This window comes from Spermophilus citellus, assembly GCF_964194105.1.
Source record: "Spermophilus citellus genome assembly, chromosome: 1".
NCBI lineage: Eukaryota > Metazoa > Chordata > Mammalia > Rodentia > Sciuridae > Spermophilus > Spermophilus citellus.
The window spans coordinates 148,426,517-148,570,695 of record NC_138182.1 but is presented as its reverse complement, the minus strand read 5'-3'; the positions used below and the strand labels follow the sequence as shown (position 1 = coordinate 148,570,695).

Here is a 144,179-nt window from a genome sequence, read left to right as displayed (position 1 = left end):
TTATGATAAACAGTAAAAACTGCTTCTTCAAGTATACATGGATCAGTTCACAGACTCAGAGAATGAATAAACCAAGACTCCTGCAGAAAGATTTTATGACTGTGCATGAGAACAGACTACATATGCTCTGTCTGTTCTTTGCCAAAGGTACTCATGGCTATTACTGAAGAGAGAAAAGTATATACTAGGATATTTGTACAGTACTTTTTACTGGTTCTGAGTCATCATTAACAACTAGAGACACAGAATGCTGCTACTTTTCATGGTAGCAGCCAATGGAGGTTATGGAATAAAGAGATGTTGGTCAGTTTTCATATCACAATGGACCCAGCATGTCCATGTGCTCATTCTAGAGAGGTTTCACACACTAATGAATCATAAAATTATCAGACCAAACTATCCCAGAATCCAATGTGTGTTTCTTCTAAATAAAACAGTTTTTAAAATTATACTGAGATTTTGTATATTTATTCTTCTATCATTGGCATTTGCACTGACGATACAAAAGCAAAGGGGCATAAATCTATGGGCCATTCAGAAAAAAAACTAAGACAGTGGTACTTACATTACTTGATGTTCTTGTCTTCTCTACCATGCAGTCATAGCGCACACACATGTGTACATGCACAGGCATACCTGCACACACACACACACCCACACACACACAGAACAACTTAATAATGTTGTAACAAGCCAGCATGGTGTTGCATACCTGTAATACCAGCAATTTGGGATTATTCAGACAGAAAGGTCACAAGTTCAAGTCCAGACTGGGCAATTTAATGAACCCTGTCTCAAGATAACAAAAACAAAAACAAAAATCAAAAGATGTAGCTCAGTACTATAGTGCCTCTTGGTTAAGTCCCCAGAACTAGGGGGAAAAATGTCTTAATAAAACAGTAAATATTGTTAATTATATGAAACTTATCACAATAATGGACAAAATAACAAGTAGGTAAACATTCATCAAGATACAAATACTAATAAATGTTGGCAAGGATTCAGGGGAAAAGGTACACTCATACATTATTGGTGGGACTGCAAATTGGTGCAACCATTATGGAAAGCACTATGGAGATTCCTCTGAAAACTGGGAATGGAACAACAATTTGACCAAGTTATCCCCCTCCTCGGTTTATACCCAAAGGACTTGAGCTTACTACAGTCATGCAGCCACATCAATGTTTAAAACAGCTCAATGTTAGGGTCTGTAGACAAGTCGGGATGGCGCCTGGCATTTTGCCAGAGGGAGTGGTTTGTGAGGTGGCGCCAGCGAGCCATTAAGTGTGGAGATTCCTTATTGGTTGACTGCTGTATCTAGTTTATGTTAATTAAGATAAGTTGTGTGGAATGCATATATACCCCTCCTGTCCTACAAAAACGGCTCCCACTTCTGCTGTATCAATGTACACAAGTTGCTCCTCACCCCCCAGTCATTTTGGCCAGCCAACGGGACTGCGGCAGCTCAACTCACAATAGCTAAACTATGGAACCAACTTAGGTGTCCTTTAACAGATAAATGGATAAAGAAAATGTGGTATACAGATGCAGAGGAATATTATTCAGCCTTAAAGAAGAATGAATTTATGGCATTTGCCAGTAAATGGAAGGAGCTGGAGAATGTCATGCTAAGTGAAATAGGCCAATCCAGAAAAAAAAAAAAGGCCCGATGTTTTCTCTGATATGCAGATTCTAATTCACAATAAAGCAGGGATGGGGGAGTGGGGAGGGTGTCTACAGAAGATTAGAGGTATTTTAGATTAGACAGAAGGGAGTGAGAGGAGGGGACACGTTATGGGAATAGAAAGTTTGGTAGAATGAATTGGACAATATTATCCTACATGCATGTATGACTATAAGGCCTTTGTAATTCCATATCATGTACATGATGTGTCAAAGTGCATTCTACTGTCATATACAACTAATTAGAATAAATTTAAAAAATTTTAAAAATGATCACCATAAAAGACAAGATGACAAATAGGTAAACAAAGCTTTATTGGATATCTTGTTTCATGATTGCATAGGGAAAAAGCATCTGTGCATCTCTTTCAGTTACCAGTGGGACTAGATTTTATTTTATGGAACAAGAATTTTGGTTGAAAGAATGACTGACAGAAAAATTATGGTAGTTATTGAGATTGAGACATTTGAATGATATTTCCTTGAAAAGAGGGTAAAGTAAGTTTGTCTTTTCCAAAGAGAGATAAGTAGAGGCAGAATATATATTGAAACTATCTGCTACCATGAACTTGATCATTTTCCAATATTTAAAATATTTTCAAATAAAACTCATGGTGGTATTTATGAATGAATTATTGGTACATCATAATAAAAATGTGTCAGAATAATACCAAAAATTAATGTTTTTCAAATGTTCAAAGAATGATGTTACAGAATCAAACAGTATAAAATGGTCATTGAAAATGCAAACTAGCTAATGTAACAATACAGACATTTATTGATAGGTTCCTGGTTCTGCATTGCAACTAATCTTTATAAAACTATACGATTTCAATTTTTGTTGTAGTACTAGACAAGGATAATTAAATTAGCTGAAAAGACCTTAAACCATGTTTCCTTTTTCTAACTATATATTTATGGCCAGAAAGTCTTCATATTCTTTAACCCAAACATCACTGTTATATCATAAACGTAACAGTCATTGAAGAAATTTGCAAACTTGTAAAAGAATGTCACACTTCTCAATATTTTTGGCAAATATAGAATTTTTCATATTTATAATATATTGCTCTGTAATTATTTCTTAATGCTATTTAAAATGAATTAATAAATACATACTCAGCAATTTTTTGGTCCTGATATTAATACAATAAATACTCAGATTATATATATATATATAAACAAAGGCGATTTGGAATCCTCAAAAACTACTTATAGAGTACAAAGTGATGCAGACTGAAAATTCTGAGACCCATTCAACTAGACAAACTCAACAGCTAATCTTCCCAAAATTGTCTTTCTATACAAAATAGAAAATTTAAATTAATAGGGCCAGTACATCTAATAATTTTCTTTTCAAAATGTTTTTTTTAAGAAACCAACCATCAGTTCCCATCTCCATTAATTATACCCCTGTCATTTCTCACCTGTTTTGCAAATTCTCCAGAGTAATGTCCCTGAACTTAGTGTTCTCTAGTCAATTAACTTACAGCAGGCATGTGTTGTATCAAAATGTGTCAAACCACGTTCTGACTGCTCAAAACTTCCAGGTAGTTTACTTATGAGGGAATGGGCCTTAAGGGTCTTAAATCAAGGGGCACTGGGATTCAAATGGGATTCATTACAAAAGCATGTTGTCTTAGAAATCAGGGTTCCACGTTTTGACTTAAATTCCTTGGAGTGGTTTTATTAATCTTCTAGGTTACTTAATCAAAGCCTGGAGGCAATACTGGACTACAGTTAATGGAATGGCTGAAGTTTCTAGGCCTACTATACAGAAAATAAATCTTGGGTTTCTGGAAATGTTTTATTTATTTTGTTTTCTTAGAATGAATCTGTTATGGGTGACCTCTAGAAAATACTGCAGCATTCTAGAGGATAGTCCATTAACCAGGCTGAGAAGTTATCAAACTTTTCAAGAGTTGGTGGTGGTTCATCTTTGTTCATCACAAATGATATATTGAATAAAGTCATGAAATTTTGTTCCATTATCTTCACAGAAAGAATGTAATTCTGGAGGATTAGAAGTTAAATTGATTCAAATGTCTTGAGATTAAACGAGCATAATTATCAGTGTAAGCCACAGAACTAGAATAGTAAAAGAGTACTATTTAATGAGGAATCTCTAACAAAGACTAATTAATCACAGAGTCCCTTGAAATAAATATCCAGTTGAAGTGCTGCTTCACATAGATTAGGGAAAAAAATTAAGCATTACAAGTCAGTTTATAGAGTGGAAATTTGTGTCTTCAACTCTGTTTCTAGGACTAAACTAGTTCCCAGTCCTGAATTCTCTTGGTTCAGGTTGAGATTGTGTCTTTCTGAGAAAAGACTGTGCTTTGTATTCACATGTATATTTACCTCAATCTTCTCTGGAATGTTCTCTAATTTCTGGGTGACTCTTGTCTTGGGAAACATAAAATACTATGCTGTTGAGGATTACCTGAAACCAGCTCTAAGCTTACATTGCCCTGAGAGACACCAAATGCTGCTGAGATCCAAAAGTAACCATGGAGATTTGAAGAGGTCAGTGGTTAAACAAAGACTTAACCCAAGTTCGTCTAATAGTACTTATAGAAAAATTATGAATCAGTTGATAGCCCCCAGACTCATGATTTGAGCGTTACTGTGGGGCTTATGGCCTGAGTGGTACTCCCCAACCTAAACTATTGTCCCATCCTCACTCTAAACTAAGAATAATACTATCTTCTGGAAAAATTGCAGAGATTAGTGCCACCATTAAAACTATGAGAGATGAAGAGGTGATGATTCTTATCATAGCTATATTTAATTTATGGTCCCTAAAAAGATATATTTTTTTAAGATGGAAAATAAAAATAAATTATTTGAACTGTATTAGATGTTGATACCAACAACCTACACTTGAAAATCTGTTGCCTTCAGAACAAATCTGCACAGTTCTAAAATACAGAAACTGACTCACAGATAAGTGAAATCTGAAGCAGGACAATCATTATCATTTTACCTGTTTGCCTCCTCATTGCTCAAAGACATTTCATTTATCTTGCTACTTGTCTTAGATTAGAACTTTCCAAAAGCAAAATTTTGGATGCAATGCTTCTTTGACAAGTTATTCTAGGAAACAAAAAGAAAGAGAGGCGGGGCATCAAAGACATCTTATCTCATACCAAAATTTTTAAAAAAAAAAAAAAAACATACTGAACTCTTAAATCCATGACATTACTTTATTTGGAAGTGCCTTGGTCCCTTTTGGCTGATATTGAAAAATGTCTTAAAGTGGGTAAATTATAAAAACAACAGTTTTAGAGGCTAAGAATTCCAAGGTCAAAGAGCTAAAAGATTCAGTTTCCAATAAAGTCCTTTTTCTTCATAGATAGCACCTTCTAGTAATGTCTACAAGTGGTGGAACTGGCAAAAAAGTTTTCTAGGGCCTCCTTTTATAAAGGCCCCTTTCATGAGGGCCTACCCTAATGACATAATCACATCCCAGAAGGCCTCACTTTCTCATATTATCACTAATACTATTACATTGGAGATAGATTTTTTGCAAAAGACACAAATAATCAGGACGTACCAGGGCAGGAGCCAAAAATATCAATTGTACTTGAATATTTAGTAGTACCTACACTGAAAGAAACATGCTTATTTCATCCATGAAATAGTTAAACTGAAAATAGTCTAATGCATTTCAGGATGTTCCTTCTGAAAAGAGAGATGCTTTGCACTGCCTTTGATGGATAAAGATCTGGTAGGAAAGTTCCTTCTATGGGACTTCTTGTAACCCTCAGGAGGAAAAAAATCATGCTGATCCTTAAAGGCATGAAGTAAGCCACACTCTGCTTGTCATTTAAAAGCAATCCCCTGACTACTATGCTACAGTAGAAAATGAATGTCTGACAATAGGACATGAAATAAATCTCTGACTAGAATTTCTAGTCATGAACTTGGTGTGTCTGATACATACAGAAAATGATGAAATGAAATCTGTATGAAAATATTTCAATAAAAATGAAAGAGTTTTATCTAACAAAGAAGCCTAGGAGGTTTGGAGGTACAAGTAGACTGTAGGCACACTACCTGCTCTCACTGTTTTCCTCAAATACTTTTCTTCACTGTCTCTTTTTCAAATGAACTATGTCTTCATGAAAAATACCCAATGATCATTAAGTAAGTGTGGAAAATCATGGAGTCAGTTTAAAGATAGATCTCCATGGTGTGGCACCATCCCTTGAAGGGGACAGTTGCTATAATACAAACCACCTAGAATTGTTAATACAGTAACATCATTTGTAGGAACTTGCACCCATTTAATAACAAATTGATAACACTGAATGTTTCTTTTATTAGGCTAGTTCTGCTTTGTCTTAACTCAAAAAACTATTTTAGGTTAGTATTTGCCTTTTCTAACCAGTATGCTTGCAAGACCTTCTATCTGTGGTGCTATAGACAGATTATACTATATTCCTATATTCTATATTTCAAATAAAAACAAGTCTAATGTGGGGCTGTTAGGGTCTGTAAACCAGTCAAGATGGCTCCTGGCATTTTGCCAGAGGGAGTGGTTTGTGTAGTAAAGCCAGCGAGCCATTAAGTGTGGAGATTCCTTATTGTTTGACTGCTGTATCTAGTTTATGTTATTTAAGATAAGCTGTGTGTAATTATGTATATATACCCCTCCTGTCCTACAATAAATGGCTCCCACTCCAGCTGTATCAACCTTCACAAGTTCCTCGTCACCCCCGGTTAGTTTGCTGCAGCCAGACTGCGGCATGGGGCAATATTCTATAGGAAATAAAATTCAGCAACAAACCCATGCCTTAGTTATCCAGGTATTTCAGTTATCACCATCATATAGAATGAGCAGATTTAATAAAATGGTTATGTAGACACAGGTTCAGTTTATGTTAACAACTGAGAGACAGAAGATGAGTGTGGGTTCCTGTTCCACAGAATTCTCTGTGTGACTTAAACCAGTGCTAAATATATAGTGGCTTCCCCCTATATCCCGGATGCATTAGTTGGGAACCAGGTGTATATGTGAAACTGGTCATTCTCACTGTTACACCAATTAAAAACTGGCAAAGTCAGTTAAAGCTGAATGTAACTTTAAGAGTTAGACATTTTATTTCTAAATATTCACCGAACAAAAGTGCACACTTAAATTAATCATAAAATTTGCATTAGAATGTTTGGACAAGTGAATCTCAAGAATAGATCTCTGATGTTCTGTCTAAATAAATGTGAGCATGTCAAACAGTTGAAAACAATTCATTAATTATCATAATTTAAATTTTTATCTAATTATTATACACAATATTTACAGAGAACTTATTTTTGGTAAACTGCAATGATTTTATGAATGGCATTTTATAAATTTAGTAAGTATAAGCATTTTTACACTGAATGCAATCAGTGCATCACAATTATTCCACTCACATTTGGCATTTATATCCTGTATAATACTAAAGCTTAAAAAATATAAGTGCCCAAGATTTTTGTTCAAGTTTTAGAATGTGCAGATGTAGGTTAGATAAAGATGAACCATGGAATCTAGATTAGATAGAAGATATTTTTTAAATAAGAGATGCATAAATTATTGGGCTTAAGGCCTAAGGCAACATAGAGTATCATGATTAGAAAATGAGATAAAGTAATTTTTAAACACAGAAGAGTAATTGACTCGTGATTATGGAGGACAACAAGCTCAATATCTGCAGGCCAGGCTTGTAGGCCAGAGACCCAGTAAAGTCAGTGCTGCATTTACTCATTGTCCAGCCAAGTTGATGCATAGTAATAACCATCACACATGATAATAAGAGGGTCATAGGAACATAAGAGTAAACATGCAAACTTGTTGAGGCATTGACATACAACAGACATAATATAAATTCTGCCACAATCTCTGGGATGAAACAAGTCATAAGCCAAGGTAAGGATAAGGAATGGGAAACCAGGAAAAAATTCTTCAGTATAAGAAATTACCAAAAGAAATTACCAAGTCACTTGACAAATATGTGAATATAGAGAGAGGCAAATAATTGGGCTATTAATGCAATAAGTTTAAAATGCATTTTTAAATCCTCAGCATGATTTTATATTAACAAACAATTCTTTAATATTAAATTTTATTATAGACTTAGATGAATATTTCAGAATATTTTTATAGGTAAATCCAGCTAATATTTGTGAGATTTTAACCTTAAAGTTATCAGTTATTACTTGAAATAATTAACAATCACATTATGTAGAATGCCAAATTTGCAAAAATTAGAAATTTTAGTCACTATAGCAAAGAAGTGAGCTAGATGTTTGGTTAAGTGTCAACAATTTTGTGAGCTATAGATTATGTAGTGTTAAGCTGACTCGGCATTTATGCAGTGCATGCCTTGATTTAAGACTGAGTACCCCAATGCTTAATGATTGTTTGAGAAATAATGAGTATTAAATTTCAAGGTTTTATCCTGAAGTGATGTTTTTTATTTTTCCTTTCTCCATACATCATTTTATAGAGAGAAGACATTATAAATTTCCATACAAATGATGCCAAGGAAATTTTAAAACATTGAGGTAAATCTATTAAAATTTTCATATAAATGCTGATAGAAATTATTTTAGGTTAGGAAAAATTTTGTCATTTTAATCATGGTAAAACACTATAGCCCTTCAATATTTGAAAATTCATGTTAAAGCAGGAAAAAGTAAAACATACATACAGAAATATTTTTAAATAATCTTTGATAAAGAAAACTAAGTAGGTAAAAGTATAATTATTTATAATTGTTATGAAGTATGTATTTTATATATTTCTCTGTTGGAAATTATAACATGATATTATTAGAAGGCAAACAGATGAAGATGGTGGGAACACGAGATTAGGAGAATAATTTTATAAAATGTGCCCACTGGGTTGAGCCCCACATGCTTTCTTTGTCAAATAGCAGTTCTCCTGCAGCCCTGCCAGGCCTAAGTGGACAGGATAGGTCACATTCCTAAGCAAACTGAGGCAGGGGCAAAAATCAGACAGTCACTGTAGATAAAGAAGGATGGGGGTTGGTGGAGAGAGGATGTCTACAGATTATCAAGGAGAGAACAATGGGTTGCTAAGGGCTAACCTCCACAATCACACTCCTGGTCATTCTGTTGCTAACACTTAATCTCCACACCTATGTTCTTGGTCATTTACATGGGGAAGAAAGAAAAAAACAATAATTAAAGAAAGGAGTTCTGGGACCTATAATAATGGATGTCAAACCCCCTTTCAGGGCCTGTCAACTCTGAAACCCAGAAGTTTGCCTCTATCACTTTCTTATTTATTTATTTATTTATTTATTTATTTATTTATTCTTATTTGTTATATATGACAGCAGAATGCATTACAATTAATAAAAATTAATTTTTATTATCTATTGTTAAAAAATTTATCATATAACATTCTTTTTAACCACTTTTTGCATTACTGTTTTCTGGGCTAACCCAAGTTGCCTTATATTTCTGGAGTTGTATATAAAAATGAGACCTATTTTTCTATGAGTTTTCATGCATCGTGAAAACAATTTTTGAACACAATTCAAAGTTGGAAGTAGTTGCAAATATATATTTACAGGTAAGAACATCCTCCATGACAATAATTTCTTCTCAATTCAGCCTGATTCTAAACAATTCCAAAGAAGGCAAATAGATCATGTCAGTAAATATAGGAAGAATAAAATTTGAAATTATTTAAATCAAAGATGTTTTGCCTAGAGCAGTATCATTGGAGTACCAAAATTTTGTAGGATTTCACAATCTTTAAAAGTATCATAATGCTAGTTAATTTAAGAATTTTAGAAATAAGTCAGAGGAATCTAACTTTCAAGGAACTATTTATTACTCCACAATATTGTGGTTCATTACATAGAAAATTTCAGTCTGCATAAATCCTATGTACCAGAAAGGGAAATTTTCAATTTATAAAAGGCAATTAGGAGTTGGATTATCAGAATAATGTACAATCTATGAAGAGATACACTTCAATAAAAAGCTGTTAAATAAGAAAATAATATAAGCTAAGTAAGAGTAGTTAAGCTAGAAAGAAATGTAAATCATAAATCAGTTTCACTGCACCCCACATAGCAAGGGATCAGTAAACTGCACTGGATGTGAACCAGCTGAGAAAAAATAATCAGAAATTAGAGAAGTAAATTAAAAACTAATTTATTTGCTTCCTCACAAGTCAGTTCAGAGATGAGATGGTGAAAAACATCACCATGTTCTTGTTAGGTTCTGAGGTTTCAGGTTTAGTCTGAAAATTCAGAATGTTTCTGTAGACTGGCCCCTGTGGAGTGGTGGAGAGAAACAGAAATCCTCATTCCTCTCTGCTCACATCCCAAGAGAATGCCCTGCACACTGTAGACAACAAAATATTCATTGAACAAATGCATTTAAGGCATTAGATTTATCTTTGGATGTAAAAACAAAGCCTTTAAGGGTCCCTGATAGGCACACCCTGTGACACCATCACTAGCATTGCTGGAGTCGTTGTTATCATGTTCTGCTGCATCTAAAGATGACTGAAGATTTGAACAGGCTGTAATGGAAGGGCCTGGAAATCAGTAGGCAGAGTTGCCATTTAGCAACATTGGAGGGAAATGGAAGGAAAAAAAGTTATATTTTTTTCAGTCAACACTGGATCTTTGAGAATGGCAAATGGGACCCTCATGGCTTATCAACCTGTCTAGGTCCTGTTCATGTCCCAAATCTCCAACACATCTGTGCTCTGACTTACAGTCGTCAGCCAACATTCAACCTCTGGGACTACAGTACAATTTCTAGCAAGAATTGCAAGTGCTGTTGTGTCTAATTGCCAACAGGAAATTCAGGAGTTCTGGAGAACTGTTTTGCTTTCTTAAATGCTTGTTACATGACTCAATGATGCAACATGTCTAGCAAATAAAATACATACTAAATTAGGAAAAAAAAACTCATTTATTAATTGAAAGGGGGTTGGTGAGTGACCAGCTCTGATGGAGACTGGGTGGGAACACCAAAGGGTATCAGTGTGACAGGCTTTTTAAGGAAAACAGGATGAAGACTGGGAAAACAAGTTGTTTGGGGCTTGGCAGTTTACGCCCACCTCCTCTGTGGGCATAACTGTTTTCTGGGCTAACCCAAGTTCCCTTATTTTTTCTGGAGTTGTATATAAAAATGAGACCTATTTTTCTATGAGTTTTCATGCATCATGAAAACAATTTTTGAACACAATTCAAAGTTGGAAGTAGTTGCAAAGATATATTTACAGGTAAGAACAGCTGCATTTTAACCTAGAGCTGCATTTTAACCTAGGGCTGTTCCAGCCAAGACAAGGTGTCCGCATAATTTGAGCAATCTCCATCAGTGGAATTTCACCCTAGAGTTCCCAGAAAAGCAACCCCACTGCCTTGTGATGGCTCAGACAAACCAATAATTCATACATGGCCAACGAAAAAGCAGTATCAGTATGACACTAGTTTTAGGTAAAGTAAGAAAAACATAGATTGCAAAATTGTTTCTGACAATAAAATGTGGGTTTGAGAAGTTAAAAACTTTGAAAATTTTTACCCCCCTCCCCACCCATAAGAGACAAGCGTAATACTATTAAAGTTCAGTGAGAATTTGAAGATCAAATCAAGTAATTCATGTAAATTATTTGGCACACAGTACTCTATAAATACATGGTTGCTGTTATCCTCCATACTATAAGCTTCAGTAACACAGGGAATATATTTGTCTTTTGTTACTATTTTGTCTCTAGACATTGAAAAAAAAATCCCAGAACATATTATGTGGACAATAAATATTTCTTCACTGGGTTAATAAATACATCTGGCGAACACAAAAAGGGAAAAGAGCAGATGGTAATTTAAAGTGCCATACTTCTAAGTACAATTCAATATGTCTTATTATATTTATAATAAAATCTTTTCAATTAATTGATATGAATGCCTTGTCTCATTTATCTTTGATCATTGCTTTGTCATAATTAATAAAATATGAATTAACACAGTTGCATTGATTTGTCAGGAATATTCATTTGACCTGATATCCCAATAAAAATATCAGGTACGATTAAAAAAAACACTGTAATAATTGAAACTATTTTAAAGTTTCAATTATTAAGAACTCAATGTTTTGTCCTTGCCCAATAGTGAATTTGCTTTGCTTATAATTTACAAAAGATATGAAAGTTTCTTCAATTTTCTTTTCTGTTAGCAATCACATAACCACTTTTCATATCCCAATTAATATGATTCCACCATGTCCACAGTTATGACTAAAATATTTCTATATCAATGTTCTCACTAAATTGTCTCTGCACATACTTCTTTTCCTATGACCTGTCTTTCTTTTCACTGTGGTAACCCTTGCATAGTACACAGCATTTGCTTTTCAACCTGAAAATAAAAATTTGATATTTTAAATTAAAGAAATATTTAAGGAGTAGTAGAAAAATTCTTATAATGGTGGATTCAAAAGTTTGAAACCATATCTTTACAAAAAATAATGAGAAAAGCTTGGGAAGTATTTTAAGTCTGATTCAAAACATTTGAAAAGTAATAAGGAAATAAAGATTACTCTGATAAGAACCAGGTGTTATTTTTTGAATATAAGGCATCCTCAAAGAGCTCCTAAGCAGGAATGCTCAGAGGTTAAAAAATATATATAAAATATTATGTATAATAATTATACATAATATTTTGTAATCATGATACTATATATACGTGTGTGTATGTGTGGGTATGTATGTATGTGTGTGTGTGTGTATATATATATATAAATATATGTGTGTGTGTGTGTGTGTGTGTGTGTGTGTGTGTGTGTGTATATATATATATTGAGAGCTGTAAACTAATCAGTCCCTGCTAATTTGAATGACCTCATTGGGTAGTGATAGTAGATAGGTGGGATGTGGTTAGAAAAGCAGTTCCCTGTGAAGCCATAATTAGATAGGCAGTCAATATAGATTGGTAAATGGGAAGTTGGAGACTTTCCCCTGAGGGATTGAAATGTTATTTCCTTCAGAGTCCTTCTTCCATCCTTATCAAGAACCTGCCCCTGCTCCAACCTGTTGCAAAGGTAACCTGTGGTAGGAATTGCCCCTTCCTAAAGGGAGCTATAAGGTTGTTAAATGTGTCCTGGGTTGCACCATCCTGCCCTTCCCACTTCAGCTCACCTTTTTCCCACCTTTTGGCCATCCCACTAAGCCTTTCTGAGCCTAGTCATGTAGGCAGGAGAGAGAAAGATAAGGGGAAGAGGGCAGGAGAACAAAGGAAGCCTAGGACATATAAAAAGGGTAGTGAAAGAATTCCCCACCCAAAGACACTTCGCCAGGAGAATTCCAATTTTATTGCAAAAAGCTGTGTGCTTATATAGAACTAAAGGGGAGATGGTAGGGCTTAGATAAATGGTAGGCCACCCGTTTATTGGCAAGTTCTTCCAGATATCAGCTCCGGAGCCCAGGAATTAGTTCTTATTGGGGCTAAGCTTCCCCGCCAGTGAGATTTGAAATTGGCGCCAGTGGGAGAGTTCACACGGGTGGGAAATTTTCGCGCCACTGCAGAAAAGAAGAAGGTAGGAAGAAGAGGTCCTTAGGTGCCATGTTGGGGTTTTTCTCTGGGATATGGCTGTTTATACATTTCCCAACAGGTAGAACACCTCGCTTCAGGGTATATCAGGATACCAGCTATGGCCCTCTTCTCCCTCCCAGGAGAAGTCTATGTTACCTCTTTTTAAATAAACCCTGCTTTATATGCTAGCCTCAGCTTGCTTCTCTAATGTTCAAACTTGAACATGTGGGGAAGCAGGACTCATCACTGATAACTAGCAGAATCAACTGCAGGTGTTCTCTGGAAGGATTCATCTTTCCTGTGGCCACTTTTTTCCTTTCTCTCTGCTTCCTGGCTGCTAAGAGGTGAGTAGCTTTCCTCTGCCATTACTTTCTGCCATGATGTTTGTCTCACCTTGGGCCCAGAGCAATGGAGTTGGTCCATCATTAATTGAACCTATGGAACTATAAGCCAAAGTAAAAATTTCTTTCTTTAAGTTGTTCTTTTCATGTATTTTGGTCACAGCAACAAACAGCTGACTAACAGAAATTGGTACCTAGAAGTGAGATTGTTGCTATGATTAATCTATGTGTTCACAAGCCTTTGGAAATGGTTTGCAGGAAGAGTTTAGAAAAGTTTGAAGATGCGGACTAGAGAAGACATAGAATTTTGTAAACATCCTAGAAAATGATCCTTATGGGATCTTAGAAGACTAGAATGCCAACAGAAATAAGGGATGTGTTCATGTTATTTCAGAAACAAATGAATGTTATATTGGAAATTGGACTACAGGCTATCTCTGCTATATTCTGGAAAAGCACTTTTGTATATTTTGCCTGTGTCCTGAGACTGTGTGGGGATAAAGTTAAAAGAAATGGACTAATTAATATGGTGAAGGAAATTTCAAGGCAGAATATCATTCAGTCAGTGTCATGGATATTGCTGAAAGATTTATTTATGTTTCCTGTGAGAATCAGGAATATAAAGGATTTTAAAGATTTGCAGTTTGACCAGAAAAGTTTATGCAAAACTGAGACCAAGGAAGCTGCACTTACTAAAGAGATCATGGCCTCTAAAGAGAAGATAAGTGCATTGCACAAAGATAATAGGAAAGATGACTTTAGGGCATTTGACAAAGTTGCAAGGCCATACCTACTTTAGGCCCAAGGAGGTAGAAGGGAAAATTATTTTGAGAAGCGCTCATGGGGGTTCCTTGCTTGCACAGGGGGCCTAGAAAATTGTTTCACCATAGTCAGCAACCCAGGCACTCAGAGGCCACTGCAGCTGTGATTTCAGGGGTCAGTTACTATATTACTGGTGGAAGACCTTGGCATCATCAACATAGTGCTGTTCTGCAGGAATATAGAAGGCTAAACTTAGGGTGTCATGGAGGCTTCAAATAGTCCTGGGAAACTTGACAAAGTTGAAATTCCCATGGGGTGCCCCTGAGAAGGCAATGTATAAAGCTGTGAAGGTGAAGCTGAAGCTGGAATGCAGGCCCCAGGAATTAAGCGACGACAGTAACAAGGACTGTTTGTCAACAAAAGCTGCTGACTGCAAAGATCCAGGCTAAATGAGGGTCCATGTGCACTGTAACAGTAACCCCAAAGGAATGGGGCTGCTTAAGCCCTTTGGAAATTACATCTCCTCATCATGTGCCACAGTTGGCAGAGGTGAAGTTACAATAAATGTTTTCTCTTATGGGCTTAGGTCTTGCTTTGGCCCCATCCCTCCTTTCTATGCTCCTATTCCTTCTTTGTAGAATTTGAATGTTTATTCTCTGCCATACTACATTGGATATATGTAACTTGCTTTTGATCTTTACAGAAACTCAGAGACAAAATTTGCCTTGAATCTCAAAGGAGTCTTTGAACTTGGTCTTTTGGGAAATGATGGAACTGTTAAGGCTATGGAACTCTTGGAGATGGACTAAATGCATTTTTCATTGTAAGACTGACATGATCTTTTGAGGGCCAAGGGCAGAATATTATGATTTGAATACAAAGCCTACCCCCAAATTTCCTATGTTAACAAAGAAATATTCAGAGTTAAAAATGTTAGATTATAAGGGCTGTAACCAATTGGTCCAACCTAGTTTGAATGGACTGCGTAGGTGGTAACTATAGGCAAGGGGAGCATGGCTGAAGGAGGTGAGTCACTGTGTGTGTAGCTGAGAAGGGGTTATCTTTCCCGTGGGCCCCTTTCCCCGTCTTTCTGGCTGCTGTGAGGTAAGCATTTTTTCTCTACCATGCTCTTCTACCGTGGTGTTCTGCAATGAAGTTGTCCCATTATGGACTGAGCATTCAGAACCATGAACCAAAACAAACTTTACCTCTTCTTAGTTGTCATTGTTGGATTTTTTGATCAGAGTCATGAAAAACTAACATACCAGGGAAGAAGAAAATCCAGAGAGGAAGGAGAAGATCTATTGCACATCTTTCTCTAGAAGTACTTCAAAACTTAGAAAAATGTAAGTGAGAAACTGAAAAACTGAGCAGTTCTTTTGAAGCCTCACAAGAACAAAAACAAAGCTGTATTCAGAGACGGAGAAGGCAAAATATTGATAAGTTAACTATATTTTGGTTGGGATAAGTAAATCCCAAGGTCACATTGGAGTGAACCAAATGTAGATAATACTTTACAGAGACTGAACCTGTCTTTTGTCATTTCACTTTTCAAATTTTATTGTAAGTAAAAATAATTTTATATTTATAATAACACCACTTAATATAAATCATAATCATGGAGCTTATATGAAAAAAGGTAACATGAATTAAAATTGTTAAAAATACACTGACATGGGTCCAGAAAATGGAGGTTGCAGACACTAAATTAAAACAGGTACAACAGGTATTCTTAATATGTATGAGAGAATAAAATGTAATCATTAAAAAGTCAGAATAGAATGGAAAAGTACAAAAAATATAAAGTAAGATAAGTGAAATTAAATACTCAATATAGTGGCAACAGCTTACCAAGACAGGTTAAGAAAGCTAAAAAGTGTGTCAGGAACAAAGTATCAAGAATGAAGTATACATAGGTAAGATAATGAAAATAAGGAGGATAAAATAGTTTTTAGATATACAATGTTAAGTTCTATCAAATATGTAATTGAATTTCACAAAAGAGAGGAAACCTACAGAATTAACCTTGAAATAAAAACTAGTATTTTTTTAAATGACAGAATATATCAACTCATATTTGAGAAATTCAAGAAGCCTGGTATGTACACCTTGCCTATATACATAGTAAAATCCCAGAATTTGGAGGGAAAAAAAAGAGAGTACAGAAAAGAATACTTTCAAAAGTTCCAAAATGGATGTTTGTTCTGACCTCATTAGAAACAGTGATAGCATAAGAAAAATTAGTAGTGGATTAAAGTGATGAAAAAAATTAAATCTCAAATTTAATTTGTATAACAAAAGACAAACACCCACATACCTAAATTCATAATATTAATGAGTAGCCAAGATGAAATACATCAGTAGATTGAACAATCATTGATGTTGTAAGTAATAAACAGGAAAAACTCATATATTTTAAATATTTTTTAAAATATCTGATTATTCCTTACTAGAGATAACTACATTTAATAGAAATTTCTTATTTGATTGGGAACATTAACAAAAAAGAAAATTTACTTTGCTGAGTCAAAGATGCATGTTGTAATCTCTGCGGTAACCACAAGAAAAGAATAAAGGCATATGCAACTATAAATCTAATAAAATGATAAATGATAGATGAAATTAAATGATATTAATTAAAATAGAATAGGAAAAAGATAAGAGAGTATTGGACAATAAGAAAATTGTAATACAATATATTTTAAACCAAAATATATTCATATGAAACTTAAATATAAGAATGCTAAAAATGAAAGTTTTTGGATGTAAATAATAAACCACAAATCTATTATGTTATATTGAGGTTACATAAGCCTAACTTAAAAATAAATGTTTGATAAAGCTGAAATTCTAAGGATAGTAATTTTCAAACCATGCAAACACTACCCCAAAAAAAGTTGTAAAATAGTATTGATAATAAAATAATAGATTTTAAGGCAAAACACAAGAGATACCATATCATGTAAACTGTCCTACTTCTATAGTACAAGTTGGGAAATTTTTTCACATATCTCTTAATAAATGAGGAGAAAGATCAATGGGATATAAAATATCTGAAATATAGAATTTTAAAATTTTACCTAATGCCTACTTATAGGAGAATGTACAAAACTGTGGTTGACTACACATTACCATCAAATCAAACTAAATATTCAGAAAAATTAATCTTATGTTAGACCAGAAAACTATCAAACTTTTAAAAGCAAAGTAGAGTAAAAAGTATTCCACATGTCCCTGCTCTAACACACGAAAAACCTCCACTTCATTATCAACATCCCTTCCCGGAGTGCAGCATTTGTTACAATTGTACCTACATCAATATATCATTGTCACCTGAAGTACGTAGTTGACATTAGAGTTCACTCTTGATGTTGAAAACTTTTACAAATGTCTGAGGACACGTATATATCTTTACAGTGGCATGCAGGATATATTCACTGTGCTAAAAATCCCCTGCACTTGGCCTACATTTTCCATTGCAACAATTGATCATTTTAGTGTCTTCATAGTTTTTCCTTTTCCAGAATGTCACAGAACTAAAATCCTATAGCATTTAGCCTTTCAATTTGGCTTCTTTCACTTAGCATTATGTATTGAACCCCAAGTCTTTTTATGGCTTGCCACCTTCTTTTTCTTCTTCTTCTTCTTCTTCTTCTTCTTATTATTATTATTATTATTATTATTATTATTATTATTTTCTACTGCAGATTGAAACAAGAGTGCTTAACTACTGAGTCACATTCTCAGTCCTTTTTTAAAAATATGTTTTCTTTAGAGACAGAGTGTCACTGAATTTTTCAGGACTTCATTAAGTTTCTGAGGCTGGCTTTGAACTCAGGATCCTCCTGCCTCAGCCTCCCAATCCACTGGAATTATAGGCATGCATCATAGTGCTGGGTTCCAGATTCTTTGTTTTCAAAACTGATGAATGTTCCATTGTCCAGACATAACACAGTTTGTTTATCCATTCACCTACTGAAGGATATCTTGATTGTTTCTAAGTTTTGACATTTATGGAAAATGCTGTTATAACAATTCATGTACAGCTTTTGTGTAGATATAACTCTTCAAAACTCTTGAGTAAATACCAAGAAGCTTTTCTGCTGAATTGTATAGTAGGAATGTTATGGTTTAGATATGAGGTGTCCCCCAAAAGCTCATGTGTGAGACAAGGCAAGAAAGTTTAGAGGTTACATGATCACATGATTGGGTTAGGGGATCCTTAACCTAATTGATGCATTAATCCCTTGATAGAAATCAACTGGGTGGTACATGTAGGTATGTAGATTGTGGCTAAAGAAAGTAGTTCACTGAGCAAATGCCTTTGGGGCTTATATTTTTCCCTTTTTGAATGGAGCGTGCATTCTCTCTCTCTCCTCTCCTCTCCTCTCCTCTCCTCTCCTCTTCTCTTCTCTTCTCTTCTCTTCTTTTCTCTCTCTCTCTCTCTCTCTCTCTCTCTCTCTCTCTCTCTCTCTCTCTCCTTCTGGGTATCATGTTCCCAGCTGTTTTCCTCCACTACACTCTTCTGCCATGATGTTCTTCCCCCCTCCAACCCTGAGCAATGGAGTCAGCTCTCTATGGACAAGGACATCTGAAATCATGAGTGACAAATACACTCTTCATCCTCTAAACTTGTTGTTGTCACGTCTTTATGAAAAGGATGGCCAGAAATTGGTGCCCAGAATCAGAGTCTTACTGTGACTGACATAATCATGTGGTTCAGAAGCTTTTGGAGCTTTATGGAATTTGTGGAAGTGTTACCAAAATCTTGATCTTTGTCCCAGATGCCAATCCCATAATGAGCACACAGTTTTGAAAGTTAAGAAAAATAAATTTCATTGCTATTTTAAGCAAAGGAGAAACACAGAGGACTCTTGTCCCAGAGGCTGTGATTCTGCCCATCAGCAGAAACAGGGGGCCTTTAAAGAGATGATTCAAGGCTGTTTTCTCTGTTGGAGTTGCAATTTACTTGTTAATTTGAGATAAAGTCATTTCTGAGATTTTCTGGTACCATCCCCAAAGTCTGGATTACTCCATTCCTATGGTACGAGTGTAGTTAAGGACAGATAAATCTGCCTAAAATGGGGAAAAAAGGTAATTTGGTTTTCCTTGAGATTAGGGAAGGGGATAGATTTAGGGAGGAGCAGGGAGAGAGAAAGAGAAAGAAAAATGTTCATTTAAAAAATAAGTTGCAGTGTCAAAGCAGCAAGGGTTATTTTCAAAGCATAAAGTAGACCACTGTTACAAAATGACACAGCAAGAAAAAATAACTACTTAAAAATGCTAAAAATGAGAGCGAGGAAGAAATGTGTATATGTATGTATGTATATATATATATATATATATATATATATATATATATATATATATCCCAGAACAATTAGCACAGAAAGAACACACACACACACACACACACACACTCAGAATAAAAGAAAACAAAGGGGCAAAAAGATTCTTAATGAAAAATTAAAGAATAATCTCCACTGAAGAGGTCAAAGGAGTTTCTGAGAATGGATGGGCATGGTCTATGGCCAACTGTCTCTCTGTTCAATTCTTGGACTATGTACTGAGTGAATGAATGAGAGAGAGAGAGAGAAGGAGAGAGCACATACAGGGATAAAGGCTGGGTTTGTTAATGCCTTCCTCTTTTTGTGTTGATCTCTGAGGCACTAATTAGAGTGGCCTAAGACAGCAGCTGGTTGAAATAAGTCTCAGCTTCTATTCTCATCAGTATGAGGCATGATGGAATGGGAAGTACTCTCATTTGGAGTTTTATCCACCCAGACCAGATTGGTGCACTCCCAATCTGGTAGGGTTGTTGCAGTTTTCTATGAGTGGAGTTCTGGTGGGTGGGGCTTAAGTTTAATCAGACCTCAGGGACTTTGTTAGGTGGCATATGCTATGGAGAGATTACATCAACACACCCCTAGAGCCTGGCAGTTGCCTATGGATTAGCTAAATCCAGACTTATTTTCTGATCTAAGATTTTTCTGTACCAAATCTGTTTCTCTCTGTGGTATCTCTTCCTCTGCAATGAATCAGGGTCACCACCACTCCACTGCTGCAAGCAGCTTGGCTCCAATGTACTCTTTGTATAATGTGCTAACATTTCTGAATCTCTATGACACTCTGACTGTCCTATGTTGAATTTTAGTGAAATATCTCTTTTACCCACCTTTCTGAGTTGCAGAACTCCTGCGGCTTGAATCCCAAGCCCTCAAGCAACTAAAATTCAGCTTTCCTCTAATTCACCATCTTGAATCAATGGTTATTGCATTTACTTTTAATTGCCCAAAGTGAAGAAAAGAAAACTAGAAATGCTATCAGAAATGAACACAGTGAAAAATTGTGTTATATTCATATAATAGAATTGTTCTAATCAATAGAGAGAAATGAACAAGGATTGTTTCCTAAAATTTAAAGATTATTTTGGTGGTGAGACACAATTCACTGATACTTGGATAGATGAAAGGCAGAATTCTTTTTCTTAACTTGTTTATGATTGATTTCTATTTGTTGTTTATAGATGTACATGACACTAGGGTGTATTTTGACATATTATACATACATGGAGTGCAACCCATTACAATTTGGATCCCATTCTTGTGGTTGTACAAGATGTGGAATTACACTTACATGTATTCATGTATGACCATAGGAATGTTATGTTTGATTGATTCTACTTTCTGTATTATTCCCATCCCACCTTCCCTTCCCATCATTACCCTTTGTCTAATCCAATGAACTTCCATGTTTTACCTTGGTATCCTATCCTCTCTTGTTATGCGTTACCAGCCATATACTAGAGAGGACATTTAGCCTTTGTATTTTGGGATTGGCTTATTTCAATTAGCATGATAGCTTTCAGTTCCATCCTGGTAAATGCCATAATTTTATTATTTTTTATAGATGAATAATATTCCATTGTGTATATATACCACATTTTTTTAAAAAAGAGAGAGAGGAAGGAGGGAGAGGGGAGGAGAGAGAGAGAGAGAGAGAGAGAGAGAGAGAGAGAGAGAGAAAGAGAGACAGAATTTTTTAATATTTATTTTTCAGTTTTCGGTAGACACAACATCTTTATTTTATTTTTATGTGGTGCTGAGGATCGAACCATGTGCTCTGTGCATGCCAGGTGAGTGTGTTACCACTTGAGCCACATCCCCAGCCCAATATATACCACATTTTTTAAAAAAACCTATTTATCTGTGAAGGGCACCTAGGTTGATTCCATAGTTTCGATGTTGTGAACTGAGCTGCAATAAACATTGATATGACTGAATCTCTGTTAGTGTGGATTTTAAGTCCTTTGGGTATATGCTGAGGAGTGGAATAACTGGGTCAATTTTTGGTGGTTCCATTCATAGTTTTCTAAGGGATCTTCATACTGCTTTTCATGATGGTTGTACCAATTTACAGTCCCGTAAGCATTGTATGTATTCATATATGAGCATAGGAATGTTATGTTTGATTGATTCTTCTTAATTGTATGAGTAAACCTTTTTCTCCACATCCTTGCCAACATTTACTGTTATTTGTATTCTTGATAATTGCCATTCTGACTGGAGCGAGATGGAATCTTAGTGTAGTTTTAATTTGCATTTCTCTAATTGCTAGAGACATTGAACATTTTTTTAATGTATTTGTTCACCCTTCATATTTCTTCTTCGGTGAAGTGCCTGTTCAGTTTCTCTGCCAGTTTATTGTCTGGGTTATTTGTTGTTTTGGTGTTAAGTTTTTTTGAGTTCTTTGTATATCTTGGAGATTAATGTCTGGAGTGCCAGTGGAGTAGAGTTTCTCCCATTCTGTATGCTCTCTGTTCATGTTCTTGATTGTTTCCTTTGCTGTAAAGAAGCTTTTTAGTTTAATGCCATCCTACTCTTTTGTATTTACAGGTGTAAAGGAAAGAAGGCTGCGAAGCAGGGCCACACAGAAACAAGTTGGTGGCCTAGGGGGCAGATTGTGTATGGCCAGCATCATGAGATTAGACTTTCTATGCTTTCCCTGGATTGGCTAATTTGAATAAAGTCCACCTTCAACGCCCAGGGGTTGATCTATCATTACCTGATATCTGTCTGCTGGGTTGAGTAATCATATTTATAGTGAGTCCTGTATGAAGGCTCCAGAAAAAAAAAGTGAAAGTGTGAGCTTCTCTGCTTAAGGAGAAGAACTGACCAGCTTCTAGCTGCGTCCTCAATATTGGGTCAAGATACCAATTGAAAGAAAGAAAGAAAGAAAGAAAGAAAGAAAGAGAGAGAGAGAGAGAGAGAGAGAGAGAAAGAAAGAAATGAATCTATACTCATGCAATTACCTTTAACAATATGAATTTAAATTAGTTATGTTGAATAAAAAGAAATCAGATTTTTAAAAATTTTAAAATATATAATTCCATTGTGTAAAATTTTACAAAATACAAACTAATCTTTAATGGCATAAAGCAGAAAACTGACTGACTAAAATGGGGAAAGAGATTAGTGATGAGAAGGACAGTTAAAGGAGTTAAGAAATCTGTAACAGATGTATACATTATTTGGTTGTTAATTTTTGTTTTGATTGTGTAACTTCTATAATTAGTTTATTGAAGACTTTTTATGATACAAAAAGTCATTTAAAATGTGTCATTTTTATTATTATTTTGTACTGATTTACCAATGAATCTAAAAAACAAACTGAAGAAAATTAGGTGCACAAATCTCAGAAAGCAAAATTTCAAAACCAGAGCATCAAATTTATATTTTTTTAGCATTAGATTTTTCCTTTTCTTGAAACTTTTGATAAACTTGCTTTCTTTTTCTTATAAATTATCTAATATATAATGTAGCATAATTTAATTTTTCTACATTTGCAAACATATTCATGTTCCTTTTTATTCTTTTATGTGTCTGAAAAATTTCTATTCTTTAATTCATTTCCTGCCCATTTACTTTCAATTTCTATTTCTAATTTGCAATTTTAATTGTTATATATTTACAAGAGCATGACCCCTACTTAGTGGGTTATTTAGTTAAACAGTTTTTCATTTGCACTATTCCCTATAACTCAATTATATCATTCCAATCAGTCTCTATCCATAGATAGCCATTGCTAATTTTATCTTCTCCACAATGCAGTTATTAATGGAATACGTTGCTACTGTGCTTCTTTTCATGCCCACATGTGCTTAAACTCTTTCAGTGTATCTCATTCATTTTCCTATTCTAGTGCCTGGAATATGATTGGCAAATCTTGTTATTTCTGGAATATTATAAATAATGTCTCTTCAAGAAACATGACCTTTAATACACAATATGTTTATATAGAATGCCTTTTAAAGGCACAATTAGAGCTAATTTACATCTTAAATCTACTATATAAATGTTCAAAATAATAACTTTCCCCAAGTAATCAGAGTAAGAATTTATTGTCATAACATTAATCCTAGATTTTAAAAATATTACTTGTATTGAATCATTTTTGAAACTCCTACATGCATAAGTAATTAAATGAACATATTACAACTGGATTTTTTTTCTACAAAGGTTTGAAGTAAATTAAGTATATTTTAACATTGTATGTATTTAAATAATGTATTTCTAGTCATTATTTATAATTAATTTAAAAATAAAACTTATCTATTATTTTAAATAAAATTCAAATAATAGATAACTACATTATTAATAAAATTATTATTTTTGTTATGTTGTCAGGGTTGTTTCCATCTGTGTGAACACACATGTTCACAGTCTTAGACAAATATAGTGAAATGTCTTCAATTTTATAATATTTAAAGTTAGAAAAAAATATTGAGATTCTATCACCAGATGGTAGAATGTAACAGATTAGATTTTCCCTCCTAATTGTTGCACAAAAAAGGGGTAGGGTGAACTGTGACACCGCCAAGTAAACAAGAACAAAACTGCATGCTGTGAAATTTGGAAAAATTAGCAGTTAAGACAGAAAAATAATATCCTGATACACTGACAAGTCTCCCACCTTAGAGATAATGGAATACATGGTGAGAAAAGAAGGTAAATAGAAACACACTTATAATTGCCAGAAATTTCTTGTCACTTGGAACAAAGTAAAATGAGGGTAGAAAGAGGAAGTAATGAGAAATAAGATCTTTCTTCTCTGTGATTTTCCCCCCCTGGGTTCTGGTGTGAATTTTACTAGAAATATCAGCTAAAAAGAGTTTTGCCAACTAGACAGCATAAACAAATAAGAGAGTTTTCTTTAATATGCACAGGAACCAGGTTCCACATATTCATTCATTCATTTATTCCACATATCTTTACTGAGTTCATTCCGAGTAATAACTACTATTCTAGATGTTTACACTTGCCTCATAAAAGATACAGCATAGGTCTCTACTCTTATGTAATTCAAGCTCTAGTGGATGAGAGATACACAGGATAAAAATATGGAATAAAAGATTAATTTCTGTCATGATAAACAATTGAACTAAATCATGAAGGAGAATGTGATGAAAAACACTGGGGTGAGACGTTGGGCACTGTTACGGAGTCCAGCTCTGTCTAAAGGGATGATGTTGAAAAGTTAGCCTGAATGACCCGAAAGGGTCATCTGGAAAAAGATCAGGAGGCAGAGCAATCCAAGCAGAAGCGAGAGGAAGAGTTAAAAACCCTAAACAGAAAATATTCACCACATTCCCTGAATAGATTGATAATGAGAAAGACTAAAACTGAAGAAAATAAACTTAGGGTATACAGGCCAGACCATGCTTGCCAATTCTATTTGAAGTGCAAACGAAAGACAAAGGAATCCTCAAAATTTGATAGTGATATGATATGTTTTGCATTCTTCAAAGGTCATTTTGGAGGCTGTATGGAAAAGAGATTTTTAAAAAGAACTCTGATCACACAGTTCAGTTTGTAGACTATTCTACAAGTTCATATAAGTGCAAGTCATAAGTTATAAGAAAATACTGGCTATGGAAGAAGTTGATGAGTGGGGATATTCAGTAAACATTTATTAAAAATTTGTGTAGAAGGTGGATAAGAATATCCTTAAGTCCAGGTTGTGCCTCCAAGGATGCAAAATGGATTTCTGAGTCTATAAGAGAAACAGGAATAGGATGTTCAAGTTTTAGAAGACAAAATGGATGTCAAGTGCCACAAGAAAATCTGAACTGGGCTCCATGAGAGCTTTTCCTTATCCTCGACACTCCTACAGAAGTAGCAGAAGATGCAGAAGTTCCTGGATGCTTCCTCTGTCAGCTGCTATAAGACCAAAGGGAAAGAATGAAGTCAACGACTAGCTGAGAACATGTTCTTCCATGGGTCCAGATTTTTAGCATGTGGCACAGCGAGTACAATACAAGATGAAGCACATTCAGGCATGGTGAGGCTGGCAGAGGCAGTTCTCCACAGTCTGTTCTTCAAGCTGCCTAGTCACACGCTCCTAGCTTCAGACTTCTTATCTTTTTGGAGATGCCTTTGATGATGATTATTTCTCAGCATCATCTACCTGCCTTTTAAAAAATGTGTGAGACCTCTAATATACTTTAAGTATTTTTATTTGTTTGTTTGTTTGTTTTTTCTTTTTAACCAGGTAATCTTTTCACTACCATGGTTCTTGGTTGAAATATACAACTGATATATAAAAAGCAAAGATAGCTGATATTCTGAAATAGAAAACTTAGTGATAACAGGAGGGGGAGGAAAAAATGTATAAGGAAGAGTATGAGGCAAATATCACCTAGAAAACCTGAGCTAATTCTGAAAAAAAAGTGGAAAGGGCCTACTAGATCAAAACCATATTCATAAACAATAGTAGTTAAAAAACTGGAAATTATCACACTAATCTATGAGCTAATATGTGACCAGATAAAAGGAAGACACTAGGAGAACAGAAACAGAGCCATGTGTGAACTTGATAGTATCATATTCTATATTAATGGGAAAAAGTAGACTATTCTATAAACAGGATATAAACTATCTTTCCATATAAATTAAATCAGATAAAATTATACAGTAATCCTTATAAAGATATGAATTTGATGAAACTAATATTGTGACATTTTATCAGTACAACTAAAAAAATCTGTTCTACAGAGTGACAATGTAAACATAGTTAAATGACAAAACATTTAATATGCATGGAAGCATACAGTTTCTAGTATTTTGTGTTTTGCTTCTATTAACAGCATGATGTTTTTGAGATTGAGTCATGCTTTATATTAATAGTTTGTTCTTTTTTAGTATGACTAGTATTCCATTGTTCAGAATTACCACACATAACCACTCACTAGTTCATAGATTTTTGTGTTGTTTCCAGTTATTTTGTCTATTATGAATAATGTTATTATGATTAGTTGCACACAAATTTTGTATGGATTTATGTTTTTATTTCTTTGGGAATGATGCCTAGAAGTGGAATTATTGTGTCATATGTTAAGTTTTGTAACAAGTACATGTTGTATTCCTAAGGATTCCTGAGTACATGTTGTCTCCTTAAGGATCTTGGGGCCTAATCTAACTGAAGATTTGGGCCTACTTTTTCCTCTATTAGGCACAGTCCTGTATTATCTGATATAAATCCTAGGTCCTTGATCCACTGTGAGTTGATTTTTGTATATGGCAAGAGATAAGTGTTTAGTTCATTTTGCTGCATATGGATTTCCAATTCTCCTAGCACTATTTGTTGAAGAGGCTATCTTTTCTCCAGTGTTTTCAGCTCCTTTGTCTAGGATGAGATAATTGTATTTATGTGGGTTTGTCTCTCTGTTTTGTATTCTGTACCATTGGTCTACATATCTATTTTTGTGCCAATACTATGCTGTTTTTGTTACAATAGCTTTGTAGTATAGTTTAAGATCTGGTATTGTGATGCCTCCCCCTTCACTATTCTTGCTAAGGTTTGCTTTGGCTATTCTGGGTCTCTTACTTTTCCAAATGAATTTCATGATTGCTTGTTCCATTTCTATAATGAATGACATTGGGATTTTAATTGGAATCACATTGAATTGTATAGTGCTTTTGTTAGTATGGCTATTTTGACAATATTAATTTTGCCTATCCAAGAGCATGGGGGATCTTTCCATTTTCTAAGGTCTTCTTCAATTTCTTTCTTTAGTGTTATATAGTTTTCATTGTAGATGTCTTTAAGACATCTCTTTGTTGATTCCCAAGTATTTTATTTTTATTTTTTGAGGCTATTGTGAATGGATAGTTTTCCTAATTTCTCTTTCAGAGGATTCATCACTGATGTATAGAAATGCATTTGATTTATGGGTTGATAAATTTATGAGTCAGATACTTTGCTGAATTTATTAATTAATTCTAGAAGTATTTGGGTGGAGTTTTTTGAATCCTCTAAGTATAGAATCATATTGTCAGCAAATAATGATAGTTTAAGTTCTTATTTTTTTTTATTTGTATCCCTTTAATTTCTTTAGTCTGTATAATTGCTGTGGCTAGAGTTTCAAGGACTATGTTGAACAGAAGTGGTGAAAGAGAGCATCCCTGTCTTGTTCCAGTTTTTAGAGGGAATACTGCCAATTTTTCTCCATTTAAAGTGATGTTGGCCTTAGGTTTAGCATAGATAGCTTTTCCAATGTTGAGATATGTTTTTACTACCACTAGTTTTTCTAGTGTTTTGAACATGAAAGGGTGCTATATTTTGTCAAATGCTTTCTCCTCATCAATTGATATAATCATATGATTCTTTAAGTCTATTGATGTGATGAATTTATATTTATTGATTTCCTTATATTGGACCATCCTTGCATCCATGGAATGAAGCCCACTGTTTTTTAAATATGTTTTTGTATGGTATGTGCCAGAATTTTATTGAGAATTTTTGCTTCAATGTTCATCAAGGATTTTTGGTCTAAAATTTTCTTTCCTTGATGTGTCTCTGACTAGTTTTGATATCAGGATGATACTAGCTTCATAGATTGAGTTTGGAAGGGTTCCCTCCTTTTCTAGTTCATGAAATAATTGGAGGAGTATTGGTATAGGTCTTGTAGAACTCAGCTGTGACTCCATCTGGTCATAGGCTTTTCTTGTTGGTAGGCTTTTGATGACGTCTTTTATTTTCTTACTTGAAATTGATCTGTTTAAATTGTATATGTCCCCTTGACTCAGTTTGGGTTGTCATATGCCTCTAGAAATTTGTTGGGTTTTTTTAAGGTTTTCTATTTTACTGGAGTGTAAATTTTCAAAATAGCTTCTAATTGTCTTCTGTATTTTAGTAGTGTCTGTTGTGATATTTTCTTTTTCATCAAGAATTTTAGTAATTTGAATTTTCTCTCTCCTTCTTTTCATTTTCTAAGGTCTTCTTCAATTTCTTTCTTTAGTGTTGTATAGTTTTCATTGTAGAGGTCTTTAAGACACCTGTTTTGTTAAGTTGATTCCCAAGTATTTAATTTTTATTTTTTTTTTTTTGAGGCTAAGGGCTTGTCACTTTTATTTTTTTTTTTTAAAGAACCAGCTTTTTGTTTTGTCAATTTTTTGAAATTTTGTTTTTGTTTCAATTTCGTTGATTTCTGCCCTGACCATAATTATTTCCTGTCTTCTACTATTTTTGGTGTTGGTTTGTTCCTTTTTTTCTAGAGCTTTGAGCTGTAATATTAGGTCATTTGTGTTTTGGCTTTTTCTTCTTTTAATGAATGAACTCCATGCAATGAACTTTCCTTTTAGCACTACCTTCATAGTGTGCCAGAGATTTTGATAAGTTATAATGGAGTTCTCATTTACCTCTAAGAATTTTTTTTTCTCTTCTCTGATGCATTATCATTCGATAGCATATTGTTTATAGTCTTCAGGTATTGTAGCAGCTTCTATTTTTTTTGTTTTATCACTGATTTCTACTTTCATTACATTATAGTCAGATAGAATGCAGGGTATTTCTCTATTTATTTTTTTGTATTTGCTAAGACTTGCTTTGTGGCATAACATATGGTCTATTTTGGGGAAGAATCCATGTGCTACTGAGAAGAAAGTGTATTTGCTCATTGCTGGATGGAGTGTTCTATATATGTCTGGTAAGTCTAATTTATTGATTATATTATTGAGTGCAATACTTTCTTTGTTTAGTTTTTGTTTGGAAGATCTATCAAGTGGTAAGAGAGGTGTATTAAAGTCACCTAGTATTATTATGTTGTGGTCTATTTTGTTCTTGTAGTTGAGAAGGGTTTGCTTGATATACATAGATGCCCCATTGTTTGGGACATGGACATTTATGATTGTTATGTCTTATTAATGTATGAATCCCTTAAGCAGTATGAAACACCCTTTTTTATCCCTTTTCATTAGCTTTGGTTTGTAGTCCACTTTATCTGTTATGAGGATGAAAGCCCCTGATTGTTTACAAGGTCCATGTTAGTGGTCCATTTTTTTTCCTACCCTTTCATCTTCAGTCTATGGATGTCTTTTCCTGTGAGATGAGTCTCTAGAAGACAGCATATTGTTGGGTCTTTTTTGAAAATCCAATCTGTCAATCTATGTTCTTTAATTGATGAGTTTAGGCCAGTTTATCATGAAAGGTTTCTATTTTGTCATCAAATTTACAGCTTAATTTTCCTGGATATAAGATTTTTGGTTGGCATCCATTTTCTTTCAGAATTTGGTATATGTTGTTCTAGGATCTCCTGGCTTTGAGGGTCTGGGTTGAAAAATCTGCTGAGAAATGAATTGGTCTCCCCATATATGGAATTTGATTCCCCTCTCTTGCGGCCTTAAGATTCTATCCTTATTCTGTATGCTAGTTTCATTATAATGTGCCTTGGCATAGATCTGTTGTAATTTTGTACATTTGGTGTCCTGTGGGCCTTTTGTATTTGATTTTCCAAATCATTCTTCATGTTTTGGAAAATTTCTGACATTATTTCATTGAAGGGATTATGCATTCCTTTGGTTTGAATCTCTGTGCCTTCCACTATCCCAGTAACTCTTAGATTTGGTCTTTTGGTGTTATCCCATAATTCTTGGATGTCCTCTTCATGAATTCTTACCATCTTCACTGTGTGGTCAACTTTATTTTCAACTTTATTTGTCTTCATTTTCTGTCTTCCAAGTGATCTAGTCTGTTGGTGATGCTTTCTGTTGAATTTTTTATTTGATGTATTGTTTGTTCCATTGCAAGTATCTTTGATTGTTTCTCTTTTTTCAGAATCTCTATCTATTTCTTGAAGTAATCTGTTGCTATCTTGCTATATTTGTACCCTTATCTGTTTTTTGGTGTGATCAATGGTTGCCTGTATTTGTTCCTTTTTCTCATTGTGGGTGTGATCAATGGTTGCCTGTATTTGTTCCTTTTTCATTGTGGGTGTGATCAATGGTTGCCTGTATTTGCTTTCTTAACTCTTTGTTAGAGTGATCAATTTTTGCCTGTATTTGATCACTTAGGTCATTCTTTAATTTATAGAACATTTTAATTATATACATCTAACTCCTTCTCTGACATTTCATCAACTATGCTGCCCATGGATTCTATTATTGTAGTATATTTTTTTGTTTGGAGACACTTTCCTTCCTTGTTTTTTCACTTATGTGTCCTTCTTTCTTGCAGTGAGAATCTGAGGTATTACAGTTTCTACCTTATATTCTTGTAGTGTCCTGCAGATTACCTGTACCTCACCTTGTTGTTGGGCTTCTAGACCCCGGACGGAGTCCCACAATAAATGATCTTGCAACTAAAGGTGGTAGCGGCAATATCGGAGGTAACTCAAGATAGCAGTGGGGGTGCCCTAACATGGATGTAAACAATTTCAGAGATGGGACTGAAAGGGTGGGCTGCCTGTTTGGAGATTCAACTGCCTCCAGGCCCTATCTGTTGTCCCAAGATGGAAGCTACTGCATGGGGAGCGCTATGGCAATGGCTACAGTGTCCCAAGATGGAGGTGGGCTAGGCCTGGGCTCCGGTGTGGGTCATTAGGGCAGTCCTAGGCCTGAGCCTGGACTTTGCCATGGGTTTGTTGGTCAGTGGGGCAGTCCTAGGCCTGGGCTTGGGCTTCAGTGTAGAGCTGCCTATTATTGGCCGTGGTCCTGGGCTGAGGCCTGGGCTCTGGCATCTGTCTCCTAATCCATCTTGAATGACTGGTGTGTGTGTGTGTGTGTGTGTGTGTGTGAGTGAAAGAAAATATGTTGCAGGATCAGAGTACCTGTAAGCATTCTCTGACAGGGTAATGGGTGCAGCTATGAGAATTAGGCTGAAACTGTGATGTAGACACCAAGGAAAATGAAATAACCACCATGTGGAATGCCTGTCCAGAGTAGCTGCAGGTAGCATATAAAACCTACCTAAGAGAGAAGCCATGTGGGCTGCAACCAGCATAGGCAAAGGGATGGGGCTACCCAGATCCTTAGGAGCCTACATCTCACCATGCTGTGTGCTGGAAAGGAAGACTAGGGTTTAGAGTTGCCTTTGTAGGTTTTAGTCTTGGTTTGGAGTGAACCCCCTTAATACTATCCTATTCTTTTTTGGAGTAGAAATGTATACCCCGTGGCTCTCTCACCATTATATTTAAAGCACATAACTTTATTTAAAAAAAATTTTTATAGGAGTGTACAGTTATGTTTGCCCCAAGTCTTAAAAGAAACTATTTATTTTATTTTTGAGCAATACTGAAACAGTTAAGACTTTTGGAGACCATTGGTGATAGACTAAATGCCTTCTGCATCATGAGATGAACATGAAACTTTGGAGGCCAGAGGCAGGATGCTATAGTTTGAAGCTTAAATGTTACCTTAAGGTGTATGTGGTAAAGTTTTTCCCTTCAGAACAGTACTATTGGGAGGTAGTTATTTAGGGTGTGCCCTTGAAGGGGATTGTGGGACCTGGTCTCTGCCATGTGTTCCCACCTTGATGTACTATCTTGCTGAAAGCCTTTAAACAGCAGGACCAACAAATAATGAACTATAAACTCTGAAACCTTAGACAAAAATAAACCTTTTACATTTCTAAGTTGATTATCTCAGGTCTTTGTTATAGTAACAGAAAGCTAACACATCAGACATTCTGTTTTTTTTTTTTTTCTCTTTTAAAGTTATTTTGGCTACTCTAGATCTAGATTATAAGATTTTGCTTATAAAATTTATATCAAATTGTCTACTTCCCTAGAATACTTACTGAAGTTGACATCTTAACAACATTGAGTATTTAAAGTTATTTTTAAAATTTTAAAGTATTCTGATAACTGAACATAATGTGTTTTGTTAGTTAGGTCTTATTTAACTTGGGTAAATTAACTTATTAATTATAGAAGCTCTTTTTGCAGATTCCATAGGATTCTATACATATATGGTCATATCATCTATACATAAACAGGTTTTAATTCTTTGTTCCTTATCTGTAGGTCAGTAGGCTTTTTGTTTTTTCTTTGTTGTGATGGCTATGACCTACAGTAAAATTGTGAATAGAAATTGTGAAAAAAAGACATGCTGATTTGGGGACAGAAAGAATTCAGCCTTTCTTTTTTTCTTTTTCTTTTTTGGTACTGGGGATTAAACTCAGAGGTGCTTAACCACTGAGCCATATCCCCAGCTCTTTTTAAAATCATATTTATATACAGGGTCTCACTGAGTTGTTTAGGGCCTTGCTAAGTTGCTGAGGCTGGCTTTGAAGTTGAGATCCTCATGCCTCAGTCTATCAAGCTGCTGGAATTTTAGGCATGAACCACTGTGCCTGGCCATTCAATCTTTTAAAATTAACTTTATCAACTGTAGATTTTTTAGAAAGATGTCCTTGTTCAATTTGAGGATTTTCCCTTCTCTTAATTTGTGGAAAATTTTTGCTCTGAATTGGTATTGAATTTCATCCAGTGTTTTTTTTTTCCCTGTATTTTTGAGATAATCATATTGCTTTTAAAATTTATTCACAAATTGTATCAAATTTTTGGTTTTTGACTATTAACCAACCTTGCATTCTTAGGATAAATCCTCCTTACTGGATTGTTATCTTTTTTAAAAATATACATTGCTGGATTAAAGTTACTAAAATTTCATTAAGAATTTTTGTTTCTCTGGAAAGTATTAATCTATAGTTTTCTTGTAATATTTTTCCATGTGTCTTTAATAATAGGTAAGAGTGGCTTAAAAAAAAGAGTGACTTTTTTCAATTAATTAGGATGTTTTCTTTCTTCTCTTTTCTGAAAGAGATTGTGAAGGATTTTATGCATATCTGATTCAATCTGTCAATTTATTTTCTGTCATTACTGCTAGCAGTTTATTACCTCTGAATTTCAAATTCATCATTTTCATCTGCTACGTGAAAATAGATGAAGGCACTTTAAATGTTTTGCTTTGACAGTTGACATTTTGGGGAACCATTATTATGCAGGAAATATTTTATGTCTTAGTTCCACAGTCCTTGCTTTTTCTGTTCCTCAGCACATACATCTTTCTCCAGTACTGGACTCTTGCATTTCCTGCAGTGTATGGTGGCCAGAATCACCTAGTGTCTAGAAGTTTTCTCTGGCTTTTTCCATGGGGAAGCACATAAATGGAGATTTTCTAGAAAGTTTAAGAGTGTAGATTTCTAGTCATGAAATTTGAAATGTGTACATTTAATTAGAACTGCATGGAGTGATCATCTTGGTATTCTGAGCTTTCCTTATCAGTGGACAGAATTTACCTCTAGGAATTGTGCAGGCTACTCTCACCTGGATTGGAGGTCTTGAAAGAGAATGCCTATATTTTGTAAGATCACTACAATCACACCTATTTCCACTGTTATCCACTGAAAGTACATTCTCAGCATGCTCCAGGGCAACAGGTCCACACTATGACCCAGGAAAAAGAAACTTAAGCATTTAAGTAATTGTAAGCTTTGCTAATATTTACTGGTAGAATCCTGGGTAATATATGCGAGTTGATTTTATGAGTTCCTAGTTATTACTTAGTGTTTTTTATTCTGTAAATGACCTCAAATTAATACATTGTTGTATCTTCCTTAAATATTTAGTATAATTTGTCAGCTAATTCGATATGGAATTTTCTTCCTGAAGCGTTTTAAAAATCATTAATTCTATTACATTAATAGATACTTTCCAATCTATTTTGGAGAAATTTTTGTATATTGAAGAAAAGAATATGTATTCTTCAGTGCTGAATGAAATATTCTGTAGATATCTGTTAAGTCCATTTGATCTACAGTATAATTAAACTCTGATTCTACTTTGTTGATTTTTTTTTTGGCCTGGATGATCTGTGTATCTGTTGGTGATCATGAGGTATTGAAGTCACCCACATTATTGTTTTGGGGCCTATTTCTTTCTTTGTGTCTTATAGTGTTTATTTTATAAAATTGAGTTCTCTGATGTTTGGTGCATATATATTTACAATTGTTATATCTACTTGATTGTTCCCTTTCTCAATCTGTATAGACCTTCTTTGTTTCTCCTTGCAAATCTAACAAATAGAAATTTAAATAATTTCTTGCATCATATCAGAACATAATGGAATGAAACTAGAAATCAACTGCAAGACAAACTGCAGAAATTTTACAAACACACGGAGATTAACAAAACAGCTCTGAATAAGCAATGGGTCATTGAAAAAAAATCATGTGGAAATTTAAAAATCCCTAGACTCACATGAAATGAAGGACAATATACTAGAACCTATGGAACACAGTGAAAGCAATAAGAAGAGGGTAGTAAATAGCTTGAGTGCCTGCATTTAAAAAAAAAGGAAAAAAAAAGATGTCTTTAATAAATAACCTAATGATGCAATTCAAGGTCTTAGAAAAACAAGATTAAACCAAATCCAATTCAAGACAATTTAAAAGAAATGAACAAAAGAATTGTAGATTTGAATACTGAAAATAACAAATATCATTGAAAGAAATTGAAGAAGACTTAAATTAGTGGAAAGATATTCCTCATTATGGATGGAAAGATTTAATATTGTTCAAATGGCAATAATCTTCAAATTGACATATCAATTCTATACAATCTATACAAAACCCTAGCTGCCCTTGTTTTAGAAATTGACAAGATAATTCTAAAATGTGTACAGAAATATAAGGAACCAGAATAACTCAAACTGTCTTGAAAAAGGAAATCAAAGTGGGAAGATTCACACTTCCTTTCCAAAATTAAAGCATACTACAAAGCTACAATAATAAAAATTGCATTGTTCTAGAATTAGGAAGGATAGATGTATAGGTCAATGGACCTTAGATGAGAATTAGTAATTCAACTCATGCACAGAGAGTCAATTGCAGCAGAGTGCTTGACTTATTGAGCTTTTCATTTTCAAGAGTTCTGTTTTGTCCGTTTTCAGAATCGCTATCTCATTATCAAATTGTTCTTTAGCATTCTTCATTGACTTCCTTAATTCATTCAGCTGTTTATTTGTATTCCCTTTGAATTCACTGGCCATTTTAATAATTAGTCTTTTGAATCTTTGTCTGGAATTTTGTTCACTTCTTATATCTTTGAATTTAGTTACCAAGGAATTATGAACTTTTAGGAGTCACGTTTCCTAGTTTTGTCATGTTTCTTGTATTTCTAGATTGAGAATTTTGCATCTCTTGGGATGCATATCTCTTCCAATTTTATATAATCATCCTTTTATTGACAATGATTTAATTTGTTGTGTAGTATTGAATTTACTTCCAAATGGACTTCATGTTACAGTTTTCCTGTGGCTTCCTTAGCTGTGAATAGATAGTGGGGTTTACAACTATGTGTGTTTTCTTGGAATCTGTGGGACTTATCTTTCCTGTAGGTTTTCAGGAATAGGAACCCTCTGGTACTTCAGGCAAGTATGTTGTAGATAATGAACTATCCTGGATGCACTCACTATGGTTACTCCTGTGGGCTTGGTATCACTGACAGTCTATAACGTTGTGGAAGTGACCCATGCTGAGAGGCTTCTGAGTGTGTGACATGATCACAACAGTTGTGATTTTTGCAAAGAGGGTGAACGTCCAGTAGTGGGTCATCAAATCTCTTTTACCTTGGACTACTTGGGGCTGGATCTTCAGCTAGGAGTTTTTTTTTTCTTTTTCCTATTCTTTGTGTTGAGATATCTGTTAAAGTGTGAGTAGAACTAGATCATGGCTTGAGCATAGTACTACTTCTCTCAACATGGGGTGGGTATGTAACTCAATGGTTAGCCCCTGCCCAACATGTTCAAAGTACTTAGCTTGATTCCTAGCAACTAACAGTAACAAAAAAACCTAAAATTAATCCAGATATAAATATATAATAAAAACAATATGAACAGCATCAGTAATCACAGGAAAGAAGGGAGCAGAGATAATAGAGATAAAGAGTTAAACATTAATATAGGACAAATTAATGAGGAAAAAAAGGGCAAAGGAAGGGACAAAAGACAAAGAAAAAGGAAAAAGGGGAGGGGCATTGAATGAGAAAGAAGAGAGGAAAAAACAATCCAATTAAAGAATTTAAATGCTAAAATTAGATAAAGTAGTTAAAAGAAAAAAAATAATTCCTTGCTAAGGTGCTAGAAATATTTCTTTCTAGTGCCTCAAATTTGAAATATGCTAGGCTTGGGGAAAGGGTGGGAGCCAAACCTAAAATCAGTTGTGTTCCCCTGAGTTCTGACTAAACCAGTTAGGGCAGTATGCAGTTACAGTTCTGCTCTGCCTTACCCATCAGACAAAATTAAGGCAGTGTTTTCCACAGCAGAGTGAAATCATTTCAGAAGCTTGGGATGTGGAGAAAACCTGAGCCACTCATACCTGCCAGATTTATAAGATGTTCAGGTGGGCTACCATTAGCTCCAGAGACCTGCAGTCGGTGCACCTGAGAGTAGGGCAAAAACCAGGCCCCAAAAATGTATCTTCAAATGCATCTGAGGTTGGAGGAATCATTTGAATCACTCAGCAACTGAGTGATCCAACAACCTCTTCCAAGTTCCTCTTCTCAGAACCAAGTCCCCCAACCCCAATCCACTCATGACTGATTTTTCTCTTCATCACAGAAGGTAAGAACACCGACCATTGTGCCCTCTGCAACCTGTATTCACCACTGCTTAGTGAACTTATGACAGTCGCCCCCACTCTCCACAACTGTCAATCATGGCCATCTCTCATTTAGTCACTGCAGTAGGATGTCCCCAGGTATCCCAAACTGTGGTTGCTTTGTATTTTCTAAGCCCAGAGTAGTTCAGTTCCCAATAATAAGGGCCTTGTTAATATGGCCCTGACTATAGCACTCAGACAGTTTGCTGAATGATGCAATGGATCTCTTCTCCAAAGCTGACTTGCCGCGCAGGAACTACTTTCATACCAAACACCTTACTGGATTTGAAGTTTGTGAAGCTTTTCTCCTGCAGTCAGGGCTGCCAGTTTCCACTCTTCCTTAACCTTCTGTTTGTGGTGTCTTCTGCTGCTAGGGATCTTGGACTAAATTTGCAAATCACTTGTACTTTTCTTTGTGTTACGTTTCTGCTTCACTGTTCTCTTCAGTTTTCCTGTCAAATCCTTCTTGGTTCCCAGAGCTCTTCCTTTTCCTATTTTCAGAATTGAGTATTTTCTTTGCTACTATGACTCTTCTCCCTCGCAGATCCATGTGAAGAGCACCTCTTTTCCACCTTCTTACCTCCCCCATTGTTGGTTGTATTCTTTATGTCTTGCCTGTTGATTTTCTTTTTTAAATTTTTATTTACATTTTTTAATTTAAAAATATTTTTATTTTTATAAGTTCTTTTTAGTTATATATGACAGTAGAATTCATTTTAACATAGTTATACAAGCATACAATATATCTTACATTAATTCAGACACTCAGTACCTCTTCATTTTCTGTTTTATTTATTCCCCTCTGACCTCTATTATTTCCTCCATAATTGTGCATAATTTGAAGTTAATTTTCTGTCTCCTTAAGAAAGTATCTTAGATCATTTATTTTATAGCTCTCTTCTATCATTGGCTCTTAAAGTAATAATATTTTATGTAAGTGTTGTTCTAATTGCATTCTAAGCTTGTTAACATATTATGTTTTAATTTTCATTTAGTCATTCATTTCATTTATTTATGAGCTAAAATCACATATTGTATTGTTTCTGTTATTAGTGTGAATCAATATTTCTCTATTAGATCAATTAAAATGAGCAAATTGAAATAATTTAGAAATTTATTTCTTCTCTAATATTCTTCTATTCCTGATATAGATCTGAGTTTGAGATTTTGAGTTCCGTTTTATCTGAAGACATTCTTTTGAAATTTCTTTCAAGGCACTGGTGAAAATTTTCTTCTGGTAATGTGATTTTCTTATGTGTGTATGTGTGTGGGTGCTGGGATTTGAACCCAGGTCTCATGTAAGCCAGGCATGCATTTTATCACTGAGCTATATTCTCGGTCCCACACTTTTCTTTTTCTTTTTCTTTCTGTTTTTTTTTTTTTTTTTTTGATACCAGGGATTGAAATCAGGGGCAGTTGACCACTGAGCTACATCCCTGGCCCTATTTTGTGTGTGTGTGTGTGTATATATATATATATATATATATATATATATATATTGACAGTTCAGTAGCTGTCAATCTTTTCTACTGCTTGTGGATTTTATCTAAACCCTCATGAATCATCCTGACCACATGCAGCCTTTCCCTTGCAAATTTCTTTGCAAGGCTCCCTTGTCTCTGTTGCTGTTTTTCAAGTTTTAGCTTCTTTAGAATCTCTAAAGTCTCATTTCTGCTCTCTCAGCTCAGTCAGACCACAGTGCTTTATGTGGACAATCCTTCTCATGTCCTCCTGGGCCACAGTGAGAAAACTGTCCAGTGAATGTTTGGGGCTCACCTTAAGTATTTCTGTTCTCTCAGAAAACCATCTCAAAGTAGCATCGGGTTGATTGTCTTCTTTAAATCCAGTACTGATTGCTTGTTGTTAATATAATCATTATATTTACTCCCCTTCACCCCCCACTTTCTAAATATCCTCTGCAATTCAGAGAAGATGGAAACCACTTCAGAATCCCCTTTCCCACGTGATTCTTTTTTAGAGTTTTCCACCGAGAATAACTCATGGGAGATGTGGAAGACTGAAAATGAGGAGAGGTAAAGTTATCATTTTCCAGAGATGTCTGCATGCAGTTTATTTAAAATTGAGGTTGAGGGTATTCTGGTGAGCACTGAAGAATCACTCACATAGCTGCTGCTGTCTAGTGTAGTTGTAGATGCTTTCTGAGATTACTTAGCATTGCATCAATTTTTTTTTTGAAGAAAAAAAGAAGGAAAATAGCAGTGAGAGTCATTTCTATTAAAGGGGCTCCTAAACTTCTTTGCTTCTCTCCTTCATTTGTTTGTTTGTTTGTTTCTCCTGACCTACTCTCTGTAACTTTCCTAAATTTTTAAGTGACTTCCAGAATTTTCTGGGTCTGAGCATTCCCAACATTTGAATGCAAACCCTAGCTCTGAAGCCCTTATATTGTAGCATTTTAACAGTTTCTCTCATTTCCAAAATGAACCCAAACTGATAAAACTACTTTTAAAAAAAATATAGGACATAATCCCTTAAATATATGACATTTGGAATTTGTTCCATGATTTGATTATATTTGAAAGTAGTAATAACCTTATTGTTAATGAAAATATGAAATGAGAATACCTATGGGTTGCAATGACAAAAGAATTATTTACATTAAATTGTCGAAACTGGAGACTATCATGCTAACTAAAATAACCCAGTACCCAAAGGCCAAGGTTAAATGTTTTCTCTGATATGCAGAAACTAGTACATAATAAGGGTGCTGGAATTAAAAAAATAGAAGAGATATCAGTGGAGTAGATGAAGGGGATTGAAGGGAAGGAAAAAGTTTTAGGAAAGGAAAGACAGTGGAATGAATCTGATCTAGCTTTCCTATGTAAATATATGAATATACCACAATGAATCTCACCATTGTGTACATCCACAACACACTTGGGGCTTGGGATATAGCTCAGTTGTCAGAGTCCTTGCCTCACATGCACAAGGCCCTGGGTTTGATCTCCAGCACCACACACACACACACACACACACACAACAAAAACAAAAACAAAACTACAAGTAAATAGCATATAGATCAGTGGAGTTAAGGGAGGGAATGGGAGGAAGAAGGGGAGAGGAAGGGGAAGTTCTAGGGACTGAGTTGGAGCAAATTGTCTTCCATGGTTTTATAGTTTTGTCAAATGAATCCAAATGTTATGAAAGGAAAAAAATATACAAACAAACACTTTTAACATAAATAATTGGGTCAAAAATTTCAGGAACAGACAAGAATCTCTTAGTATTTGATAGGTGGATTGAATTACTTAATTTACTATAAAAGTATACGAAATAGTTTGAGAAACTATATCCAAGGAGCATGTTCAAGTTTACCTTAACATTTTACATCTTAAAATGGAATATTTTGAAAATTTCATGAGAAATTAGGCAAAAAATTAATATTTGCTAAATCTAGGAAGATGGTATCTGATAATTTTTTATTATTTTATTCATTTTCTTATTTGATCTATAACATTTTGAGAATATTGATTTTTTCTTTGCTTTATATTTATATTTTCTTGTTTTATTTACTTTATTTTAATGATTTGGCAGTTGTGTTAATATATTGATAATCATTGTGATAGGATTGTGTTCTTTATCATTATGAAATTATTCCTTGCTTCATTTAATTAATTGCCTTATCATATGGGGAACCTATTTAATGTGCTATTTAAATAGGCTGAATTACATCTTCTGGTTTGCCTAAGATAGTTCCAGTTTATGTCTGTGTCCTAGTTGCCTATCATAATTATTCCCCTTTCCCTTTTGACGAGATATCATTACTAGTTTATCTTAATAAGCTGGGGTGATAGAAGTCACTTCAATTTTGTTGTGGTCTCATTTTACAATGTGTAAAAAACTGAATGTGTTGAACAGAGTTCTTACTTTGTCAATGGTTCAATCTAAAAGACAGTAAAAAGAACAGATTTAAAACATTAAAAAAATAAGAGATTGGTAGTAATAACCCATAATTTTCCTATGCTTTGTCCACATGTGGTGTTATTAAATTTTCCTTTCAGTACAGTGTAAAGGGATTTTCCTAAAAATGAAGTGATCTGAAGTGCCTAAAATTACCTCCTTACAATACTGGGTGGTTGGGGGAGTAGTTGGTGCTGCTGGTTCTGCCATCCACTTGGTATGTCAGACAGACTTGCCCTGGTGTATGCTGCAACCTGTAAGATGCATTCAGTTACCGCCTGTCTGTTGGTAGGGGCAGTTGGGAACTCTTGAAATTATAATTTAGTTGTACTTGAAGTATCTGTAGGAGGTAAGAGCTGAAAGGCACAATTACAAACTCTATGAAAAATAATGTAAGAACTCTTGCTACTATGATGTTTTCATTATTGTACAGTGTACTTCACCATGATTTATTGATTTTGTTGTTTGGTAATGCTTTTTATTTTCTAATAAAATTTTTGGCATAATGACTTCCAAAGTTATTAAAAGAAAGTTGACAAAGACATGTACAGTTTTGTCGTATACCATTCATCAAAGAGCCATGTTTATATTAACCAACCACAAGAAAACCAAATGATACAAATCTGCTGAATAATTTTTCAAAATGTTAAATATTGCCATCAGGAACTTGAAATAGAAAAATCAGTTTATTCCAATTTGTATTTGATTTTTGTAATTAAGAAAACTTTGAAAATTAATTCTGTTGAAGATAAATAAATAACTATTGTGAATGCTATTACAGGTTTATAAATTTTTACTTCAGAGATAGAATTAACTCATTGCTGTGGCAATAAAAGTACTACAAATTTTGTTTCACAATACCATGGAAAAAATAATGTTTTTCTAGAACTAAGAAAGCTGTGAAGTACAAATGTGATTTGAATATGTAAAAAAATCATTAATAATTTAAGAAAGTATTCATAATTGCATCATAATAAGTTGTGATTTTTACATCAAAACTTAAATTATTTATTCACAATTTTATATATATGTACATACATATATATATTTTCATCTTGTTATATGTTACCTGTCTTTTCCTTCTGAATAAGAAATTTTTTAAATGTTGGACCTTTGGATAAGTATTTCATAAATCAACTTCAGAGTCTTATACTGATTTTTAACTGTTTTATAAATAAGTCCTCTAACTTTTGGTTTCAGTTTTGTTTAAAACAGTTGGAAATAAATACATAATTGAAATATTTAATAATGAAAACTTTATATTTTAAATATTAGAAGCTTTTGTTCAATTGTAATTACCAAAAACAACACTTAAAAATGGGATTATTTTAAAATTCATCCCTCCAAAATCAAGAAAGGAATGAAACAAATTAAACAATAAATGCTTGAATGGCATCTGACATTTATTTTAGAAATCTCTTAATTGTGCTTTGAAAATATTTCTATGTTGATGAAGAACTCACATTGTCTAGATACCATACTGACCATTCCCTGTGAGTTTGAATATTTTGATGAGTAGAATGCTGAATAAGTGATGCATGTCTCCAAATGGACAGAATTGTCCTGTTTAAAAATCAAGAAAAAAATTCCATTAGGGCTGGTGTGGGTGGTGGTGCCCACCTGTAATCTCAGCATCTCGGGAGGCTGAGTCAGGAGGATTGCAGGTTCGGAGGCAGCAATTTAATGATGCTGTAAACAACCTAGTAAGACCCTGCCTCAAAATTTAAAAAACAAAAAATTAAAAGAGCTGGGGATATGGCTCAGTGTTTAAGTGCCCTTTGGTTTGATCTCTGCTACTACTAAAAAAAAAAAAAAAAGGAGAAAAGAACATAAAAGAAAAATACATTAAAGAGAACACTCAATAATGAGGTAGATAAACATCTATGACTATTAACCAGCCTCTTTCCCTAGCCATTCTACTTCTGTTTGGTAAATTCTTGGCTATAGTGACATTTGCATCAAACATGGAGGATATGTAAGAGCTGAATGCAAGGCTTTACCATTACCAAAGTTGAGTTGGGTATTGCACTGCCAAAAGCCTGCCTTGCCACTTCAATCAAGAACAAATCAGCATAATCTAGGAAATAACCCCATTCCTTGATGAAACCAACCAGACACCTGGAGGCAAGTTGATTATATATTTCTGCTTTTGTTATTGAGTGGGCAATAATGTGTCCTCACTAAAACAGATCTTATTTGGATATGAGCTCTGCTTTTGACACCAGGGATCTGTAAGCATTACCATAATTTGACTTAATGAATGTCTTACCTATCTTCTGATAATATTTTACCATCATTTTGCATCTGATTGAGAATTCAGTTTACAGCAAAAGAGGTAGAGCAGTTGGTTCATGCTCATGGAATTCACTGACCTTCCAACTTATCTCAATAACCAGAAACTCTTGTCTCAATCATTATAATAGCTTAATTGAAGATTCACAAGACACCCTAACTGGTAGACAAAATCAACAAATTTGAGATGCTGTCTCATAGGATAAGGTGTATGCTTGGAAATAGCAAACTATTCATGTTATTTGGGATCAAGCAGTAGAAAAAAGGGTGAGTAAAGGGAGAAGAAAGTTATTAATACAACTGCAGTCTTATAACCATTTGGTGAAATAAAAATTATAGCCGTGACACATTTTCTCTTTTTTGTTCCTTTTATTCATATACATACAAACATATCCTGTATACATTTTTGTGTACACGTATATGTTTGCATATGTATATATTCCAATTTTTTATTTTGCTCCTTCCCATTTTATTCTTTTGTTTATACTTTACATAAAGTAGACAACCTTAAAAATTTGTGTGTAAGTTACAGAATGTGTGTGAATTAAAAGGCAAATTAATACTGCCTCTGTAGAGATGGTCACAATTACTGGCAGGATGTATTTCTAGTCTTGGCCATTATCCTCCATGGCCCCATCTACAGTGAGAGTTGAAGAAAATTTCTTTCCTGGGTGCAGTTAAGTTTTTATCATGTTTTCTGATGGTATTGGTCTGTTAAACTAATTGTAGCTGAAAGTCTGTCTTAAGGTTTCTTTGGCAGTGGAATTCCTCACAAATTTAGTTAAGCCTCTGATATATTCTCTTTATTATTGGAAGTTACCATTGCCATTTTGTTTTTAGGCCAAAGAACTCTTCTCAGGGTTGTGACTAAAATTATTACCCTGAGATGGATGTGGTGTCTGATTAGGTTGTGTGTTTTTTGGGGGAGCATCTTTGTATGACTGATAGTTGAAACATGTTAGGCAAAAAGAGGATGATATTGTTATTTATTTGGTATGGAGGTTTAAATATGCAGTGAAGGGTGAAAATGAGTTCCAAGTAGGCTCAAGGGAAAGTTCTGCAAAATTTTTTGCCTGGGGGCTATAAACTCCCCTCATGAACTCACTCCTATTTACCAGTGGACTGGCAGAGTGAGTGTAAAAACGACATGCCTAGAGAAAGCTGTCTTATTTCACCTAGATGTTGCCACTGAAGGGATTGTGGCAATAGATGTAAAAAGGGGCAGTGGGAAGCCTCTAGTACTTTCTGCTTCTGTTGGCGGTTTTAGCAAAGGAGCAATGCTGGATGATTGAAAATTCCTGGATTTAAATTTGGGAGTTAATGTGATTCCATCAGCAGCAATGGAGTACTGTGCAGCAGCACTGTGCTCATGGGGTCTGTCTCTGGCCTGCAAGAGCAGCAGAAGCAGGAGGTGACTGAGCTGGTTTGCCTAACATTAGGAAGAATGTGGGCTCCTGTTTTCCTGAAAAACAAGGTAGTGAGTGTTGTTCCAACAGGAGCATCATAGCATAAGGTTGTGCTCAAGCAATCTTTCAGGGTTATCTTGAGTTTTAGTTAGTAACCACTTTCCCTTTCATTCCAATAAATGTATTACTTTTGGAACCATTTCCTGACTATATCAACTTATTTTTGGCTAAAAAACTTAACATGATTATTTGTACACTGAATGATAGAAATACACATAGTATAGAACCATTTCAATACCCTGTGTTATTTACATTGAATAAGTACATTGTGAAAGTACACAGAAATGGTAAACTTCAAATGCAGAAAGCCGGTTATGGAGGGGAGAGACATACATGAATTTGAATTATGTTTGGTTTCAACAATTCTGAGAGCATTACATTTTCAATTCAAGATGGTGGATAAACATTCATTAAGGTATTTATAAATGTTTTAATAATTGAAATGTAACACACTAAAATAAAGATCAGTTCTACTGAATAATACAATAAGAATAATCTTCAAGAAATTACTCATAGAGGTAGTTAAAAAGTAACTTCAAAATGCAGCTAGCAAATATTTCTTAAAAGTTAACACCAATTAGTGCCAGAAAAATAATCACTAATTATGTCTATAGATTTTAAACATTCAGAAGAGTGTAAAATAAAGGTAAATCAATATAAATTAAGTTTGCTTTGAAATGTTTATAATGTGATCTATTTTGTTTCTTAGATGCATATCATTGTCTTCATTTTTCTTTTTATATTCTAGGTATTATTTTTGGTCTTATAGACGTGAGCGCTAACAGTTTTCAAGAGCACTACACTCTGAGAATCATGCAGAAATTAGCCTTGAAACTCAGTTATGATGTTTCCTCTTGTGTGGTAGCAGTATTTGTAGCATATTATGGAGCAAGAGGATACAGACCAAGATGGGTTGCACTGTCCTCCTTTTTAATAGGAGTTGGATCATTTTTACTTGCTTATCCATACTTGAGTGTTGAAAATCTTCATTTAGAGGAAGAAGTTTCAGGTAATATTTTCAAATATACTGTTGTGCCTCAAATCAATATTCATTTAAATCATTGGCTTGGGGACTCGAAATAGTCTATGATGCCTATCTGTTTATATACCGATACATTAATATTGATTTATATAATTAAGTTTATTGACTAATTACTTGAAGTTTCCTAGTGAACAGATATGTCATGATCATATACCCTTCATATTAACAAATGGGCTTGGGAAGGAGAGGAAAGAACATTTGGAATAATTACTTTATGAGATTATTTCTCTTTTGTTAATTTTCATATATATAACTATGAATCTCTTGAGAATTTTTCATGATTCCTTATGTCTTCCACAATATGGTTTAATTAATCTCTTCCTTCTCGCCTCAACAGACATACATACATGAAAATGCACACACAAGCTCAAATATAAACAAGCCTACACACAAATAAAGAAAGGTTAAGCTTTTTGTAGTTACTCTCATCATTTCAAAATGGGACCTGCTCATTGACTTAGTACTTGAATCGGGAAAAGTGGTGGCCTCTTCCCTTTGTTTATTTTTTTTAAATGTTTGTTTTAGTTGTAGTTGGACACAAAGCTTTATTATTATTATTTTTTTATGTGGTGCTGAGGATTGAACCTAGTGCCTCCCACATGCTAGGTAAGTGCTCTACCACTGAGCCACAATCCCAGCCCTTTGTTCATTTAAAAAAAAAAAAAATATTCTACCATCTTTTCACTATTCCCACCAGAAAAAGGCATTTGAAGTTTCCTTGAATTTTTTATGACAGTACTGTATCAGATTCCTTCTTATCATGTACAGGTTTATATATGTGATGGAATTCATTTGCCCATTTTGGCAACTTTAAACTGGGTTCAGCAAGACATAGCGAAAAAAGGTAGGAGGAGGTCTCTGTGTACTGTACAAGTGTATAAATGCTTGTGATATGTACAAAGTGTTTTATAGTATATTTATGATGTGTGTTTGTGGCATATTAAATTCAAAAATAGTTCATATTAATACAACAAAAGTAATATATAAATATGGTTATATACTGTATAATTTATTTATATCAATATAAGAAATATAAAATATGCCTTTTTTATATTTATAGAACAGACTTATGGTTAAATGAGAAAATGACTTAAGGCAAGAAGGGAATGGAAAACATTTAATTCCTAACTTTTCTTTAACTTTTATTCTGTTCAGAAGAATAAAACCTTAGGAAACAATTGCTTTATACATAGTAAAAATTCTGATCAGTACTCAGTAGGAGTCATGGCAGTAAATCAGTATGATCTTTCTTCCTTTTATGTCTTGTTTATACCATGTATATAACATATTTTAGTTTTTGCTTGTGATTAGATGCATACAATTCACATAATAATACATAATGTATTTACTGGGTGACTCTGCTTGATACCACAGAAGTTGAAATAAACTGAATAAAAGAGAAATAAATTTATTTGTAGAAGTGCTCTTTTCAAGCATCTGTCTAAACAGATATTTTTCTTATTGCATTTGAAAGTTTATTTATTAAATAACAACTTTTAACTCTAAGTTCATATCTAGTTCACGTACACACACAGTGAGTTCTGTATTCTTTTGTTTTGTCCCTTTCCCACATCCTTCTTGTCTTGTCTGAATATCTCTCCTACTCTGTCCTCTGTGTACCCTTGAGTTAGTTGCTTTTCTTCCCTTTTGAGTGGTCTGAACCTCTTTGGTGCTGTGCCTCCCATTTACCAGCACTTCCTATTCCCTGGCTCTGCTTACCATACCTATCACAGATATCTCTACTGATGACATGCCAATCCCCAAGACTGTGCCTCAACCAGCATGCAGATATTGTACTTCACACATCCTTGAAAAGGTAGAACTGAGTTTTCTCCATGAACTCGTGGAAACACTTATTCCACATTCTCATCTTTAGTTACTAAAGCTTTATATTTCAGGGACCATCCACATGTGCACTGTCACTATTATGAGAACTTCTTCAGCATGTATTATCCAGCTCTCTGATATTACACCCCCACTTCTTCCTACTTACTCATATGTTGAAGGCAAAATTCACTGGGACCTCCAGGATAGTGACACCTACTTTCTTTGTCAGATCCTCATTATAATTTCCCTTCATTTGTAGCTTGTCTTATGTTCCTCAACATGAAATATTAGAAGTATTTTATGTACACTTGAATCAAATTCCTAAGCTCTCTTTTTTCATTTTTCTGTTTTTGTCCCTGGCTGGAAAGCCTTTTCACTGAACCACATAAATTTCCTTTAGCTACAACTAGACTGCCACCTATGAATCCTACAATAAATTCATTGATGTCAACCTCAGTTGTTCATTTTGCTCTCAAATGGATCTGCTCAACCTGAAAACAAGTTTTTGTATTTTAGTCCACTGTGTTCCATAATTCACAAGCAGTTTAGACTTTCCTCACTTAGCTCTGATGTTCTGTGTTGGATGGAAAGTACACTTTCATAAAGGAAAATTGCCTTAATTTATTTTCAGAGGGTTTATAATTCCACATGTATTCATTGGTTGATATTCTTTACTTCGTCTTTCCTATGGAATAAAGGTATGACTTCTGCTAACCATTCTGTGCTCCCTTGTCTCTCCGGAGACTATTCCTCTTAGTGATCTCCTTCCCCGCTTTTCTGCAAATTTTTCTTCTCAATCATCCCACTCATTGGCACTGTAATTTGTTGAAGTTTCTTCCTAGTATTAAACAATATCAGCAATAATAGACATAACTGGTAGTTCTCTTTTTTCATCACTTTTCTCAACCTCCTGATTTTCACAGGTGAGTCTTCTGAAAGAAATGTACTTGCTCTCTGATTTAATCTCCCATTCTTTCTTCAGTCCACTTTAACATGGCTTCCACTCTAAATGCTGCAACAGAATTATTTTCACAAACGTAATTCATGCTATTTAATATAATGAAATTTTATGTGTTTTGATTTGAACTTTCATCAGCATTTCATAATATTGATTATTCCTTCCTATTTGAAATTCTCTTTTGCTTGCTATTTGCCATAGCCACCTAGTTTATAGTCCTAAATAGAGTTTTTATGTTTGTTTATTTATTTATTTTAATATGATGAATGTCATTAAAAGATTAGCTTCTTTCTATTGGTCAACAGGAAGCTCGGGAGTATGAACCCTAGGAGAAGGGAAATGAACAAGTTGAATTTTCTAGGAGAAGGCAGGGACAGATTTTATGATTATCAGGAGCCTGAAGGACCTCCTTGAATTTATTTATCATGAATTCAGTGTGGGATTTCTAATGGATGTGTGTGTTTCTCCAGTCATTACCAATTTCAAAATGAAAATATAGAGTAGGGAAAAAAGTAATTTGACCAGGGTTGCAATTTTACTAAGGGATTGCATGATGTAAAAGATAGCAAAGGACTACAGAGATTGAGATGATTATGATAGAAGGAATGTGACACTGGGCTAGTGAAAAGGAGCAGGGTCAATAGATTACCAGTCCTGATGAGTTTTAAGGACTACAGAAATAAGGTTGCAAAAATAAGTGAGCTGGGAAGACAGGGATGATTAGAGTATAGATGCTTGAAAATCCAATTATGAAAAGTTTTTACTTAGATTTGACTTTTAAAATGAGCATCCTAAGGCAGGTAGGTTTCCATAAACAACAGGAGTTCGAGAAATTAAAAAGCGTGTTGCAAATATTCCAAACTAATACTGTTATTACTGCAAGTCAATTTGTCCGTATAAAATGAACCATCAACATTTTCATCACAATCCTAGAGCCTTTTCCCATTTGCTATGGAGTCGAATATCATTCCATGGAAACTAAGTCAGATGAAAAGGTGATGTTATACCATATTGCAATCTGTACTTCACTAGGTTTTTCACTAGGTTTTTCAAAATATTTTGAAAGTATTTGTTAAATTTCAACCATAATAATATGATTTAGTAATGATTGCCTAACTTGACCAAAGTAAAATAACAAATGAAATCACACAAAAATTTATTTAGCATTTTTTATAACCTAATGAATTTAAAAAAAAATTATAAGAACTATCCTGTGAACTAAAGGATCTTTAAATCTTATGGATGAATGACCTTATAATAACTCTAGCAACAAGAAATTTTTATCATGTTATATTCTGTCCTTATGATCCTATGTTCTGGAAGTTAGTTGGTCTAAAATGGGACATTATTTTATCAGAATGACAAATTTAATATAAAGATCACTAAAGAAATGAATATAGAACTGAACTCAGAAAGTAAGCTTTAATGATTCAGAAAATTAGAAGTTTGCATCTTATGGAACAGGATGCAAAATTAATAGGAAAATGACTGTAATATTTGTTATATTGTGTATAAATGTATATGTATAAAAATGCCTAGGCACATATAATTGTGTGAATAAAATCATGTGTGAACATTTAAATTCTGGTTTATAATATGTTCATCTCTTCTGGCATTCCCACAAATTTTCTTTTATTATAGCGGTTTTCTGAGAATATAATTAATCATAGGAATACATTCAATACAAATAAAGTATATCTAAAAGATAAAAGCATAATGGTGGCAACAGATTGTAGAAGAAAAATGTTTGATAAAGAATATTTCATATTTCTTGTATATTTAACTTTTGAATTAATTTAACAAAATACAATTGTCTTTTTCAAAAGATATTTGCAATCCAATGAAGATTCTCGATGCTTGCACCAGATCCGAATCATTCCAATCAAAATATGTGTATTTCTCCACCTTCGGGAAGATTGTGCTGGGAATAGCAGGAATGCCTCTTTATATCCTTGGAATTACCTTCCTTGACGACAGTGTTCCTTTGCACTCCTCTGGCTTCTATTTAGGCAAGTTCCCCTGATTCTAATATTATTGGCCCATTTACTTTCTGCAGTTTAAAATATATATTTTAACTGATATAAAAATACTATCTATTGGCCCTGTTATAACATTATATATGTTAAGTGTTAACTTGTATGCTTATTTTCAAAATTACACTGAAAGCTGGGAATGTACTTTAGTGGGTAGAGCACTTGCCTACCATGCATGAGGCCCTGGGTTTGATTCCCAGCACTACAAAAAACAAACCAAAACAAAAAATTCCACAGTGAAACACTTAATTCTGAAGAGTGACTTGAGATTTGAAATTCTAGACAAGTCATCTGAATGTCATTGAAAATATATAGAAAAATGGAAAACTGCATACTTTTAAAATAATAAAAACTGTTATTTATCCATCTATTGTCTGTCTTTTCAGTTCAGTCTATACAGGCTGATGTTCATTTCTCCAAGGAAAAAAGTCTAAAAAACATTGGATTAAATTGCCTGATTAGTTGTTACTTTTAAACTTTGGGGATACAGATGGGAAGCTGTTGCCTTATGTTCATAATGAGAATAGGACATTATTAGGTGCCTCTTTAGCACCAGATTCATTGTGGTGCTGAAAATAATCGTTGTATTAAGTTCTTTTAACAAAAATCACTTTTAGGTCTTTTGATATTTTTAAGGTAATTTAAAAACATAATCATGTTCATCATAGGAGACAAATGATATGCCATTTAATAGAACATCATATAGTCAACCCTATTTATAGCATTCCAGGCTTCTATGTAACCCTAGATATTTCACAGGAAAATTTATCCATTTTTATAATGAAATAGATTCTGATCCTGCTTAGATCATCTATTTTTACAGGGTTATCTTAATATCATTTTTAAGGAAAAATACAAAATTATTTTTATATACTTTATGTGAAGGTGACTAAGTAGTATTTTGCACTGGAATAATGATTTTCCATGAGAGACAAAAAAGTGTATAAATTATTAAATATGCTAATAAACTAAAGTAGAACATATTCATATTTATATCTACTTTCACCAAAAATATTTGCAATAATTTACTAATGTTAAGAGTGGCAGCAAATATTTTAGCTTTATTTTTAATTATATTGAATAGCAACTAAAATACATTCCTTTGTAATGTAGCAACAAGCCTACTGTATTTCTACTTCCTTCCACCCTGGCAGCTAAGGTGAAGTATACAAAGGTGATGGTATAAAGTATTGTCTTCCTATAGAACTTTATTAAGGGAAACATACTAAATTTATGTTTATATTCAATATAAATATGTTTGTGTTATATTAAATATATTATGTTAGATATAATGAATTATATAATTAAGTTACCTGAGTGTCTCTAATACTTGATTGGATGATATGTGTAATGGTCACATTTTGTGCCAACTTGTCTAGGTTATGACACCTTGTTGTTTGCTCAAACATTAGTTTAAATGTTTCTATGATAATATTGATTTAGATGTGATTGATGTTATAATCTGTAGACTTTGAATAAAACAGATAAGCTCCATGATGTGGAGAGGACTGACCCAATCAATTTAATTCTGTAACAGTAAATACTGAAGCTTCCTGAGGAAGAAGATATTCTACCTCAAGACTGCCATGTCAACTCTCACTTGAATTTGCAGCATGTTGGCATACTCTACAAATTTGTCACTTGCTCAGTCCTATAATTATATAAGCCAATTCTTTAAAATCTCTTTCTTTTTTCTCTCTTTTATCTTTCTCTCTTCTACCCTCCTATATATAAAAATATCTTTTATTAGTCTGTTTCTCTGGACTAACACAGAATGTTATTTAAAAAAAAAACTACAGAAGTAATCCATTTAGGTCATTCTTATTATCTCATGACAAAGCTGGTTTGTAAAGTTGCTTCATATTAAGTATTCATTTTCTAGGTTTTGGGGATGCTTCATCAACATTGGGATATGGTGTGGGTTATGTAATGGGAGCACCACTACTTAGGGCCCCTAAGAATCACAGCTTGCACGAAAGGTAAGCCATTTTTTTCCTTTTCCTTTCAGATTATGTTACATAAAATGTTTGTTGAGTAGATACCATAGCTTATAACAAAACATATATATTTAATTAGTAATAAACATCTTAGAAATGTAAGCAAAAGTGACTGATATGCACATGTATCTAAAATTAAGTACATTTAAAATACACATTTATATATTTTACTGCTTGAGATATAATTAAAACTAGTACTTATTATGAAAACCTTACAACTAATTTCTCATGTGCTTTTTTTATGACAAAAGAACCCACAACATCTTAACCACTTTTAAGTGTACAATACAGTAGTGTTAAAAATATGCACACTGTTTACAACAGTATCTAGAACTTTTTGTCTTGCAAAATTAAATCTATATCCATTTAACAACTCCCTTTTCCCCTACTCTAGTCCCTGGCAACCATTGTTCTACTCCTCTTTCTAAAAGTTTGGCTGCATTAAATACTTCATATAAATGGAATCACGTAGGATGTATTTTGTGACTGGCTTGTTTTACTTAGAAAAACAGGCTCAATTTTTGAGCATGTTATAGCATGTGACAGTATTTCCTTCTTTTTAGAGGATTAAGAAAATTCTATGGCCTATCATTATTAGATCATTTGGTAATTTTCTTTTAATTTTTTGAAGATCTTTCACATTACTTTTGTGTAGTGATTGGGCCATTTTACAATTGCACCAACTATAAGCAGGGCTCCAGTTTCCCACATTGTTTCTAATACTTACTACCTTCATGTTATCATTTTGTTGTTTTGATAGCTTCCATCCTATTGGGTGTGAGGTAATATCTCATTTTGGTTTTGGTTTGCATTTCCCTGATGATTAATGATGTTGACCATCTTTTCATATGCTTTTTGACCATTTATATATCTTCTTTTTTTGCCATCAGTATATAAACTATTTATTAACAGAAAGGGCCTACAGACTCATTTCTTCTTAGATACGCCCATAGTGCGGCCACTGGGCCCAGTGGTCTTAGTGTGCTGGCCTGGACACGAAGTCCCCAGAAGTAGCGCAGTCCCCTGTTGGCCCTAATCTTCTTCAGTTGCTCCAGGTCCTTCCGGAGTTTATTGTCTAAACCATTGGCCAGAACCTGGCTGTATTTTCCATCCTTTCTATCCTTCTGTTTGTTCAAGAACCAGTCTGGGATCTTGTACTGTCGTGGATTCTGCATAATGGTGGTCACATGTTCAACCTCATCTTCAGTGAGTTCTCCTGCCCTCTTGGTGAGGTCAATGTCTGCATTCCTCAGCACCACATGAGCATACCTTCGCCCACACCCTTAATGGCAGTGATGGCAAAGGCTATTTTCCACTGCCCATAGATGTTTGTGTTGAGTACTAGCAAAATGTGCTGGAACTTTTCAGTAATCACTAGAGACATGGTGGCAGCAGAGCAGCAGTGTGTAGGCCTCCTGTGGAAGAGCTATATATTCTCTTTTGAGATGTATCTATTCAAGTCCTTTGCCCAAGGAGTTCTTTATGTATTTTGGATATTATTGTTATCAAGATATGGTTTGCAAATATTTTCTCCCATTTTTAGATTATTTCTCTACTCTGATTAATGTTTTCTTTACTACATGGAAGTTTTTAATTTGGATTTATTGCACTATTTTTACTTTGATGCCTGTGGAAGAAATAATGCCCTAAGATATTTGCCCTGTGCTTTGTTAGAGGATTTCTATAATGTTGTTTCATTCCATAAATATAGACATCTTTCCAGTATATGGAACTTCTTCAATTTCTCATGTCAGTGTTTTGTGATTTTTTTCACAAATAAAATTACAAGATGTTTTGTGTCATTTACCTTTTGCAACATTGCTAAGTTTGTTTACTGAACAGTTTGTATGTATATGTGTGCAATCCTTAGATTTTTCTACATAGAAGATCATGTTATCTGTGAATGAAGATAATTTTGCTTCTTCCTTTCTAGCTCATATGCCTTTTATTTCTTTTTTTGCTTGATATCTTTGGCTCAAACTTTCAGAGGAAATTATTTCTGTTTTTCACACTGAGTATGTTAGCTGTGGGCTTTTCTTTCATGGTTATTATTCTGTCGAGGCAATTACCTTCTATTCTTCATTTAATATTTTCAAAATTTTTCCTTAACCAACGGACATGATCTTTGGCTTTTTCTTCCTTTATATTGTTAATATGATTATTACACTGATTTATTTTTATATGTTGAGCCTTTTTTGCATTACAGTAATCAATCTCAAATGTTTATGGTGTATAATCTTTTTAATATGTTATTGAATTTGGTTTATTTTTTAATATGTTATTGAATTTGGTTTATTTAGCATATTGTGGATAGTCTTTCCACCAATATTCATCAGAAATATTATTCTAGTTTTTTTGTAGTGTGGTCATATGATTTTTTGTAAGGGTAATAAAATATTATGAATTTAAGTGTTCCCCCTTAAATTTTTTGAAATGTTATAGATGGATTATTGTTAATTCATAATTAAATATTTGATAGAATTCTCCAACAAAGTCATCTTGTCCTGGGATTTTCTTTGGAAGGTTTTTTGATTACCAACTCTTCTTTTTAATAGTTACAGGTATTTCCAAATGTTTTTTTTCTTCATGATCCAGATTGGTAGATTTTTATGTTTCTAGAAATTTATCTAATTCTTCTATGCTGCCCATTTTTTTGGTAAGATAATTATTCACAAGCCTTTTATATCTGTGGAATCAATCCATTGTAGTATCTCTATTTCACTTCAAATTTTTATTATTTGAGTCATCTTTTTTTAAAATTTATCTATCTAAAGTTTTACTAATTTTGTTGTTTTTCAAAAAATCAATTCTTCATTTTGTTGACTTTCTCTTTTTTTAAACTCCTTGTTGCATTCATTTATGCTCTAATTTTTATTTTGCTCATTCTGCTACATAAAATATATATTTTAAGATTTTGTTTAATTATTTATTGGAGATGTATTAATGGTGACTTCAGTGAAAGCTATACTGAAAGAAAACCAAAGGTCCCTATGTTCAACCCAGAGCTAAAAAATAAAAACCCTAGAACTACCCCAACATCATTCAGAAACCTATGAAACTTGTGCCCTTGTAGAATAGTGTCCTGTTTCAACCTACATCAGGTTATTATCCTTAGAATAGGCCCGAGTCATGCCCCTCTACAAGACAGGGTAGGTCCCTACTTTAGTGAGATTTATGTATGATCCAGCTTAGCATCAGCCTTGATGGCATAGAAACTGCCTTCCTCAGCACCCCTTCAACCTTGGGCAGCATATAGTGCCCAAGATTATGTCAAATGAGATCCATTTTGGAAAATTAGACAGGACTTTGACTTGAAATTCAGTGTCAGAATAATAAAATCAAACACTATCAAGATCCTAATAGCTATATGCCCAAGTCAGTGCCTATGGATAGAGCCTAGAACAGCTCTATGCCAGCTATATGAATATTTTAGTTTATTGGAGTTTTATTACAGCCAGAATTTACCTGTGACTGGTTGCAACAGTCTTGGGGCCATGAGTCCTCCACAGCAGTTGGCATTCATATTTGTATGGTCCTTGGTCCTTTCTGCCCTATTGACGTGGGGGTATTGGCAGGCTATTGACTAAAGGTGGAATCAAGTTTTGAGGTATGGAGGGCCACTGGACTGACCACCACATTCCTACCTAAACCCAGGCAGCACAATACAGAGAGAATAATTGAGAGAGGAAAAGGGAAATGGGTGACCACTCATGAAATAGGAGCCCAGAGCTATCAGAACTTTATAGTGCCTGACCACAGGCTAGTAGTGACTATGGACAATGCATTTGGGCCTACCTTGACTCCAGGGAAAGGGTTGTAGTGATGGATTATCATTTTGAGATATTCCCCAAATTTATGCTAAACAACACATCAACTGCAAATTTAGGACAATACCAGGTTGGATTGCCCTAAAACAGCTACATCACAATAACAATGGGCTCTTGGCAAACTTGGACTTCGGTTGCCATCTAGTGTTCAAACAGGAGAAGTGACTGTTGACTCAAACATAAACACTGGTTAGAAACTCTGGAAAGATGGACACAAACACAGCCATATTAATAAAGTTGGAATAAATATCTAATCCTTCAATGCATAGATCATGTCACACACAAAGAAGCATCAAAAAGTTCCAGGGAAATATGACCTAACGTACAGGTCAAAATAAAACACAGAATCTGGCCATATATAGCTCCCAATATGGATGAATGCTCAGGTGGAGAATTTTGTGTGTGTGTGTGTGTGTGTGTGTGTGTGTGTGTGTGGTGCTGGGGATTGAATCCAGGGCCTTGTGTATGCAAGGCAAGCACTCTACCAACTGAGTTATGTCCCCAGCCCTCAGGTGGAGAATTTAAAACATCTGTTTTAAGGAAACTTAATGAACCTCAAGAAAACACAAATACATGATCCAGTACGCTGACAGAAACTTAAGGAGAGATTGGAACAAACAAAATAAATTCTTGAGCTGAAAGCTAAATTAAATGAAATTAAAAACATAGAAGACATCAAGAGCAGTATAGGTCAAGCAGAAGAGTTAGTGAGCTTGAACATAGGCTATTTGAATAGACAGTAGGAATAGAAGAAAAAGAATTATGAGAAAATGAAGCTTCTGAAAAGTTTGGGACATGATTAAAAGAGAAAATATTAGGTTTATTGGAACTCAAGCAAGACTTGAGAATGTCAAAAGTGAAGAAAACTTACTTAAAGATATAATAAATACTACTCAAACCTAGAGAAAGATACAGTTATTCAGGTATGGAATGGTCAAAAACCATACATCAGATTTCATTCAACCAGGTATACACAAGATATATTATAATCAAGCTCTCAAAGGTTTTGTAGTTAAAGAGAATATTCTCAAATCAGCAAAAGAAAATAAATAACAGACAAGTGTGTCCCAATTTATCTGATAGTATAATTCTCAGCAGAAACCTTGTAGGACAGGAGAAAGTGGAATGAAATTTTTACAGTACTAAAAGGAAAACAAAAAACACTCTTCAGATACTTTAAGAAACTATCCTCTCGATACCTACCAAAGCTATCCTTTAGAAATGAAAGAGAGAGGAAAAAAATTTCCAAAAATCTGAGACAATGTATGACCATCAGATATATCCTTCAAGAAATGCCAAAAAGTGTTTCTCAAAGTAAAAGAGATATTAATGAGTAAGAAAAAATAGGAAGATATAGAACTCGTGTAAAAATAATTATATGGACAAGTTCATAATGTTATATTATTTTAAACATGGCATATTAAATATTTATATCCTTAGTACTAAGACTAAAATGCAAAACATTTAACAATAATAACTGCATTAATATATTAAGTATTAAGCAACATAGATGTAAAATGGGACATCAAAAGTTCAGAATGTAGAAGGAATGGAGCAAAAAATGTGGAGATTTTTATTTGTACAATTTTTCTTTTGTTTCCTTTCTTAACTTTACAATCATGGTAAGTTGCTCTCATTTCAAAATAGCTTGCTGTAATCAAAATATATTTAGTATAAACCTCATGGTTAAAAGCAAGGCAAAAATCTGTATTAGACAAACAAAAAATTATAAACAAGCAAACTAAACACCTGACTAGAGTAATTCACTTAAATGAGAAGGAAGACTAAAAAGGGGAGAAGGAAAGGAAGTATAATAAAATTAGAAATCAAGTTGTAAAATTATTTTAATAAGACTTTATCTAACCAATTGTTATCCTAAATGTAAATGGACTCGATTGGACAATTGAAAGACAGCAAATGACAGATAAGATAAAACAAAGTCAAGAAGAAGGAGGAGAAGTAGTAGAAGGATAAAAGACTCAAGTATATGTGTTGTTTACAAGAAATTATCTCTGAGAACACACATATAGACTGAAGGTAAAGACACAGAACAAAATATTACATGCCAAATGGGAATTGAAAGCAGGAGTAGCTGTACTTACATCAGATAAAATAGGTTTTACATAAAAAGAATAAAAAGAGAAAATCATTTTACAATGATAGAGGAATCAATTCAATAAAGGAAATAACAACTCTAAATTCATTTGCCTCCAATATGAGTGAATCCAGATATATAAGGTAAATATCAATAGATGTAGAGGGAGAGACTCAAATAGAATAATAGTAGTATATGCTTAACATCTCACTCTCAACAATAGACAGTTCATCCAGACAGATAATCAGTGAAGAAAAAAATGAGTTAAATTGCACCCAAGACCAAATGGACCCAACAGACATCTATGGAACATTTCATCCAACAACTTCAAATACAGACTCTTTGCAAGTGAATATAGACCATTCTCCACTATAAATCATATGGTATATCATAAAACAAGTCTCAAAAAATTTTAAAAATTGAAATCATACCAAGTATCTTTTCCAATTACCATGCAATAAAACTAGAAACAAATAACAAGAAAAAAATGGTAAACTACAAAAATAAATGGAAATACTTCATTCTAGAACAACCAATGGGTCAAGGAGAATCAAGAAGAAAAATTTTAAAAAATTGTTGAAACAAATGTAAATAGTAATCCAACATACCAAAACCAATATACTCAAATCAATATGCACAGTTCAATATAGCCAAATCAATAAATATACATCAATAAAATAAAGGAAAAAAGACATATGATCACCTCTCAAGTGCAGAAAAAGCATTTGATAAAATTCAACATTTCTTTATATAATAAAAATTCCGAACAAATTAGCTATAGAAAAATGTACTTAAAGATAATAAAGGCTGTATATAACAGACTAACAACTAACATTGTACCATATAAGGAAAAAATGAAATATTTCTAAGATATAGACCAAGGCAAGGATGCCATTTTACCAGTTTTATTTCATGTTATACTGCAAGTTCTAGTCAGAACAATCATGTAAGAGAATAAATAAAGGGTGAACAAAGTGAAGAAATCAAATCATTATTGTCTACAAATGACATGATCTGACAGAACTGTCCCAAAGATTCCACGAAAAGCAATTCTAACTAATGATCTAATTCAGTGAAGTTGCAGAGTACACAATCAAAACACAAAATTTGGCAATATTGCAATATGCCGATAGCAAATTATCTGAATTAGAAATCAAGAAAGCAATGCCAAGACAATAGCTACAGAAATACCTAGGAATCAAGTTAACCAAAGAAGTGATAGATCTCTATGATTAAAATGATGAAACATAATATTAATTATGCAATAGAAAGGTTCAGAAAAATAAGTGAGAATACATTGTAAGTTCATGAATTAGAAAAATCAATGTTGTTAAAATGTACATACTACCCAAAGCAATCTATGAAAACATATCCAAATACCATAGAACTAAAAAGGCAATCCTAAGTTTATATGGAAGCACAGCATATTTCCAAATGTCCCAATGTTGGGCAAAAAGAACAAAGCATTAAACTACTTTCACTTCTAAGTACACTACAAAGCTATAGTAATTAAAGCTATAGTATTGATTGAAAAACAAACAAATGAAAAAGAATAAAAAGCCTAGAATACACTTACATGTTTACTGCCAACTTTTGACAAAGGTGTGAAAAACATGCATTAGAGAAAGGACTGTGTTTTCAGAAAACGTGGTGAGAAAATTGGATATCCATATGCAGAAGAATGAACCTAGACTCTTACCTCTTATCAGCTATAAAAATCAACTCAAAATGTATAAACGATTTTAATTAAAGACCTAAATGCATGAAACTACTAGAAAAAAGGGAAAGTCTTCAGTATATTAGAATGGGCAAGGATTTTTAGGAAAAGACCCCAAAAGCACAGGAAATAAAAGCAAAAATTGACAAATGGGTTTACATAAAATTAAGAAGCTTTTACACAGCAAAGGCAATAATCAATAGGGTAAATAGACAACCTATGTAATAAGAAAAATATGTACAAGATAAATATTTGGCAAGTGGTTAATATTTAGAATGTGGAATTAACTCAATAGCAAAAAGCAAAACTAAAGACCAAATATGTCTAAATAGACTATTTTTAAAAGCAGACCTATAAATAGCCGATAGATATATGAAAAACTGCTCAGCATTTCTAATCATCAGGGAAATGCCAATCAAAACCACAATGATAAAGCATCTCATCCAAGTTAGATAGTTATTACCCAAAAGACTAAAGATAACAACTGCTAAAGATGTGGAGTAGAGTGAAGCTTTATGTTATGGTTTGGATGTGAGGTGTTCCCCAAAAACTCATGTGTGGGACAATGCAAGAAGATTTAGAGGAGAAATGACTGGTTAACTCGGATGGGATTAATTGAGTGGAAACTGAAGGCAGGTAGCATATGGCTGGAGGAGGTGGGTCATTGGGGACATGCCTTTGGGGTATATATTTTGTATCTATTGAGTGGGCGCTCTCTCTCTCTCTCTCTCTCTCTCTCTCTCTCTCCCCTTTCTGATCATCATGTGAGCTGCCTTCCTTTGTACTCTTCCATAACCATGTTCCACCTCACCTCAATTCCCAAGGAATGTAGTAGTGCAAGCTGGGAATGTTTGGATTATAGTAAACAGAGGTTAATGGCTGATTATGGTGAGAGCTCAGAAGACCAGAATACCAATAGGACTGTGAACAGTGAAGACAGAGCTCAAGAGGATTTAGAGGGAAGGGAGAATACTATCAGTAATTGAACTAGAGGCCTTTTGTGTTACATTCTGGCTGAGAAGTTATCTGCGTTTTTCCTGTGTCCTGAGACCTTTTGTGAGGCTGATTTTATTTTTTAATATTTTTTTTTAAGAGAGAGAAGAGAGAAATCGAAAGAGCGAGAGAGAGAGAATAGAGAATTTAAAAAAATATTTATTCTTCAGTTTTCGGTGGACACAACATCTTTGTTTTATTTTATATGGTGCTGAGGATCAAACCCAGCGCCCGGCGCATGCCAGGTGAGCTTGTTACTGCTTGAGCCACATCCCCAGCCCTAGGCTGATTTTAAAAGTGATGGACTTCTTAATCTGGCAGAAGAAATTTCTAGACAGCATAGCATTCAGGTGGTAGTATAGCTATTGCTGGCAGACTTTTAGCCAAATTTGTTATGATATTCAGAAGCAGAAAGCTCAGTAAAACTGGGGCTAAGGAATTTGCAGTCACTGAATACATTATTGACACTAAAGAAATGCAAAAGACTTTGCTCAGGGATATTAAGAAAGATGGCTTGAGGGCATCTCAGGAATTGGCAAGATCATATCCATCTCAGACTCAAGAAAATAAAAGTAAAAATTCTTTTGAGGAGATACCCTTCTTTGCACAAGGTGGCCTAGGAAGTTTTTCAATGTGTTTAGCCACCCAGACATTCAGAGGCTGCTGCAACCAGGGTCCCTGAAGGCTTGAGATGACAGCAGACCTTGGCATCAACCATGTGGTGCTAGTTCTGCAGGAATGTAGGATGCTGGAGTTAGAGGGTCCTGGAGGCTTCTACCCAGATTTCAAAGGAAGGCTTAGGAGGCTAGAAAAAGTGCCCCAGGATTGAAGTCCTTGTGGGTAGCCCCTGAGAGAGCAAAGTATGGAAATGTGAGGAGAAGCTGAAAGCTGCAATAGAGACCCCCCCTAGATTAAGAAGTGTCAGTAATGTGGAACATTGTCCTAGGAAAGCTGCAGGAATTGGAGACAACCCAACAGAAAGGGTACAACCAACAAGTCCAGAGGGGTGGAGTGGAGTACACAAGCTCTTCTCTAAATGCTGGACACATAACTACAGGACTTGTTTGCCCAAGGGTTTTTCAGCCTTGCTTTGGTCCCAACCCTTCTTTCTATGCTCCTATTTTTTTTTTAATTTTTTTTTTTGTAGTTGTAGATGGAAAGAATGCCTTTTAAAAATTTCTTTATTTTTAAGGGGTGCTAAGGATCAAACCCAGTGCCTCATACACTTGAGGCAAGTGCTCTGCCACTGAGCTACAGACACAGCCCTCTATGCCCCTATTTTTGTGAATGGAAATATCTACTCTGTACTTCATATATCAGATACTTGCAAATCACCTTTGATTTTTACAGGAACTCCCAATACAAGCTTGCCTTAAGTCTCAGAGGAGACTTTGGGCTTGAACTTTGGGCAATCTTGGAATGGTTGAGACTACAAAGACTCTCGGAAATGGATAAAATCTATTTTTGCATTGTGAGATGGTTATGAATTTGGGGGGCCAGGTGTGGAATGTTATGTTTTGAATGTGAGGTGTCCTCCAAAATCTCAGGTATGTGACTCAGAGGTTTAGAAGAGAAATGATGGTTTATGAGAGCCTTAACCAATCAGTGAATTAATCCCTTAATGGGATTAATTGAGTGGAAACTGAAGGCAGGTAGGGTGTGCTTAGAGGAGGTGGATCATTGGGGTCATGCCTTTGGGGTATATATATTGTATCTGGTGAAAGGAGTCTCTCTTTGCTTTCTGATCAGCATGTGAGCTGCTTTTCTCCGCTACACTCTTTTACCATAATGTCCTGTCTCACCTCAATCCCTGAGGAATGGAGCCTCTTCTATGGACTGAGATCTTTGAAACCATGAGCCCCCCCCAAAACTTCCTCCACCAAAATTGTTCTTGTTGGGTCTTTTATTCACAGCAATGAAAAAGCTGACTAAAACAGAATGTAAATCAATATAGCTATTATATTGATTATATTTTTTTTTGAGAAAACTCCAAGTAGTTTTCTCAAAAAAAAATAATAATTGCCATGTGATTCTACAATCCCATAACTGGGTATATGTCTGAAAGAAATGAAATCAGCATGTCAAAGGAATATTTGCACTCACATGATTATGGCAGTGCCAATTTGCAATATCCAAAAAAATGGAAACAACGCAAATGCCCATCACCTATTGAATGAATAAAGAAAATGTGGACCATATAGAATGCAATACTATTTAGCCTTTACAGGGGATGAAATTCTGGCATTTTAATTTACATGAATAGAACTAGAAATCATGTTATTGAAATAAACCAGACCCAGAAAGACATGTACCATATGATTGCACTTATGTGGAATATAAAAACTTGACCTCATAGAAATTAAGTGTATCATATTCGTTATCAGAAGTTGGGAAACATAGCAGAGAGGAAGTGATGGCAAAAGTTTGAACAATAGATGCTAAGCCCTAGGACTTAGATATTCTGGTGACTGCAGATAATGAAAATGGACTGGATATATCAAAAACTAGAAGAAATGATTTTGAATGTATTCACCTTAAAGAAATGATAAACATTTGAGATGATAAATATTTTTACCCTGATTTAAACATTACACAAAGTATATATGCATCAAAATATCACTTGCAATGCCATAAATATGTTATTTTTACATTTTTGTATGTCAGTAAACACAAATTTTTAATTTTATACTTTTTTAAAAATTTTGATTTAGTTTTAATACTTATTTCCTTTCTTGGCTTTATATTTGCTCATTGTTTATATAGATTTATAAAAGTTCTTTATAGCCAGATATGGTGACGGACACCTATAATCTCAGCAACTCAGCAGGCTAAAACAGAAGGATCTCAAATTTGAGGTCAGCTGGATAATTTACTAAGAACCTGTCTCAAAATAAAAAATAAAAAGGACTGGCGATGTCGCTTAGTGATAAAGTGACCCTGGCAGGTCCAACTAATTCGTTAATTTATAAAAAAGTTCTTCAAGAGTCATAGATATGACACAAGACAGAACTTTTTCCCCCTCAATCTGTCTTTATGCTTGTTGTATAGAGTCTTTTATTATGTAAACATTAAAAGCTCTTACATAGTCAAATTCAGCTATTTATTTGTTCTTTTATAAAGTTTTAGTATTTTCATCTTGCTTAAAAAGTTCTTCCTTTACAGAATCATTAAATAATTGATTATATTTTCTTCAGTACTTTTGTAATTATGCTTAAATTCCATATTCAGTTGAAACTTATTTATATATTTATGTATATGACATGATACACAGTCCAGGCTTCTATTTTTCTGTCAAAGGGCAAATTGTACTGATATTCATAAACCATTTTGTTTCTTAACTGATACTAGAAATCACCTTTATCAGAAATTAAACCTCATTGTATATATGGGTTTCCGTCCTATCTCTCCAGTCTGTAAGCCCAATATAGTTTTCAATTTTTCATGTCAAATTACAGGTTTTTGTAATTTCTAAAATTTTATTTTTAATTTAGTATTTGAATATACTCCCAATTATTGTTTTTAATCAAATATCAGGGACTTTTTTCTTTCAAAATTATCTTCTAGGTAAAGACGATAACCTCAGACTACAACTAAAACATTTTTATTTGAATTGAATTAATGTATCAGACTACAACTAAAACACTTTTATTTGAATTGAATTAATGTATCAAGTTGGGAATAATTATCTTTTCCATGCATAAAATAACATGTTATGCTATTATCTCTGTTCTTGTTTTATGCCATTCAGTAAAGTTTTATTATATTTTTACTGAACTTATCCCATTAACCTTATTTCTAAGCATTTTGTATATTTTGTCAGTTTTATGTATGGATTCATTATATTATTTCATTTTCCAATCAATTAGTTCTGGCAGAAGAAAATTCTATTGATTTCTAAATTTATCTGATAGACACAGTCATCCTATCATGTTTTGCTTATACGTTGTATTTTTTTTAAGTTATGGCCCAGATTCTTTTAGGTATACTAATCAAACACAAAAGTAATAATCATATTACATATAATATACTATATACAGTTGGAGTACATAGCTGGGTTCAAAAGTGGAAAAGAACATTATGAATATTATAAACAACAAGGGAACATACAACTCCAATGATGATCTGGAGTTAAAATTCCCTGGGTGTAGCATATTCAAATAGAGATGAAAAGAGGATAATGAAAGTAAGGATTGAATAATCCCATATTATTTCTTGCTGGAATTTGTATTCAGGAATATTGTTAGCATTGGACAAGAGAGTCAGCATTTTCCATATTTAATGGAAAGCAAGTTTCTATGAACTAGGACTGACCAGGTTTTGGTTGGCAGTAGAGTAACCTGTGAGACACCAGCTCCTCCCAAACTGGGGTTCCTGTAGACATGAGCATTTTCCAACAATGACTGGTTGAAGAAGGTCTTCAATGTATGAGGAGTTGAAAACATTGGTGGTTGTATAATCAATCAACTTTCTCTAATCTCCCTAAGTGATACAAAAAAAAAAATCACAACTATGAAAATTCTTGTTAAAATCATGGCTTTAGCAATAATTGAAGACAATAAATGTTCAAACCTCAAAATCACTGTGGGAAAGAAGAGAAAGCCAACAAACCCCACTCAGGATCTTTCTCATTCCATTCCCACCCTGTCCGCTGCAAGATCTGTGAGAAGCAAAGAGAGAGCAAGAAAAACCACAGGGAAAGCAAGAGACAGATTGACTAACAGGTGTTCCGAAGAGGATTTGTTCAAACCACTGGAAAGATAAAATCATACCAAATATGAAAGTTCAGAGAAGGGACTGCAGAAGTAAGTGATTTTAAAGTACATGGGATTTAAAGGGTCAAATGCTACATAAAAAATCAATTGGGCAACTTAAAAGGGAGGCTTATCCTAAAGGTCTAAGTGCAAAATTTAAAGGGGGTAGGAATGAGTTTTAAGGACAGATGAGAGTTAAAGGGACTCTCTTCTAAATGCATAGTTTCTGATGGAGAAAACAATTAAATAGGGACAAACAAGAACCTTTCCCTTCCTAATTGCTGTAGGACAATGAAAAAAATTAGGATCCTGGAAATCAAAAAAGAGTCATTTAATTGGGAGACTACCAACTACTCCCTGTTAACAAAAATTAACAGACAATAGTGACAGATTACAAATTAATTAATTACAAATTAATAGAAATTTTTTTCCGTGTGTTTGTGCATGGTTTTATTTTTAATAAAATGCACAAAGCTGAAAATTAAAGCATTTTAATTTTTTATTAAATTTTCTTTATTAAAGCATTGCAGAAGATGACAGTGATAGAAAATGGCAGTTTATTTGGTTGATTGATTTTTTTGCTGCCGGTCTTCTTGCATGGTCTGCTATAATACCACTGTTATGCTTTCCACATGACATACCAGGTGAATGTAAAAATATAATTCATTAATTAAAGTTTAGTAGTTCCCACCCCTTAGCTCCCAAGAGTTTGGAGCATGGCTGAGCTACATCTCCTACTGGTAGTGGTCTCTCCATTGAGATATAGTGTCTTGTGATAGTATTTTTTGAACAAATGAAACAACCGTACAGCCAAATATTTTATTTGTCTACCACAATTTGAGTAATAAATATTTTTGCTTCTCATTATTTCCTTTTACAAATGCTTTATGTCTATAGTTCATAATTTTAAACATGAAGTATATATAGATCTGTTTACCTAGCATGATTCAATATATGCACTATGTCATAGGATGTTTTTAAGATTAAATTACTAGTAAAGTGATGTGGAAGCACTAAAAAAACCTGTAACATCAGAGAAATCTGATTCTTGATTATGCATTTCATGGGCACAACATGTTTTTAGAAACATCAAATATTTTTTTTCATGTTTTATGACTGTGCTTTCAAACATGTTAGCCATATGTTAAATGTGCCCATTTAAATTTTAAAACAAATTAAATTAAAAATTAATTTACTTGGTAATAGGAACTATATTTCAAGTATTTATTAGGCAGATATATAACTAGTAGTTATAGTATTGGACAGTGTTAATATGGAAAATTTTCATTATCACAAAATGGTCTTTAGGACAGCATGTTTTAAAAGATGTGTCTTTTACTTAATAGGATTAACTTTAGATTGTTTAAAAATAATTCATGTCCCTTTTCATTACAAACTGGATTTATCTGTGTATGTATGTGTTATATATGTATTTAACTTATTTAAACATGTCATAAAATTCTGTTGCTTGTTAACATATAGGTACAGCAAAAATAAAAGCTATAAAACGTAAACAACAGACTCATTTGTTTGGTGACAAGCTTAAAAATAAGAAATTTGGACCTGGTATTAAGGACTTGTTTGCTGCTATTGGGGTAAAGTAAATTACTTTATATGAAAAATGAATTAAGTTGATCTTTGCAATTTTCTAATAGTGGACTTAAGAAAGTAGCCATAAAGTGTTCAACTTAAGTCTGGATGAAACTTTTGGAGTCTTTTTATTAAAATATTCCATTTTCATATAATGGGAACCAGGACCCATCGCACTCAACTGTCATTACCAAGAGTATGTTGGTGTGAGAAACTGATATCAGGTATATTCTATTTCTTTTAATTTTGTTTTTATATGATTTTGTGTTTATTTTTCCCTGAAGAAATAAATATGGCATTTAATGAGATGACAAGTAGTCATCAACATTATATTTTATTATGTTTAATTCAGTGAGAACAAATCTAGAAGTTAACACATACTACCACAAGTACCATGTTCCATGGAAAATGTCTCATCATGATGTGAAATGGAGCACTCATACCTATCATACAGTCATCATGATGGCATAAAACATGCCAACTTTCAAATAGTGAGATTCTACTTTTCTATTATTATAATTTTATATTTTAAGGCACTTGCATAATTTTTTATACATTTATATTATATCAAGTCCTATATCAGATTATTCTGTAGATAAAATTCATTCTCTCTCTCTCTCTCTCTCTCTCTCTCTCTCTCTCTCTCTCTAAATTAGAGCATTATATTTATACATTGTAGTTGGGTTCATTTTAACAGAATCATACATTCAAGGAGTTTGGCTTCAATTCCCCACTGCCTTGCTTTCACTCCCCTTATTTTAATTCCTCTCAAATACTGTTCTTCTTTGTGTTCACTTATCTATTGATTTCTTTAACTATTTTTAATAAATTTTATTTGTTCTAGTTATTTATACATGACAGAATACATTTATGCACTTTGTTATATTATACATAAATGGGGTATGATTTCTCATTTTCCTGATTGTACATGTTGTAGAATCACAGTGTTCCTGAGTCATATATGTACATAAGGTAATTATGTCTGTTTCATTCTGCTATCCTTTTTATCCTCATACCTCTCCCCTTCTCTCTATTCTACCTAATCTAAAGTAACTCTATTCTTCCATAGTGCCCTCCCCTATTGTGAATTAGCATCTGAATATCAGAAAAAAACAAAAAAAAAAAAACATTTGGCTTTTGTTTTGGGGGGACTGGCTTATTTTACTTAGCATGCTATTCTTCAGTTCCATTCATTTACCAGCATTCTCTATAGCTTAGTAACATTCCATTGTATGTATGTATGTGTATATATATATCCCACATTTTCTTTATCCATTCATCTATTGAAAGGCATCTAGGTTGGTTCCTAGTTCAGCTGATGTGAATTGAGCTGCTATAAACATTGATGTGGCTGCATCACTATAGCATGCTGATTTTAAGTCCTTTTATTATAGACTGAGGAGTTGGATAACTGGGTCAAATGGTGGTTCCATTCCCAGTTTTCAGAGGAATCTCCATACTGTTCTTCAGAATGGTTGCACCAATTTATAGTACCACCAGTAATGTATGAGTGTACCTTTCCCCCCACATCCTCAGCAACAGTTATTGTTGACTATATTCTTGATGATTGCCATTCTGACTGGAGTGAGAAGAAGTCTTAGTTTTGATTTGTATTTCTCCAATTGCTAGAAGGCTAACCCCAAGGCCAATATAGTTCTAAATGTAAAAAAATTGAAAGCATTTTTCTCTAAAAGCTAGAACAAGACAAGGATGCCCTCTTTCACCACTTTTATTCAACATTGTCCTTGAAACTATAGCCAGAACAATTAGAAGAAAGAAACTAAAGGGATACAAATAGGTAAAGAAGAACCTAGATTATCACTATTTGCTGATGTTGTGCTTCTATATTTAGAAGATCCAAAAAATTCCACTGGAAAACTTCTAGAACTAATAAATGAATTCAGCAAAGTAGCAGGATATAAAATCAGAACCCATAAATCAAATATGTTCTTATACATCTGTGGTGAATCCACTGAAAGAGTAATTTGTAAAGCTATCCCATTAAAATAATAAAATACTTGGAAATCATTCTAACAAAAGTGGTAAAAGAACTGTACAATGAAAACTACAGAACCAGGGGCTGGGGAGGTGGCTTAAGCAGTAGAGTGCTCGCCTGGCATGCGCGGGGTGCTGGGTTCGATCCTCAGCACCATATAAAAATAAAATAAAGATGTTGTGTCCACTGAAAACTAAAAAAATACATATTTTAAAAAATCTCTCTCTATCTCAAAAAACAAACAAACAAACAAAAAAAAACCTACAGAACACTAAAGAAAGAAATTGAAGAAGACCTTAAGATGGAAACATCTCCATGCTCTTGGATAGGCAGAATTAATATTATCAAAATGCCCATACACCAAAAGCATTATACAGATTTAATGCAATTTCTATTAAAATCCCAATGTCACTCTTCATAGAACTAGAAAAAAAAATCATGAAATTCATTTGGCAAAATAGGAGACCCAGAAGAGCCAAAGCAATCCTGCAAGAAAAGTGAAGCAGGAAGCATCACAATATCAGAACATAAATTATACTGCAGAGCTATAGTAACAAAAATGGCTGGTATTTACACCAAAACAGACACATAGACCAATGGTACAGAATAGAAGACATAGAGACAAACCCACATAAATACAGCTATCTCTTACTATACAAAGGCATCAAAAACATTCACTGAAGAAAAGATAGTCTATTCAATAAATTATGCTGGGAAAAATGGAAGGCCATATAATAAAATGAAATTAAACCTCTGCATTAAACTCAACTCAAAGTGTCATCAAAAAATAAAAGTAATTTGATGTTTTCTTTTCCTATTTGTATCACTTTAATTTTCTTCTCTTCCTTTATTCCTTTGGCTAGAGTTTCAAGGGCCTATATTAAATAGAAGTGATGAGAGTGAATATCCTTGTCTTGTTTCTGATTTTAAAGGAAATGCTTTCAGTTTTTCTCTGTTTAGTATGATATTAGTTTTGGGTTTGTCACATATAGTATTTAAAATATTGAGGTAATTTCTTCTATCACCAGTTTCTCTAGAATTCTTAACATGAATGGATGTCAGATTTTGTCAAAGGACTTTTCTTTATTTGGATGATCAACTGATTCTTATTCTTAATTATATTTAATTGGTGAATTCCATTTATTGATTTTTGTATGTTAAACCAACCTTGTATCCCAGGGATGAAGCGCACTTGCTTATGGTGTTTTATCTTCTTCTTCTTTTTTAATTGTTGGTTGTTCAAAACATTACCTAGTTCTTGATATATCATATTTCACACTTTGATTCAAGTGGGTTATGAACTCCCATTTTTACCCCGTATACAGATTGCAGAGTCACATCAATTACACTTCCATTGATTTACATATTGCCATACTAGTGTCTGTTGTATTCTGCTGCCTTTCCTATCCTCTACTATCTCGCCTCCCCTCCCCTCCCCTCCCCTCTTCTCTCTCTACCCCCTCTACTGTAATTCATTTCTCCCCCTTGTATTGTTTTTTCCTTTCCCCTCACTGTAATTTTGTATAACCCTGAGGGTCTCCTTCCATTTCCATGCAATTTCCCTTCTCTCTCCCTTTCCCTCCCACCTCTCATCCCTGTTTAATGTTAATCTTCTTCTCATGCTCTTCGTCCCTATTCTGTCCTTAGTTACTCCCCTTATATCAAAGAAGACATTTGGCATTTGTTTTTTTAGGGATTGGCTGGCTTCACTTAGCATAATCTGCTCTAATGCCATCCATTTCCCTGCAAATTCTATGATTTTGTTATTTCTTATTGCAGAGTAATACTCCATTGTGTATAAATGCCACATTTTTTTTATCCATTCATTTATTGAAGGGCATCTAGGTTGGTTCCACAATCTTGCTATCGTGAATTGTGCTGCTATGAACATCGATGTAGCAGTGTCCCTGTGGCATGCTCTTATTAGGTCTTTAGGGAATAGACCGAGAAGGGGAATAGCTGGGTCAAATGGTGGTTCCATTCCCAGCTTTCCAAGAAATCTCCATACTGCTTTCCAAATTGGCTGCACCAATTTGCAGTCCCACCAACAATGAACAAGTGTACCCTTTCCCCCACATCCTCGCCAGCACTTGTTGTTGTTTGACTTCATAATGGCTGCCAATCTTACTGGAGTGAGATGGTATCTTAGGGTGGTTTTGATTTGCATTTCTCTGATTGCTAGAGATGGTGAGCATTTTTTCATGTACTTGTTGATTGATTGTATGTCCTCCTCTGAGAAGTGTCTGTTCAGGTCCTTGGCCCATTTGTTGATTGGGTTATTTGTTATCTTATTGTCTAATTTTTTGAGTTCTTTGTATACTCTGGATATTAGCGCTCTATCTGAAGTGTGAGGAGTAAAGATTTATTCCCAGGATGTAGGCTCCCTATTCACCTCTCTTATTGTTTCTTTTGCTGAGAAAAAAACTTTTTAGTTTGAGTAAGTCCCATTTGTTGATTCTAGTTATTAACTTTTGTGCTATGGGTGTCCTATTGAGGAATTTGGAGCCCGACCCCACAGTATGTAGATCGTAGCCAACTTTTTCTTCTATCAGATGCAGTGTCTCTGATTTGATATCAAGCTCCTTGATCCATTTTGAGTTAACTTTTGTGCATGGAGAGAGAAAGGGAGTCAGTTTCATTTTGTTGCATATGGATTTCCAGTTTTCCCAGCACCATTTGTTGAAGATGCTATCCTTCCTCCATTACATACTTTTAGCCCCTTTATCAAATATAAAATAGTTGTAGTTTTGTGGATTGGTTTCTGTGTCCTCTATTCTGTACCATTGGTCCACCCGCCTGTTTTGGTACCAGTACCATGCTGTTTTTGTTACTATTGCTCTGTAGTATAGTTTGAAGTCTGGTATTGCTATACCGCCTGATTCACACTTCCTGCTTAGCATTGTTTTTGCTATTCTGGGTCTTTTATTTTTCCATATGAATTTCATGATTGCTTTCTCTATTTCTACAAGAAATGCCTTTGGGATTTTGATTGGCATTGCATTAAACCTATAGAGAACTTTTGGTAATATCGCCATTTTGATGATGTTAGTTCTGCCTATCCATGAACAGGGTATATTTTTCCATCTTCTAAGTTCTTCTTCTATTTCTCTCTTTAGGGTTCTGTAGTTTTCATTGTATAAGTCTTTCACCTCTTTTGTTAGGTTGATTCCCAAGTATTTTATTTTTTTTGAGGATATTGTGAATGGAGTGGTTGTCCTCATTTCCATTTCAGAGGATTTGTCGCTGATATACAGGAATGCCTTTGATTTATGCATGTTGATTTTATATCCTGCCACTTTGCTGAATTCATTTATTAGCTCTAATAGTTTCTTTGTAGACCCTTTTGGGTCTGCTAGGTATAGAATCATGTCATCTGCAAAAAGTGATAATTTAAGTTCTTCTTTTCCTATTTTTATGCCTTTAATTTCTTTTGTGTGTCTAATTGCTCTGGCCAGTGTTTCAAGAACTATGTTGAACAGAAGTGGTGAGAGAGGGCATCCCTGTTTTTTTCCAGATTTTAGAGGGAATGCCTTCAATTTTTCTCCATTCAGAATGATGCTAGCCTGAGGCTTAGCATAGATTGCTTTTACAATGTTGAGGTATGTTCCTGTTATCCCTAGTTTTTCTAGAGTTTTGAACATAAAGGGATGCTGTACTTTGTCGAATGCTTTTTCCGATTCTATCGAGGTGATCATATGGTTCTTATTTTTAAGTCTATTGATGTGGTAAATAACATTTATTGATTTCCGTATATTGAACCAGCCTTGCATCCCAGGGATGAATCCTACTTGATCATGGTGCACAATTTTTTTGATATGTTTTTGTATCCGATTCGCCAGAATTTTATTGAGGATTTTTGCATCTAGGTTCATTAGAGATACTGGTCTGTAGTTTTCTTTCTTTGAAGTGTCTTTGTCTGGTTTAGGAATCAGGGTGATGTTGGCCTCGTAGAATGAATTTGGAAGTTCTCCCTCTTTTTCTATTTCCTGAAATAGCTTGAAAAGTATTGGTATTAGTTCCTCTTTAAAGGTTTTGTAAAACTCTGCTGTATACCCATCCGGTCCTGGGCTTTTCTTAGTTGGTAGTCTTTTGATGGTTTCTTCTATTTCCTCAATTGATATTGGTCTGTTTAGGTTGTCTATATCCTCCTGACTCAATCTGGGCAGATCATATGACTTAAGAAATTTATCGATGCCTTCACTATCTTCTATTTTATTGGAGTATAAGGATTCAAAATAATTTCTGATTATCTTCTGTATTTCTGAAGTGTCTGTTGTGGCCTTTTTCATCCCGTATGCTAGTAATTTTGAGTTCTCTCTCTTCTTCTCTTTGTTAGCATGGCTAAGGGTCTGTCAATTTTATTTATTTTTTCAAAGAACCAACTTTTAGTTTTGTCAATTTTTTCAATTGTTTCTTTTGTTTCGATTTCATTAATTTCAGCTCTGATTTTAATTATTTCTTGCCTTCTACTTCTTTTGCTGTTGTTTTGTTCTTCTTTTTCTAGGATTTTGAGATGAAGTATGAGATCATTTATTTGTTGGTTTTTTCTTTTTTAAAGGAATGAACTCCAAGCAATGAATTTTCCTCTTAGAACTGCTTTCAGTGTGTCCCATAGATTCCGATATGTTGTGTCTGTGTTGTTTTATATTCTTGATGTGTTTTTTACTATGGTTTGTAGTATTTCATTAAGGATTTTTGCATTGATATTTATCAGGAATATTGGTCTGTAGTTTTGTTTCCTTGATGTGTCTTTGTATGGTTTTGGAATCAGGGTTATACTGACTTTATAGAAGGCACTTGGGAGTGTTCTTTCTCTTTCAGTTTCATAGAATAATTTGAGAAAGACTGGTGTTAGTTCTTTAAACGTCTGGTAGAACTCAGATAAGAATCCATCTTGTCCTGGACTTTTATTTGTTGAAAGGCTTTTAATTGTTGCTTCAAATTTGTTATTTTGATATTGGTCTGTTTATGTTTTCTCTATCTTTTCTGATTCAATTTAAGCAGATTATATGTGTCTAGAAATTTGTCAGTGTATTTTAGATTTCCAGTTTATTGGAGTATAAATTTTCAAAATAGTTTCTAATGATTCTCTGATTTCAGTAGTGTCTGTGGTGATATTTTCCTTTCCATCTCTAATTTTGTTTATTTGGGTCCTCTATATTTATTTTTGTTAGTTTGGCTAAGAGTCTATTAATCTTGTTTATCTTCCAAAGAGCCAAGTCTTTGTTGTATTTATCCTGTGTATTGTTATTTTATTCTCGATTTTATTAATTTTGGCTATGATCTTTATTATTTTATGTATTTTACTTATTTTATAGTTAGTTCTTTCTTTTTAAGGTCTGGAGATAGAACATAAAGTTACTTATTTGGAATCTTTTTTTTTTAAATGATGACACTCAATGTTATCAATTTTCCTCTTAAAACTGTGTTCATACTGTCCCAGAGATTTTGAAATGCTGTATCTCCATTCTCACTTGTTTCTAAGAATTTGATTTCTTCTCCCTTTTCTTCTTCGATCCATTCTTCATTTAAAAGAGTGTTTTTCAATCTCTATGTGTTTATGTGGCATCCATTCTTTTTCTTGTTATTGATTTCTAGTTTCATTCAGTTATCATCTGATAGAATGCATGGGCATTAAATCAATCTCTCTCTCTCTCTCTCTCTCTCTCTCTCTCTCTCTCTCTCTCTTATTTTTTGTGTTTTCTAAGATTTATATTGTGACCTAGAATATTATCCATTGTGGAAAATGTTTCATAAGCTGCTAAAAAGGTAAATTCATCTGTTTGGGGTGACATATTCTCAAGTTTTTATTAGGACTATTTGATTTATAGTATTATTTAGGTTAGAAATATCTATATTGCTTTTATGTTTTGATGACCTATTGGTGATAAAGGTACATTTAAATCAGTTAGTATTATTGTAGTAAGATATCTCTGAGATGTAGTATCAAGGAGTATTTTTTATACAATAGTACACACTGACATCCATGGCATATGTAATTACTATCATTATATCTTCTTTTGTTGGATGGATCTCTTTACCAGAAGGCAGTGGCCTTCTTTTCTTCTTCTGAATATATATATATATATATATATATATATATATATATATATATATTTTTTTTTTTTTTTTTGCTTGAAATCTTCTTAGTTACATATGAGATTCTTCTGCTTTATTTTTGCCTGGACTATTTTTTCCCATCCTTTTACCTTCAGCTTATGAGTGCCTTTGCCTATGAGATGAGTCTTTTGAAAATGGTTTTTAATTAGATCTTGTTTTTGACCCATTCTGCTAATCTGTATCTTTTAATTGGGGAGTTGAGATCACTTACATTCAGTGTTATTATGAATATATGTTTGTGGTTTCCTGACATTTTGATTTTTTTGCTTTATTAAATTCTGTCCTGATTCTAATGCAGTTGATTAATATTGATCTTCATATAGTTGGGAGCTTTGGGATTAGTTTTGGGATCTTTTGTGTGCAGTATATCTTTGAGTATTCTTTGTAGCGCTCATTGGTAGTTTTATTCTCCCTTCATAATAAACATTAACTGATTTTTCTTGCCTCATTTTTTTCAGATTTTATTCCTATGTTCTCCACATTCTAATCACTTTCTTGGTCCTGATCATATCAAGTATGTTATCATACTGCTTATTTGTACATGCTAATCTTTTTATTTAAACTGTCCTTCTCTCTTTTCTTCATTCCAAAACAAACAAAAATCCCTTTTTCACATCTTGTCTTAGTTTTCTAGGTAAAATGACTTTCTCCTTAATGCTCCAGAAAAAAAAATACACACATGTGCACACACACAAACAATGTTTTTTAGGACAACACTATTTTAGTAGAATGTGTTAATACACACACACACACACATATTTAACACATATACATATATATATATTTGTTTTAATTTTTATATTAGTCTAGTTCTTCCTAAGACAAATGACTATAGTTGTATAAAATAAGAACATTTTAACTTGTTTCTGTTTGCCAAGTGTTATTTTGTCAAACCATAAATAATTTCTATAATTAATTATATTTCATTAAGATTCTATCAAATTTTAATTTCATCAGAACACTACATGAATAGTGTTCACAATTAGTCACAACCTCTTTCATTAAAAAAAAATAAAACACAATCATTAAAGTGCACCTAAAATTTGAGCATAAGTGTTTTAAGTTTTTTTTTCCTTTTTAAAAGAATGCTTTTGTTTTTGTTTTTTGTAATGGGATATTTAATAACTGGGCCACATCCTCAGGCTTCTTTAATTTTTTTTAAGATAAGATCTAAGTTGCTAAAGCCATCACTAAGTTTCTGAGGCTGGCTTTGAACTTGCAAACCTCTTACCTCAGCCTTCCAAGTTGCTGGGATTATAGGTGTATACCATGAAACCTGGTCTCCCTCATATTAAATACCTTAGATTTAAAAAAGCAATATTAAAAAAGAAAGACTATTTTATAACATAGAAGTGTGAAAATATTTGTTAGACAAGATTTAAATAATGTAAAATGTACATTCAAATTTTACAGATTAGATAATATCAAGTTGAAGATTTCTGTTCTAAGAAGAAAACTAGACAACATTAATAAATTAGTAATAGAAAACTAAATCCAAGAGATTTTCTAGAATGAATATGGAATTCTTGGAAAATCTGCACAAAATTTATGACCAAGTCAGAAGTTATGTAGCCTTGTTTACCTGGTTGAGACAGTCATAGGCCTTTCCAAGATCAATGACTGTTAGTGATAGAATAGTTCTGGAAGGACTTGCAGAACCCAAAAAATTGCTCTAAAAATTTTGGATAGTGTAAGTTGATACATGAAGAAATTGGATCTTGTTTATACTGAGATGCTATCGCAAACAGATACCTCGGCAGAATGATCTGGATATTAGAGAAATGAAGTATTTATTCTAAGTCCTAATATCCTAGTAACTCCATTCAAGGATACATAATTCCAAAGATATTCCCTCCTTCAGATACTACACTAAAAGTTCGTGCACAGGAGTTTTTAAGATAGCCACGCTTATTAGAATAGGAAATTAAAGGCAATATAAATATTCAGTCTTATGGGGATGGATACATATAGTGATATCACACTATCCCAATTAAGATAGCACTCAGAAGCTGAACTAGATAAATATGCAAAATATATCAGTGAGCAGAATTTTCCCAAATCTTTGCAACTAGCTACTAGGCCCACAAATAAAACTTATAGGTGGTATGGAGAGCACATAAAAATGAAAGTGTACATTTTATAGAATGGGTATATGGGTTAATTGTACATTGTATAATTGCATATATATATATATATATATATATATATATATATATATATATATATAAATCTTTTTTTTGGTGGGGTTCTTTTTTTGTCTTTTTTGGAACTGGAGGTTGAACCCAGGGCTTTGCGAATGCAAGGCAGACGCTTTGCCACTGAGCTACATCCCAGCCCGCATATATATATTTTTGATAATTACATATATCTATTTCCCTTTATATTGGGGGAGGTAAATTTTTATAGATCCTTAACATGCATGGGCATATCTATTTGTCTTAACTAAAAAATGTAATAATTACTATATAACTTATTTCTACTTCAGATCCTACTGAAGAATCCAGTGTTTTTATGCAAAGCTGTGTCCAAAGCCTCAGAATTCTTAGTTTTGATTGGAGCTTCTGAATTTACACCTATATATTTAGAAAATCAGTTCATAATAACACCCAGGATGGCAGAAACACTTACAGGTAAATTTTCCTTCTCACTGTGCTGATTTAAAAAAAATATGTATGAACTCTACATATATATGTGTGTGTATATATATATATACATATATGAAATATTTAATGTAATTAGAAAATAAAAAGAGCAATGTATGCAAATGTTGCAAAAGCACCATTTGCCAAAATTTAAGAATTTGAATTCTTTGCTATCACCAATAATTTTTAACGCATCAAATTTTAAGGACATCATTACATCACTGTTTAATCCATTTCTCCTGCTCCTTTCCCTTAGATAACCACTCTATTAAAGTTACAGTGTGTACTTTTATACATGTTTGCTCACATTTTCTGCTTCTCAGAAAATATATATTCAATATATTTCTAAAATTTGTACATAATTTATACAAACTCTTCTACTTTTTTCATCAGAAATTATGTTCTTCAGAATCATGTTGATCTGTAGCTATTTAATGCATCTCAATTGTGCTATGGAATTATATTCTATGAATACATCACTTTTTGCATTATCATATTAACAAATATGAAGTGGCCTTTAATTTCTTACCTTTTAACCAATGTAATAATAGGTTTGTTGATATATGCTCATTTATCAATGTTGTTCTATGTTTCAACATTAAAGAACAATCACTATTGTATACATCATAAATTTTATTCGTTATTGAGAATTTGGCTCTCCAAAAGTGATTGCTAATGGAATTCATTGTTATAAGGGTCTAGAAGTAATGGGAAAGTGGTAAAGATAATCAGTTGTTTCAGGCTGTAACTTTTAGTGTAACAAATAAAAGAAAAATAACAAGGTATTTGTTACTAAAATTTGGTTAAAATCAAAACTAGAAAAGAAAGAAAAAAGACATAAAATATTTGGCTAAATAAAAAGCAAATTTTAACCTGTGGAGAAAACTTTTTTAAATTAAAAATTTCAGTAGATTTTTCTATTAAAAAATAGCATTGTTGAATTACATATTTTCCAAAAAGCCTAAACATGATGCAACTCTGTTTCCATGGCCATTATGAAAAATTTTTCCATGAGTATACCACATTATTGATTTGATTAACCTAACCAACAGAAATTGGGACTAAATACATTCAATTTGTTTCTTATAGTATTTAATTCAACCTAACAGTTTCAAAGACATAGGATGAGACCACCTACTATATTGACCTCATCCATTGACCTTCAAGATTCTGGACCCAGTCAGCTGAACAAATCCTTTAGCACTAGGCTTCCCCTTAATATTCTATTATTAACCTTTTCATGTAGCCTGAGGTGCTGGTTCAAGTATAACAAAATACATTAACAATAGCACATTCCATATTGGCCTACAATGAAGAAGTTTTGGGTAATTCTGTAATTTGTAACGTTGATCAGTGAGTGAGGTTTACCAGAGTGCTTTCCAGGGCTGAGATGGTGTCATTGATTATTTCAAATAAAATCAAAGACAAATTTTGTACCACCTTTTCTAATTGGATAACTCTAATTGTAGAGATAATTTCTCTCAGAATTAATACAAATAATGTGTCATTAATTCCTATGTCAATAATTCCCCTGGGTAATCAAGGGCAACTTCCTTTCAAAGAGATTTCTATGGACTTCTGAGACTACATGATCTACTTGTGTGTTTATTTGAATGCTAGATCATCTCTTTTGACTACCCCTGTGTTCTTGATTAAATAATTTCCATTGGGCAAGTAAATATTGTCAAATAATTTTGAGTCTGATTTGGTCTATCCCAAATGAGAATATTAGTCCCCAGAGCTATTGGGTCTCTAGATTTCAAGGCTTCAGTTTCAACAGGAGGCCAGTGATAAGTTAATAGTTGTTTTGCAGAATAACTGTTTTAGAGTGTCAGTTAGTCCTAAACATCAAGTGGAAACTTCCTCTCCTTCCCTCTGCACAATATCATCAGTCATTAGGACTTGTAGCTCAAAGGGTTCATTTGACTTGTAGCACCTCAGGGTAGATAGTATGCTATAGCTTGTTGATTGGCTTTAATGTAGATTTGTGGGTTATACACACTGTTGGTTAGGTAATAAAAGACCAAGTGGAATGCTAAAGTAAGACATCTAAAATCTCTTAATTTCTAGCGCCTGAAAAAATGCTCTCAACCTTTTGTTTGGAGAGAAGAAAAAACATCAATTTCTTCTTGACTGCCAGAGAGATAGAACATTGTGAATCTTTCAGGATAGTCTTTGAAAAAAGGACTTGTGGATTTTTGCCACAGCCCCATCTCTCAGCTGAGGCCATCAATTCAGGAAATCACTGGCAAGGGGGCAAGGGGGGATTGAGAGAAGACAAACAAATAAACATTTAGAAAGAAAGCTGGGGTCAGGTGGGACAGTATCCTTTGATAAAGGTATAATGCCCCAGAGCTAGCTTGGCACATTTATTATATAGGGCAAAAGGCTATTTTGGGGAAAGTTTCAGCAAAGCAGGCAATCTGAAGGGCATAGGACTGGTGAGACATTAGGATTATTTATCTTGTTATGTTCAGAATTCTCCATCCCCAAAAGTTGGTGTCTTAGCTCAAGGTCCAGAGTGATAACATCTGTGCACCTTTGCACAGAGCCTTCTCAGGCTGGGTGTCACCATTGCAACTGGGCCATCTTGACCTGCACCTTTGCATTGGAAGTTCCCAGTTCAAAGCAGCCTTGAGGCAATCAGAGAGATTCAAGTCACTGCTCTAAGGTATAAAAAAATTAAGTCAGTGTTATTGAGTCTGAGGCTTCTGATCCTCTAGCCAACCAAATACCATCTGTTAGTGTAAGGTCCAAACCAGCATATAGGGGTACTCAGACTAAATCTGACCTGCTCCCTTGTAGCAAATGGCTACAGACAGTTTAGGTACCTCCGAAGGTGTACTGAAACATGTATTTGAGGCCTTATAGCATGAATGATAATTGATCTTTATCTTCAGGTAGGAGTGGGATCCCAAAGCAGGCTTTGGCAATGTCCAAGATAGCATATAAAGTGCCATTAGTTGGTGAACTATATTTAGTCTTGTCACTATGTCTCAAATAACCAGGGCTGTAAGGAGCAACCCCTGAATTCAGTAGGTTGTCAATTTCCTCAAACCTCATGTTCCTCTTACCATTTTTAATTGAACATAGAAACTATTAAATCAATATATTTCGTGTTTTCCTACTCTTGCTGCATTTTAGTTAGTATGAAAATCTGCAACTTCCCTTTTTAGTTATTATAAATTGTTTTTCATAGACATACACAAGGAAGTCACTCTGAGTAGCAATTAATGAGTTATGATATCATTTGAAGTATCAGAAGCTTTTAAAATAGAAATACCAATTAACATCAGTGTACTAAAACCACAAGAAAAGTACATTGAAATTTTCTAAAGAACCACCTACAAGATGGGTGCCCCTTCTTTTCAGGTGCAGTAAGAATCTAAATTCTATTCAATGTGTAATCTATGACTTCACATAGGAGTTTATTTATTTTATGGAAATCTTTCAAATAGGATCAATGAATACTTGTAGCACACAGGATACATGGCATAAAACTCTGAGATAATTTATTACTATTTTATAATAGATCAATGGTTAAAATGACCATAAGATACATTGAAATTTAATTTTAACAGAAATTATACACTCCATTCCCTCCATACTCTAAGCAAATCAACTAAAGTTCTGATGGATCTCCTGGTCACTACACATAGTGACTGTAAATTTCTTTTCTTTTTTTTTTTTTACACTCAGTCTGGTTGCACAACTTTGTTAAATGTTGTGTGAAAGCAAAAGGAATCTTAATGAATGTTAATAATAGTGGTTACAATGGGGTCAGACCTCAGGTTATGGTCAGATTGACAAGGAAGTGCTTCTGTCTGTCTTGCATTATTTTAATAATAACATAGCATCTTCTGTGGAAAGAAAAAAAAGAAGGGAACAATGGAAGAAAATAGTGCCATAAGAACCAAAGTAGAAGACAAACAAAGCTTCCAAAAACTAGAAAAAAATAAGAATAAAAGTTACTTCTTTGAAAAGATTAATAAAATTGACAAAGCATTAATAAAATTGAGCAAGAAACATATACAGCATAAAATAAGTGAGAAGATTAGATGGTAATGCACACTACAATTGTTAGAAGAATAAGACCATCTTTGAAAAAATATTTCATGTGTAAGTCTAATAGTATCAGGGGAATGGAAAACTTACATAGAAACACAATTTAAGAAAACAGAAAGTATAAATGATGTTAAATTTTTAGTGAGATGACATCCATCATTAAAGAGCTTATTTTATAGTCAACCCAAATGTAAAATAGCCTCACCAGTGATTCATTTTAACGTTTAAGAAAAAAAAAAGTTGACACACATTTTACACAGTGCCCTCCAGATAATTAAATACATAGCAAAAACTTTCTTCCTGTTTTGTAAATCTACCATAAATTTGATAGACAACCCTATCAAGAACAATATGACAAAGGAAAATTTGATTTCTTTTTTTTTGGTTTCCAGGATTTCTTTTGGTGATTTTTTAGAATCTCACCTTTTGAAATGCATTTTCATATCCTGCATTTTCTCCCTCAGTTCATTCCTTAGATCTTTCTTCAATTAATTTATCTTTTTAACAATTAATTTTTAAAATCTTTACCCATCATTTCCTCCACTTTGATATTTATGTGATCAAGTATTGGAGAGTTATGAACTTTTGAGTGCACCTTGTTTTCTCATATAACATGTATCTATCTCTATGTCAATTTTTTGTATGTGCACTGGAAGTATTATATGTTTTAATCTCTTCTACTGTCAAACAAAGGACTTTTTAGTGAGCTCCTTTCTTTTTTGCTACATGCCCTGGCCTCGGTATATATCTAAGTGTCAGTACTTCTCAACTTGATTATGCTGCGATGTTCAGTCTTTAGCACCACTGTGAGATCAAATAATCTCTAGTAACTGAAACCACTTCAGAATGAAGCTATATACTAACAGACCTTAAAAAACTTCCTGAAAATATTCTTCTTGACTTTACTAACCTAATTGGAAAATGGGAATCATGCTCTAAAACCAGCTGAGAAATTAGGTATTAAAGAAAAAAAATATATTATTATACTATATAGGGCATGAAAAGGGAGAAAAAAAAACAGGGGGTATAAAGAGGACCAGCTGCTGTAAAAAGAAAACAGACAAAGGAAAAATATGATAAAAAGAAGGAATAATTTCAATTAATGCTTCAAAATGTTAAAAGAAACACATAGAATAGGATTAAGGGATATAATATGAAATAATAAGGACAAATGTATTAAATCAATACTGAAGGTAATACCTGTAATATCAAACACAAATTCTAAAGATATGTAAGTTATTCTGTGCTGAGCTATTTGAGATGAAGAGACTTGTTGGTCCTTTCTGGTTCATGAGGTTTGGGAGCCTTTGTAATTGCCCACACCTCAGCTTTACCTCTAAGTTTCTGTGGACTGGGAAGTAATAACCTAACCAACACACTTCTGACACAAATCTAGGAGGCTCCCTCCATTCTTTGGTGTGTCTGTGCACCAAATAGCTTTCTGGTGGTGATGGGTCAGAGGGAGTAACCCCTAATTTTCTGTGGCCTGGCATCCAGGTCTCTCCCTGGTTGGATATGCAGTCTTGTGGTATCACTTTATGTAGAAATATTTCTTCTTCCCAGAGCTGTCAGTTCAGGTGTGAACTTGCCTGAGTAGATTTCAGAGTATGTGAACATAACAGAGATGTGGTATTCAGTGGTAGTGGCTCTCAGTTGCCTCTGGGAGGTGTGGGGTGTCTGCCTCTGGTGGGGGCAAGTGCATTGGTGGGCATGCATCTGGGAGTGTTCAAAGGTGGCTGGTGTCTGAAGGGCATGTAGCTGTGGGCTGCCTGGGTATGTGTGACTTCTGCCAGCTGCTGTGGAATGCACAATGGCAAGCTCACTTATGAGTGCTCTTGGCAGTAGCCATGTCTATGGGATATTCATCTGTAGGCCACTTCTGTGATGCATGGGCCACTACCAGGACACAGGGGTTGGAGTTGGACTTCTCCCACTTGTCAGGGCACACCATTGTTGGCCCTCCTCTGAGTACACTGGACAGAGGCTAGCACCTTAAGGCATACATCTTTAGGCCATTTCTGTGGTGCACATAGTACTGCCTGAGCAGCTTCTGCCATCCACTGTGGCTTGTACAATTATGGCTAACTACTGGGACTGTTGCTGCTCCCTAGGTGCTACACTCCCTGAGAGTGAATTGCTCTCTGTTCTACTGCACCCCTATGCCCTTGTAAGTGAAGGGAGGGGAAATGGCAACCTGTAGCTATGAGTGATCCTTGTACACATATTGCCCAGACAGCCCATTTCAGTGGTACACCCTATGGTAGTGTTTGATGCTGTCTGTAGATGGGATAAAACTGATTAAATATAATTGCTTCTAATGAAGTTGTTTAGGTGTGGTCTCTTCAAAATGACTACATGGCACAGGTTTCACCAGCAATTTGAGATAATCTGTGCACATTTCACAAAGTGTCCTTGTAGTCCTTGCCCTAGCTGAACATAGTGTGAGTTTCTACCATTGTTGCCAAAGTAAGTTTGTAAGCTTTGCCCTTCCTTTTTCTCACTTTGTTACTCTACTCCACTGACTGCCCTGGTCTGGATTTGGGATTAGCAGATTCTTTCCTGTTTTCTATACCAGTAAGCAGAATTTCCAAGTCCCTCCAAATCTCTGACTGTCTAACTTTGTGTCTTAATGGATTTCCTCTGTCACCCACCTCTCTGCTCATCTGTTCACTCACTGCTTTGATTCTAGACTCTGGAGTACTTGATATTTTCTGCCTATTTCCACTCTAACATCTTTATCTATGTTACATAAAAATAAATGATTGCTGGGTGCAATGACAACTGCCTGTAATCCCAGTGGCTAGGGAGGTTGAGATAGGAGGATTTTGAGTTCAAAGGCAGCCTCAGCAAAAATGAGACGCTAAGCAACTCAGTGAGAACCTGTCTCTAAAAATACAAAATAGGGCTGGGGATGTGGCTCAGTGGTTGAGTGCCCCGAGTTCAATTCCTGGTACCATAAATAAAATAAATAAATAAATAAAATGGATTATGCTGGGGGCAGTGATTCAAGCCTGTAATCCTAGCTGCTCAAGAGGCACTGAGGCAGGATAATCACAAATTTAAGGCCAACTTCAGTAGCTTGGTGAGAACATATCTCAAAAGAACAATAAAAAAGGGATGGGGAGGGATGTAGTTCAGTAGTGGCACCCCAGGGTTCAATCTCCAGTACTAAAAATATAAAAAGCAATAAAATTTCAAACATGATGTTGACTGAATAAAACAAAAGAGTATGCATACCACATAAAACAGTTTTTAAGAAGACTGCAATAAAGATCCTCTGGGCATATGATAATGTTCTATTTTTATTATATGCTGATTATATAGGTATGTTCACTTTGGGAATTCACCATTGTGTACAATTATTATTTATGTACTTTTATATGCATCATGAAAATATTTAATTTAAAATGTAATCTGAAGTTATGTGGATTATTGAATTTTCAACTCTTTGGTTTTTGTTATGGCATTGGTCTGGGTGTCCACGCCCCCCCTCCCCCGCCCAATAAAGCTCATGTGTTAGGTGATGAAGCAATGTTCAGAGATGACAAGACTGAATTATGGGAGCTCTGACCTTATCAGCGAATTAACCCATTTTATTTATTAATAATTGGAATTGGCTGCTGGGTAGTAACTATAACAGGTGATACATGGCTGTAGGAAGAAGGCCATTGGGGGTGTGGCTTTGAGGACTGACTGTCCCTGGACTCTACTCCCCCCCCCCCTGCCCTATGCATCTACTGAAATTGCTGAGGGCCATTACCAAGTAGAAATGACGCATCAAAATTTCCTTGCTAGCGTACCCCATGTTAATGATTTCGCTGTTGACATTGCATGTAAGGTGACCTTGCTCAAAGACCAAGGCGGATCCGGGTTTAGAGCTGATCAGGTTTGAGGAAGTATCCCGGTCCTTGGGTTTAGGGCGTTCCCAGTTTAAGACCTTGGATTTTAGGGAAGTTCGATGTTGAGGATTATTGCTGCTGGAATTAGGGCGTTCCTGCTGCCTGAGCTCCCATTGAGTTCTTGTGAGATTCAGAGAGAATTTTGGGAAGAAAGCCTCGTGGAGTAGGTGAATTGGGTGGCAGAAAAACAGGATTGCCCCAGAACGTGTATGGAGGCCGGTGTGAGTTCGGGGATAAAGATTTGCTGTTTGAATCTACAAAGCTGTGTGGTGGCTCGTGATTCTGTGCCCAGCCAAGACTGCGGCAGAAGTGATCACATTTTTTGCTTTTTTTTTTTTTTAAAGAGAGAGTGAGAGAGGGGAGAGAGAGAGAGAGAGAGAGAGAGAGAGAGAGAGAGAGAGAGAGAATTTTTAATATTTATTTTTTAGTTCTCGGCGGACACAACATCTTTGTTGGTATGTGGTGCTGAGGATCGAACCCGGGCCGCACACATGCCAGGCGAGCACGCTACCACTTGAGCCACATCCCCAGCCCACATTTTTTGCTTTGATAGTATTTATAAGTTGTATTATATTTATTGACCTACGTATGTTGAACCATCCTTGTATGCCTGGAGTGCAACAAACTTAATCATGTCATACAATGTTGTGCTATTGAATTTGTTTTTTAAGTATTATTGATAATTTTTGCAGCTATGTTCATCAGGAATATTAATCTATAATTGTCTTTTTTGTTGTGTCCTTATCAGGTTTTCATAGCACAGTAATACTGGCTTCATAAAGTAATTTTGGAAGGGTTCTTTCTCTTTCTGTTTTATGGAATAGTTTGAGAAACGTTGGTGTTAGTTCTTCCTTAAAAGTGTAGTAAAATTCAGCAGTGATGATATCCAGTTAAGGGCTCTTCTTTGATGGGAGATATTTTATTACTGATTCAATCTTAGTACTTGTCATTGCTCTATTTCAGTTTTTTGTATCTTCTTGGTTCAATTTTGGTTGGCCATATGTGGTTAGAAATTTGTCCATTTCTTCTGTATTTTCTAACTAATTGGCATATAGTTTTCAAAATACTCCCTATTTACTCTTTGAATTTCATTGGTATGTGTTATAATGTCATCTTTTTTTGTCCCTGAATCTGAGTCTTCTCTCTTTTTCATTTAACTAGTTTGGTTATGTTTGCACATTGTGTTTCTCTTTTCCAAGAAACATCTCTTTGTTTCATTATCTTTTGTATTCTTCCTTTAGTCTGTCTTTTATTTATTTTTGCTCTTTATTATTTCTTACCTGTATTGATTTTGTTTTATTCTTATTTTTCAAAGATGTATCATTGCATTATTTATTTGAGATCTTTCTATTTTTTGATGTAGGCTCTTAATGCTAAAATAATTCCTTCTAATGATTGCTTTTGCTGTATTCCACATGTTTTGGTATGTTGCTCTGTTTTCCCTTGATTCAATGAATTTTAAATTTCTGATTTTTTAATTGTCCACTGTGTGTTTTTCAGTCTCTTGAATTCATACAATTTCTGTTTCTCTTGCTTTTTGTTACTTGTTTCACTTTCTTGTGATATGAAAAGATGCAAGAAATTACTTCAATCTGTGGCCTAACACATGGTCTATTTTGGAAATTTTTCCATAGGTTGAGGAAAAGAATGTGTATTATATTGCTGTTAGATGGAAAATTCTGGAGATGCCTGTTAATTTCCTTTGATCTATCTTGTAATTTTATGTGCCTTTGTTGATTTTTTTTTTTGGTCTGGTGAGAATCTGTTGGTGAGAGTATTATTGTATTGGGGCCTATCTCTCCCCTTGTACCTGGTAATGTTTGTTTTACAAAATTATGTGCTCCGACATTTAGCGTTTATTATCATTATACATTTTTGATGAACTTTTACCTTGATCAATATTTTAAAGCCCATTTTATCAGATGTAAGTATAATTATTACTACCACCTTCATTTACTTGTAATATTTCCCTCCTTTTACTTTAAATCTATGTTTGTCTTTGCAGGTGAAGTAAATTACTTGTAGGTAACATATTGTTGGATCCTGCTTCTTAATTTACCCAGCCGGATTGTGTCTTCCACTAAAGAAATTAAGATCATTTACATTCAGGGTTATTCTTGTTGCCAACTTATTGCTTTTCTTAAGGTTGTTTTGAATATTCTGTGTTCATTTATTTTTTTCACTTATTCATCTCAGAAGATGGATGGTTGAGTGTACTGATAATATTTGATTCTTTCCTATTTTTCATTTGTGTGTCTAGTCTTCTAGTAGAATTTGTTCTTTCATATGCTGTCATAATTGTGCCCTTCTTTCTTCCTCTTCTGGGTGTAGAAGTTTCTTAAATATCTTTTTATCTGCTAGTGTTCATGAATTCCTTTATTTATGTTCTTCTGGAAAGATCTTTTTTCTTTCAGGGTTTTTTTTTTCCTTCAAAAACTTTAAATACATACCTTTAGAGTTTTTGCCTCAAAATCCGATTTTAGTCTAATGTCTGCCTTTAAAGGCAACTTGATGCTTCTCTCTTGCAGATTTTGTTGTTCTTTTCTTGTTCTGCACTTTTGGCACTTTAACTATAGTACCTACAGAAAGATACTTTTCTTTTCATGAGCACTTGGGTTTCTAAATGCCTCCTGTACTTTAATGTCCTTGTCTTTCCCAAGATTTGTGAAACTTTCTGCCAGTATTTCATTGAGTAAGTTTTCTTTGCTATCATTCTGCAACTCTTCTCACTTGTCTATTCGGATTACATATATTTTGGTCTTTTAATTATATCCCAGAGAATATGTACGCTCTGTTTATTCTTTCTTATTTTTTTCTTTACCACTGTCTGGATTTGATATTTCATTAGACATGTCTTCAAGTTTTGATATTCTTCCTTCCATTCACTCTAGTCTATTTGTGAGGCTTTCAACTGAATTTGTTTTTTTAAATTTGAATAATTAAAGTTTACATTTCCAAGATTTCTGTGATTCTTTTTATAGTTTTTCATTTAATTAAAAATTTCATTCACATCCTGCATTATGTTACTTGATTCATTCAGTTGTCTATCTGTATTCTCTTGAAATACATTGAACTTTTTTTAAAAAGTTTTTTAGTACTTTATGTATAAAGAACGATCATGTTCTCTTTCATTGGGAAATCCATTCGAGGAAGATCACTTAGTTCAATTTAATGAAGTCTGAATCCTTCGAATACTGACAGAAACACTGCCAGCACACATTGAGGCTGTATTTTCAGATCAGACCTGGCGGGTTCGGGCATCCGCAACAAGAGAGAGCTCCCTAGCCGAATTTTCATGGGTGGCTTCAATAGAGCTGTTGGTAACCCATCTTGCATTCAAGGGTGCAAAGGTACATTGAACTTTAAAAAAAAATCATTGCTTTTAATTCTTTATCAAGAATTTCAGTCACTTTCATACTTACTTTGGTAATTCTGAACTTTAGGTGATGACATATTCCCTTTTCTTATTTTTTTTTTACCTTGGATACTGTTTGTTGTTGTTTTGTTGAGTATCTTCAGTTAAATTTCATACTAGATTCCCTAGTTTAATATCCCTGTAGCTTCTTTGTGATTTTTGGTTTTTTGTTTATTTGTTGTTTTGTCGTTCAGAATATATTTCATTGAGGTTTCAGAGACCTTCTGTCTCTGCATCTCTTGAAGGAATGGAAACCCTCTGGTTCTTCAGGAGATATGGTATTGGCAGCAAAGTATATGGGTTGTATCCTCTGTGATTACTCCTATTATGGGTAGCCACTATCATGGGTTAGAAGTTTACATAGGTCCTGCTTCCAATAGCTCTAGTACTTGAAGGTGACTCTGATACTGGTTCAGTTGCATTGAAGGGTCCAGAACTCTTGTCCTATGACTGGAGACTCTTATAGATCTAGTTGCTTTATGGGAGAAGCAAGTGCTAGAAATCTATCTCCCCCTCTGGGGGACTCACCTTCAGACTTATCAGCTCTAGGCAATCTGATCTGGTGCAGATGCAACCAATGTAGAGTATCCACATCCATCAGGTCATACACCACTTTGTTTTCCCTTTATGCTGCTGCTGTGGAGGTAGCTTCCATCTATGTAAACCCATCTGGGGCAGGTTGACCACTAGATGCTCATGTATCCCATTTTCTTTAAATAGAATTGTCCTTTAGGGTTTCAGTGGGACTGATTTTGGCTGAAGCAGGGTTTAATTCTTCTCATCTGATCTGTGAGGAAGCTCAAAGGCAGAACACCTACCCAGTGGCATGAAGCCTTAGACTCAATACCTAGCACTGGAAACACACACACTTACAATTTAAAAATAAAAATATATAAGAAAGAGAATGAAAGGGAAAAATAATAGAAATCAAAAGTAAAAGAAAAAAAGGAAAGTGGAAAAGAAAAGAAAAATCCAACTAAAGAATGAAAAATAAGATAAAATAAAACTGAGAAATAAAAAAGCAATCATAACAAAAGATAGAATAGTCAGAGGGAAAAGCAAGTAAAAAAAAAATTCTTCTAATTGAGGTGCTTTGAATACCTTTCTCTGGGTCTCCTAAGAGTGTAATCTGCTAGGTATGGAGGTGGGTAATGGGTTGTAGCTGCAGCTCATTTTCCTTCCACTCTGGTCTTGCCAAACTAGCTGAGGCAGAATGAGGGCTGTATCCTGAAATTACATGTTAAGAAAATGTTGACTCAGCCCAGGGTATTTTGTCTCCAGACGCTTTTAGTCTGTGCACCTGGGGCATGGCTGAGGTCCAAGCTGCTGTGAGCCCATATCACTGACCGAGTTTTGATGAATATGAAACCCACTGGATATATATTTGCTCTGGGTGATTTTAGTCTGTGCATGCACCCAGAGGCATGGCCAATTTCATGATTATAGCAAAACCTTTTTAACCAATTGAGATGTGGTAGAATGTGACTGCACTGGGTGGGCATATATTAGCCCTGAAGGATTTTAGTAAGTGCACCTGGGGGCGTGGCAAATGAACAAGACATGGCCAATCCCCAGAATGTCTCCAAGGATTGCAAGGGCAATTGAACCCCACCAAGTTCTATGTTTGGGGGAGGCTGTGTTTGAGTGATTTGCCAGCCCTGATTGTGGCACTTTCAGACTTGTCCCCTGCTTGAAGCAACACCATTGCTGAACAGCTATGCCCTGCTCTCCACTCCCCTTTCTCTTGCAGCCTGTGCTCCCTATAAAATAAAGCTCTCAGTGAATTTGTGTCAAGGAATCTCCCCCAAGCTATAACTGTCCTGTATGCCTCTCATCTACCCAAAGTGGCCATATGTCAAAGTGGTTCCTGAGATGTGATTATGCTGTTTTAGGATCCCCAAAGCAGTTTAGGCCTTAACAGCAGAAACTTCCTTAAGATGATTCCTGGCTATAGCACTCTGAGAGAAGCAATTTCTTCTTTAAAGATTGTTGTGTAGACTTCATGTCACCAATTTATTTATTTGTAGGGTGCAGTGTTCTGGGCTATACTCTTTCTCTTTCACCTCTGCCCCCATTGAGGGAAGAGTCCCCTTTCCCCAACCTAGAAGTGTTGCCAGGAGTTGGGATATTCCACTTTTCTTGTTTTGTTATTCTCTTTAGTCTTGGAATCTACCAAGTTTCATTTCCTGTGCCATCATTTCCCAGTGCTAACCCACAGCCCCTTATCTCCATGAGAAGTTCCATCCTGTGGAGGAGCAAACCATTGCTGGTGTCTCTATATACCACCTTCTGTCTCCACCTGAGTTTTTATTTGAACAATTATGTTTCTTAATGTCCAGGTTTTTTATTTGTTCTTTCTTTATACACCTGATTTATTCTTCCCCATTCTTCATTTTTATGTCATTTACTTCTCCATTGTTATATCTTTTTGAACATTCTGAAGTTGTTTACTATTTTCTGGTCATTATTAGACCTTCTATGACATAACTTTTATCTGATGGTTTTGAATTTTTTGGTATTAATTTTCTCTTGCTATATTCCAATTTAATTGCTATATATTTGTAGCAGAGGGATTGCATCAATGTATGCATTTACTGTGCTATCCTCATGGATAATTTTCTAACTATTTCTCTTTCTTCATTCCCTACTTTTTTTCTCCTCTTTCTGTGTTTTCCCTTATCTAATTGTTATGTTTAAATGGAAAACCATATCTTATGGTGGCTATTCTAGAGTCCCACTTTCATTGTCAATATTGAATCAATTTATAAATACAATGGTAGCTTGGTGAAATTTTTGTTCACAAATATCTGTTTGAGATCTCCTGTCACTTTAGTCATGCCTCTTGAAATAATACATAAACACAGAGAGTAGCTAATAATAGTTTTCAATAGGACAGCTCCCCACTTAAGTTTGGCATGAGTTAAGTTTCTGGTATATCTTAAATGCCATTAGTGTATAGAAGTTTAATATTACCATATTGTTCAAGAGCCCGTTACACCCATGCTTTAACCCTATCACAAGTTTGTATTTTTCATAAGGTTCAGGTTTGTTAAGGTATTTATCATAACTTTAACTTTTTCTCTTTTAATTTAAAACTATTCTTGATGTATTTTAGAACAGGTGGGAATTTATCAATGTGTGAATTTTCTATGATATCAGCTGACTATTTTTTAATGGTATTTTCTCCTCCTCTTTTTAGGTGTTATATTAATTCCAGGATGTGCACTTGGCCAGCTTCTGGGAGGTATCATTGTGTCCAAATTACAAATGTCTTGTAAAGCCCTTATGAGATTTATCATCATTACATCTCTTTTGTCAATTATATTTCTTGTACTTATAATTTTTGTACACTGCCATCCAGTCCAATTTGCTGGAATCAAAGAAGATTATGATGGGTAGATACAATTTTGTATATTATATTTTTAAATAAGAAACCATAAGCCTATTTCTCAGGCAATCAATTTTACATCCAGTAATGCTTACATGTTTATATCACTCTTATAATTATTAGGTATGTAAAAGAATTATAAGTCACAGTTTTAATTTTCACTTTAAGGTCACAAATATTATGAGATCTGGTGATGACTGCTCATTTAGTTATAAATTAATAGAGAAAATTCACATTGAAATCACTCATACACTGCTAGTAGGACTGCAAATTGGTGCAGCCAATTTGGAAAGCAGTATGGAGATTCCTTGGAAAGCTGGGAATAGAACCACCATTTGACACAGCTATTCCTCTTCTCAGACTGTAGAATCCTTTCTTTTAGATATTTTAGATATATAGTACAGGATCACTACCTATAGTCACCCATCATAAAATAGCATACTACAACTTCTTAATTTTATGAAAATCCAATGTTGTACCCATTGATCAATCTTTTTATTCTGTCCTTTTGGACAAAGCAAAATGATCAGCAATTTTATTTTACTCATTGCTTTTCATTAAAATTGTTTATTGGGCTGGGATTGTGGCTCAGCAGTAGAGCACTTTCCTTGCATGGGCGGGACCCGGGTTCGATCCTCAGCACCACATAGAAATAAAGGCATTGTGTTGTTTCCATCTACACCTAAAAAATAAATATTAAAAAATTGTTTATAATCTATAAACACAATGGGCAATATTCACAAAACTTGTAATAGGGTAGAAGACAGCCTAACTAACTTCATTGAGATAAAATCAATTAACCCATTTTGAGAGAAAAAAAAAGAATTAAAAAGGAAAAACCAAAAAAGTTTTACAGGATGAATGGTACCCTGTTAGGCATACAAATATCTGCATTGTCAGAGTTCCAAGGGAGGAGAGAGAAAAATGCACAGAAACGGTATTTCACAGAGTGATAATTGAAAACGTTCTGAGCTTTGTGAGATATATGAACATTCAGTCTGGGAAGCGCAAAAGAATCCCAAATAGATCCAACCTATAAAGTCTTCTCCAAAGCACAATATAATTTAAGCTGTCAAAAGTCAAAGACAAAGATTTCAAAAACATCAAGAGAAAATGTCAAGTCATATAATAAGGAATCCCTATTAGAATAGCAGCAGATTTCTCCATAGAACCTTCCTTGTAGGCCAGAGAATGGGATGATATATTGAGAGAATTTAAAGAAAAAAATCCTGTCAGACAAGAATTATGTACCCAGCAAAAGTATTTTTCAGAAATGAAGAAAAAATAAAGTCTTTCTCAAGCAAGCAAAAACCAAGTGAATTCATCACTAGAATTGGCTCACAAGAAATTATTAAAGGAGCTCTATATCTAGAAGTGAAAGAATATTAACTTCCAACAGAAGGAAGTATAAAATTCACTGTAGATATATAAATTAGAACAGGGAAAAAATAAAAACCTATCATTACAGAAAACCACCAAACCACAAAGATTCACAATAATAAAAAAATAATGGATATACAAAACAGTTATTAACAGTACAGAAAATATTTATGTTATCTTGTTAACTATGAATAGTTATTGAATGTAAATGGGTTTAAACATCTTATTAAAAGAATAGAATGGATGCATCTGATAGAAGAAAAAGCTTCAATAGATGAATGGATAAAAAATGTGGCATTTATACACAATGGAGTATTACTCTGTACTAAAAAATGATAAAATCATGGCATTTGCAGGAAAATGGATGGCATTAGAGCAGATTATGCTAAATGAAGCTAGCCAATCCCTAAAAAACAAATGCCAAATGTCTTCTTTGGTATAAGGAGAGCAACTAAGAACAGAGCAGGGAGGAAGAACATGAGAAGAAGATTGACATTAAACAGGGAGGAGAGGTGGGAGGGAAAGGGAAAGAGAAGGGAAATTGCATGGAAATGGAAGGAGACCCTCATTGTTATACAAAATTACATATAAGAGGAAGTGAGGGGAAAGGGAAAAAAACAAGGGAGAGAAATGAATTACAGTAGATGGGGTAGAGAGAGAGAAGATGGGAGGGGAGGGGAGGGGAGGGGGGATAGTAGGGGATAGGAAAGGCAACAGAATACAACAGACACTAGTATGGCAGTATGTAAAAACGTGGATGTGTAACTGATGTGATTCTGCAATCTGTATACGGGGTAAAAATGGGAGTTCATAACCCACTTGAATCAAATGTATGATATATGATATGTCAAGAGCTTTGTAATGTTTTGAACAACTAATAATAAAAATAAAAATAAATTTTAAAACAAGAATAGAACGGAATCCCAACTATAGTCTGCCTGCAAGAAACTCATCTTTCTGGGAAAGTCACATTTGATTTCCACACAAATGAAAACCAGAAACAAATAGGAGTAGTCCTACTCATATCAGATAAAATAACCTTTAAGGGAAAGACTATAAAAATATAAATGTTACTATGTAATGAAAATGGATCAACTGAGCATAAGGTTATATCAACTGAAATGTATATACATACAATACTGTACCACCTAACTCTGTAAACCAAATATTATTAGATATAAAAGGAGTGATGCACTCCAATATAATAATAGTTGGGGACTTCAGTAACCCATGCTCACCAGTGGACAGATCATGTAGACAGAAAATCAACAGAAATTCTAGTAAACTATATACCAAATTGGAATAAAATAAAGAAATATTTTTAAAAATTAAAATTGAAATAAGCTATACTATATACCACCGACATTGTAGAACATTTCATCTAACATATACAGAACATGCATTCTTCTTATCAGAGGCAACACTATTTAGGATAGACCCCATGTATTTTGTTATGTCACAAAATACAGCTCAAGAAATTTTATATTAATTTTAAAAATTGAAATTATATATATCTTCTTTAAGTACATGAAATAAAACTGGAAATCAATAATAAAAAATATAGACAATGTCCAAATACATGGGAAGTAAATTACATTGTTCTGAACAATTAATGGACAATAAATAAATTATAAGGGAAATTAAAAGTTTCTTGAAACAAATGAAAAACTGTAAAAACAATTCCAAAACCTATAGGATAGAGTAAAAATGTTACTGAGAGAAGTCTATAGCAATAAGTATCAAAAACATAGATTTCAAATAAACAATCTAACGTTCCAATAAAAAGACCTAGAATAGCAGGAATAAACCAACAAATGTGAACAAAATTGGTAGAAATAGGGCTGGGCCTATAGCTCAATTTGTAGAGTGCTCACCTAGCACATGTGAGGCACTGGGTGTGATCCTCAGCACTACATAAAAAATAAAAATAAATGAAATAACGGTATGGTGTTAATCTATAACTAAAAAATACATTTAAAAATTGGTAGAAATAAATAATAAATAATAAATCAGAGCACAAAAAAATGAAAATGAGACTAAAAAAAATCCAAGAAACAAAAAGATTTTGAAAAGAAACTGCCAGAACTTTCAGTATACTGAAAGAGAGAGAGAGAGAGAGAGAGAGAGAGAGAGAGAGAGAGAGACATGCAAATAAATAAAATTAGATATCCAAAGGAGACATTGGAACAGATATCATAGAAATACAAATATTATTAGTAACTATTATAAACAACTATGCACCAACTATTTTTTAAAGTTACAGAAAACAATGAATATATTCCTGGACTCATATTACAATAAAATTGAGCCATGAGGATACAAAAAATAACAAGTAATGAGATTAAATCAGTTAATAATATTTTCTCAAAACAGACAAGTCCAGGATGAGAAGACTTCACTGCTGAATTTTACCAAAGTTTTTATTAAGAACTAATGCCAATCTTCTTAAATTGTTCCAAAAAATTGAAAGAGAAACTATACCATGAGGACAAACTACCCAGATGCCCAAATCAGATATGGATACAATAGAAAACTATAGAAATTCTGAACAAAATAAAAAATTGAATGCAATAGCACAGAAAAAAGATCATTCAATATGATCAAATGGGATTTATTATAGGAATTCAAGGAGAGTCTGGTGCATATACATCAATAAGTGCAATACATTACATTAACAGAATGAAGGACAAACAAAATGTTCTTCTCAGTAGATGCAGAGAAAGTGTTCAATAAAAGCTGACATAGAGTTTTACATATAATACCAAATACATAATCCCGAAAGAAATAAATTAATAAATTGGACTTGATGAAAATTAAAGCCTGCTTTTTGAAAGATCTTCTTTAGGGAACAAAAAAGCAAGCCATAGACTTCAAAAGGACATTTGAAATTCAGATATCTAACAAAAGATTTGTTTTCAGAATATATGAAGCACTATCATTGCTTAGAAATAAAGAAAAGAACTAGTCAAAATGGACAAAAGAATCAAACAGATATTTCATCAAATGATATACACAGATGGAAAATAACCAGATGAGAATAAAATCAATATCATTAGTTACTAGAAAAATGTATATTAAAAACACATTTTTAATATGCTAAAATGAAAATGTTATAACCCTATTAAAGTGTCTCAAGGTAATAGAAGATCATACGAAATGCTGAAGAAAAATGTGGAGAACAATCAAATTTCTTGAATATTGCTGGTAGAACTGTAAAATAGCACACCACTTTGGAAACTGATAGTTTCTTAAAAAGTCAAACACCTATAACATGATCCAAATATTTTACTCCTTAATATTTTCCCAAGAACCATGGAGGTATTTTACCATAAAATGATGAAATAAAGATCCATTGTAACAAATTAAAATAAATAATGTTTTAAAAAACCAATTTAATGGGAAAAAAGAACCACTGTGTGAAAGAAGCCTAGGAATTTATACATATTGTGTGATTCCATTTCATAAAATCTTAGAAAATCCAAACTAATGAGTAATAACAGAAGGTTGGCCAGCCAAAGTCATGTGTAAAGTAATTATAAATGGGCATAAGGAAACTTTTGGGAGTGATAATTATGTTTGTCAATATGACTACAATGATGGTTTCACAAGCATATGTATCTATCAAAAAATTGCAAATGGTACATTGTAAAATGTGCTTTTTATGATATATGATTTTTACCTTAGTACAATTCTTAAGAAAGAAATTATTTCAGTAAGTATATTTTATGGATCTCATTTATATCTTGATATATGCATTAATTATAAAATAACAGTATTATAATTATATTAAATCTCATTTTTATAGAACAGGTCAGTTGGGAAACCTCACAGCTCCGTGCAATGAAAATTGTAGATGCTCATCTTCATTATATTCTTCTGTCTGTGGAAGAGATGATATTGAATATTTTTCTCCCTGCTTTGCAGGCTGTACTGATTCTAAAATGTTTAAAAACACAAAGGTAATTTTTAAAATATTTATTCTTCTCCAGTAACATGTTCAAATTTTAGATAGTCTTTATATTGTACTCGTGACTCTATAAACTTTCTGGTTTCTTGTTTTCCTCATTTTTAAATTTTAAAAAGAAGTAAAAAAAAAAATCTGTTTTTTATTTCCATAAACACAAAAGTCTTATGGGAATTGAGTGTGGAAGAGATATTCCTATGCTACACTCTGCCTCTATACATCCTAATTTTGTGCATTTAAAGCAGTGAGTGATTGCCATTTACCTCCATGATAGCAAAGTGGGAAGAAACCACCCAAGAAGAAGAGCATTTTGTCTTCAAATTTCACAGTTTGCCTCAGTGATATGCTACACATTAGTCCCACCTTGTCAGATCAGGCGAGGCGGGCAGCAACCAAAGGAGGCAGATTTAAAAAGGCTTTATTGAGATATCACTCCCTGGCGGAACTCCATCAGACCCACAGAATGGACAGGAGAAGGGTCTGAGGAGAAACCTCATGGAAGCTTGACCAGATTGGACTTTTATGGGGCTTACAGCAGGAAGGGAAGGGGTTGGGACAGAAAAAGGTGTTTTTAGGGTTTCTTGTCCTGCTGGAGTTGGTCAGGGGAGTTGGCTGAACTCCAGGATTGGCCAGCGGGTCCTGATGATTGACAGGCATTAGTCAGGAGGTCTCCTTGATTGACAGGCGTTTTCACCGGCACTTGATTGATGTTCCTTTCCCCCATGGGCTGCTTTGTTCTAAGTCGCCACCAAGTTGCCACCACCAACCCAACACCACCCAGCCCCCAAAACCCTCAAATACAATCTTTATTATACCAAGGGGTTAACCAGTGCTTCCTTTTGATGACCTTTTGCTCAGATTTTGTTTTTGCCAAGGAATTCAAAATTCCTACTGTATACATTTTTGCTATTTGTCTAATTTTGCATAACACTAACTCACATTTGGAAACTAGTCCTTTAATTGTTTACCAGAATTCGCCATACACATGAGAAATCTTATAAAACCTATCAGACATTCCAGAAGTATATTTGAGTTAGAAAAAGTTCATATGGCAGAAATGTAAGTGACTTCAAATTTACTAGATGTTTTCCTTCCTGTCCTTTGGTATTTCATGAAGTAAAACCATTTTAAAACTTCCATATTTGCTAATCTTTGCTGTATTAACATCAAATTTACTATTGTCTGAGCCATCCCCCACCCAGTCTTACACTGTCATGAAGAGCAGGTGACTACCGCCTATTTGTGGATTAATTTGTTTTTAATCCAAAATTGCATAAAAAGCTTTTTCAATTTTCACCTTTTAAATGTCACAGAATTGGGAGATTTGAGAAAAATGCTGCACTAGAAGAATCCATATAATAGCTACCTTCCAAGATTGAAACAAAATAACTTTCATAGCTATATGATAAGTGAGGTAGGAAGAGCCAGTAACAATGAAAAGACCAGAAATACTGATTTTTAGAAGAGAAAAAGAATTAAGAAAAGGAATAGTTTGCACCAGTGCCAAGTGCATCGTGGCTTGGTGAGGACAAGCCATTCTTCTCCTGCGATCTGTAGATTTCCCAGTGAGTTTCAGAAAAGCAGGCTCTGCTGTCTAGTACAATTGCAAAATTTTTTTTGAGGTTGTTTGAATGCGATAGTTTTCCTAATTTCAGTTTCAGCAGATTTGTTACTGCAGCATAGGAAAGCAATCACTTTATTTATGTTGATCTTGTAGCCTGTACTTTGTTAAATTTGTTTATAAGTTCTAGAAGTCTTATGGTGGAGGTTTCTTTCTGAGAGGGGTTGGTGCCTTCTAAATATAGGATCATGTCATCAGCAAACAGAGATCATTTTACTTCTTCTTTTTCTATTGGCATTGCTTCAATTTCCTTCTCTTATCTGATACTCTAGGGCTAGAGTATCAAGGACTATATAGAGAAGGAGTGGCAAGAGTGGGCATCCTTGTCTTATTCCTGTTTTTAGAGGAAATGGTTTCAGTTTTTCTTGACTAAGTATGATGTCGGCCTTGGGTTTGTCATAAGTCATTTTTACAATGCAGAAATAAGTTCCTTCTCTCCCTAGTTTCTGTAGTGTTTTAAACATGAATGGGTGCTGGACTTTGTCAAGTGCTTTTCTGCATTTATTGAGTTAATTGTGTGGTTTTTGTCTTTAACTTTGTTTATGTGGTGTACATTTATAGATTTGTGTATGTTGAACCAACGTTGCATCCCTTGGATTAAACCCACTTATTATGGTATACTATCTTCTTAATGTGTTTTTAAATGTGGTTTGTCAATATTTTATGAAGAATTTTTTTATATGATCAGTGATATTGGACAAAAACTCTCTTTCCTTCATGTGTCTTTGTCTTGTTTTGATATCAGGGTGATAATGTTTTCGGACAATGAATTTGGCAGTGTTCTCTTTTCTATTTCATGGAGTAATTTGAGAAGGATTGACATTGGTTCTTTGTTAAAGTTCTGGTAGAACTCAACTGAGAAACCATCTGGTCCTGGACTTTTTTTGTTTGGAGATTTTTAATAGCAGCTTCAATTTCATTGCTGTTTATATTTTTTATAGTCTCATGATTTCATTAGGTCATATGTCTCTAGGTATCTGTAATTATCCCTGAGTGTCTAGTTTACTGGAGTATAAATTTTCAGATAGATTTTTATGATCCACTGAATTTCAGTAGTGTCTATGTTGATACTATTTTTTGTTAATTTGGGTTTTCTCTCATTTTCTTTTGATTAATTTGGCTAAATGTTTATCAATCCTGCTTATCTTTTTATTTAAGGAACCAATTCTTTGCTGCATTGATCCTTTTGTTAAATTTTCAGATTCATTAATTTTGGCTCTGATTTTAATTATTTCCTGTTTTCCACTGATTTTGGAATTAGTTTTATCTTGTATTCTATAGGGATGGAACCATTGCATATTAGAGATTCAACCATTTTGAATAGTAATGCAATTCACAATAGCCTACCTCATAACTTTCCCATGTTCATAAATTAAAAAAAAAAAGAAAAAGAGGATGAAAAAGAATCTAAGAACTCTTCTCTATACGTATATTTCTTAGTCTTTGTCTTTTCTCGTACAATTTACTACTTCATGTTTTAAATTTTATATTGTTAACATTTTATTCAAATGTGCCATTATTTTAAAGACATTTAAATAATACAAACATATTTCTCATTAAAAAAAAAAACTAACCTATGGAACCAACCTAGGTGTCCATCAAAGATGAAGAAAGGGGTTGGGGGTGTAGTTCAGTGGTAAAGTGCTTGCCTAGCACACATAAAGCACTAGGTTGGATCTGCAGCACCACATAAAAACAAATAAATAAAATTAAAGTATAAAAAAAGATGAATGGATAAATAAAATGTGGTATATATTCATAGTGGAGTTTTATTTAGCCAGTAAGAGGAATGAAATTATGGTGTTTTGTGGTAAATGGATGCAGCTGGAAAACATCTTGCTAAATGAAATGAGCCAGGCCTAGAATATCAAGAGTTGAATGTTTTCTCTCATATGCAGAAGATAAACAAAAATAAGGAGGAAATAAAGGGAAAGAATCACATGAAAATAGGAGACAAATCAGTGAAGTAGAGGAAGAGGTTATGAGAGGGAGAGAGGAGGCATAAGGGAAGGGAAGAATGGTAGAATGAGACTGACCAAACTATCCTATGTACATACATGAATTCACAGTGAATTTCACCTTTATGTATATCTACAATGCACTAATGAAAAAGAAAAACTATAAATAAATAGAAGAAAGACCAGTAGAAGAACAGAAAAGGGAGCAGGGGGAGGGAGGATGGTGGGGAAAGAGGAAGTATGAGAGACTGTGCCAGAGCCAATTATATTGCTCTTTTAACTATGTCAAATGAACCCAATATTGTGCACTAACACGTTTTTTAAAAAGAACATGCTTAAGAATAAGACTAACCAAAAACATGAAAGCCTTCATCAATGAAAATTACAGAAAACAGAGGAAACAAATCAAACACAAAAAATTTGAAAACGCCTTCAATGTTTACGACTATGAAGAATTAATTTTGTCAAAACAGCCATACAAACAAAAATATCTACAGATTCCATGTAATCCCCATCAAAATTCCAATGATAGGGCTGGGGATGTGGCTCAGCGGTAGCGCGCTCGCCTGGCCCGGGTTCAATCCTCAGCACCACATACCAACAAAGATGTTGTGTCCGTCGAGAACTAAAAAATAAATATTAAAAAAAAAATTCTGTGCCCGCCGAGAATTAAAAAAAATAAATATTAAAAAAAATTCTCTCTCTCTCTCCTCTCTCACTCTCTCTTTAAAAAAAAAAAATCCAATGATAATCTTCCCCAAACCAAAAAAAAAAAAAAAAATCCTAATTCATATGGAAGAACAAAAGATCCAAAGCAATTATGAGGAAAACCAATAAAGCTAGAGGCATTACAATATTGATTTCAAGTTTTAAATTGATAATTACAGTAATAAAAACAGCTTGGTACTGGCATCAAAATAGACACACTGAGCAATGGAGCAGAATGGGAGACATAGAGACAAACCCACACAGCTACATTTATCTGGTTCTTGACAAAGGTGCCCAAAACATTAAAGAAAAGACAGTCTTTTAAATGGTGCTGGGGAAACTGGATATCCACATGCAAACAACTGAAACTTAATCCATATCTCTCAAACTGCACAAAGGTCAACTGAAAATGGTTAAATAGCTAGGAATAAGACCAGAACACGAGCAACTTCTAGAACAGAATACAGGGGAAAGTTCCAACCTATAGGGGTAAATAATGACTTTCTCCCTGGGACTCCTAAAACTCAGGAAATAATACAAAGACTCAACAAATAGGATGGTATCAAACTAAAAAAAGAATTCTGCACAGCAAAGGAAACATTTAAAAGCATGAAAAGAGAACCCACAGAATGGGAGAAAATCTTTGCAAGCTACTACTTTTCTGATGCAGGATATCTAGACTATATAAAGAACTAAAAATACTCAACACCAGAAAGAAAATAACCCATTCCATTAATGGGCAATTGAACTAAACAGATCCTTCTCAAAACAAAAAATACAAATGGCCTTCTAATATATGAAAATCTATTCAAACATTTAACCATCAGGGAAATGAAAGTTAAGACTACATTGAGATTCCATCTCACTCTAGTCAGAAGGGTGATCAATAAAAATACAAGTAACAATAATTGCTGTCAAGGATATGGGGGAAAGGAAACCTTAATACATGGCTGGTGTTCAATCTCTGGTACAAAAAATAAAAAATAAAAAAAACCCTCTGATGTCCTACTATATAATTTCTGAAAGTTTTAATTTTTGTTCTTAATATTTTATTAATGGAATGTGTTATTTTCTTTCTGGTGTTGAGTATTTTTAGTTCTTTATATAGTCTATATATAATATAATGCTTTTCAACTGCCTTCATTTTCCCCAAAAGACTTTATTTCATTTTTTTTATAACTACATAAAATTACATTGTGTATTATACAATATTTTCTATCCATTCATCTAATGACAGACATCTAGGCTTATTCCATAACTTAGGCCATTGTGAAATGGGGATGCATGTACCTCTAAAGTATGTTGTCTTTCAATCTTTTGGATGGATACTAAAGAATGGTATAGCCGGATCATATAAGAGCTCCATTTTCAGTTTTTTGAGGAACTTCCATACAGATTTCTATAGTGACTATACCACTGAGCCACATCCTCAGCCCTATTTTGTATTTTATTTAGAGTCAGGGTCTCACTGAATTACTTAGGGTCTCGCTAAATTGCTGAGGCTGGCTTTGAACTCAAGATCCTCCTGCCTCAGCCTCCCAAGCCACTGGGATTACAGGTGTGTGTCACTGCACCATGTGACAATGATATTTGATAGAAAAACAGCTCTGAAATAAAACTGACAATAATGGACTCTATGATTATTAACATGAGGTATGAATAGAATTCATTAATAGGTAGAATTATCATTAATCTCAAATGGGAAAGAATTGACACCACAAAAAATAATGTCAACAAAATGAAAATTAAAAGAAATACAATATACTTAAAATGATCAAGTACTGAAATGACAGTAGTAGAATTCCTTCTAGAAAATATTTTCTCAAAGAAAATATGTCAGCTTTGACATCATTGTGTGAATATTCTTATTCAATATATGAGCAGGGCTAAAATGCTAGAATTGGATATCTTCATTTAAAATTTTGCAGAAGTTTGCAGGAAGAGCGGTAGGAAATATTGTAACTCTGAAAATTTTAAAGTTTCTGTAGAAAATTGTAGCTTCATTGAAACTGAAAATAGATATCTGATATTAGTATGGTAATATTCCTGGGCAGTTTTGCCTCTCTGAAACCCGCATGTACTCCATGCTTCTCCAAATCCTCAAGTTTCCTCATATAGATTTTGTGATACATTGGGCTTTTCTTTATGATCTCACTGGCTCTGGTTCTTTTCAGTGCTTTCATTATAAAATAGCAGGGTTGGGGGCTTCTGTCACAGGCTTTTGTAGTCCAAGGGGCACCTTACTCATTTTCCATGGAGGGGAAGTTAGTCTCATTCAAATCATTAAGGATGATAAGAAACAAGCCTTCGGGTCTCTTTACGTTGAAACATCCATAGAATATTGGATTTAATTTACTCACCTCCTATCTTTGTGTTGTTCTGTCATATTTTTTCACATATTTTAAATGATGCATGCTATTGTCAATTGTTCCTTCCTGCAGTCAATATTCACTTATATTTGCCCTTTATCTCACATTTCCATACTTTTGTTTAGAAATACTTCTTTCTGCCTGAAGAATTTTATTTCACCTTGATTTCTGAAAACTTCACTGGGTATGGAGTTCTAGAGTAGTAATTATTTCCCCCAAAGCAGTATATTGTCTTCAGTCTCTGGCTGCTTTTAAGATTTTTCTCTTCATTTGTTGTTTTCAGCAGCTTTACTTTGGTGAGCCTGGTTGTGGTTTTCATTTTATTTATATTACTTGGGTTTCATGAAATAAATCTTTGAGTGTGTGATTAATGTCTATCAGTTGGAAAATTCTCAGCTATTAGCTTCTTCTCTCTCTCTCCTGTTCTTTTTGAGACCATTTGTTAGTTTACTATTAATAAATACATAACAAATTACCAGTGCCTTGGTGGGTTTAAATAACACCCAGTCATTAGCTCACATTTCTAACATCAGAAGTTCAGACCTAGCATCACTGAGTCCTTCGCCCAGAGTCTTACAGACAGAAATCAGGTGTTACTCAGACTATGTTCTTTCTGGAAGAGCTGGGAAAGAATTTACATCTAAATTCATCCAGCTTATTGGCCACATCCAGTTCCTGTTGGTCGCAAAAAAAAAAAAAATGAAGCCTGTGTTTCCTTGCTAGCTGTCTGCTGGGGTACAGTCTTCATTTTTACAAGCTACTCACATTCTTTAGCAAATGACTGTCTCTGTCACCAAGTCCAGCCACAAACAATTTCCCTTATGTAGTATACTTTGAATGTTTCACTTCAGGAAGAACCTTGTTCGTTTTGAGGCTCACTTACTCAGGTTACCCAAGACAATTTATCTTTCTTTAAATCAACTATGCCATATAACTTAGTAAGGAAGGGAGCAAAGTCTATCAGTTCACAGACCCTGCGATTATGCAGCTATGCACAATAGAGGGAGGGTATCTTTGTTCCATCTTAGAATTTTGCCTAACACAGATTAAATAGAGTTATCTCCAATTCTTTCTTTAGATACTTTCTGTTTTCCATCTCTTTTTATGTGTATAAGTTGTTGAAATGTAGATATTTTCCACTGATTGATTTTTCAGCTACTAATCTGCCATTATTCAGTGTTCCCTTTGTCATTAAACCTATTTTTTGAGATTTTAATTTCACTTCTATTTTCCAATCCTAGCATCTATATTTTTATAGACTACCAACCTCTGGTTAAATTCTACATACTTTAAGCTATTTTATTATCCTTATATTTTCTGAAACATATTGATCATTACTGTTTTCTTGATCTTAAATCCACTAACTATGTCATTTAAGAGTCTATTTAAATTTTTTTACTTATATCATAATTTTAAGCCAGTTTTCTTGTCACTTTGATTTGCTCATAATATTATATGAAATGATAAACACTGCATGTGAAAAAAAGTTTCCTAATATAATTGCATAATTTTCTATTCCTTTGCTTTTGCTTCATGTATTTGAGATTCTGCTATTTGCATCCACATTGATAATTGTTGTATCTTCTTAAGGGGTTATTTCTTTTGTCTTTGTAGAGTATTCCTTTCAATTTCTGGTAATACTGTTCTGTGTCTTCAAGTCTATTTCATATGATGGGATATAGTTAACTCTACTTTTCCTTTTATAACCGCTTCCATGGTATATCTTGTTCCTATTCTTTATTTCTTCCTTTATATTTAATGTGTTTTCTATAGTCAGCATGTGGTGTGGTTTTTCTTTTATCTCCATTGCTATTCATCTGTCTTTTATGTGTAGTTTTTAGACTAATAACATTTAATATAATAGCTGATATGGTTGGATTTAGATCTGTCTTCCTTTTTATTGTTAGAGTTTTTTTGGTGATTTTTGCTTGGGTATTCACTTTGTTGGTTTTTCATTTATACATTAATGATAACATTTTTGGATGTGTAACATTTATATGGGGGTGCATGATTCTATACATGGTGTAAATACAATTTTTTATTTAAAAAAGGCAAAATTAATGAATAGGAATACTAAATATTTTATCATTAAGAATTTTTTGTGCATTAATCTGACCATAATTTCTCTGCAGATTATGATCCTATAACTTGAGTCTGTAATTTTTATTAACTAGATCAAGTTGCCAGAATTTTTTGGCATAAATGATGTCACAGTTATCCTGATCTGATTTAAAGCCAAATACATGCACACAAAAGGGTCTTTCTGTTAATGGAAGATGGTGATTTGGGGTGTAAGTTAGAAAAAGACTAATCATCTTATGCTCATTTATGTTATTATGTTTTCTTGGTTCCCTCCCTGAGCTGTGGACTGGCGCCTCCCTGGATTGACAGAGTTTATCTCAGGGAGGCCCTCACTGCATGACTGCCTCCTTTTGGTTACAATTCCCACTCTAAAACCTGTTGGTAATTCCTTTCAAATCCATTTTCTAACTAAATGATGTGTCTGACAATTGTTATTTTATCTTACATTATCCTAGACCTGAGAACTATTGTGTTGTACCTTATTTCAATTGCTTATTAATGATTTGTCAGTTTTTATCCTTGTCTTCATGGTTCCTTCATTGTATTTCATAGTGACCAGAGTGATGCTTTAAAATGTGTCATTTATATTCACATCCCTTTAATGGCTTCTCATCCTTAAGAATAAAAGACCAAAGTTTTTTTTTATTTGTTCTGATTAGTTACATGAGAGTAGAATGCATTTTGACATATCCTACATAAATGCAGTATAACTTCTCATTCTTCTGATTATACATGATGTAGAGTTACACCAGTGGTGTAATCATATATGCAACATAGGGTAATAATGTCCAATTAATTCTATTATCCTTCCTCCCCTTCTTTAATTCCCCTCTGTCTAATCTAAAGTATCTCTATTCTTCCCTAGCATCCACATAACAGAGAAAACATTTGGGTTTTGGTTTTGGGGGGTTTAGTTTATTTCACTTAGGGTAATATTCTCCAGCTCTGTTATACCAGCAAATGCCATAATTTCATTCTTCTTTAGGCTGATAATATTCCATGTGTATATTTTCTTTATCCATTAATCTATTGAAGGGCACCTCGGCTGGTTCTATAGTTTAGCTATTGTGAATTGAGCTGCTATAAGCATAAAAAGAAGAAATGGGACCAAATAAAGACTGAAATCCAGCTAGATAAACAAGTTCTATAGCTTCACATCCAGCATCAGGGTGCCTGGCATTTTGATATTCTCCCCAATGTGCCTGTATCACTCCACCTCTATGGCCTTTGAATGTTATATCACATATGGCCTCTCTTTTGCCTGGTTTCTTCTCAATTCATGCAGTTTTCCTTTGCAGATGTTCCAGGGTACTGGCATCTCTTAACCTTGAGATATCTCCAATGCAGCTTCAACTTTTTTTTTTCACATATTCACATACTTCCATTTCTTCTTTTTATGCCCTTATTTCTCTCTTATAGAATGGAAATGTTTATTCTGTACAATTGTATCTGGGAGATATATATAAAACTTTCTTTTGATCTTTATTCTCACAGTTAAGAGTTTACCTTGAGGGCTGGGGATGTGGCTCAGCGGTAGTGCACTTGCCTGGCATGCGTGCGGCCCGGGTTCGATCCTCAGCACCACATACCAACAAAGATGTTGTGTCCGCCGAGAACTAAAAATAAATAAATAAATATTAAATATTTCTCTCTCTCTCTCTCTCTCTCTCTCTCTCTCTCTCTCTCTCTTCTCTCTCTAAAAAAAAACTTAAAAAAAAGAGTTTACCTTGAGTCTCAGATACATTGCTGATTTAAACTTTGTGGCAATGCTGGAACCATTGAGACTATGGGGACTCTTGAAACTGGATTAAACATATTTTAACTTGTGATATAGGCATGAACTTGAGGAGGCCATAGTAAAATATTGTGTTTCAGATATATGGTTTCCTCAAAAAGCTTATGTGTGATGCAATGTAAGAATGTTCAGAGGTGAAATGATTAGATTATGAGGGGTATAGCCTAATCCATTGATTAATCCACTGATATTTATTAACTGGTTGGTAACTGTAGGAAGATAGGGTGTGGCTGGAGGAAGTCAGTCACTGTGGGTATGCCTTTGGGACTTACATTTTGTCCTTGATGAGAAGAAATATATGTTTCAATCTACACACACACACACACACACACACACACACACACTCCTTCCTGGTTAACATGTCTTGAGCTGCTTTCCTTTGCCAACCCTTTCTTCCATATGCTCTGCCTCAGCTCAGGCCCAGAGCTGTCGAGATGCCTGATCATAGACTAAATCTGTGAAATCATGAGCCAAAATAACCTTGTTCTCTAAGTTGTTCTTATTTGTCATATTGGTTAAAGCAACAAAGAGCTGATTTAAAACATCCAGTAATTGTTTGCTGATGATATCATTCTATATTCAGAAGACCCAAAAAATTCCACCAGATGACTTCTAGAGCTGATAAATGAATCTAGCAAAGTAGCAGGATACACAATAAACACTCATCAATAGCTTTCCTGTACTCTAACAGTGATTCATCTGAAAAAGAAATCAAGAAAACTACCCTTTTTATAATAACTTCAGAAAAAAAGAGAAACATTTGGGAATTAATATAACCACAGAGATGAAAAATCTCTACATTTAAAAATATAGAAAACTTGCCTGGCATGTGTGAGGCACTGGGTTTGATTCTCAGCACCACATATAAATAAATAAATAAAGGTCCATCAAAAAATATATAGAAAACTGAAGAAAGAAATTAAAGACTTCAGAAGATTGAAAAGACTCTCACATTCCTGGATAAACAGAATTAATATCATTAAAATGGCCATACTAACAAAAGAAATAAACACATTTAATGAGATCTCCATAAAAATTTCAATGACATCCTTACCGTAACTAGAAAAGAAAAACAGTCTTACCATCTCACTCCAGTAAGATTGGCAGCCATTAAGAAGTCCAACAACAACAAGTGCTGGCGAGGATGCGGGGAAATGGGTACACTTGTTCATTGTTGGTGGGACTGCAAAATGGTGCAGCCAATTTGGAAAGCAGTATGGAGATTTCTTGGAAAGCTGGGAATGGAACCACCATTTGACCCAGCTATTCCCCTACTCGGTCTATTCCCTAAAGACCTAACAAGAGCATGCTACAGGGACACTGCTATATCAATGTTCATAGCAGCACAATTCACGATAGCAAGATTGTGGAACCAACCTAGAAGCCCTTCAATAGATGAATGGATTAAAAAATGTGGCATTTATACACAATGGAGTATTACTCTGCAATAAGAAATGACAAAATCATAGAATTTGGAGGGAAATGGATGGCATTAGAGCAGATTATGCTAAGTGAAGCTAGCCAATCCTTAAAAAACAAATGTCAAATGTCTTCTTTGATATAAGGGGAGTAACCAAGGACAGGGTAGAGACGAAGAGCTGGAGAAGAAGAATAACATTAAACAGGGATGATAGGCGGGAGGGAAAGTGAGAGTTAAGGGAAATTGCATGGAATTGGAAGGTGAGCCTCAGGGTTATACACAATTACATATAAGAGGAAAGGAGGAGTAGGAGGAAAATTATATAAGTGGAAGAAACGATTTATAGTAGAGGGGATGGAGAGAGAGAAGGGGAGGGGAGGGGAGGGGAGGGGAGGGGAGGGGTGAGGGGACAGTGGAGAATGGGATAGACAGCAGAATACATCAGTCACTAGAAAGGCAATTTGTAAATCAATGGAAATGTAACTGATGTGACACAGCAATCTGTATACGGGGTAAAAATGGGAGTTCATAACCCACTTGAATCAATCTGTGAAATATGGTATATTAAGAACTATGTAATGTTTTGAACAACCAACAATAAAATTAAAAAAAAATGCATGTGGAAGAATAAGAGACTTAAAATAGCCAAAGCAATTCTGAACAAGAAAAGTGATATAGGAGGCAACAGGGTACATGATCTCAAATTATATTACAGAATTATTTTTTTTAAAGAGAGAGAGAGAGAGAATTTTTTTAATATTTATTTTTTAGTTTTCGGTGGACACAACATCTTTATTTTATTTTTATGTGGTGCTGAGGATCGAACCTAGCCCCCTGTGCATGCCAGGTGAGCACACTACAACTCGAGCCACATCCCCAGCCCTATACTACAGAATTCTAATAAAAAAACAGCATGGTATTAGGATCAGATTAATACAACCATTATGGAAAGCACTGTGGTGATTTCTCAAAAAAACTAGGAATGGAACCACCATATGAGTCAATTGTCCCACTCTTCAGTATTTATCTGAAAGAACCAAAATCAGAATGGTATAGCTATAGCCACTTAAGTACTTAATAGCAGCACAGTTCACAATAGCCAAATCATGGAATCAACCTAGATACCTATCAATAGATGGATGGAACAAGAAAATGTGGCATATATCCACAATGAGTTTTAGTCAGCCATAAAATAAATGAAATAATGGTATTTGCCTATAAATGGATAGAAATGAAAAAAAAAATCATGCTAAGTGAAGTAAGCCAGACCAAGAAATTCAAGAGTGAATGTGGAAGCTAGAGCAAAATAAAGGAAAGAAGGTCATCAGAAAAGGAGATCATTGCAATAGAAGGAAAATGAAAGAGGAAGGAAGGAAGGGAAAGAAAACTGGAATGAATTTACCAAAATCCTGTGGTATACATATATAAATGTACAAAAGGAATTTTCACCTTTAAGCATATGTAGTAAATGCCAATCAAAAATAAATAAATCAGGGAGTGAAAGGAAGATCAATAGAGGATAGAAAGAAGAATATGGGGAAGGGGGGAAGAAGGAAAAGGGAAGGATGAGAATTAAAATCAAACTCTTTACATGTATGATGTTGTCAAAATGAATCCAAATACTTTGTACAATTATAATGTTCTAATTTTAAAAAAGCAATAACTTAACAGCTTCCTCCACAATACTGATATAATTTTCATACTAAAATTTTCTGAATCATTTGGACTGAAATCATCTTTAATTCCTTTTATTCTTTCAATAGTAACTTAGTTCCATATATTTATTAAATTTGCTATTTCTCTTATTATTTTGTAACTTAAAATATATTCAATGGATTGGTAAAACGCTTATATCTGTCATCTCTGATCTCCATTAGGTCTTAGAAAACATGACTTACTTACCTTACCGTCCATGAATTATTATCCTTGAAATATCAGAAATTTATATTTTCATTGGTTCCTTATTCAGTGCCACATTATGACTTTGTTTGGCCCTGGATATGTTTGTTTTTGTGCTCCCATTTCTTCACTTACAAAACAAATTTTTTTACAAATGTGTTGGTATATAACATATGTGATCTATTCTTGGTTTATTATTAATTACTTTTCTTATTAACATACTCATATTCAAATTTTTCTTTGCTTTTTAAAGAAACAAACATTAAAATATTTTTATTTGGTCCTGGAAGTCCTTTGGGCCTCAGTCAATGTATGCACTGTGTCTAATAAATAAAAGCCCTGACATCATTGCATACAAAGACAAATGTTATCTTTTAAACATAGTTCTAAAATTTTTACTGTTGGGTAACTAACCACATTTCATATCCCAGTTAAAATTTAATTTTATTCATTACCATAACTTTAATTACCTTAAGTAATTTTTTTATTTTAAAAAATAAATTTTATTGAGATGTCATTTACATACAATAAATGTATCTGTTTTAAGTGAAGAGTTTAATGCTTGTAACCACCACCATAAGCAAGGCATAGAACATTTCCATAACTAGTGAAGTTCCCATGGGTTTCTTTTTTTTTTCACTTTATTTTATTTTTTTTTATTGGTTGTTCAAAACCTTACAAAGCTCTTGACATATCATATTTCATGCATTAGCTACAAATTTCTTAAACTGGCTAAACTTTTCCTAAGTGACTATAATCATACAAACACACACAAAGACAATAATTCGGGGCTGGGGATGTGGCTCAAGCAGTAGCGCGCTCGCCTGGCATGCATGCGGCCCGGGTTCGATCCTCAGCACCACATACCAACAAAGATGTTGTGTCCACCGAGAACTAAAAAATAAATATTAAAAATTCTCTCTCTCCAAAGACAATAATTGGTTAGGTAAAAGACCTTGGATTTATCCTTAGTGTTTTGTTTCTAAATAAGTAATGCAAATTTAATGTAAGGCATTTATTAGTAAAACTGCAGTAGCCCTACATTTATTGATTCAATTTTTATTTCAATAACAAAAGTTTATTTTATGACTATATTTCTGAAACTTTTTTTTAATCTTTAATATTCATAGACGTACTACAATTGTTCTTGCATTAAAGCGGGATTAACAACTCCAGATGTAGAAGGTGATTTTATTGATGCCAGGCCTGGGAAATGTGACACCAAGTGTCATACAGTACCTGTGTTTTTTGCTTTGGTTTTTTCTGCAGTTGTTTTTGCTAGTTTTTCTGATGTACCACTTACGCTAATCATCTTCCGGTATGTATATAGTATTTGCAATTATCTTTAATATAGTACATAAGAAATATGAATTTAGAAATATTTCAGATTATTATAGTAAATTATTTTCTCTGTATTGTATGATAACAGAGGAGAAATTGTTACATTGTCAAAATTTATGTATATGTTTAATTCTTTTAATTTATTTGCATAAAATATACAAATGTAACATTTAGTTTAATTTTTACCTAAAATTAAGAGTATACATTTATTGAAATAGTACTCCTTAAATATGTAAAATTTTAGGTTTTTATGCATCGGGTACAAAAAAAAAAAAACCTTGAATAAACAACCCAATAGAATTATACTTAATCTAACCCATGGAAAATTAATAAATCAGAAAATTCTTAATTGTAACACAGTTGTGAGTTTAAAGTTAATTTGTTGGTTATAATTATTTATTGACTAATTCTATTTTAGCCAATTAAAATATGAGAAAATATCTGTGTCATCAATAAAGGAACATAACTTTTAAAATTTCCATACATAAATATATTATTCTAAATACAACCAATATTTGTTCTCCATGTTTTCTTCCCATATATATGATACCCATTTAATACTCATTTTTATCCTAATCTCAAAATAATTGGGCATTATTTTTTAATTATTGTTTTCAAGAGGTTAACAGGAACCTTTGAGTCATAAAGTACCTGTACGGGTTGACCAGGTAACAAAGTGTGGAAAGTAATAGTTTCTATCTGGGATCATTTGGGAAATAGTATAGAGCATGACTTGAACTTGGTTCAGAACGTAAGTGACTTTTTTATAGTGTAAGCACACGGGACAAGAACTTCACAGGGAAAATGAGCAGAAAAAGTAGAGGCAAAAATGTATGAAATGTGGCAAGGAGTTTGTTAAGACAGGAATAGCATGATGGGAGACAAAAATGTCTAAGCCACTTAAGGGCTGGTCATGGGAAACCATTTATGTAATCTTATTGTGAATGGTGTTATCCTATGCACATAGCTGGGAGCCACTGAAAATAGTAAACCTCAAGGGTATAAATAATCAAATGTGTGTCTTAGATGTGGTACATCGAAGATAGTGTGGAAGATGGAGCTGAGCAGAGAAATGGAGAAAAAGAAATTAGAACTAAAAAGAACAAGTAAAAAATTAAAAGAAAGAAAAGTAATTAGAATTTAGTAGTATTGTTTAGAGATAGATTTAGAACATATTTGGGAATTATCTAGTTTGGTTAAAATCATGAGCATGGGTATCAGGGGAGTGAGGGGCGCAGAGGTAGAAGCCAGAAGGATTTAGAAGATGTTCTAGATGTTTAAGTATGATTTCTCTGATGGGAATCTTCCCAACCCTGCTTTCCCTGGCAAGCATTTGCAGGGCTATGTGTTTTAACCTTATGCTGATATTTACCTTTGGGTGTCACTCTTGTTACCAGCACACTTTTGACCTAACTATAGTACTTTTAGTAGAGGATTTTCACCCATGTGCATGGAAGAGATGTTCATGGTACATTGTAAAACAACAATAAAACCATTTTTTTTCAGAACCAAAAAAATAATAAATAAAATAATGAGTGTTATTAATTTGATGTGCCAAGTATGGAATATACAGAAATAGATGATCATATTTAGACTTCAAGTTTAGAGAACTGAATGAATGATTACTCCATTAATTAAGATTGTAAAGTCAAGGAGAATAGAAAACTCAGATTGAAGGTGATTATTGCAGTGTTGAACATGCCTTATTTAAAGTTGATGTGAAATATCCAAGCAATTGTTCTCAGCAGTAAGATGAAAGAAATGATCATAATATTCCAAAGGCTCAGTTCTGAATCTTCTCACTTCCCTTGAAAATCAGGCAGCACAATAAGGAAAATAACACATAAATACACACAATATTTCCAATACAGCTATGAGATAAACAAAAAAATAGTAAAGTTGAAATTATGTTTAAGTGTTGCTGAAGTTGAAGTGGGACTGAAAGTCATCTTGTGGATTCACAAAAATTTTTATGAAGAATAGGAAATGGGGAAAGGACCTCAGAATTGACAGATCTCAGATTTGTCTGGCACATAATTCTGCTCAGAAAGAGAGGGACACACAATGAGATGGATGTTCAGGAATCAGAGTCAGACCTAGGTAGAAAAGTAAAGGTAGAGTCTCTCTGGATCAACAATAAGAGGGAATCTTGAAGAGTTCCCAGGAGGTCCAGGCCTGGCAAGCAAAAAGTGCCAGCAATATAAACTGAATGAATGCGTAATCTTCAAAAGCAAAAAAGTGTAATGAGAGCTCAGAAACATAGGATTGGCAGTAGAAGTTCTTTTGAAGTAGGACAGATTTGAAGAGGCAGAGGATTTGTTGCTATACTAATCATAATAGTCCTTATTTGGAAATAATACTAACTCTACAATTAATGAAAAAATTTTGGCATCTTCATACAATGGATTACTACAGAGTTGTGCTGATAGATATGGTGATTATTAACCATTTATGCTCTGTAAGTTAAATTCTATCTTCATATATGTTTAATTCAGTATTAAATTGACCTGTTGAGTAATTAAGTTCTTAATTCTAGTTATGGTATTTTCATTATGGAATTCACTTCTTGCTTTTTAACTGAATTTAATTCTCTGATAAAAATTCTCTATCTTGTCATGTAATTTTTGAATATATTAAGCCCAGAAATTTAAGATATAAATACCAGATATATGATATCTGAAGATTCTGCAGGTTTATTTATATTTATTTTTTCCACATTATTGTTTAAACTCCATTTTATTTCTTGGTACTGCCTCATAAAATTTACAAATAATTTTTTAAAGATCATATGTTGTATTTTATGTTTCAAAAACAATAGAGGCTCTGGGTATTATATAACTCCAAAAAATTAAATGTAATTTTAATCAGGCAGCTAGAATAAGGATAGTTCCCTGAATGTAATTGATGATAGATTTAGGATTTTTTCATTTTTATTTTTAATTTCAATTATAATTATAAATTCATATTAGTTGTATAGATTAATGGGTTTTTTGACATGCCTGTAAATGCATATGCCATGCCTTGTTTGAAAATGCACCTTCTCTAATATCCTTTTCCACCCTCCCCTTTCCTTATATGTTAGTCCCTTTCCTACTTTTCAGTCATTGTTTTTTATGTTTCCAAAAATGAGAGAAAACATGCAATACTTATCTTTATATATCTGACTTTTTTTTTTACCTAACATGATGACATTAATCAATAACAACAAAAAACAAGTTAATCTAATCAATCAGTAGACTAAAGATCTGAACAGATATTTCTAAAAAGACCAAATACACATGGCCAATAAATATATGAAAAGATGTTCAATGGCTTTGGCTACCAAGGAATTGCAAATCTAAGCTACTCTGAAATTCCCTCTTATGCCATTCAGAATGGCTATTATTAAAACAAATATTAAACAAATGCCAGTTAAAAATATTGAGTAAAAGAAACCCTTATAGGCTACTGGTAAGAATGTAAATTAGTACAGCTACTATGGAAATTACTATAGAGGATTCTCAAAAAATTAAAAATGTAACTACAAAGTGATCCAGATATACCACTTTTGGTATATTACCCAAAGAAACAAAGCCAGCATACCAAAGAAATACCCATATACATCACAGTAGTCATTATTGCCAAAATAAAGAACCAGCATAGGTATACATCAGCAGATGAATGAATAAAAAATATTGTCTATATGCACAATAAGGGGATATAGCTCAGTTGGTAGTGTGTTTGCCTCGTATGCACAAGGCCCTGGGTTCAATCCCCAGCACCACAAAAATAAAATAAAAATATATGCACAACAAAATATTATTCAATAATGAAGAGGAATGAAGTTGTACCATTTGCAGACAAATGGATGACACTTTGGGTTTAAGTCTTTAAAAGGCCTTATTAGGAGAGATAGATGAAAAAAATGATGTTTTCTATTTTGTTTCAATCACAACATTTTATTGCTGATTGTGGTGATGAGGAAAATGATCATGTCCATAATGACCCCTTTCCAGGATGTGTGTATGTGAAGTGAGTGTCTACTGATGGTCCACTTCTTAAGATAGGGAGCGCTAGGGGAAGAACAAAATGTTGTGTAAGACAGAAACCTATGTCTAGTATTGATGTCTTACAGGAAAGATATGGCCTAAAAAAAAAAAAAAGGTAGCTGTCACATAAGAGATGATGAAAGCTTCCTTTTATCTTTGAAGAGTACCTACAAATGTTCTGTTTACTCCATGAAATTCTTAAACCACAGTGTGACAGGGACACTGCTACATCGATGTTCATAGCAGCACAATTCACAATAGCAAGATTGTGGAACCAACCTAGAAGCCCTTCAATAGATGAATGGATTAAAAAATGTGGCATTTATACACAATGGAGTATTACTCTGCAATAAGAAATGACAAAATCATAGAATTTGGAGGGAAATGGATGGCATTAGAGCAGATTATGCTAAGCGAAGCTAGCCAATCCTTAAAAAACAAATGCCAAATGTCTTCTTTGATATAAGGGGAGTAACCAAGGACAGGGTAGAGACGAAGAGCTTGAGAAGAAGATTAACATTAAACAGGGATGATAGGCGGGAGGGAAAGGGAGAGAGAAGGGAAATTGCATGGAATTGGAAGGTGAGCCTCAGGGTTATACACAATTACATATAAGAGGAAAGGAGGAGTAGGAGAAAAATTATATAAGTGGAAGAAACGATTTATAGTAGAGGGGGTGGAGAGAGAGAAGGGGAGGGGAGGGGAGGGAAGGGGAGGGGGGACTGTGGAGAATGGGATAGACAGCAGAATGCATCAGTCACTAGAAAGGCAATTTGTAAATCAATGGAAATGTAACTGATGTGACACAGCAATCTGTATACGGGGTAAAAATGGGAGTTCATAACCCACTTGAATCAATCTGTGAAATATGCTATATTAAGAACTATGTAATGTTTTGAACAACCAACAATAAAATAAAAAAAAGAAGTATTCACTTTTATGTTATAACATAGTTATGTCTCATTAAAATTTTGATTTTTATGTACATAATTTTCATCTTTAAGTTCATTAAATTGATATATTGGACACTCCTGGGAATCACCAAACATTTAAACATTATTTTCTGTATCAGAAAGATGCTGATGGCTCAAATCAAACTAAAAATACTTCTTATTGACTTTATATGAGAGTATACATATGCTTCAGAGAGAACCACTGCCATGTTACATATTTAACCAAACTGCATATAATAAAAGATGCAGAGAATTATAGTTAAGCAAGTAATCAATACTTGTACTGTATATAAAAAGCTTTATACTAAAGTTTGCTTTTTATAACTTCTTTTTAAGCAATGTACTTGTAATAAAAGTATTAATTTTATGTAATAATATAATTATTAGCAAAGAGTTGGTTAATTTCTTTTCATTTTCCTGTTAGTAAGCATTTGAGATATAAATATATATTTATACTTAATTTATATGGGTAGAATTACATTTGTATTCCTACCCATATCAATTAAGTATTACAAAATACTATGCATATACTACATCTTTATAAATAAGTTATTGCAGATGAAAATATTGGTCATACTATATTGTTCAGATTTTAATACAAAGAAGCAAACAGTAAGCAGAGTTTATTTAAAATGCCCACATAAAGGGAATCTAAAGATTGGAGATGTAGCATAGTAGTAGAGCACTAGTATGCGTTCAATCCCTAATGCCACCAAAAAACAAACCAAACTAACCAACCAACCAAACAAACAAACAAACAAACAAAAAACCAAAACAATAAAAACCTCATAGCTGCTGGACACGGCAGCCCATCCTTGTCATTCCAGGGACTGTGGAGGCTGAGGCAGGAGGATTATAAGTTCAAGGCCAGCCTCAGAAAATTAGTGAAAAAATTTGCCTCAAAATACAGAAAAAGCTGGAAATGCAGCTCAGTGGTAGAGTACCTCCGAGTTCAGTCCCCAGTGCCACTAAATAAATAAATAGGAAAATAAAATAGAAAATGAAAGGAATCTAAGACAATGACATACATGACCAAATGAAGAACATAAAAGCATGGAAGCTAGTTATTCAAGAAAGCAAACAGAATCTGAGGCAGAAAATTTTGGTCATAAAGTTCTTTCTCGTTGTGAAGCACAAAGAGCTTTGGGATTTGTTGGCAACAGGTAAGAAATGGAGAAATGGGAGGAGCTGCACTCCTTTAATGTGTCAGATCAAATTCTGCCAACTGGCCATAGGTTCTTAGTACAACTGATACACAAGAAAAAGAAATTAACATTGAACCTAGCATACATTATGCATTGCTAATAATATCTTCATTATTTTCTTTCAGGGTTGTACCAGGGAAACTCCATTCTTTGGCCTTGGGTATATCGTATGTCATTTTAAGATTACTTGGTATGGACTTTAAGCAGCTATTTTTTATTACATCCAGTTGTTTGAGTTTTGATATGTATGTGTTTATATATGTATTTATAATTATAATTAAATAATTTAAAATGACACAAAACAAGTGAATAGGAGAGGTGTTTTGAAAAATTCAGGAGGCAATAAATGTAAAGACAGAATACCTAATGTAATGCCAGTTCTTTTATACAAAACATGCACCCATTATATTGGATCTTAGGAGTATCTGAGAAATTTGATATAAAGTATATTCCTCATCTCATAAAAGTGGGTTGAGGAGCTCATACAAAATACTTGTATTAACTTTACATTTCTTGCACTTTAGGGAAGTCACTAAACTAGAGTAGTGCTTTTGAATATTTTCATCACCAAAGACACTGAATCTGTTGTTTTTACAGATTTGCTTATTTTCAAGAATAAATTGTTTTTTTTTCTGGGGGTAATGAGCTCCTTTCTTCAGACTTTCTTAAATAACAAGATCTATATTTCAAACCACATTATGACTGTATTATAATTCCTGATTTAAGAAGTTGATTAAAAATATCATCGGAGAAAAGAAACAAGATTGGACTGGATTAAAGGCTGCAAAGTATGCAGTACAAAAATGTAGAAGTTGTATGTTGGGCTCTGATAGGGAGCAGAGAAATAATTTTAGTTCAATAGGTGTGATTCAAATTAGCATTTTAACATGGAAAAATTAGAACATGAGTTTTATGCTGGACAATGACCCAACAGATCAGAAAATATCTGTAACCAAAGAAATAGCACAGGGAACAGCAGTGCATATGCCAGTTTGCTGCTGCAAAAAGAAGTCAGTGAGGCTGATGTATTTTTGAATTGGAAAGATTATATTGTAGATATAAACAAACAGAAGATAGATATTAGCTTATTACATTTTAAGAACTCTGCTGGTATAAAGGCAAATAATTATGAGAAAAAAATGTAGAGGAAAAGAAAAACGAGGCTTTTGGTGAAGTTTAAGAATCATATTAGGGGCTGGGGATGTGGCTCAAGCGGTAGCGCGCTCGTCTGGCATGCGTGCGGCCCGGGTTCGATCCTCAGCACCACATACAAACAACGATGTTGTGTCTGCCGATAACTAAAAAATAAATATTAAAAAATTCTCTCTCTCTCTCTCTCTCTCTCTCTCTCTCCCCCTCTCCCTCTATCACTCTCTCTTTTAAAAAAAAAAGAATCATATTAAATTGGAAATCTGGGGGTTTGGTGGCTAAAGAAAGAAATCAGTATATCCAAGATATGTTTGGAATCTGTGTTACAACATTTATGATGTATTGGAAAAAGATGATGAGAAGTGAAAAATAATATGTGGTAGATGTAGGTTTTTCACTTTGAGCAACTATAAAAAGACTGAGATGGGGAAATTGGCAGACATCAAGAGTCATGAGGCACCAACACCCTAATAATTTCTTAAGAAAGTTGATCAACCATTACCAATGTTTAATTCTGAGAACACAATTCTGGTGACTATGGGAAAACTGTACATGTGACTGCTCATTCACTTTTTGATGAAAGGAAAAAGTGTTGCTGATGAAGAGCTGTTGTCTCTGAATCATGTAAAAGTTTCCCTTGGGCAGCACAGCTGTCCTTCAGGATCTCAGGCCATCTGACTCTGCCACTACCATAAGCTTATCAAGATGTTTTCATTTTCAGTTATTTTTCTAAGTATCTTGATAAAAGATATACACTGCCAACCCATTTTTCAGTCATTCAAAATTTTGCAGTTACATATCTTTGAAGATATACTGAGTTCACAAAAATCAGTACTTGGTATCTCTGTTCAAAATATTTTATTCTAAACTTTTCAAGTAAAACCCAACAAATATTTTGAGATGGCTTTGAAACAAAAGCATGTACAAAAATTCTAAAAAAGATTCCAATGTACAAATATATTTGTACATATAGGGATAAGAATATTTAAAAACTCATATTATTTCCAGTAGTTAACAATCTTAACCAGAAGTGATTCTTTGATGATTTAAGTTATATATTTAAAATGATGATGATGATAATGATGATGATGATGATGATGATGATGATAGTGGTATGTGTGGAAATTCTAAAGGAAATTATTATGATCCTGATCAATGGTGTTTTATGGAGAATTTACAGTCATTAAATATTTTACAGGAACAATTCCTGGACGAGTCATTTTTAAAATGATAGGAGAAACTTCTTGTACCTTTCGGGATATTAATCATTGTGGATGCAAAGGACGTTGTTGGATCTATAACAGGACAAAAATGGCCTACTACTGGTAGGAATATGTAAGTGGCATATATTATAGAAACTTAGAAAAATAAAATTGCTTTAAACACTTATGTTTGTTTATAGTAGAGTGATAATAAACCACAAACTAATAGTTTTATAATTAAAGTAGGCTTATATGATTGTATAGAAAATATTTTGGAAACAAATACTATAGAATTTATATAAATATTTGATCAGTGTGTTAAATACACAATAGTTTCATGTTATTTTTATGGTTTGGATCTGGAATGTCCCCCTTAGTTTCAAGTGTTGAAGGCTTGATCCCCAATGCAGTAATGTTAAGAATATTGGGGAAGTAATTGGATCATGAGGGTTCTGAGCTCATCAGTGGGTTCATCATTTGATTGCATTAGTGGGAAGGGGTAGAAACTTCAGGAAGTGACCTAGATGAAGGAAGCGGTTCCTTGTAGGTGTGCCCTGGGGCAGTATATCTTGTTCCTGGCCTCTTCCTCCCAATCTCTCTGTTTCTAATCTCCATGAAGTGAAAAACTATTTTGCTATACCCTTCTGCCATGGTATTCTGCCTCATCATAGACCCAGAAACAATGTAGCCAATAAACCATGGACTGAAATCCTGAAAACAGTGCACCAAAAAACCTGTTCCTCCTCAAAGTTGTTTTCTTTAGGTATCTGACACAGAAACAAAAGGATGATTAACACAGTTATTCCAGAAGAAAGGGTTATAATCAGTAAAAATTAAATTTAGGAAGTAATTCTGCCTGTGTAGGCATCAGCAACCACATTTCTTGACCTTATGACCTTTTCCAGTTTCACTGTAAATGATTAAATAAATTTGAGCAAAAAAAAAAAAAATTATACCATGAAAGATCATCAAGATACTGTTATCACACTTAAATAACTTCACATTTTCTCTTTTGTTTATTAAGTAAGAATGCTTGGAACATAGCAAGCATTCAATATTTCTTGAATAAATAAGAAATATAGGGAACTGGGATGTTGTGTGGGTGGAAGCTATGGTCATGGTTAGGAAAGTCTATATATGTCAGTATTTGGAAAATTCACTGTGTGATTCTGGATCTTAATTTAGTCATTTAATCATGATATTGTGCTACATAATTTCTAAAGTTTTAATAAATAATCAAAGTATGTCTTAATATATAAATACTTTTATGTAATAAATATTTCAAAGTATTTAAATGTTTTGTGTTTTTACTGAATAGGACCAGTAATTCATGGAGCCACATAATTACAGATTCTAATATTTAATACAAATAAATATATGTTTGATAGACAGTATAGAGCAATGCCTTGGAATTTAGAATTCAGTTACCCAGCAGTTGAACCCATACTGAATACTGGGTAAAACAAGAAAATTAAATTAAAAAGCCACTTGACATTTAATGTGTAGAAATTAACTTTGGTCAGAATTAATAAAACTAGGGATTATTCTTAAGTGTTCTTAAAACATTGCTGAGATTTTTAATTTTTATGATAGACATAATATAGTTAGCTCTTTTCAAACACAACGCATAATTGAGAAAGTTAATGAACTCTAGAGAACCCACTATGGACCTATTAAAAGAAAATACAAAATGTAAAGTACATAATTATAGTCAGATAGAAGGTACAAAGACAGGAAAATGCCAAAAGAATATGTACTGTGACAATTTTGTGTAATCTTATTTATGGTTTTAAAATAGTTTGAATATGTCTCCCAAAGGTTAAAGAGTTGGAGGTTGGTACCCAGTGTGGCAATGTGATGAGGGATAGAACTTTTGAGAAAAGTGACCTCATAGGAGGTCACTAGGTCACTAGGGTCTCTGCCCTAGAATTCATGTACCTCTCCTGGGGCTTTGATTAATTCTCACAATAGGATTGTTATTAAAGAGAGATTGGCCTGTCCTTACTTTGACTTCCAATCTCTCCCTCTCATGTACACTCCCTCCATGATGCTGTTTGCCTATAATACAGGCAAGGGGACCATTGGCCCTTTAACATCTGAAACTCTCAGCTAAATAAACTATCACTTATAATTACAAGTCTCATTTAATAATAGCAATGTTAAATGGATTAACAGAACCAGTACATTTAAAAAATGTATTCTATGTGTGTCTTTGTCTGTTTTATGATACTTTTATAAGAGACTACCAGAGAGTAAATCAATTATTAAAAAAATTATATCTCATAGTTTTGGAGGCTAGAAGTCCAAAATTGAATGCTGCACCTGATGTGGGCCTTCTTGCTGGGTTAAAATATGATGAAAGTATCACATGGTAAGAAAGTATACATGGGAGAGAGGGCGGAAGTGAGCGAGAGAGTAGGTGGGCATAGGAGGAGGCTGGAACTCATGAGTATTTATCACTAACCCACAATTTTAATAACCAACTTAATCCTACAATGACTGCATTATTCTATCCATGAGGATAGAACTCTCATGAACCTATCATCTCTTATTAGGCTACTTCCTAATATGATTACATTGAGAATTAAATTTTCAACACACAAATTTAAGGGCATTGGAATCATACACAAAGTTTCTTTGAATCAGAATTATTTAGAATTCTTATTCAAAATTATAAATTCTGAATCATTAAGTTAAAAATTCACAGTTGTGGAGGATATACCAAAATGACAGAACACAACTTTCCAATACTTGTTCCTTCATAGAAACAATTTGTCTAATTTTCCACACATGAAAATATCTTTGCAAGGGTTAAGGAAACCAGGTAAGAGAACACAGCACCTAGGTGTAACATACACATAACAAAATGCACATTGCACTTTGGAACATCCTGCATTGGGTAAATGAATACTAGGAAAACACCTATTTTTGCTGAGGACCCCAAATCAAGCCTACCTTAATGAAAAACAACTCCAGATTAGCCCCAAAGAACTGGGTCCCAGTCCAACAACACTCCAACTGACCAAGCCTTCAGGCCTATGCCAACTATAGGATTACCTCTAAGTGTAAACTCCAGTTTAGCTCCTTCAGTACTTACCATGTGTCAGACTGGTACCAGGTTGGCATTTATAGCCCCAGCCTCAAGGGTTGATCCTTAAGATACATATTTTAGGCCTAAAGAGCCCCAAGCTGGCTCCTGTTATTCCTTGGTTCAGGATAACCCTAATAGACTTTGGTACTAGCTGGCACCCACAGATCCAGGATCCAGGACCTTTGTAGAGTCAGATTCACAGCCTCCTCTGTGCCAGGTCACTATGAAAATAGCTTGATATATGAAAATAGCTTTCACAGAATGAAGGTTAAAAATCACAATAAACTCAATATAGGCAGAAAAGATATCTGACAAAATGTAATATCATTTCACGATTAAAAACTCAGAAAATTAGATTTAGAAAAAAATGTACCACAACATAATAAAGGCCATATTTGACCAGCCCATAGCTACCATCATAACTGTGATAATCTGAAAACTTTTCCTGTAAAATCAGGAAAAAAGCAGGGATTTTCACTTTCTCCATCCCTATTCTATTTAATATGGGAAGTTCAAGCCAGAAAAATTAGACAAGAAAAATATAATACACACTAGTAAGGAGAAATAAAATTACCCATTTGCAGATGAAAAGGTCTTATATGGAGAAAACCCTTATACCTCACTAAAGACATGATTTAGCTAGTAAATGAATTCAGTAAAGTTATAAGACACAACTCAACATACAAAAATTAGTGGTATTCTATAGATTAAAAATAGCTATTTAAAAAAATAACAAAAGCATCCCATTTACAGTAGTGTCAACAAGTAACAGTGCCCTAGTTTAAATATGGTTTAATTGTATCCCCCCAAAGGTTTATGTGATTGGAGGCCTAGTTCCCAGGGAAGTAGTACTTGGAGATGCTGTGGAGCATTTAAGAGGTAAAGATTGGTGGGAAGTCCTTGGGTCATGAGGGTAGGGCATAAAGTAGTTCTTGTACAACCCCTTCGAAGTTCTCATGTAACCCCTTGATAGTTCTCATGAGAAAGTTGTTATAAAAGAAGGAAGTCTGCCTACCCTACTCCCACCCTGTCCTTCTATGAGATGCTTCCCATTAGACCTCACCTCCTAAACTTTCCATGACACCTCCAAATACACTACACTGAATATGAAGCCTCTAATCACATGAAACTTTTTTTGGGGGGGGGTTGGGAGGGGTGCAGTTAAACTATATCTAAACTGAAGCAGATCTGAACAGACATTTTTTAAAAGAAGATATAAAAATGGCAAATAGGTATATGAAAAAATTATCAATATCACTAATCATCAGGGATATACAAATTAAAACCACAATGAGAAATTATATAATCTAAATTAGAATGACTATTATCAAAAGACTAAAGATAAGTGCTATTGAGGATATTGAGTAAAGGGAGATACTGAACACTGCTGGTAGAAATGTCAATTAGTATAGCTATTATGAAGCTTTCAAAAAATTAGCAATATAGAACTACCATAAGTCACAGCAATTCCACCCCTGGGTGTATATACAAAGGAAATGAAATTAGAATGTTGAAGAAATATCTGTACTCACATGTTTATTCCAGCTCTATTCACAATAACCAAGACATGGAATCAAACCTAAGCTCCACCAACAGATGAATGGATATTAACAATGTGGTATGTGTATACCATGGAATACTATTTGCTCCTAAAAAGAAGGAAAACCACCTCCCTTATGACTATATAGATGAATCTGGAGGCATTATGACTATAGACCATATTCTATTACTATAACAAAAATACTTGAGGCTTGGAATTTTATGAAGAAAAAAGATTTTGGATTCTGAAATTTCAAAAAGCACTGTGCCAGCTCCTGCAAGGGTTCCCTGGTCTGCATCAAATCATGGCAGGGTAAGGGAGCATTATGAGAGAGAGAGGATTGCATGTCAAAGCAGGAAGTTGGAGAGACATTAAGGGGTCACACTTGTTCTTTACAATAATTTGCTCATGAGAATTAATTAGTATCTCATGAGAACTCTCTCATTTCCTTGTAATAACAGTAACCCCTATGTCCTAAGGATCTCCTGCTATGCCTTACCTCTGTCATTGCTACCTTGTGGACCAAGCTTCTAACACATGAACCCTGGGAGGACAAAACAGATTCAATACACAGCAAGTCACTGGAGGCCTCCAAGGCTTTTGCCCTTCTCCTACTAAAAAAAAAAAAAAAAAAAAAAAAAAAAAAAAAAAAAAATCATGCCATCCCCATAGTGACAGTCTTAGCTCATTCTAGCATCTCTCAAAACTCCCAAGTCCACAGTCTCTTTTGAGATGTGTGACAACTCTTTCAGCTGTAGTCTTTATAAAATACAAATGGGGAAAAATTATGTACTTCTAAAATACAATCATGAAATTGTATTTTAAATATTCCAACTCCAAAAGGAAGAAATAATGAAGCAGAGAGAGAAAAAAGAATCAGCCCTATGAAGACTGAGACGGAGGGCAGGAGTGCAGACATTAAATCTTAAAAACCCAAGTCTGGCATTCTGGGAGCACAGTGGTGAGGGCTGGGTTCCCAAAGCAGCCCTGCCCCATGCTTTGCTCTTCAATGGTGAATATGGATCACAAACGGTTTCTCTTTCAGTCTGGTATTGCAGGTTTTCCTGGTGGTGTTCTATGCTGCTGCTCTCTCTGCCTTTCCTATGTCCCCTCTATGGTTTTGCTCTCATGGGTCCAGTAGGCATTACTCCATAGTGACCTTTCTGAATGGTCTGAATGGGCTCTTACACTATAGCAAATTTCTGAGTAGCTTCCCAGGTTTTCCTTTGCATCTTGGTCAAAGCTGCCATAATCTTATAACTTGCATTTCTCATACCTGCAAAACTATCAACATATAGATGAGCATGGTGGTGCACACCTGGAATCCTGCCAGCTTAGGAGGCTGAGGCAGGGGGACCACAGGTTCAAAGACAGCCTCAGCAGCAATTTAGTGAGGCCCTGTCTCAAAAAAAAAAAAAAAAAAAAAAAAGTATTTTAACAGAAGATTTTGATGTTGTCTGGCCTTACCTAATGTCCTCAGATAATTTGCCTGCTACAGTTATTCTCTTCTTGGAAACACAACAAGCCTAATTTCTCAATTTATCCTCCAAAACTGTACCTACAGGAGAATGTTATACAGTTAATTACTGTTTTGTAATCTTAGTATTGTCACAACTATTTCAGAGATAACTCTCTCTTTACAATTGGTATTCCCAGGGGCTGGGGTTGTAGCACAGCGGTAGAGAGCCTGCCTAGCATATGTGAAGCACTGGGTTCGATCCTCAGCACCACATAAAAATAAATAATTATAAAGGTCCATCAGCAACTACAAAACACAAATGGTATTTCTGGGCTGAGGTTGTGTCTCAGTGGTAAGAGTGCTTGCTTAGCATGTGTGAGGCACTGGGTTCAATCCCCAGTACCACATAAAATATACTAAATAATAATGCATATGAACTATATCAATTTAAAAAAATGGTATTCTTCCCTTAAAATACATGAAATATTATTGTCATTATAAGTGATACAGATTCATGAATGTTTCCTATTTTATCTTTTGATATTTCTATACCAGATAATTGGTATTGCTGCCATACAATAGTTAATACTTTAACTGACAGGGTTTTTGCATCCAAAATTTAATACTTTTATATAATATTATGAATAACTATTAACTTTCTGAAAATTTAAGACATAAAAATGAAAGACAAATACCTACAAAATCACTTGCATTTTCCATAGTATTTCTATTCATATTTGGAAAACTGTAAATGTTTCAAAGACTAAAGCTACATGAAGTGATATAAACAGGTTCCAGTTCATATTGATAGTTAAGTTCTGAAAGTACAATTTATTTTGTTTTAATATTAACATATTCTAGTACTAATAATACACTTTGCATTTGGGGGGAGTACATGCATAAACCATCTGAAATGTTTTGGAAGCATATTTTTTATCTCCTTTAAATAACTTTCTATTAGTTTATAACATTAATTACATTCTACATTTGAAGAATTTATACCTTTAGAGATGAACTATACTTTTCTTTGGTAAATGACTTTATTTCCACAAGTATTTTGTTCTAAATAAACTCATAATATGATCCTTCATTTCTAAAATTTCAGGTTTTTTGTGCAAAGTATTCACTATCTGCTTAACTACTATTGGATTTTACTTTTACAAGTATTTTAAAAAGGAAAATGCTGAAGTTATCCAGCCTATACCTGTGAAATGTATAAACCCTAAAAAAACAGGAAAGGAATAACTTGTAACTGGATCTTCATTGTAAGTATTTAACATTTTGATCTATCAAAGTAATATTATAGTAATAAAATTTTAATAATAATAGTTATATGCTTAAAAATGTTTTATATAGTCACAAATTTTGTATTATATTTTAATAACAAATATAATAATACAGTTTGTGTTTCAAATTTTAGAAGATATATTATGAGATTCACATTTAATACTTTTAATAAAAAATTATATTTTGAAAGGGAAGGTTGAAATGGAAATGGGAAAATATACATAGGCTAATTCTGACTGCTGTGATATTCTGTTAGTTACTGGACTTTGGCTATGTGTAGAATTGTAGGATTAACTGTATTTCTTATAGTCTATTTTTTTTACTTCACAGATGGGTTAATAATGTTGATTTCCCAATATTTTTCTAAATAAAATTAGATTTTCCATTGCAGGTAACATAATGTAAATTTAAGCTAACGTCACATTTATTTTCTAAAACTATATTTTAAGCCTTTTGAAAGTTAAAATTGTATTTATTGATGATTTGATGTGGAGAGGTTTCTCCATAAAATTTCTGTGGTCAACTGACCAGTTTACAATATGTATTTTCTTGTTCCTTTTATTTTGGTAGCCGTAAAATTCAAAATGATCATGTGGTAACTTCTAAATTTTTACCTTCACTTGAGTTTTATTTATGAAGAATAACTGATAAGCTGAATTTACATTGTTTTTGTGCTTTTATACTTCATTTTATTATTAATAATATTCCATGTGAGAAAATATTAACATCTGAAGAAAATCTGTTAATCATTTATAGACTCTTTTGTCAGCTAATATGTGTTTCTGAAGAAATATTTTGTGATTCTTTTGTTATATATCATTTTAATTAAATTATACTTTTCAAATATTGGATAAATATATGATTGTTGTAAAATAAAAAATGTTTTCAACAATGTTACCTCATTCTCCTTGGAGAAGCTATAACTGACAAAAATTCTCCTTTGTTAGTTACATTAATCCATGACTGTGTGAAAGGATGATTCTGTTTGTAGTCATATGTAAAGCAGAAACAAATGTAGAACAAGGAATATTCATATTTTGCTATTTGTTTTTTAATCAACATACACTTATGAAAATTTTTAGTCTAGTTTTTTATATTAAACTCTTCTTGACTGCCTGATTCATCTCTCTTTGAACCAGCAGGATTGCTAATATCTGAGGCTCAGAGTGTGAAAACAGGAGTTTCTCCTTTAAAGAATCTACACAATTTGCTGCTGTGCCCTATTCTCAGAAGAGAAAAATCACACATGATATTTATCTAGTTGGAGAAAAGAATTTATGATGATTTGTATTTTCATAATAAAGTAACTTCTTGTGAAACATTTTTGATAATGTTTTTATCGATGTAAGATTTTTACATGTCAGCTTATAATATAGTTCTTATTAAGAAATTAAAGGAAAATAAGGGGAAATAGGAGGGTGTCCCATGAAAGCAGAAGGAAGATCAGTGTCAGTGAAGTAGAGAAAGGGGAGACACGGGGAGGGAGGAGGGACAAGAAAAGGGATGAACTATGGAATAAAAAGCCAAATTATGCTATGTACACATATGAATATACCAAGTGAATTCCACCTTTTATTTATACTTATGAAGTACCAATTTTAAAAACTATAAATAAATTGAAGGAAGACCAATTGAGTGGAGAAGGGAACAGGGGGAGGGAGAAGGGGAGGGTGAGAGGAAGTACTGGGAACTGAAGTGGAACAAATTGTACTTCATGCCTGTATGATTATGTCACAGTGAGCCCCAATATTGTGTATAATACACTAATAAAAACATAAAAATAAGCATAAGTAAAAATTAAGAAGTAAAGTTTTAAATTTTAAAAATATTTTCTTAATATTTTGCTGTCTGAAAATGTATACAAATAGGGCTGGGTATATAGCTCAGTTGGTAGAGTGCTTGCCTCGCATGCACAAGGCCCTGGGTTCAATCCTGAGTCACACACACACACACACACACACACACACACACACACACAAATGTAATACAAATAGAAAATGAGATAAAGATAATAAGATTTAGGTCAACTTTGAAGGTACTTGTAATATGTCTGCTTCTTTGTGTGTATGTATGTGTAAGTTGTCAATATCTTTCTTTCTCTTCAGAAAACAAATGAAGCAAAGGTTTGTTTTAACAAAATTATAGTAAGTTTGGTAGTAGTGCTAAGATTAATACAAAACTGTGTTTCTGTATCAAAAACCATTGTATAGGGGCCGGGATTGTGACTCAGCTGTAGAGCACTCGCCTAGCACATGTGAGACCCTGAGTTCGATCCTCAGCACCACATAAGAATGAAATAAAGATAATGTGTCCAACTACAACTAAAACATAATAAATATTTTAAAAAATTAACAAAAACATTATATATAAGGCATTGGTAAAGAGGAAAGTGATGTAAATATAACCCATCAGTTCCTTTGGTTAAAACCAATGTAAGTGCTTTTAAAATAGAACAAAGTTTCTCAGTATTGAAGAGGAGATGATCAGCAAAAGTTTTAAAAGTGCAAAAAAATACATCAAGTGAATTCCTTTGGAATCAGTTTGTAATAATTTAATTCATTTAAGAATTGTGCTTTTTGGCAATGTATCTAATGAAGCTACATATGAAGATGTTTCATAGATTTTTTTTTAAGAGAGAGTGAGAGGGGGGGGGAGAGAGAGAGAGAGAGAGAGAGAGAGAGAGAGAGAGAGAGAGAGAGAATTTTTAATATTTATTTTTTAGTTCTCGGCGGAGACAACATCTTTGTTGGTATGTGGCGCTGAGGATCGAACCCAGGTCGCACGCACCACACGCCAGGCGAGCGCGCTACCGCTTGAGCCACAACCCCAGCCCTCATAGATGTTTTTAAATATCAGATTTTTTATTTTGATGAAACTGATGTCTTTTGGAAATTCATACCTTGGAAGATCACTATCTTTTTGATTATAAATTGACTACTTAGAGTTGTAAAGCTTTACAGGATCCACTGTGGTGTTATAATTTATGAATACAATGTGGCATAATTAAATCATGCTACTTAAACATATCCTTCACCTCACCTACTTCTTAAAGGCAGATGACGACCTTAGCATTTAAATCTACAAGAGCCTGACTATGATATTGGATAAAAATGCTAGTAGACATTGAACTGTGTTAATTTTAATTAAAACAGTAATTATTTTTGTTACGTTTCTATTTGTAAGATTGCATATCTTTTTGAGTTATTTACATCAATAATATTTTCTCCATAAATTCACTTTTTTTCTGATGCTTTATTTTGCCTAAAGAAATATTGTAAATTAATGCACAAAAATATTTTGGTGGAAATCCTTATGTTTTAAAATCAATGAGAATTTCTGTTTTCTAATGCACTTGGATCAAGTCTTAATGTAGCTGCTATGAAAATGAAAATCCTAGTTTATCAGTCTTTTTCTTTCTTTCTATTTGTTTTCTCTTTCTTTTGGTGGTGCTGGGGATTGAACCCATGGCCTTGTGCATGCTAGGCCTGGTCTCTACTACTGAGCTACATCCCCAGTCTCTCAGTAGTTTTATTTTTTGTTTTTGTTTTTCCTGAATTCTTTCATATTTGTTTAAGATTTTGTGCTTATAGCATTTAGTATTCGATCTTTTATATGTATCCTAGAACAGTTCAATTTTGGGTTTACTAACAGTTTTCTCTCCAGTTCATTGCACTGCTAAGAATTTACTCTTTTTTTAAATTTTTTAATATTTATTTATTTTTTTTTAGTTCTCGGCAGACACAACATCTTTGTTGGTATGTGGTGCTTAGGATCAAACCCGGGCCGCACGCATGCCAGGCGAGCGCGCTACCACTTGAGCCACATCCCCAGCCCTAAGAATTTACTCTTGATTACTTATTTTAGTATACAGTCATGGAGAAATAAAGACATGCTTTTAATCAGTTATCTTATTCCCAACTTCAATTTAAAAGCACTTCTTATAGACTCTCAAGCTAAGTGAAAAAGCAATCCCCCTCCAAAAAAATAAAGGTGGAATGTTTTTTCTGATATGTGAATTGCTAACACACAATAAGGGTGAGGAGGTAGAATAAAAGTTCAGTGGATTAGACAAAGGGAAGGAGAGAAAGAGAAGGTAGACGAGAATAGGAAAAACAGTGGAATGAATCTGACACAACTTTCCAATGTTCATATATGAATTCCACAGTGAAACTCTGTATCATGTACAACCACAGACTGGGATCCTAATTAGAATAAGTTATACTCCATGTATGTACAAATATGTATAACTAAAAAGACAAAATATAAAAGCACTCCTTATGTTTTTAATATTCTCTATTATAATCTTTAATTTGCATATAGTACAATATTGGTTTTAATATCTTAAATCTAAGAATACTTATTGAGGGTCTGAAGATCTGCTATTGAAAACACTGATAATTATTGTGTAGATCTATTACTGATTATTGACAAGGAAGTTTCACTAAATAGTGCCTTGCATAAAAGGTTTTCTATATACCATTGATTATAGCACTTTTCTATAAAATACCAGTTTACCAGTTTAATAACCATGCTAACTTCTAAATGTTTACCTATTATTTAAACTTGAAAGATCTAGTTAAGAAAACAATGGAGAATGTATCCCTGTTTTTATTGGAAAGCAAAGGCACATATCACACAAAATGTTGTATTTAAGTAAGCATTTGAAATTAAAACTTCTGTATTTCATATTTGTAATAGGGGTAAACTAACTTATTTTTCTCTATAAACTATTCTATTCTTAAAACATAACAGTACCTAGTAGAACCTTGTGTTCTTTTTTCCTTTTTCCTTGTGCTCAGATAACACTTTCCATTTTTTTTTGACACACAGAGAAATTACTTACATGATAGTAAACTCACAGGAGGATATTACAATCTTATTATTATGAAAACCTGTAGTCACAATATTTATCTGTTAATTGAAGTAACTATTAACACTGCTATTTGAAAGTACCTTAATGTTTATAATGAAATAAATCTTACATTAAAAACAGCAAAGAGAAAATTATATTTATGTACTGAATTGCCTTTTAATTTCTAGTCACTGGTTCTCAGAGAAACAAGAAGAGTGAAAACAGAAAGTGTGTGATTTTCAATGTGTACATGTGTCTGTTTCAAAGGTAGAAGACAGAGAAATTTCTTGCACAAAATTAAACTGGGGGATAGAGTAGTTGAAAAAATTAAAATGAGCCTTATATTTATTTATAATATGCCAATGAAAGGAAAAATACTAAAAATGTCTCTTTTATCAGAAGAGACAGTTGCTGATAAGAGCAGAGATACTATATAGTAGAACAGGATACGTTTTTCCCACTTAAGTGCTAAGGAGTTGTGTGAAAGTTGTTCTAGAATTATTGACTCTATAATTATACTTAGGGCTTATGAAAGTGGAAAACTCTAAAGCATGTTCTATATAATAGTCTAGAACTTCTCAGAACATTCAATCCCCATGTAATTTCAATAATTATTTGTTCATTAATGCACCATCTTTTAGTTTCCTATCATTCTTTATGTCCATGTTAATTTCTCCTCTGGTTCATCTTCCCTAATCAAGCACTGTACTCAAATCCTTGACCTTGGTTCTGCTTTTAGAGAGATTCAACCTCAGAAAAGTGTGATAAAGTCTTGTACTTACCTATTCTTTTGGAATGTCCAGTAGTTTTAACCTAAAGCAGATTCTTGGTTTTGGTTGTGGAGTGTTAATAAATCATACTTTTAGGTGGTACTTATTTTTACTGTTACGAGTCTTAGATTAAAGTCTCCAAAATCCATTTTGAGTTGACTTTTTATAACAGGGATATAGTTTATTTTTCTAATGTGGACACTCAGTTTTCCTAACACCATTCATTTCCTTTCTTCAATGCTGTTCTTAGCACTTTTTTGGAAGATTAATTTGTCACAGATATGTGGATTTACTTTTGGTCGCTCTGATATGTTCGTTTTGTCTATGTGTCTGTTTTGTGCCAATACCATGCTATTTTGATTACTAGCGCACTTTAGTACTATATTTTTAGGTCAGATAGTATAATGCTTTCTGCTTTATTCTTTTTATTTAAGATGGCTTTGGCAATTTGGGGTCTTTTATGCTTCTGTATGAATTTTGGGACTGCCTTTTCAGTTCTATGAAGAATACTATGAAAAATGTCATTGACATTTTGAATGATAATATTGAACCTGTAGATCACTTTTGATAGTGTGCACATTTTTGCAATATTGATTCTTTTAATCCATGAAAATTGCATATCTTTCCATTTGTGTATGTGTGTTTAATTTGGTTAATCAATATTTTATAATTTTTAATTGTAGAAATATTTCATATTCTTGGTTACTTTTATCCCTAAGTATTATTTTAGTTATTGTAATGTGACTGCTTTCTTGATATCTTTTTCAGATAATTTGATATTAGTGTATAGCAATGCTACTGATTTTTACATTTTCATTTTGCATTCTGAAACTTTGCTGAATTTATTACTTCTAATAGTTTTTTGGGGGGAGTGGGATCTTTGGTGTCTTCTACATGTAAGATAATGTCATTTGCAAATAGTGAAAATTTCACTTTCCTTTTTCTGTGTGGATGATCTTTATTTTTTCTCTTGCCTGATTGTTTTGGTTAGGATCTTCAGTGTTTATTGAATAAAATTGCTAAAAATGAGCATCCTTGTCTTATTATAGGATGTAATTATATTATAGATTGTAGAGAAAAATATTTCAGCTTTTTCACATTCAGTATTATGTCAATGAATGACTTATCATATATGACCTTTATTAAATGAAAAAAAAACATTACTTATGCATCAAATATGTTCAGAGTTTTATCATGAAAGAATGTTGAATTCTGTTAAATACCTTTCATTTATCTGTTGAGATGATCATATTGTTTCTTTCCTTCATTGTGGTGATGAGCTGTACCACAATTATCGATTTGTATATGTCCAACCATTTTTGTATCACTCAGATGAATTTCACTTGATCATGTAAAAAGTATTCATAATGTGCTATTGCATATGTTTTTTTATCCTTGTTTTTAAACATATTTTTCTATAGCTTTCTATTTTTGTAGTGTCCTTATCTGAGTTTGGCATCAGTATAATGCTTGCCTCATAGAATGAGTTTGGGGTACCTAATTTGTCTTCAATCTTTTGGAACAATTATAAAATAATTTGTATTATTTATTTTTGAACATTTAGTTGAATTCAGCAGTGAAGTCATCTGGCCTTGGACTTTTCTTTGTTTAAAGTTTTTTATTACCAATTCATTTCATTCTTGGTTTTGAAATATTTGATATTTTTTAAGGATTCGATTTTGGTAGGATTTATATGTCCGGGAAACAGTGAATGTGTAATCAAATAAAGATAAGATAATTTGGGATTAGGGTGGATCCTGCTTCAGTAACTAGAATACTTATAAAAAGTGAACTTGGACACAGACCAACAGAGGAGAACACAGTGTGAATGCGACTCTCAACCAAGGAAGAAGCACCAAGGATTGTAGGCAACTACCAGAAGCTAAGAAAGGAAAAGGGAGGGTTTTCAAGTAGCCTTCAGAGGAAACTTGGCCCTGCTAGTACCTCAATTTAAGACTGCTAGCCTCCAGAACTGTGAGAGAACTACTTGGATTTGTTACAAATAAGACAGTTAATGGTATTTTGTTGACAGCTCTAGGAAATGTGTGTGTGTGTGTGTGTGTGTGTGTGTGTGTGTGTGTGTTGTTTGCTTGCTTAGACTGATTCCAAGAATATTATCAAACTTATAACTAGACAAACTCATTTCTTTAAAGTTTTACTTTAAAATGTTTTACTTAAAATGTTTTCACTTTTACTCATCCAGGAAATTGCTTTTTAATTACCATGTGTGATTACACCACCTTATCCTAACTTTGATTATGACCTTTAGAACAAAACTTCACTTATCCCATAGCTTTGGTTTTTGTTTTGTTTTGTTTTTATTTCCTCTATGACATTTTGTTTTTCTTTTTCACTTCATTGTTGCTGTTTGATGAAGAAGAAAGATTCTAAATGACGTTAATCTGTTTAGGTTTCTATGAGTAATACTTAGAAGACAACAATAACTACGTAAGTGGTAGAAAAGATTTGGCACCAGTTAAGGACTACACAGAAGAAATTTCACAGGGGAAAAAATCTCCACACTAAATTATTTCAGAAAGATCTCAAAAACATATAAAAACTGAAATCTAAACTTGCCTCACTCTTTTCAAAAAGAGAGCTCACACCTCTTTCCCTACATGTTGAACATGGAGACAACAATAAAGTCAAGATCTCTTTTCTTTAAAACATTTTTTATCATCTTAAATCTGGTAAAAATATGGATATTTCCAGTAGCAAACATTAGAATGGTATTAGAGTAAATATAGTTTTTAATAGATTGCAATGGCATATTAATCTCAATGTATGGAAAATTATTTCAAAAGAGTGTTATACTAATATTTAATTTGATACTAATATTTAATTGGTCATTTAATATGAATTCAAGATATCAAGGTTAATAGATTTGAGACATAGTCTATTTTTTCTTTTAATATTAAATATAACAAATTGATTTCTTTTTCTTTTTATATGTGGTTGATTCACTACATGGTGCTAAGTTACCTAATATCTTGGTTGTTATTTTACTATGTTTAATATGTGATTCTGCTTTGCTTAAACAAGGTCAACCCGGGATTTTCAGTATTATTTTGGGAAAATAACTTTTTGTTTCCTTTAGCTCAGGGATAAGGAGAGAGAAAATGCTAGTGGTTAATTTCTTGTGGAAAAGCAGAAGACTACAGGAGTCAATTCTGTCCATACATTCCACCCCTGCCACACACACACACACACACATAAATCATAGGGCAATTTGCGTCTTGGGAAGATGTGGGAGGGAAGAAGAGGAGAGGCATGGGTTATGACCTTAAATTTGTGTGGTCTAAATTATTGGTCATCTGCCATCAGGAAAAACAGCTAGGAATGTTTTACCTATTGCCAAGGCATCCGCTCCATCCTGGTTCTTTGCTTATAGGTGCATATCTGAAGCATTCTCTAGCCCTGGGCATGCAATTGTTTTTTTTTTCAGTTGTTGTTAGACCTTTATTTTTATTACATGCAGTGCAGAAAATGGAACCCAGTGCTTCTCACATGCCAGGCAAGTGTGCTACCATTGAGCCACAGCCACAGCCCCTGGGCATACGATTTTTATTTGATTATTGAGTATGGTGCTTCAGTGACTATTATTATTTTTAACATCTCTATTTAACTATATGTATTCTTAGATATAAATAATAAGAATGTAAATTTTAAAAAGATGTATATTTAAGAAGTAGCTGTTTTGAAAAAATTCTTCTTAGAAGAAAATATATAATATAGTTTTCCCACATTGTAAAGAAAATATATCTTAAGATAATCTACAAATATAAGTTATTGGCTGGTAATAAATTTGACAAGACAGATTATGATTATTAATTGTTTATAGAAATGGAATTTTTAATGGTCCCTTTCCTAGAATATCCATGTACTGATTATGATACTTCCAAACAATTTCACCAAGAAGTCTATTATAAAATTTTCTCTTCCTCTCCTCATGACCTATGATTTTCAATGACTTGTGTCCTAAAAAACAAATTGTATTTATGAAAGAAAATATTTTATAGTTTTGTTGGGAGTACTTTTATTGTCTTTCTAAAATTCCATAAATGGCTTTGGTGTTCCCCTTATTGCCTATGAAGTTCCAGATGCGGTACTACTGACCTAAAGCATCACTTTCCTCCCTAACCTCATAAGTACATAAATACATATTTTCTTACACACACGAAATGTGTCTTTCCTAGCTTAATGCACAGGAAACCCACCCTGGGGCAACTATGGAAAGAATCCTTGCTTTCTGCTGTAAAGAAGGAGATGTATATTTTTGGAATCCTAGATTAGACATTAAATGTATTTACTTTTAGAAACAATATTTATCTTGGTAAATAAGCAGGGATGGAATTTTAGTATAAGCACACTTGCAGATATTATGTATTTGGTTCCAGCCCATTGAAATAAAGTGAATATTGCAGTAAAAGAAAACTCATAAAATTTTTGTATTCCTAGTATATATAAATGTTATATTTACAGTATACTGTAGTCTAGTAAGTGTTCAATAGCATTATTTCTTCAAATAACCATTATCCTACATGAGCCTCCAGGGGAGCTGATTTTTCCTGCCACTCATAATAATCTTTTCCATTAGTAACTCCTGCTGCTAGAAACCTATTATTTGTTTTTATAACATGAATGAAGTACCCACTATGTGTCAAACATTCTTGCCCTCATGTTTATGTTCTAATGTTATGATTTAAAATAGCATCGGGCTGGGGATGTGGCTCAAGTGGTAGCGCGCTCGCCTGGCATGCACAGGGCACTGGGTTCGATCCTCAGCGCCACATTAAAAAAAAAAAAAAAAAAAATATATATATATATATATATATATATATATATATATAGTGTCCACCTAAAAAAAACTAAAAAATAAATATTTAAAAAAATAAAATAAAATGGCATATTTGGTTGAATGAAGCTGATGACACACATCTATATTTAAATTGAACAAAATATTATCTCAATTTGTGTACAAAGAATTGGCAACTAGCATTGAAATGTATTTTTCTTAAGAACTATTTCTGGATCAATTATTTTTTACTTTGCAATAGATACTTATTGTGCCTTTTGACATACTGATAGTTGGGGAACTAAAGAAAATTGGTTTTGAGATAAATCAAATATCCTACTCATTGATAGGACTATATAACATTTGACATTTTTTATAACTACAGCTTATAAAATTTCCATTAAAATCTATTCTCCAAGAAGATAATTAACAAATAGGTTACTCAGTAATTGAGACAGATTTCCATAGATAAAAAGGAAATTTTAAAAAATTAAAACTATACTGTTAGATAAAATATATAAGTATAATGTTGATCCATTATAAATAGCATAATTTTCCCATTTATAAGTATTTTCTTTGCAGAAATGATTTAACTAATATGTAGAAATAAAGTGAATTATAAGCTGCCATGTTGAAGCCTCTCCAGAAAGACAGAACCAATAGGAGATACAGAATTGTCTGATGCAACTACAGTGGCTGGGAAGTCCCATAATATGATAGTTGCAAGCTGGAGAATTGTGGAGCACACTTAATGGAGCACACTTAATCTGGCTGGTACCATGGCTCAATGGAAGTCCAAAGGCCTGAGAAACAGGGGAGCCACTTATGAAAGTAGTAAAGTCGAAAGGCCAGGAACTTCAAGTACTGATGTTCAAAAGTAGGAGAAGTGCACTGCACTCCAGGGAGAAAGCAAATTTACCTTTCCTCTGAACTTTTGTTCTTGCCAAGCACTCAGCCAATTGGATGGGGCCCAACAACATGCAGGGCAGATCTTCCTTACTCAGTCCATTCAGAAACCCCCTAACTGTATTCTTAATCCTGTGTATTCAAATTGACACCTACAATTAAATATTACCTAAGCTTTATTTGGAACACTAAGATTTTGCTTTTCTTCTTGTGAATGGTTTCCAAGGACAAGCTGGCTATAGCCAACTAAGTTCAGAATGCTACTAAAGAGAATTGAGGTACAGTAAAGAGACTGATAGAGTGGAATAACAAGTGGACAGGGAAATCACTTGGTTTAATGTAGTTTGAGTGAGTTTGGACAATTCACTTAAAATTTTTTGAGTCCCAACTTGTAAAAAATGCTTATTGGTTTGGTTGGTGGGTAAAATTATACCAGCTTTAACATTTAGTGATGTCACCATTTGTTTGTTGTCTTAGCCAGATGGCATTTTTAAAAAATGACAATTTTTTAAGTCATCAAATATTTTAATTTTCCTATGACACTTTGCAACTGAAAGGATAGTTTACAAATAATATTAACAACCCACATTGTCAATAACATGTAGTGATTTTGTACTTATTTATAGGCCATCATGGAGCATACTTAATTTGCTCTCTGTAAAAATAGCCAGTAGTGGGTAGATTAGATATTTTGAAATTTTAAAGTTATACTAAGTTCCACTAGTATAACTTTAAAATTTGTTTAGAATAGATACTTTGGAATTTTTTAAATATATTTTTTTAGTTGTTGATGAACCTTTATTTTATTCATTTACTTATATGTGGTGTTGAGAATCAAACCCAGTGCCTCATATGTGTGAGGCAAGTGCTCTACCACTAAGCCACAACCCCAGCCCCATACTTTGGACATTGCAGAGAATATTTACTCTTCATTTAGACATTAACAGTTCTAAGTTAGTTCTAAGTTTCCCCCAGCGATATCTAAAACACTATAAATTATAAGCTTAAAAATAGTTAAGTTATGGGAAAGCTATAAGCAAAAGATACAGAACTGAAATTCGAGATATCATTTAGACTAGAGTCTAAAAATAAACACTAGAACAGAAGAAACTTAAATAAGTTTGAGGAAGTTCTGTGCAGGAACAAACAGAGTTTGGTTTTCAATATGTGCACATTCATTAAGACATTTAACAACTGTTTGCTGAGCTCATGTTATGACAGGTACTGCTGTAGGTATTGAGAAAACAGCAAAAAAATAAAAAATAAAAACACCAGCTTTCAAGTAATCTACATCCTAGGGGGAAGCAGTTGATGAAAAAATATACAAGTAATGTATGTAATATGTCAAATAATAATTAGTGTGTTGGAGAAAAATAAGATAAGGGTTAGTGCTGCTTTACAGAAAGACCAGCAAAGTCCTCACCTCCTGAAGGACATAAGGAAGTGTATTATGTTCAATGAAATAATATTTAAATAAGAGGAACAACTGCAAAGGCTCAGCATCAAGAGAGTTCTTGTGAAACAGCAAATGTCATGAGATAACTGAAAAGTAACACCTTGTCAACCTTTTATCAAGATTTTAACTTTTAACTTGTAGTAAGATGCAAACATCTGGAAGGTTTTGAGCAGTGTCATGATCAGGCTTATGTCTTAACAGACTCACTGAGCCTTCATTGAGAAGAGAATAAAGTGAAGCAAGGATGGCCCAATAGAGATCACTTGGGAAGTTTTTGAAATCTAGGCAAAACCAGATCACGATGGAAACCTGGGTGGTAGCTGTGTAGGGAAAGGCAGTGATCACAATCTGCATGAACTTTGAAGGTAGAGACAAAATAATTTGTAGGTGGGTAAACCATGGGATGCAAACAAAAAAACAGTCAACAAAAACAAAATCCCATGATTTAAGCCTAGGAAATTAAAGGGAAGAAATATATATTTTAGTAAAGAAATAATTTGAGATTATTTTTACTATTATCACAATTTCTAAGTAAATATGTAACTTCCTATTTTGCACAAATTATTCACTATGTCTTCGAAAATAGTTTGATAACATCAAATATATGCACATACTCAATTGGTATATTTAATATGTTCTTAAGAAAATAAAAGTTATAGCCAGAATCTGAGGACAGATGTTCAATTAAATATACAAAAGTTATAAATTTAAGATTACGAAAATATTTGTAAAAAAAATAAAGTTAGGAAACTTTGGGAATAAGTGACTGAGGAGGTTGGCATATCAATAAAAGCAGATAGAGTTATTGAAAATGACCATATACAGACTGGAAACTGACCAAAGACAGATAACAAACAGATAAATTTATTCAAGAAAACGTGAAACTTGACAAGAATAGTGGAAGTCTGTGTGATTTTATTTAAGGGGTGATTCCATGCTACCTCCCAGATTATGGTATAGAATTTCAACCTAAGCAGAGCAGGAGTGCAATGAAGACTAACATCTCTTCTACCTTACTGGTAGATTAAATGAAGAACACAGAAAAATAAATTAATTTTCAGAGGCATTGTCAAAAGCAGTTGTGAGCCGGATACCGTTGCACACTCCTGTAATCCCAGCAGCTTTGGGGGCTGGGGCAGGAGGATTCCAATTTCAAAGCCAAACTCACCAATTTAACAAGGCCCTAAGCAATTTAGTGAAATCCTGTCTCTAAATAAAACATAAAAAGATCTGGGGATATAGCTCAGTAGATAAGTGCCCCTGGGCTCAATCCCTGCTACAATCAATCAATCAATCAATCAATAGAAAGAAAAGAAAAAAAAAACAGTAAAGCAGTTGTGATCTCAGGGAAGGATAATATTAGCAATAATCTAAAGTTGCAATTGTGGTTGGGGCCAGCAACAAAACAATACATCCTCCAGAAAATTAAAAGGAGTTTCTAGAGAATGAGGTAGCTAAAGAGGGTCTTATAATATGCTTCCTCTGGTTGTTTGGGAGACTGCTCTAATATACAAGGCTCATTAGAAAACAAAAGCCTTACTGAACATGAAGCCTCGTGGCTGCAGACAGTAATTACTGTCACAGATTTATAAACTTATAAACTCCTTGAACTTTGAAAGCACTCCCAATCCAC

General features: G+C 33.8%; 1 protein-coding gene and 1 pseudogene across 2 annotated transcripts; one reads left to right on the top strand and one right to left on the bottom strand.

Annotated features, from left to right (window-relative positions):
* Positions 1 to 53,745: 53,745 nt before the first annotated feature.
* LOC308651715 (small ribosomal subunit protein uS13-like) lies at positions 53,746 to 54,202 on the bottom strand (annotated as a pseudogene). Its single transcript has one exon. The product of its transcript is annotated as a small ribosomal subunit protein uS13-like (transcript).
* A 10,161-nt stretch (positions 54,203 to 64,363) lies between these two features.
* LOC308651598 (solute carrier organic anion transporter family member 6A1-like) lies at positions 64,364 to 122,826 on the top strand (the record flags this gene model as incomplete). The annotated part of the gene is given in 10 exon segments (XM_081298941.1): positions 64,364 to 64,394; positions 67,684 to 67,796; positions 78,393 to 78,537; positions 93,128 to 93,323; positions 98,502 to 98,655; positions 113,643 to 113,830; positions 120,165 to 120,229; positions 122,387 to 122,503; positions 122,506 to 122,523; positions 122,768 to 122,826. Coding segments are annotated over 10 exon segments (1,086 nt in total).
* Positions 122,827 to 144,179: the final 21,353 nt, after the last annotated feature.